General features: G+C 46.6%; 3 protein-coding genes and 1 long non-coding RNA gene across 14 annotated transcripts in view; 1 reads left to right on the top strand and 3 right to left on the bottom strand.

The window, feature by feature from the left end:
- LOC133049159 (uncharacterized) overlaps window positions 1–5,672 on the top strand; it is a 6,684-nt gene extending 1,012 nt beyond the window's left edge. The window contains exons 1-5 of the long non-coding RNA XR_009691230.1: window positions 1–2,697; window positions 2,820–3,078; window positions 3,407–3,538; window positions 4,139–4,191; window positions 4,380–5,672. The exon at window positions 1–2,697 is cut by the window's left edge and continues 1,012 nt beyond it. This is a non-coding gene — a long non-coding RNA (uncharacterized LOC133049159). The remainder of the gene's footprint in view (window positions 2,698–2,819; window positions 3,079–3,406; window positions 3,539–4,138; window positions 4,192–4,379) is intronic.
- Window positions 5,673–25,676: 20,004 nt separating this feature from the next.
- CHAMP1 (chromosome alignment maintaining phosphoprotein 1) lies at window positions 25,677–62,534 on the bottom strand. Of its 8 annotated transcripts, none has more exons than XR_009691425.1 (5): window positions 62,403–62,534; window positions 58,540–58,660; window positions 44,630–44,822; window positions 30,074–30,233; window positions 25,677–27,809 (listed from the first exon to the last, which is right to left on the bottom strand). XR_009691425.1 is itself a non-coding variant. In XM_061133748.1 (3 exons), exon 3 carries the CDS (start codon window positions 56,108–56,110, stop codon window positions 53,666–53,668), a length of 2,445 nt encoding a protein of 814 aa, XP_060989731.1. In that variant the 5' UTR covers window positions 56,111–56,148; window positions 58,540–58,660; window positions 62,403–62,534; the 3' UTR covers window positions 52,698–53,665. The 8 variants fall into 8 exon arrangements, 3 of the variants coding, with proteins under 3 accessions (XP_060989731.1, XP_060989732.1, XP_060989730.1); XR_009691424.1 differs by lacking the exon at window positions 25,677–27,809 and adding an exon at window positions 30,924–30,997 and having other exon boundaries at window positions 28,290–30,233; XR_009691426.1 differs by lacking the exon at window positions 25,677–27,809 and adding an exon at window positions 28,290–29,665.
- A 5,177-nt stretch (window positions 62,535–67,711) lies between these two features.
- Window positions 67,712–88,200, bottom strand: UPF3A (UPF3A regulator of nonsense mediated mRNA decay). 4 transcript variants are annotated; one of them, XM_061133111.1, is made up of 11 exons: window positions 87,922–88,200; window positions 86,609–86,715; window positions 84,646–84,752; window positions 83,355–83,453; window positions 83,124–83,234; window positions 80,257–80,358; window positions 79,635–79,690; window positions 79,396–79,545; window positions 72,763–72,923; window positions 71,496–71,790; window positions 67,712–68,713 (listed from the first exon to the last, which is right to left on the bottom strand). In XM_061133111.1, the coding sequence occupies exons 1-11, from the start codon at window positions 88,123–88,125 to the stop codon at window positions 68,468–68,470; spliced, it is 1,638 nt and encodes a 545-aa protein (XP_060989094.1). In that variant the 5' UTR covers window positions 88,126–88,200; the 3' UTR covers window positions 67,712–68,467. The 4 variants fall into 4 exon arrangements, with proteins under 4 accessions (XP_060989094.1, XP_060989093.1, XP_060989095.1 ...); XM_061133110.1 differs by having other exon boundaries at window positions 79,384–79,545; window positions 87,922–88,199; XM_061133112.1 differs by lacking the exon at window positions 80,257–80,358 and having other exon boundaries at window positions 79,384–79,545; window positions 87,922–88,196.
- A 7,123-nt stretch (window positions 88,201–95,323) lies between these two features.
- Window positions 95,324–122,122, bottom strand: CDC16 (cell division cycle 16). The gene is made up of 18 exons (XM_061133692.1): window positions 121,992–122,122; window positions 120,779–120,833; window positions 120,586–120,683; window positions 119,251–119,289; window positions 118,858–118,998; window positions 116,729–116,888; window positions 115,711–115,802; window positions 115,088–115,221; window positions 114,223–114,302; window positions 113,207–113,256; window positions 112,287–112,360; window positions 110,446–110,571; window positions 105,463–105,615; window positions 104,157–104,220; window positions 101,784–101,845; window positions 100,734–100,869; window positions 99,167–99,257; window positions 95,324–95,800 (listed from the first exon to the last, which is right to left on the bottom strand). Exons 1-18 carry the CDS (start codon window positions 122,037–122,039, stop codon window positions 95,541–95,543), a joined length of 1,863 nt encoding a protein of 620 aa, XP_060989675.1. The 5' UTR covers window positions 122,040–122,122; the 3' UTR covers window positions 95,324–95,540.
- Window positions 122,123–143,320: the final 21,198 nt, after the last annotated feature.

The raw sequence follows: 143,320 nt of genomic DNA, 5'->3' as shown, positions 1-143,320 counted from the left end.
GATCGCATTTTGGTTTCGCAGGCGCTCCGCCTCGCTGTCAGTCAATTGGTGGACTCGCTTGCAGGCCTGCAGTTCCTTTTGCTGGCGATGCAGCTACTGACGGCGCTCCGACAGCGGCGTCTCGTCGCCCTCTCTCGCCGTGGCCCCCTGGCGCCCGGCGCGCGGCCCCTTCTTAGGCGCCGTAGGTCGTGGCTATGGGCCCTGACCCCCCCCAGCCCGAAACTTCTGGCTTTTGAATGCCTCTATGAGTCACGAAGCTGCGGGAGGCAGAATCAGGAGTTTTGGGGTCAATCAGGGGTCAGCGTATTGTCCCCAACCTTTACGTCCGGCGCGCGGCCCCTTCTTAGGTGCCATAGGTCGTGGCTACGGGCCCTGACCCCCTCCTGCGCGCAGCAGGCCCCGTGGGTGAGCCGAGGGGGGTTGGGGTGCGACTGCCCAGTCGGCCCCGGCTCCCCCAGCCCCGCAGCCGTGGAGAGGAGGAGCCTGTCGTGCCCGCCCTTGCCCCCGAGCCGTGGCTGTGTGGTGGGCCCGGTCTGGGTCGCCCTCGCTCGAGAGTGTGTCCCCAGGATGCTGAGCCTCGGGGTCAGACTTGGAAGACAGATCTGTTGAGGATGGATGGAGGAAGGTGGGTGGGACGGCACGCTGGCCCTGGCGGCAGGGCTGGGGTGTGGGGCCCGCTCCAGGGATGGCCAGGAACGCCCGGCGTCCCAGGCGTTGTGGGACTGCCCTCGTGTGTGGGTGGCGGTGGGATCCCGCGCTGGATTTCCTGGGGGCCCGGCTGTGTCCTGGTGTTTTCTGGTCCCCGGTCGGCGCCCTCGCCCGCGTCCTGTGACCCCTGCTGTGCGTGTGCTTGGCGGCCCCTCCCCACCGCTGCCGGCCTTTCCTCCTCGTTCCGTGAGTGCGGCCGCCTGTGTCCCCTTCCACCCCCGTTCCCCACGGTCTGGGACCGAGCCGGCCTCGCCTCACGTGGGTGTCGTCTCCCGGCGTCCGTCGGCCGGTGGCGTCCCCGGGTGGAGCAGTGCCCTCGGAGCCCTGAGAGAGGGGGGCTGGGCGTGGAGAGCCTTGGCGCGCACAGCAGGGTTGCGCATGTGAGGGCTGTGGGGGCCCCCGGTATGCGGCGGGAGAGCGTTCTCCCGGGCCGTCTGCGGCTCCGGGTGTGTAGGGTTGGCGGTGGGCGTGAGGCCCCGTGAAGGGTGCGCCCTCTCCCCCCCGCGGGGGGTGTGTGTGCAGGGTGGCCGGAGAGACCAGTCTGTCGTTCTGGGTGTGCCTCGGGACAGCCCCTGTGCTGGGAGGCCTCTGGCGGTGAGATCCCGCGGTGCGCCTTGGTGGCTGACTCGCTTCCCCCGGGTCGTTTTGAGCCATCCCCCTCGCGGTGGCGCGCGGCCACCCCCGCCTCCACCGCCGGTTCTGTGGTGTTTGAGTCAGGTGGCCGCACCCTGTCGGTGCCCCTCTCCGTCCGTCCGTCCATCCGCCTCGGTCTGCTCCCCACCTGCTGCTCCCCGTGGCCGCGCCCTGCTGTGTCTCGCTTCCCCGGGCCTGCTGTGGATCTGCGACAGGTCCACGCGGCTGTCCTGTTCACGACGGCGGGCGGAGTTGGCGCAGCGCTGCGCGCGCGTGCTCGGGTAGCTATCGTAGATCGCATTTTGGTTTCGCAGGCGCTCCGCCTCGCTGTCAGTCAATTGGTGGACTCGCTTGCAGGCCTGCAGTTCCTTATGCTGGCGATGCAGCTACTGACGGCGCTCCGACAGCGGCGTCTCGTCGCCCTCTCTTGCCGTGGCCCCCTGGCGCCCGGCGCGCGGCCCCTTCTTAGGTGCCATAGGTTGTGGCTACGGGCCCTGACCCCCCCCCACCCCGAAACTTCCGGCTTTTGAATGCTTCTATGAGTCACGAAGCTGCGGGAGGCAGAATCAGGAGTTCGGGGTCAATCAGCGGTCAGCGTGTTGTCCCCAACCTTTACCAGTGGGGTCTTACCCGGACCCTGGCCGCGTCATTCTGTTTTCTGAAACTTCAGTGTTGTCGGTTAGCCGGAACGGTCTCCATGGAAACAAGTGAAGAACATGTAATTTTAAGTGACTGTAAGGAAGTTCACGCTGCCCCAGCACCCACCTGGCTGGCTCCCTGCAGGTTCCACTGCCCAGCCCGTGAGTGGACGCTGCGGGGTGCCCTGCGGCTCCCGGTGCAGGAAGGAGCCCAGCTCTCACCCGCCGAATATCTAATGCCACCCCGTCACTCGGGCCGAGGTGTCCTCTGCGCAGCGCTCTCCAGACCTGGGAAGAGAACAAGTTTCTAGCCCTTTAAGCCTCCAAGTTGATGGAAATACATACAATAAGCCAAACTTCCTTAAGTCCCAGAGTTTCTGGACCTCAGTTTATTAAAGATCTAAAAATGAGAAAAAACTGGAAAAATTGGGAAAAAACCAAAAGGGAGGAGAAAGTAAACCTTGAACGAAAAAAATGATTAAGACACAAATTAAAAAGGCAAAAGAAAGGGAAAAAAAACCAACGAAATGGCAAAAACAGTTTGGGGCTTTTTTCCTAGGCGTTGCTTTTTCTTAAAAAAAAAAAAAGCGTTTCCGCTTCTCTGTGAAACGTGCAGACACGGAATACTCACTCATCGTGAAAATGATGAGACCTAGCGACAGCCTCAGACATGTGAGGCAGGCGGCCTTCCTGACGAGATCAGAAGATTCAAACAGAGGTAAGTCAGGACCCACGTCGCCGACACACGCATTGTTTGCCCTCAAGAACGGGAGAGGAAGTCACCCTGGGGGTGGGCCATGGTGCTTTTCCTGCCTGTTTCACCTGCCTCTATTTATATAGGTTGACAAACTTAATTTGGAGATGAAAAGTGAAGAGCTGGAGACCTCAGGGGTCTCCAGGACCCGCTGTGTGAGGGTCCTGTGTGTCTGGCCAGGATTCCGAGTGCCTGGAGGGAAGCCCTAGGGCCGGGTCCCTGAAGATGCGAGCATCTCTGGGTCAGCGTGCTCTCAGCACCCCAGCCCGCCCCCAGCCCAGCCCCAGCAGGCAGGGAACCGGCAATGAAGGCTCGGCTCCCAGAAGCTCACAGTCCACAGGCCAGGTAGGGGGAATCGGGCTGTGGGGCCTGGTGTGGGGGGGGGATGTGGGGAGGACAGGTCATGTGCGTGGTCACCCTCCTGGGGGCTGCTCTGCCTGCAGGGCTGCTTGGGCAGTGGGTGCCCCTGATCCTTTGAGCACTTGGAGAGCCCACAGGGCCTGCACAGGCTGCTGCCCCCCCCTCCCCGAAACCCGGCCAGTTCAGCGCAGCTGGCTCACCCAGGCAGCCACGTTGTTGGCTGGGGTGGGAGCAGCCCCTCAGGGCCTACGGTCCTGGTGGCTCCTACGGCCATACCCTCTCTCAGGCTGAAACCACCCTCTCTTCTTGCCAGTGACCCTAGTGTTAGAGCTTCTGGCCCAGCCTCTCCTGGACCACAGAGGAGGCCGGTTCCCCCAGTGGCTGAGAGGTGACGGTGCTGGGGCTGTACTTTGAACATCACAGTCACGTTACCGCGTCTGGGCCGGTGAGCGCCATGGAGGTGACAGGTGGACGGGGAGGTGGGGTGGCGTGGGTGAGGGCAGGTTCTGAGCGCCAAGGTGATGATGTCCTGGGTGAGGTGGAGGGTGGTGACCGGGGTGACTGAGCCACGCAGGGTCTTGGATGCCATTCAGGGGAGTGACGGGGGTAACCCGGACCCGTTCTGCGTTGGCCAGGCCTGACTCTGACCGTCAGTCAGTGCAGTGGCTCAGTCGTATGCGACTCTCTGCAACCCCATGGCCCGCAGCACGCCAGGCCTCCTTGTCTATCACCAACTCCTGGAGCTTGCTCAAACTCCTCTCCACTGAGTTGGTGATGCCATCCAACCATCTCCTTCTCCTGCCCTCAATCTTTCCCAGCATCAGAGTCTCTTCAAGTGAGTCAGCTCCTCACGTCAGGTGGACAAAAGATTGGAGTTTCAGCTTCCGCATCAGTCCTTCCAATGCATATGCAGGACTGATTTCCTTTAGGGTTGACTGGTTGGATCTCGTTGCAGTCCAAGGGGCTCTCAAGAGCCTTCTCCAACACCACAGTTCCAAAGTATCAATGGTTCAGCGCTCAGCTTTCTTTCTTTTCTGACCACCAGGCAGGACTCAATACACGTCTAGATCGACGGTCCAGGAAGGAACCCGCACGGAGGTTAGGAGCCTCCCCTGCCCAGCTTCCCAGGGCACCAAGAGCGTGAATGGTCACAAGGCACTGATGAGACCTCTGCGTGCCCTGCAAATGGGCCTGGGCCGAGCACGCCAGAAGTTATTAGTGGCGCGGGGGAGCCTTCTCCTGGGAAGGAGGTGATGTGTAGAGATTGAAGGTTTGTCTGTCTTCAGGTCTCAGACACAGCAGGATGAGAAGGCAACTGCTTCCTGAGCGCGAAAAACGCCAACACCTTGAGTCAACCTGAACACATCTGCGGTCATCCCAGAACGCCAGCTGATGGAAACTCACTCCCCTCGGGACTCGGGCCCCCACCTACGGGCCAGAAGCTTGCATCCCGGCTGCCGAGTGGCTGCCTCCTTCCTTTCTTCTGCTGCTGTTTCTCACCCCGAGTGGAGTGTGCAGAGTGCTGGGGACCCCAGACCCTGTGGTCATCTGCCGCTTTCCCATCCCCTCCTGCCCACCCCCCAGCGGCCAGGAGCCTGGATTTGGGGCCATCCCTGAGCGCCCATGTGGGTTGAGGCACGTGCACAGTCCACGGTGCACCAGGGGCCGCCAAGGTCAGCGGGCTGTGGTTTCTGAGTCGACAGGGGTGGCGGCAGCAGTGGACCCAGCCCAGTGGCCCCAGTGTGCACAGGCCGGGAAGTGTCTTCCAGCCGGTCTTCTTCCTCCCACTCCTGGGAATGCATGTACCCTGAGTCGGGAGAGAGGCGGGCCTGGGCACCCTCACCAATGGCAGTGTCCACCTAGGAGGTCTTTAGCAAGTGAGGAGACAGGCCACGGAGGAGCAGTGTCCTGCTCTTGGGCTGAAAGGGCTCCCGGGAGAGAGCAGTGTGGTCGTTAGCATGTGTTTGACACTTGCTGTGTGCCCGGCTCCCAGGGGTGAGCCCAGTCACGAGTCCTTTCCTTCCACACCTCCCTGGCCATGTGGTGTGGGGGTGCCCAGTCCTCCCACCAGTAACGGGGCCAAGATGCAGGCCTTCCTACCCCACAGAGCCTGGCTCCCTCAGTGCCCCAAAACATCAGCCACACTGTGGTCATCATTGAGATGAGCAAGGCCCAGAGGGGCAGAGGCACCCCCTGCAGCGTGGACCACAGAACGCAGGGGCCCTGGGTCCCAGTCCCCCTGGCAGGTGTCCCTGCCCCAGGCGCCCACCCCCGCAGGGCCCGCTGCTTTGTGAGCAGCACTGTCCCCCTGCTGGCTGATGCTTTGGGTATGTCTTCCTCGATGCCTGATCTGGGTGGATCCTCCCAGCTCCCTGAGCCCCCAGCGGGTGGGTGGGAGGATTTGGGAGATGAAATCTGCAAGATGCCAGCTCCATGAGGCCTTCCCAGATGGATGGATGGATGGACAGGGGGTGGGGAGCGGCGAGGGAGGCTTTGGATTCCTGCCCAGTGCCCACTGTGCACGCAGCACAGGCCTGGCTGTAGTAGGCGCTCAATAAATAAATGTTTGTGGAGCTAAACTGAAGGTGCAAGTTGACTTTCTTTCTGCCCTGCGCAGCCCAGAGGCCCCTGATGAATAGCGGCCGTCGCGCCTCCTACTTTATGAAGTGGTCGCACTGCTGTGTTCGGTGCTGGCGGGTCTTTGATTCTGGGGAGAGTGTAATGGCGTGGCCCTGCCCGTGGAGCCCGGCCGGTGGAGGTGGGGGGTTGTCCACAATGAGGCAGGGGCGAGCCTCTGGGGGATCCAGTCTGTGTGGCCGGGAAGAGCCGCCCCCTTCCCAGGGGTCTCTGTCATACTGGGGACAGGCAGGAACAGAAGAGGCTCCTGGCCCTGCCTCTGAGCCACCCCCAACCTGGGCGTGGAGGGAGGGGGAAGACCCACAGCATCGGAAATAGCAAATTCAGGTGGGGCGCCGTGCTCCACAGAGGAGGGCCCAGGCTGTGACAGGCAGCCGGGTTCCAGGAGGCAGGTGCCGGCCCCTCCGGTCCCACCGTCATAGCAGCAGCCCCTGCTCTGGGCCGGCCTCTGTGGGTCCCAGGGAGCCCATGAGTACGCCCGCCCTCGGACCGAGCACTCCAGAGCAGGGCCTGGGCCTCCCTGGCCTCCGCGCCCAGCTGTGTGGACACCATGTGGGGGGCCCAGTCCCGGCTCCGCCAGCCAGGAGACTCTCCTTCCCCAGCAGGGACCCAGCCCTGGGCACACTGTGGTCTTTCCAGAGGCTCCCTGGATGCCTGATGCTTCCAGCTTGGCCACCCCTGCAGGAGGAGACGTCCTGCGGGGATGGTGGGGGGGCGGGCCCTCCAGAGCTCCCTTCCCCAAGTCTTACTGGTTTTTCCCCAGCTGCCTCTCCCCTCAGAGACTTATGCAAATCCCCACTGCCGGATTGTTCTTGAATGTCAAGTGCAGGCGGGGGATGCATGTCAGCTTTGGTCCCAGCCTCAGTCAGTAGCGACACTTTGCTTAAGGAGTTTGTGATGATTTCTTCCCAAGCCAAAGGGATCAGGTCTTTAAGTCCATCGCTCAACAAATACTCCCTGTCTCTACCTCCCCTGCTCACCACCCTGTCCCCCTGCCTTGGGGACAGCTGCAAGGCCCTTATTCCCACACTCACACGCCCCTGAAGCTTCTGTGAAGCCAGGAGTTGGGTGGTGGAGTCAGTTCTGCTCTGAGAATTGGGGTGCCTCTGGATCAATTGTAACCCTGCTGTCATCACCCTCCCCCTCCATCAGCTTCATCAACAATGGCCCCTGATTCACCCCTCGCACTCCCAGCTCACTGTGAGTGGGGTACCTGCTGTCCATCATTCCATCCAGGCTGACCTTCAGACGGTGGACCCAAGACCATCAGCCACTGCAACTCAGCCAAAACCAAATAGCCGGTTAGAAGCTGGGCAGAGGATTTTGAACAGGCAGTTCCCCCAGGAAGATATGCAAATGGGCATAAGCTCAGGGAAACATGTGCAGCATCCCGAATCCCCGGTGGTGGTCGTGGTTTAGTTGCTCAGTTGTGTCAGAGTCTCGCGGTCCCATGGACTGTAACCCACCAGGCTCCTCTGTCCATGGGATTCTCCAGGCAAGAGTACTGGAGTGGGTTGCCATTTCCTTCTCCAGGGGATCTTCCGGGGATGCAAATCAAACCACAGTGGGATGCTATCTCACACCCGTCAAGATGGGCTTCCATGAAGAAAATTTTCTGAAAACAAAAACGACTGGTGTTGGTGAGGATGTGGAGAAACTGGAATCCTTGCTCACTTTGGTGGGAACATGAAAGTAGGGGCCCCCACTGTGGAAAACGGCACGGACGTTCCTCAGAAACTTAGGCCACAGGATCACCATGTGATTCAGCAATTCCACTCCTCAGTGACTATCTAAAAGAAGGGAAAACAGGGTCCTAAAGAGATTTGTACAGCCACCTTTGTTAGAAGCATCCTTCATGATAATTATAAGATGGAAGCAATCCACGTGTCTAGTGACAGATGGATGGATAACCAAAAGGGAATATTACTCAACCTTGAAATGGAGGGAAGCTCTGACACCTGTTCGAATATGTTACAAGCCTTGAGGACATTCTCCAGGCCAGAGTACTGGAGGTGGGTAGCCTTTTTCTCCTCTGGAGGATCTTCCCAAGTCAGGGATCAAACCCAGGTCTCCCGCCTTGCAGGCGGCGGATTCTTTACCAGCTGAGCCACAATGGAAAGCCGTGAGGACACTATTGGGAAGTGAAATCAGACAGTGACAAAAGGACAGACACTGCATGATTCCACTTCGGTGAGATCCCTGGAGCAGTCGCATTCCGAGACAGTAGAACGGTGGGTGGCCAGGCTGCATGAGCAGGCTGGGGAGTCTGTGTCAAGGGGGACAGAGTTTCACTGTGCCGAAGTGCAAAGAGCTCTGAGGAGGGCGGTGATGGTTGCAAGGGCTGCATGGCAGCGTGAGCACACCTCATCCTGTATTCATGGTGTTCGTGTCCGAGTGTGTTAAGTGCGCACTTCAACATGATAGGCATACACGTTTTGTGTCGTGTATGAGAAGTGAAGTGAAAGCGCTAGTCACCGAGTCGTGTCCAACTCTTGCGACCTCATGGACTGTGGCCCACCAGTGTCCTCTGTCCATGGGATTCTCCAGGCAAGAGTACTGGAGTGCGTTGTCATTCCCTTCTCCAGGGGATCTTCCCAAGCCAGGGATCGAATCCAGGTCTCTTGTATGGCAGGCAGACTCTTGACCATCTGAGCCACCAGGGAAGACCTTTGTCATGTATGTTTTAGCACGAACTTTGGGGTTTTTTTTTTTAGAGACAATGAATCAGGCCATCCTACCACACAGATATATTCACAGAGGTTACAAAGGAAACAGAAGTGAACCTCCAAGGTCAGCAAGCAAGGACAGACTCTGGAGGCTCCAGGGAAAAGGAAGTGCGACATCTCAGTCCTGAGATCCTTCGAGGCTCCAAAGTTGCAGACATAGCAGCCTTGGGCCCCTGAGGGGCGCTCACCCTCAGTCCTGCCTCCCGCAGCCCCCTAGCAGGACGTGACCTCCTGGTCAGCCAATGAGCTGCCCCAGATCTCGGCATCCGAAGCCTGCCGTCCACCTGCCAGGAACACAGTAATAATGCCAAGGTGCGTTCAGGGAACTCTCACACCCTGGACCCAGGCAGTTCCTCAGAGCAGGGGTGGGCAGCGGGGGACAGCCTGGCTCGTTCGCAGACCCCTCTGCCCACGGGGCAAGCCACTGTCCGAGCCTGGCTCTGCATCCCCTGCCCGGGCGGTCAGGCCTTGGCCCTCTGTGGGACGCAGCCCCTCCCCACCCCCACCCACAGCAAGCGCGACAGATGCTTGTGGGACACAAACCCGTGAATGAAGAGACGCAGGAAGATACATTCAAGCCAGGGACAAGAGGGAGGACGTGGGCCCGGCCCTTGAGACAGCAGGGGTCCAGACCCGCAGGCTCCGTTCTGCCCCATCCCCCACCCCCAGACACAAGCCCTGTGAGCACTGATGACACAAGTGCACGTGTCAGTAAGTGTGAACCGAGCACCCTCTGGGCGCTGGGCTGTTTGGGGCCAGCAAGGGTCTTGACAGATGCATGTGAGGGTGTGGCCAGCGCACAGTCTCCCGGTTCCGATACACCTGCAGCCCTGCCACCCTCTAGTTGTGTGACTCTGGCCAAGCCCAGTGCCAAGCCTCAGTTTTCTCCTCTGTACAATGGGGACAAACAGCAACCACACCATAGCCTCGGGGAGACAACTGAAGATACTGGAAGGCCAGCTGCCTGCCTGCCTGCCTGCGGGACCCTGCAGGGGCCAGTTCCGCTCAGTGTCCACATCGGGAGCCCCGCGGGGCAGAGAGGAGCCCAGGGGGAAGGCCTTGGGTGCTGAGTCGGGAGCAGAGGCTTTGCTGGCAGTAGGGAGCCTTGGAGGGTGGTGCCACTGGACAGCCACATCGGCAGCCTCTCCCCCAACACTCCCTGGAGGCCGTGGCCCCTCAGGGCACGTCCTGTGGACCTTCTCGCCCGGCCCAACCCCGCCCCCCCCCCCAGCACCAGGGGAAGCCCCTTCCAGCTGAGGGGGGTGCCTCTGCTTTTCCTTCCCTGGACTCACGGTGCGGGGGGCCGGCCCCTCTGCGGCCAGAGCCTAGGATTCCAGGAGCCTGGGCTTCCAAGCCTGTTTTCTTAGCAGCGGCAGCAGCAGGTCAGAGGCCTATTGGACCCAGTAAGCAGGCAGCTGACTCACGCTGTCCCTCCAGCCCTGCTCCCAAGGAGGGCTCGGAACAGGCCTGCCAGCTGCCAGGGGGAGACACCTGCCTTGGGAGGAGGGCGTGTCCAGCTGTCACCAGCCAGTGACCCTTCTGAGGGCTGGGCCCCCACGCCTCCAGGGTGTGCCCCCCTTATAGCCACTCTGTCTGGTGGCCTATGGACTTGTGGGATGAGTGCTTAAATGATCAGCAATGTTGAGGGTTCCTTGTTGAATCCCACCGCAGCAGGCTACAATGGAAGGGATGCTAATAAAAGCAGAGGTAGTAAGTGCCCCAAGCTCATCACTTCGTGCTTGTGGCCTGTATTGTACTGTCACCCGTGTCCTAGAGGTTATCTTCTGTGTCTCTGTATGCGGGACGGTACCGCGCATCTCCGTCAGACTGTGTGTGCCATCCATCACAGGGGCAGCAGGGCACCAGCTGTGGTGGGAGCCTTTATACCACGGTCGTGGGCAATGCTGCAAGTCGGGGCCTTGGGTTTCTTTTTTGGTGAGCCACGGTTGGACATGGACCAGGCTGACCGGGCAAGATGGGCCAACCAGTTCCTCCCCTGAGGAATTTGGAATTGGGGCCAAGAAGGAAGCACTGGGTTGGGGTTCTCTATATATAGCTGCCCACCCCTCCTCAGGGCTCCAGGCAGAAGGGAGGAGAAAAGCAGGGTGCAGAGAGAGGGCTGGCCCCCAAGGGGGTGAGCTGTGGTGGGGGTCGGTTCCTGGGTCCTGGCCCCAGAACTTCCCCATGGGCCTTCTGGGCTCTGGGAATGTACCTGGATTTGACAGGGAGGCAGGTTTCCCACAGAAGAGCTTTCCAGCAAGCCCCAGATGGACAATGGATGAGCTGCTTTGGGGCAGGGGGCACTCCTGTCCCTGCAGGGTCCAAGGGGGGGGCTGGATGTGAGGGTGGGAGTGGATGAGCCTCCTCTGGGGGGACAGGTGTCAGCCCTGGGGGACACTGAGACCTGGGGTCTGATCGTTGTCCATCTCGTGCTACCCGTGACCACGTTTGGAAAGGGTGAGCTATCAGGGCTGCAGGTCCCCGGCTGGGTCATGCCGCCTGCCTGCTTCCCCCATGATCCTCTCAGGAACTGGGGAGCACCTTCAGCACCAGGGGGGGGCCACCTCTGCCGCGTGTGGGCTCCCAGCCTCATGGCCACTTTTCACAGTAACCTGGAGGCTGGTGTGCTCACCTCCCTGCGAGTGGGATGATGCTGAGAGAAGGTCAGGAACTGGCTGCAGGTCACACAGCGGCCAACGGTGGAGCCAGCTTCAAAAGCAAGCCCTCATAGCTCGCTCCAGGGTGAGCACGAGGCCTGTGGACCATCGCGTGCCCGCCTCTGCAAGGTACCCGTCCCTCCGCGGGGGCCTCGGGTCAGTTCCGCCCGAGCCTTCCCGCCCCGCCGGCAGATGGCGCTGCGGGCTCAGGCAGGACTCGAGGCGGGGGACCCGAGGGGCGGGCCGGCGGGGCGTTCCCGCAGATTCGGGCTTTGCCCGGGCCACAGCCTTCCGGAGCCCAGACGGCAGCAGGTCGGGGGAGAGGGGAACTCGGCATCCCGCCGCCCAGGCCCCGGGCACACCCCGGCTCGCGGGCTCCAGCCTGGACCCTTAAGGGAGGGGGCTGCTGCTACTGCCCCACAGAAGACGGGCCTGACCCAGGGCCCAGGGCCCAGCCGCCCAGCCCCTGCCTTGCTACCCCGGCCGCTTCTCTCTGCCCGCCTCCATGCCCACCCCAGCCCTCTGAAGCTCTGCAATGCCTTCCTCTTGGGATGCTCTTGAGGAAGAGTCTTTGCTGGACCAAACTTCAGCCGGGCTCCCGAACCTTATCCTGGGCCCATCCTTGCTCTTCCTCGTCCAGTGCAGTTCTAGCAAGAACAGCTCTCCTCTTCCGTGTCCCCTGCCCCGCACCCCCTGCCTATGATCGGGGTCCTCATCCTCTGCTCGCTCCCAGGTGAGGTGTGAGCACCCGGCCTGCCTCCAGCGAGAACCCTGGTAGGTGGATCTAGCTTCGACTCTCCCTACCCCTGATCCCTCCTGCTAGTTATTTTGCATCCACTGACCGCCCCTCCGCCCTCCTCCTCGGCTGTAAATCCCCACTGCGTTGAGAGCTGAGCCGGGTCGGGTCTCTCCCCCTGCACGGCCCATCCCTGTACCTGCAGCCATAACCGCACGTATATGAGTCTGGTCTTCATCTGGTGTCACTCCCTCCCTTGCACACCCCTACTTTCCTAAAGAAAATCCCGCACTCTCTCATTCACCCTTGGGGACCCCAGCCCAAGTCACCTCCCCTGAGACACACCACTCCTGACTTCTCTGGGCTCCCAGAGCATTTCTTCTCCCTGCAGAGGTTGGTTCCACAGGAACTCTGAGTTCTGGGAGGTGGGCTGGTGCAGGCTGGGGTTCTGACGGGAGGTGACCGGCAGACAAATTCTCCCCCCTGAGGATGGGCTCCCAGGAGCACAGTGGCTCCATCAGACCACCTGACACCCTCCCGAGGTATTTAAGACATTGAGTGCAGCAGGCCCACGGGCTTCCCAGGTGACTCAGTGGTAAAGAATCCACCTGCACTGCAGGAGATGCGGGTTCGATTCCTGGGTCGGGAAGATCCCCTGGAGGAGGAAATGGCAACCCACTCCGGTCTCCTTGCGTGGAGAATCCCCTGGACAGAGGAGCCTGGCGGGTTACAGTCCATAGGGTTAGAACTGGGAGTGACTCAGGAGGCTGGCAGACAGCCGGCCCAGCCTCAGGAGCAGAGCTTGGGAGTCCAGTCCCAGGCTCCAGGCCTTCCTGGCTCAGAGAAGTCCTCCCCTGCGGAGTGCGGAGTGTCCTGTCGGGGAGCAGTGAGGGCACCTGCCTGATGGGCCCTGGGGCTCGCTGGCCCCTGAGGTCAGTCCATGTCCTGCCAGCCACCCAGGCTCACCGGGCTCTGCCCACGCGTGCAGTTCTCGCCTCTAGAACCCTCCCTGCCCTCTGCCGGGCCCTCCCCCAGCCTCCCAGCCCCGGGGACGGATCTCTGTCGGCCCTCTCTCACCCCCCAGGCCCTGCACCCCATGAGGGTGGACACCCAGAACCCCCACCCTGCCATGCTCCAGCGTAAAGCTGGTGCCTACAACGCGCCCGCTGGGCAAAAGCAGCAGCTGAGACCTGGCTGTCCAAGGAGAGGGGTCCTGCCTCGTGTCTCCAGGGCCGCCAGGGATGGGGGCGGCAGTCAGCGGAGGCCCTGGCCCCCCAAGCAGGCGCGCTGCCAGAGGTGCCTCCCGCTCTTCCAGGCTCCCTCCTCCCTTCCACACCCCTCTCCTAATCTTTCACAGGAAAAAAAAAGGGGGGGGGGGAAGGCCAAAGAAAGAGGTTTTCTTCTGCACTTTCTGAAAATGAGATTTTAAAAATAACCAAGAGGCGGTGCAGCGCCAGGAGGGGATTACGTGGGGAGCCTGGGCTGTGGGGGCCTACCCGCCCCTCCTCCTCGGCGGGTGCCCGGCCCGCAGCCTGTGCCCACGCCACGCTCAGCTTGGCCCCCTCGCTCTGCCCTTCCCTCTGTGCAGTGGGGGGTCAGGGATGTGGGGCGAGCTGCTGAGAAGGGAGGTGGAAACGCCGGGGTCGGGACCCCAGGCTGCAGAAGGCCCCCTCAGTTCCTCGGTGCCCCTCCCTTGACTCCCTGCTCAGCCGCTGCCCCGGCCCCTCCTGGCGGTTGCTCATCCCCGGGTGCTGAGCTTGCGGCCGCCACAGGGTGTCTGTAAGGGCCCGTCCTCAGGCCCTCCTTCCCTCCCTCCATGGGACATCCCATCTTGGCACTCTAATGCGGAGTATCATTTCTCCAAGAGGCTGACCTTGACACCGCATGGTCTCCAGGGGTTACCCCTGCTGTTGACACCCCACGGGTGTGTGTTTCATGGGCTTGACCTCTACCCTCTGTGCAGTCAGGCTGTGCGCTCTGGGGTGGGGACTGGGGAACTACGGGTCTGCCCGATTCCCACGCCCCGGGCGCTTCCTGTCCCCGGGGGCTCCATGCCAGCCCCTGTGTTTGTTTGTCTTGAAGGGTTCTCTGGCCGCTGGTGGGAGATGGAAGGCATCACCTCTCCAGGCAGCAGTGCTTAACTCATGACTGATGATAGGGTGGGTGGGTGACTAGGCCCTCCCCTTCAGACAGGATGGCCTTGGGTGGGGGCGCTGAGCCCCAGCGGCTCCCGGAGATGACCACTTAACCTGAATCACCCGCCTCCCTCTGTCCCTACCCTGTGCCCCTGGGGTCAAGTCCTGTCCTCCAATCATGCCTTAGGGGCCAGGAGCGAGGCTGAACAATGGCCTCCCAAAGAGAGCTGTGTTCCAATCCTTGGAACTTGTCATTGTTACCTTATAAGGCCAAAAAAAAAAAAAAAAAGGCTTTGTGGCTGTGATTAAGTTAAGAATCTTCCGATGGGGAGATTATCCGGATTATCTGGGTGGTCTCTTCAAGCAACCATTTGCATCCTTATGTGCCGGGCCAGCTGGAAGATTTCAGCGAGCAACACGGCACGTTCGTTTAGGCTGAGAAATCGAGAGACAGAACAGATGGGGTCAAGAGGATCGCTGCAGTCAACGGTGATTCTTTATTTCTCAGGGTTGCATATATACTAAACCAAGAAGAGAGGCATCCCAAAGAAAATTCTTCCCCATGTCCATCATCTTGAAGATGATCACCAGAGCTCTCTCATGGCGCCAAAGGCATCCTACTTATCTTAAGGGCAGTCGTGCAAAGCTAGCTGCGCCTTGTGTGCATTCAAGGCTCACTACTGTCTGTTAGGAGTTCACTTGGCTAGTAAATTCCAGAGAGGTGGCGGGACAGAGAGCTATGTCTGTGAACAGACCCTTGCTAATCAATCACGGCAGCTCCCAGAGTCAGCTCTTTGACGCCCCTCCCCGCATAACATCACCGTCTGCTCAAAGGCTGAGAAGCCAAAAGCAACATTTCTAGCCTCTACCAGCTCTCTGCCCTTTACCTGTTTCTTCCTCATTTCCTCCCATTTCTGAGCGACCCATGTACAGTGATGTGCATTCAGTTACTGTTCCAGTCTGTTGTCATGTGAGTTCACACTCTGTGCCAGACGGGGCTCCACGCCCCGAAACAGACAGGACCACTGCCCTGGGGCAGCAGGGGCTTCATACCAGACAGGGGCTGGTGCTCTGAGGAAAAGCAGCGCAGGGGAACGTGCCTCGGGTCAGCGTGAGCAGAGGGTGGGGTGGGGTGGGGTGGGGTGGGGTGGGGTGTGGTGTGGGATGGTGCGGCAGGGTCTCTGCACAGATAACACCCGTGGGTGGGGAGAAGGATTCCAGGCAGGGGAGCAGCCAGTGCCTCAGACCCAGGGCCAGGAAGAGAGGCCAGGCCAGGGGTCACAGGAGTAAGGACAGAGGGAGAGGAAGGAGGCTGTAGGGGACATGGAAGCCTCAGGGCCTGTGTCCACGTGCAGGCCCCAGGGGCCTTGCTGGGTGACACAGAACAACCGCGAGGCTTTCAGCTGCAAGCGGCAGGTTCTCTGTGCTGAGACGATGCTTTGGTTCCCTTTTGGGAAGAGACAGCAGCGGGGGGAGTGCCCTCAGAGGTCAGTTCATTGCCAGACATGAGGGGGGAGAGTGGGCTGGCTGAAGACGCTTGGGGCTGAGGGTGTGAAGAATCTGGCTGGAGATGTATTTTTAAACAGGGCTTCTCTAGTGCATGCTAAGTGGACGAAGCCTGTGAATGAAAGAAATGAGGTATGAATACTGCTGAGGCTTGAGAAAAGGAATATGCCTTTGTTTTCTGATTTATGGGAAACTGAGAGAGGAGCAATTTGTGAACCAGTTGGGGCAGCAGGAGCCAGAGACCTGTGGTCAGTGGGACCTGGGCCGCTCAGTCTCATCCAGTCTCCAACCCACTTCCTGCAGAGATCGGCACAAAGGCTGCGGTTTGAACAAGGAGCCATAGATTCAGCTTTACCCACACCTGCTCTAACCACACCCCCCTGTGCTGCCTCCCATATGCAGAGAGCTCTAGGCCAGGCGCCCCTAACTTAACAGACCCTTTCCCCTCACAGTGAGCCTCTCAGGAGGTTCCACCTAAGTCATCAAGTCATCTCTCTGTAGGGTGAAGACCTGTGGCCACTGTGATAATATGACTTTTCCGATAATTACACGCAGGGAAAGTCCCTGCAGATCCATCTCTATCAGGAGAGACGCTGCCTGCCTCTGATGCTGCTGGAAGGTCCCTATCTGGGTGATATGTAGAAAAGGCCCTTGACACCAGCTTCCTGGATTGCTGTAGATGTAGAGAGGAAGAGTGGAACGGAAGAGTGGACTGTAAAGACACACTGAGTGGGAGACAAATCCTGCCCTGTCAACACTTTCAGATGATCACTGGGGAGGGCCTGACCGTGGCAAACCAGCTACCTGACCACAAGCCTTCCTCTTTCAGCAGAACCGAAGCCCAAGATCCACCCATGTGCCTCCTGCTCTCTGGCCTTCTCCAGTCAGAAATTCCTCAGCCAACACACCCAACGCAGTCACCCGTCTCAGACCCTCCTGAGACCATCTGAAAGAGACCTCCTCCAACCAGAGGAATCCCTGCCCAGGCAATCAAAATCAGTGATATGCAGATCCACACAGCCCGAGCGACAAACCTGAGGGCCGGGAGGCCAAGGACAGGCCCCAACCTTGGCTTAAAAGCGTAAGGCTGAAGAGGATTTCCAGGGCCTCTTCCTACTCACCCGGAGGACAAATGGGGGGGTCCCGGGGTGCATGAGAGAATGAAAGACGAGCCCAGCACAAGCCAGAAACTGAATCCAGAGGACACAGGCACACTGCTCACGGGGGCAGGGGTCTCGGGGATTCTGAGGGTCACGTACGGAGAGTGTGGGCAAGGCTCCAAGGACAGGTGTCAAGTCTCACCACACACGAGAGGAGACACACACAGGGGAGAAGCCCTATGTTTGCAAGGACTGTGGGCGAAGCTTCAATGGTAAGTCAAATCTCATCTCCCACGAGAGGACACACACAGGGGAGAAGCCCCATGTTTGCAGGGAGTGTGGGCGAAGCTTCATTCAGAGGTCAGATTTCATCATCCACCAGAGGACACACACAGGGGAGAAGCCCCATGTTTGCGGGGAGTGTGGGCGAAGGTTCAGTCACAAGTCCGTCCTCATCAGACACCAGAGGACACACACAGGGGAGTAGCCCCATGTTTGCAGGGAGTGAGAGTGAGTCATGACCAACAAACCACACCTCAGCCACAGGAGGATTAGTGCAGCCATCCCATGCCTCAGCTCTAAGGGGGGGCCTCAGAGGAAGTCTATGACCCATTACTGTCCTGAAGAGTATGAGAAGAGACTTGCCAAGTGGTCCAGTGGCCAAGACTCCAATGCACATTCAATACCTGAGTGGGGAACTAGTTCCCACATGCCGCATCTAAGACACAATGCAGCTGAATAAATATATATGTATATATAAATAAATATTTTAAAGAAAGTGTGATAAGCACAGAATTACTTGATTAAATAGACCGTCCACTTTCATGACAGGAGACGAGGTGTAGATAAACAGCAGAGGGTTTCTTAAGTGTTCTGGAGATGTTCATGCCAATTGCCTTCGTGGTTTTTTTGTACTCCTTAATAAATTGTGTCTCCAAACAAACCTGAAGCCCAGCCTCTGTCCTCATTCCCCCCTTATTACTGACAGTAGTGGAGTCCAGTCGTAGCTGAACCCCTGGGAAGGCATAATTCTTGGAGCCAAGTCAGTTAGGTCACTGGACAGTCAATCCTGGGTCCAGGGAGAGGAATCTAGGGTTTGAGACAGACTCACCAGGAAAGGGATTCCCCGGCCTCCTGGGAAGTGGAGCTTCTCCTCCTTATAGACCTCGGCTCTCCTTTGGCTTCTCCTGGTTGGCCTCTAGTTTCCCTCCGACTTCTGTAGCCTCAAAGGTGAAGGCCACGTGCATGTGTCTCTGTGTGTGTGTGTGTGTGTGCGCGCGCGCACACGCGCCTGGCGCAGCATGGGCCATCTGATCTCTGCCACTCCCTCGGGGTCATCACAGCATCTGGACTCCAGATTCGACCACAGGGGTCCAGTTCTCAGCTGTGCACTCAGCAGCTGTGTGAGCTGGGGCAAGATGCTCAACCTCTCTGTGTCTCTGTTCTCATCTGTGATGCAGGGTGGGAGCACCACCCTTTTGGTCTTTTCATAAGCACAGGCAGAATCTGGCAGCGGCTGACTGAGAACACAAGCCCCACCGTTGCATTCTTTGTGTTTTTTTCTTCAATCTTTTTTTATTTTTTAATAGAAGGATAATTGCTTTACAGAATTTGTTTTCTGCATGTCCTCCGGCCCCCACACCTTCCAGGTCTTCAGAGCTAGACGAGGAAGGGGCTGTTTAGGCACTGGGCTGCCCTGATGAGGGAGTGTGAGGTCAGGGGTGCTAAGGGAGGGCGACCTCCCTTCCCCCCTGCCGTTCCTGCTGAGCTGGGCAGGCCCAGGGCCCCTCCACAGACAGGCAGTGCCCACAGTCGTCCCCCCTGCCGAGAACTGAGCCTGGAGCCGCGTTTGCAGGAAATCCCTGTCCGCCCCCATCCCACCCCCACACGGAGGGTCCTTGAAGCCCATACCGCCAGTTCTCTATGCATGGGCCTCACACCTGTGCCCGTGCGGTCTGGTCAATGCTGTCACGACCTTGAAAATTGTTAACCATGGAATAGTTCGTCCTTACACTTCCCTTTCATGAGTGAAGTCTGATGGGCCCCAGGGTGAGCTGTGAGCAGGGCAGATGCACACACAGCACGGGTCCCGGGGTGACCAGGCTGCACGAGGGGACAAGGTGGACACAACCCCCCCCCCCCCCACCACCACCACCACCCTGGGTGAGTGAGGGTGGGGACAGCACCAGGAAGCCACGCTTGCTCAGACCCGGAACTGAGCTCCGACCCAGAGTGGGGGCAGTGGCGTTCTTAAGGTCGACCACACCCTCCCGTCTGTGAATGACCTCTGCCCTGGCCTGGTCCTTCCAGAAGGGGTTCCGGAGGCTGAAGTCCGCCCGGCCACCAGAAGACACCAAGGGAGAGTGGGCCACGGGGCAGCGGGCGGAGGGTGCGAAGTCCAGGACTCGGGGCAACGGCCCTCAGTTCCCTCCGTGTGCCAGGCTTGTGAAGCATCTCTCCATGACCCGGGTCAGTAATAACCACCCATGATTATTTTCCTGTTTCTCTCATGCTTTCTTAAATGAACGTGTTTGTCTATGGCTTGGTTTCCCTACAGGAAGGGAAGCCACGTAAACTCCCCATCTTCTGTGGCTTCAGGCCGGGAACACGGGAGGGAGAGTTAGGGGTGGTGCAGGCACAGGGGCTTCCACTGAAAACGGTGGGGATCCAGAAACCTGCAGGGGCTTCTCACCTGCACCTCCGACCAGAGCTAGGCCTGGAATCCCCTGGAAGGCTGAGCCAGGTCAAAGCTTCCCCTCCCCTCAAAAAGCTGACTCCGCGGGCCAGCCCACAACACCCCCAAATCTCCCATCACCCACAGCCCCACACAGGCCCTCCCTCAGAGAAGTGGGATGACCTGGGTGGTGGCCCAGATGATGTGTGACCCCAGAGCTGGGGGGGGGGGGGGGGTCTCAGCTGACCTCGAGCAAGGGGGTTGGTGCTTTACACCAGCCCAGGGAGCTGCCAGCAGCCACAAGCCACGATCTGAAGCGGGGATGGGGATGGGGAGTGGGGATGCGAGCTCTCTGAGGTCCCATCCTGTCCCCAAGACAGCGGCCAGGCCCCGCCTGACACCGTGACTGCCCTGCACGGTCACACAGGACACCAGCAGTCACGGGACGGACAGCCAGCTGCCTCCGCCCCACGCTCCACCCTGACCACGGCGGCCCCGTGGCTGTACCAGCCCCGCCTGCGCGCGGCTCTGCTTGGCTGCCGGGGCTCGGGGACCCTGGGTGAGTCGGTGAGGGCAGAGCTCCAGAGGCCAAGCCTGTCTTCAGCCGCCAGACCGGCCCTGGTCACCAGACTCATGAGCCCAACTGGTGTCTGAAGCCTGTGGGAGAATGACACCACAGACACTGACCTCAGAGCTCAGACTCCTGAAAACTTACTTAAACAGATTATTTTTAGTCTTTTTTTAAAGGGGGGGATGTTGGCAGGAAGGGGGGAGGGGTATGACTTCCTTGGTGGTGCAGTGGTTAAGAATCCACCTGCCAATGCAGGAGACACGGGTTCAATCCCTGATCTGGGAAGACCCCACGTGCTGTGGAGCAAGTAACTCCGTGCAGAACTGCTGCAGCCCAAGAGCCTAGAGCCCGTGCTTCCCACCCAGAGCAGCCGCCACAGGGAGAAGTTCAGCGCAGAAACGAGAGAGCAGCCCCCACGCCCGACAGCCAGAGAAAAGCCCCGCAGAGCAGCGAAGACCCAGCAAGCCGGAAATAAATAAACATCCTTTTTTTAAGTAGGAGGTCGCAGCATTCCCTGCTGGTCCAGAGGCTAGGACTCTGAGCTCCCAACACAGGGGGCCACGTTCAATCCCTGGTCAGGGCACTAGATCCCACATGCTGCAAGTGAAGACCCTGTATGCCACAGCTAAGACCCAGCGCAGCCAATTAAATGAGTACTTAAAGATAGGAGTCTGTTCATCTGTCATCAAGAGAAAACTGCAACATTTTAGAGAAAGAAAAAAAAAAAAAAAACACAAAGATCTTCTTTTGCAAGTTCTCATGGTTGATTGCAAAAAATTCCTCATAAGATTCAGCTGTTTAAAAAAAAGAAATTTAGAAAAGACAGAAACCTAAAACCCACCCATAAATGTGTAGGGAACACCAATTACTGCAGCATCCGGCCACCACACACAGGAATACATGTGCATCTTTTTCTTCTACAAAAGCTTTCAGCCTCCCCCGCGCTCCCCACCAGGGCTCTGCTCTGCTCTGCTCTCCAAGAAGATTGCGCTTGGGCCTCTTGACTCTGGGGGGTTTCTGTTGAACTCAGGGAGGCAGAGGAGCAGGGCTGTGAGGTTGGGGCCACCGTCTGGCCTGCAGTGAGGAGAGAAGCGCGAGTGCTCCGCCTCTGGGCCCAGTAACTTCAGGGGCCTCAGGGGAGCCTCCCGGCAAGAAGCCTCTAAAATGCCTTCCCTTCAGTCTCCACAGTTACAGCAAGCAATCCCCATGTCTCCGGATTCGGCTGTGAGTTAACAAACAAATCCTCTCTTGTTGGACATGAAACATGTTTCCACAGAGAATCTGCCCAGATCTTGGCCTAGTTTGGTTCTCTTGTTGGACACGGAACGTGTTTCCACAGAGAATCTGCCTGGATCTCAGCCTCGGTTGGTCCAGATGTGACAGGCAGTACGTTCAGGGCTCAGGGAAGTTAGTTGTCAAGCTCCCTGGGTTTAGGGCTACATCGCCTCCTCACCTCCACTCCTTCCACAGTCATGGAGCCATTCTCTTCCAGAGGAAGGTGTTTGGCAACATCAGCCACAAAGACACATACTGAAGAGGAGAAAAGCCACGGCAGGTGGGGCGGTGTGTTCCTGGGGGAGCCGAGGGGCCTTGGACACTCCATGCTGGACCCCTGCCCCACCGGCTTCTCCTTCTCACTGGGCACGCAGCTTTCACCTGCTGGGTGCCCGCCAGAGAGGGGCTCCGAAGACACCAAGCTGGGGTTGGCGATGGGGGAGCTGGATGCCAGGGAACCTGAGACCCTGCAGCAGGTCAGTGCAGTGTGGACGAGGGCCGGCCTCGCTGACCGGTTAGGCCCTGTGCACTCGGGACACCCTCTCTGGACCCCAGGTGGAGGGCTGATGCCCCCAGTGCCCACCTGGGTCTCAGGAGGTGGAAGAGAGACCGGGTTGTCCTTCCCACCTCCTGCCCAGAGAATGACAAAGGCCAGTTCCCAAAAGTCGGAGCAGGGTGGGCAGAGAGAGTCTTGGGTCTCACAGGGTCCCTGTGAAGAGGGATTCACTGCTCCCTTGATCCCTCTTGGCTGGTTCCCCTTCTGTGTTGTCTTCATACCAAATCTCACAAGGACGAGGCAGGCTAGGTGCCCACAGCATCACTCGCCCAGGTGCTGACAACCCTCCTTATTTATTATGGGCAGGGAGACAGGGTGGCTGGTGTGACGCTCCCCTGGACCAGAGACGAGACCCACCAGGATGTGTCTCTTCTACTCCTGGGACCCAGGTGGGCACTGGAGGCAGAGCACTTCCCGCTGGGGTCTGGAGAGGGTGTCCTGAATGGACAGGGCCTAACTGTCCAGTGTGGCTTCAGGGGGTACGGGCAAGAGGGGTACTAACTCCTTTCTAAATATTTCAGACAACCACTGAGTTCCTTTTGGTTGTTGGTATGAGGTCTTTTTTATAAATGGTCCATTTTCAGAATCTTTATTGAATTTATTACAATATCGCTTCCATTTTATGTTTTGATTTTTTGACTGCAAGGCATGTGGGATTGTTACCAAGTCCAAGCTCGCTCTGCTTGCCTCATAACAGGCCAATAAGTCAGAGGCGAGGTGCTGAGGCAAGGAATACAACTTTACTTGGAAAGCTGGCAGAAGGAGAAGATAGCAGACTAACATCTCGAGGAAACCATCTTGTCAGGGTCTGGATGCCAGTATCTTTTATACAACACAGAGCTGGGAGGTGAGGAAATAAAGTAAAAAACCATTAATCTGGCAAATATCTCCTGGAATGGCCAGTCTCAGGAGGATATGTGTTACTTTCTCCCTTCCTGTAGCCATCCACAGGTGGACAGGTCCTGGACAAAGGCAGAGGGGCTGGGTTTCCTGGGGCAGGCCATTATGTATGGACAGTATCCCTGTGGCAAACAAACCAACAGGAAACCAAAGGTTAAAATGAAAGATTTAATTTGAAAAAAAAATTTTTTTAAACATGGAGTCAGATTTTGTTCTTCCTTATAACAATTCCCCACTCTCAGTGTCCATTCCACAATCTTATGGGAAAAGGGGTGATGATTGTTCTAACTGCTCCATCAGTTGCATCTTGTGGGGAGTGTCCACCATTGGTGCCAGTGTTCCAAATGTTGAGCTTTGTCTTCTTTTGTTGTTCTTTGGAAAGTGTCTACTTCATAGGTGTAGACATAAAAATATTTATAATCTAAGTGTTGAGAGTTCAGTTTTTTCAGCAAGAATGTTTTAGGATTTCAAAAATGCAGGCAGCATCTAAAGGTATGGAATTTAGCACTTTTTATGTATGGGAAGATGCCAGAGTCATCTCATTGAAACTATTCTTTTTGATACACACCTCACCATCTGGGGCCAGTATCCTGTCTTTTCCTTCCCAAGTTTCCTCAGGGTTAGGGTTGCAGTCTGATGGCTGCTAGAGAGTAGGAGGGGAACCTGGGTCCCCACTGTGATCATCTCAGCAGAGAGAGAGCAAGCACGTCCTGTGAGTCCAGACAACCTTCCAATGTTCAGGGCTCAGCGTTCAGCCTGCAGGATCCACAGCCGTCAGCTCAGCCACCGTGCTCTGCACTCAGTTGCTATGTAGCCCTGAAACCTACACTGCAGGAGGCCCTCTGAATGTGGCGTCCTGTCCAGCAAACTCTCAGTCACACCCTCCAAGCCTGACCCAGGCCCAGCTTTGCTGAGAGGGTCTCACTGGGGACCCAGGTTCCCCCTCCTGGTCTCCCACACTTCCTTCGGTTCTGTGTGATATTAACTGTCTTTACAGCCCTCATACTAATGTCGAACACACTACCTTCATGCCGGCAGTCTCGGTCTTTTGTTGTCCCACTGAGATTCCATGAAAACACATCAGACACTGGGCTGGAAGAGGAGGGGCAGGTCTGGTCTCTACTGAGTATGGACGTCTACTGAAAGGAGATCACAGTTGCAACCTCACCTGCTGCTCTTTGGCTTTTTGCTGGTCCATGTGCCCTGCAGTCAATTGCCCAGATAAACCTGCTCCCTTCTCCCCATGCTCGTGCTGGTGAATTGGAATAATTACCAGGTAGCTCACCTGAGGAGTCTCCAGGAGCCCCAGGGATGGGGAACCGCTCAGGGGTAAAGAGGGAATAGGCACAGGCTTGTATAAAATGATACTGTAAAGCACTGATTCCTAAACACAAGTCAAGTGAAGCTCACATGTGTTCTTCCCTTTTCCTCAGCTGGTCTCCCTGTTTTTCTTAGCTGGTCTCCCTCTGCACATGATTCTGGCCCATGTGCAGACACCCCCCCCCCCCAACCTGGGGTCACACATTCCCTTGGTCAGGGCACCATGGCTGTGGTCGGTAGGCCGCTAATGTGTAAACAAGCCAGGCCCATGTGGTCAAAGCTGTAGTTTGTCCTGTAGGCATGCATGGATGTGAGAGCTGGACCATAAAGAAGGCTGAGCACTGAAGAACTGATGCTCTCAAACTGTGGTGTTGGCAAAGACTCTCGAGAGTCCCTTGGACTGCAAGGATATCAAACCAATCAATCCGAAGGGAAATCAACTGTGAATATGCATTGGACGGACTGACGCTGAAGCTGAAGCTCCAATACTTTGACCACTTGATGGGAAAAGATGACTCATTGGGAAAGACCCCCATGCTGGGAAAGATTGAAGGCAGGAGGAGAAGGGGATGACAGAGGATGAGACGGTTGGATGGCATTGCCGACTCAATGGCCATGAGTTTGAGCAAACACCAGGAGATAGTGGAGTACAGAGAAGCTTGGCGTGCTGCAGTCCATGTGGTCACAAACAGTGGGACATGACTTAGAGACTGAACGACCACAACCAGGTAGCCTATCTGTGTCTCGATGAGCCCCCGGGGGAGGTGAACGTGTCAGAGGGAAAGACTAAGAGCCCTACCTCAGCACTGACCCCCGGGAGGGCCATGGAACCTCACGGTTACCCAGGGAAACCCACCTCAGCTCCAGACCCCAGACCTCTGAGCACTGACATGCAGGCACAGGCACGGAGTTTTCCAAGACAGAGGCCAGGCCAGGTCTGCACGCAGGTCTCCACGTCCTACTGCACAGAGAACCCCGCCAGGTGTAAATGTCCTCACTGTAGAAGAACACGTCTCATCTAAACATAATCAGTGTAGACAGGACTTGCAGAGGTCTGAATCCACCATGTAGACAGAACTTGGCCAGGTTCAAAGTCGCCTAGGGCTGCGCTCCCAGGAGGCACAGGTCACACCCCCGGGTCTCTCATCGTTGGACAGGGGCTCACCCGCCTGTGAGAACTGGGACCTACCTTTCTTGAAGAAGAAATCATCACTGGCTCCACACTTCACCCACATCAGGAAACGGAACAAAAGCTTTGTCACTAAACATTTCGGCAGGCAAAACAAAACTCTGAGCACGTTCTGCGGCCACGTAGTGGTCAGGGCCTGGGGAGAGCCAGGAACCTGGTGGAGCGCAGCCCAGCGTCCTGTGAGGACAGACCGGAAGTGGCCCGGCGGCAGCATTCCGGGCTCCCAGCAGGAGGCGCTGCCCGGGTCGCCCAGGCAGGACTGACCGGAAGTGGCCCGGCGGCAGCATTCCGGGCTCCCAGGAGGAGGCGCGGCCCGGGTCGCCCAGGCAGGACTGACCGGAAGTGGCCCGGCGGCAGCATTCCGGGCTCCCAGCAGGAGGCGCTGCCCGGGTCGCCCAGGCAGGCAGGACTGACCGGAAGTGGCCCGGCGGCAGCATTCCGGGCTCCCAGCCGGAGGCGCGGCCCGGGTCGCCCAGGCAGGACTGACCGGAAGTGGCCCGGCGGCAGCATTCCGGGCTCCCAGCAGGAGGCGCGGCCCGGGTCGCCCAGGCAGGACTGACCGGAAGTGGCCCGGCGGCAGCATTCCGGGCTCCCAGCCGGAGGCGCGGCCCGGGTCGCCCAGGCGGGACAGTCCTGCAGCGTCCACGGGGAGAGCCGGTCCGTCCATCCTGCTGGTCAGTTAGGGAGGGAGTGCGCTCCGGCACTGCTTCCCCGCAGGGGCTGGGGTAGGTGGGTGGGCCTGACACCTCCTAGGCTCCTGGTCAAGTGACTTCGTGCCGGGGTTGATGACCACAGGGCACCGTGCTGCATCCAAGCGGAGAACGCGGGCAGATGTGGGGCACAGACGCCATCCGAGCAGAGCGCCTGCGGGGAGCTCCCACCTGCGCCCGCCTGCCCACCTCGGGCCCCAAGCCCACCCCATGACCCATTACCACACACACACACACACACTCCCACCCAGGCCACACACACAGCACATGTCCGCCAACTGGCGCGCACACACGCACAGCGCACACACGGGGAGTAAAGTGAATACCCTAAAGTGCGCCTTTCTAAACACAAGTGAAGCTCACGTGCATTCTTCCCTTCTGAGCTTTGATGGTTTCCAAAATAAAGAAGTTTATAAAGTAGTTAATGGTGAATGACTTTTAGATCATGGGATTTTCTGAAGTTATTCCACAAATACTACAAGAGGTGAGAGATGAATGAAGATATTCCGTATGTCCCTCAACAGAAGAATGGACAAGCAGAACGTGGTCCATCCACACAATGAATGTGCTCCAGCCTGAAAGGAAGGCAGTTCGGACACAGGCTAAAGCGTGGATGGACCTTGAAGACATTATGCTCAGTGACATAAGGCAGACACGGAAGAACAAATGACGTTTGAGTCCACTCATACAAGGCCCCTAGAGCAATCGGCTCCATAGACACAGAAAGCAGGACGGTGGGTGCCAGGGGCTGAGCGAGGGGAAAGGGGACTAAGTGTCTCATGGGGACTGTCTGGGTTTTGCAAGACAGAAGTAGCGACTGAACAACACCGTGCACAAGCATGCACTGAGGCAGCATTTACAACAGCTGAGACATGGAAGTAACCAAAATGTACATGGACAGATGAGTGAATAAAGAAATCATATATGTATAGAATGGAATATGATTCAGCCATGAAAAAATAATGCCATTTGCAGGGATAATCTAGAACTAGAACAATCATAGTAAGTGAAGTACTTCAGAAGGAGAAACTGATACCAATGAGCTATTTTATAAAAGTGAAATACATGCACAGTCAGGAAACAAACATTGTTTGTTTCTGGAAGGAGAGCGGTGGGTGGAAGTGATAAATTACGAGGTGGGGATTCGTTTATCCTCACAAATACATATAGAATATAGAATCGGCACCTACTTTCGAAAGGGTGGTGTACTACATACTCTATAATAACGTGTATGTGAAAAAAACAAAGATGAATCAGAATGTGTTTGGGGATAACTGATGAAGAATCTCTCCACCAACAAACACAACACTGTCAGTCAGCTATCCTCCAAAAAAAGTATACACTAACTTTAAAAAAGAAAAACAAGGATTAATGAGCCACAGGCTTCTGGCATGTGCCAGAAGAAACCACGGACTAGGAGTCACCCTAAGGCTCTGGTTACTGTAGCAACAGGACTAGGGCATGAAGAAATCCTGTCTCCTTGTGGCCGTCTCCCACTACAGAAACTTCAAAGCTATTGCCTATGCTGCAGTGAAATATGAAAAAAGTTTTTTTTTTTTTTTTTCTCCCCTCTTTGGCCTTTTGATTCCTTCTCTACTTTAGCTGTTCCTGATCTACAGTCTGTGTTGATAACTGTTTCCTTCTTTTCAGAAGATTAACTTATTGACTGTTTTGAAACAATGCAAAAAGCAACAAGAACATGGGAAACTTATACCTTTGTGGAAATGTTTTTTGGAGGCAACAGATGGCTTTAATCCCTAAGCTGGAAGAGGAGAAAACACAGTAGATTTATGGCTCAAGAACTGTGTCTCCCCTGATAGGGAATCGAGGGGATCACACAGTTGGGGCTCATATTCAGAGGTTGGAGATAAAGAGAAAACATATAAGGGTTCTATATTCCTTCTTTTTGCATTGCTTCAAAATAGTCAACAGGCTGGTGTCAGGGAGCCCAGTAACTTAGGTCCAGCAGGCAGTCACAGGAGTTGGGGCCATTGTCCTTTGTAGATTGCACTGAAGCTTTCTTTCTATAATGCAAAAAGAGAAAACAAATTATAAGGGGAGGTTTGCAGAGAAAGTACCATAAAGTTAAGCACCAGGATGTGACTAGCATAAAATTAAAAGATAATAGATATGAAATATGGCTCATGCAGAGTTAGAGGGTGATAGGTGTGGGATATCCCTGGAGAAGGGCATGGAAACCCACTCCAGTATTCTTGCCTGGAGAACTTCATGGACAGAAGAGGCTGGTGACCTACAGTCCATGGAATCACAAAAAGTCAGACACGACTGAGTGACACACACACACACACACACACACACACACACACACACAGGTGCAGGATTAGCTTACATAACAGGTTAGTCTTCTGAAAAGAAGGAGACTTAACTATCAAGGCTGTAGCTCAGTAACAGTTAAAGTAGAGAAGGACTCAAAAGGCAAAAGAGAAAAAACTATTTCTTATTTCACTGCAACACTTAAAAAACACTTCATATTCACAAGGACTGCTGGGCTCTAAATGATACCAGCACTTAAAAAATGTCCATGGCTAACTAACCGAAAACAAAAACTGGGTAGACTGTGAAGATGAAAATTTCCAGTCAATTCCACACACACTAAAATCAAAGCCCATAAAAATATGCTGCACATCAGGAATTGTTAGAGATGTGCAAATAAAACCACAGTGAGGGAACACTGCAGCTGTTTGAAAGGCCATCCTCAGTCTACAAAGGAAAATGGTGGAGAAGACACAGAGGAAAGAGAACATTCACGGTGCTGATGAGATGTAACTGCTGAGAATCACTGTGGAGAGGAGTATGGAACTGCCTTTGTTAATGTTTAGTAAGACAAACATATTGATTCCAGCCCAGGTCACAGGGGGACTTAAAACATGTCCTGCTCGGCATTCTCTCATCTCAGCACCACCAAAGGCAGAAGGTGCCTGAACAGCGGCCTGGCCTGAAGTAACAGACAGCCTCGGTGAGGGACACATCAGTCAAGTCTCTGCCTAGTCAGGCGGTTAATGAGGCTCCCCCCTCACAGCAAAGGACTCCTTAACTCCAAATTCATTTTGCACAGAGAAGAGGAAAGAATCAGACATAAACTATAAACTAAATCAAATATCTTTATTTTTAAATATAAAAAATGAAGGATAAAAGCAGTAAAAATTACACTCCAAGTGAATAAATTACAAACCAAGTCAACTATATATTCTGACATATATAAAACAGAGGAGGAGGAGGAGGATGCTGTTGCTAAGTCGTTTCAGTCGTGTCCGACTCTGTGCGACCCCATAGACGGCAGCCCACCAGGCTCCCCTGTCCCTGGGATTCTGCACGCAAGAACACTGGAGTGGGTTGCCATTTCCTTCTCCAATGCATGAAAGTGAAAAGTGAAAGTAAAGTCGCTCAGTCGTGTCCCACTCTTAGTGACCCCATGGATTGCAGCCCACCAGGCTCCTCCTTCCATGGGATTTTCCAGGCAAGAGTACTGGAGTGGGGTGTCATTGCCTTCTCCGGAGGAGGATGGAAGCCACACAAACTACTGTGAGTGAGCGGCCCGTGACTGGTGGGTACCACCTGGGTTCTCCAGTCGACTCTGCCGCCAAACTTGGCTGCAGACGCCGGCCGGGAACCAGAGCTGCTCTGCCCATCACACCGGGAGGAGCTTTCTCTGTCGCCGGGCGCAGAGAGAACCCAAATCTGTGCCTTCAGGCGCCTCTTCTGCCAGGCTCCATGCAGAAGGCTCAACCTGAGCCGTGTTCTTCATGTTCTTCTCCTTCAGGTAAATGGTAATAAAATGAGGCGAAGGAAGTGCCTAGAAGTTGGGCACCTCCCCTTTCTGCAGCTGCTTTATTTTCTTCTCCTTCTGTAAGTGACTTTTCTGTAACAAAACAGAAAGGGCGCATTTCCACAGTTCTCACTGGGATTTGGGGTTTCAAAGGTACCCGTCTTGGGGCGACTGTTGGGCTGTTATGACTCCTGTCTGCTCTTCACCCTCGTCCTCTTGGGTGGCTTTGGGTTCTTTGCTTCCAAACAAAGGCAGGAGTCCTGGGGACAGTGAGTGGAATTTCTTTCTTATCGGGAACACCCACAACACCTAACAAGATATGGTAAGGGCAAGGCTTTGCATAAATTTAAAAAGTGTTTGTCCTGCAATACCCTCTTTGCTTCTCTCTGTTTGATTCTTTTCTCCATTTCAAAGTCAAAGCCAATAGGCACGGTGGGTGGCTTCTCTGGCAGTTTCTTAGGAAAAATGTGCCCACTGTAAAGAATTCCAGAATCCAGTTACCGTGCTTTAAATTTGTAGAGCCCTGCTTCTGCAGGATTACATTTCTTGGGTTTTCCACTTGTTTCCAACACCTCCACCACCTCTTGCTGCATTTTAATTCTCTTCTCTGACTCTTGCTTCTCACTACTTTTTAGGAACTGCTGTATATGGGAAGAAAAACCTGGAAAAGAATAGATATGCGTTTATGCGTGGCTGAATTAAGTTCCTGTACACCTTATACAAACACAACACTGGACATCAGCTCTGTTCCAATGTAAGATCAAAATGAAACTGCACAGAAAGCAAAAAGGGGAGAGGGGACATGAAAAATGCTGCCTCCTTGTGGCCATTTTCCATAACGACAACGTCGAAAGCTGTGCTGATGGGCACTTAATACTCAGAAGGCCCATGGGGTTGTGACTAAACAACACCCGCTTTCAAGGAATGTTCTAGGAGCGTTTACTAAAACGTTTATCAAAATCTTCAAGAGTCATTTGCAAGAGGTTTCACTCATACCCTTTACAAAAAGACAGGAAATGTCAACCTTGCTAAATATTAGAGAAATCCAAATCAAAACTACAATGAGGTGTCACCTCACACTGGCCAGAATGGCCTTTGTCAAACACTCAAAGAGCCAAGGCTGGAGCGGGCGTGGAGAAATGAGAACCCTCCTCCATCGATGCTGGAATGTAAACCGGAAACAGCCACTGTGGAAACTGCGTGCGTGCTAAGTCACTTCAGCCGTGTCTGACTCTTTCCGGTCCTGTGGACTGTAACCCATGGGATTCTCCAGGCAGGAATACTGGAGTGGGTTGCCACGCCCCCCTCCAGGGGATCTTCCCCAACCAGAGATTGAATCCATGTCTCTTACGTTTCCTGTGTTGGCAGGTGGGCTTTTTACCTCTAGCGCCGCCTGGGAAACCCATGGAGACAGTGTGAAGGTTCCTTAAACAACGAAAATAGGAACAAAATTACAATATTCCTGTCAACTTAAAAAATATTCACAACCTAAAAGTTGAGTTATGTTTTATTCATTGGGAACTTTTAGGATTTCAAGCCCAGGAGACACCATCTCGGGTAACTCTGAGGGAACTGCTCCCAGGAGGTGAAGGGAGGAGCCAGGTTACACAGAACTCTGTAACGAAGGGCAGGTGGTCTGAACATCAAGACTATTGCTACAGAAAGCCAGATACCCTGAGTGAAGGGATTTAGTGCTCTTCTGTGTGCGGGAAGATGCCGGAGTCCGCGCTCCCTGAAATCACTCCTTTCAGGTGCACCTCACCTGTCTGGGGCCAGCGTCCTGTTTTCACGTCCTGAGCTTCCTTTCCTCAGGGCTCGCCTTAGAGCGTCTGCAGTCTGACGGCTGCTAGAGAGCAGACATGCCTCTCCTTCCTGAGCGCCCCGAGGGCTCCCTGGCTCACTGGAGGGCTGCAATTGCTGGTGACTCTGACATCCTTGTTTACTGACACAGCAGGAAACAGTCCACTTCTCACTCCCTAACACCCTACACACAAATAAACTCTAAATAGTTTACAGATCTCAATGTGAGGACACTCTAAACCCTTGAGGAAAACACAGGCAGAAAATGCTTTGTTGTAAATCACAACAGCAAGTTCTATTGGGATCCACATCTTAAGAGTAACAATAAATAAAAATAGGCCAAAGGGATGTAATTAACCTTAGCAGAATTTTCACAGCTAAGGAACCCCTAAATAAAAGAGAAAGACAACACTCAGAATAGGAAAAATATTTCAAACAAAGATCCCCGCAAAGAATTCATCTCCAAAACATACAGACAGCTCAAGCAGCTCAATATCAAAAAACAAAAATACCCAATGAGAAATGGGCCAAAGATCTCAATGGACATTTCATGAAGAAGGCATACAGGTGGCCATTAAGCACTCGAAAAGGTGCTCAGCACCACTAATGGTTAGAGGAAGGCCAATCAAAAGTCCAGTGAGCTATCACCTCACACCAGTCAGAATGGCCATCTCAGAGAACCTCCAACAATACGTGTTTCAGAGGATGTGGAGAGAAGGGAACTCCCCTGCACTCTTGGTGGGAATGTAAATTGGTCCATCGAATAGGCAAAGAGTATGAAGTTTCTTTTTTTAAAACTAAACATAGAAATGCCATAGGATCCAGCAATCCCACACCTGGGTATAGACAGGGAGAAAACCAACATTTGAAAAGACTATGATCACAGCAGAAATAGATGCTTTTTCTGGTACTCTCTTGAATTTTCCATGATCCAGCAGATGTTGGCAATTTGATCTCTGGTTCCTCTGCCTTTTCTAAAACCAGCTTGAACATCTGGAAGTTCAAGGTTCACGTATTGCTGAAGCCTGGCTTGGAGAATTTTGAGCATTAGTTTACTAGTGTGTGAGATGAGTGCAATTGTGCGGTAGTTTGAGCATTCTTTGGCATTACCTTTCTTTGGGATTGGGATGAAAACTGACCTTTTCCAGTCCTGTGGCCACTGCTGAGTTTTCCAAATTTGCTGGCATATTGAGCGCAGCACTTTCACAGCATCATCTTTCAGGATTTGAAATAGCTCTACTGGAATTCCATCACCTCCACTAGCTTTGTTCATAGTGATGCTTTCTAAGGCACACCTGACTTCACACTCCAGAATGTCTGGCTCTAGGTGAGTGATCACACCATCGTGATTATCTGGGTCATGAAGATCTTTTTTGTACAGTTCTTCTGTGTATTCTTGCCATTTCTTCTTAATATCTTCTGCTTCTGTTAGGTCCACACCATTTCTGTCCTTTATCAAACCCATCTTTGCATGAAATGTTGCCTTAGTATCTTTAATTTTCCTGAAGAGATCTCTAGTCTTTCTCATTCTGTGGTTTTCTTCTATTTCTTTGCATTGATCGCTGGGGGAAGGCTTTCTTATCTCTCCTTGCTGTGAGAAACATATATGCAGGTCAGGAAGCAACAGTTAGAACAGTTAGCAGGACATGGAACAACAGACTGGTTCCAAATAGGAAAAGGAGTACCTCAAGGCTGTATATTGTCTCCCTGCTTATTTAACTTATATGCAGAGTACATCATGAGAAACGCTGGGCTGGAAGAAACACAAGCTGGAATCAAGACTGCTGGGAGAAATATCAATAACCTCAGATATGCAGATGACACCACCCTAATGGCAGAAAGTGTAGAGAAACTAAAAAGCCTCTTGATGAAAGTGAAAGAGGAGAGCGAAAATGTTGGCTTAAAGCTCAACATTCAGAAAACTAAGATCATGGCATCTGGTTCCATCACTTCATGGGAAATAGATGGGGAAACAGTGGAAGCAGTGTCAGACTTTATTTATTTTTTTTTTTGGGCGGGGGGCCTCCAAAATCACTGCAGATGGTGATTGCAGCCATGAAATTAAGACATTTACTCCTTGGAAGGAAAGTTATGACCAACCTAGATAGCATATTAAAAAGCAGAGACATTACTTTGCCAACAAAAGTCCGTCTAGTCAAGGCTATGGTTTTTCCAGTGGTCATGTATGGATATGAGAGTTGGACTGTGAAGAAAGCTGAGTGCTTAAAAATTGATGCTTCTGAACTGTGGTGTTGGAGAAGACTCTTGAGAGTCCCTTGGACTGCAAGGAGATCCAACCAGTCCATCCTAAAGGACATCAGTCCTGGGTGTTCATTGGAAGGACTGATGGTGAAGCTGAAGCTCCAATACTCATGCCACCTGATGTGAAGAGCTGACTCATTGGAAAAGACCCTGATGCTGGGAGGGATTGGGGGCAGGAGGAGAAGGGGATGACAGAGGATGAGATGGCTGGATGGATGGCATCACCGACTCGATGGACATGAGTTTGAGTAAACTCCGGGAGTTGGTGATGGACAGTGGCGTGCTGTGATTCATGGGGTCGCAAAGAGTCAGACATGACTGAGCAACTGAACTGAACTGATGATTACAGCTGCACTAGGACCATAAACAGGACATGGCAGCAATCTAAGAGCAGAACACAGATGAACAGATAAAGAAGATGGGGTACCTAGACATAATACAGTATTATTCAGCCACTAAAAGGGATCAAATAATGACATTTCCAGTCACAGGGAGGAGAGTAGAGGTGATCATTCTAAGTGAAGTAAGGAAGACAGAGCAAGACAAGAATCATATGGCATCATTTCTAGGTGGAATCTAAAGATGGAGACACATGTACTTCTTTACCAAAGAGAAATGGCCTCACTGACATGGTTCCCAAGAAGAAGCTTGCAGTTACCAAGGAGGAAAAGTGGAAGGCAGGGAGGAATGAGCTGGTTCAGATTAACATACACACACCACTCTTTATAAAACCATCCACAAGGACCCACTGCATAGCACAAGGAACCCTCCTCAACACTCCGTAATGACTTACGTGGGAAGAGAGCCTGAATAAGAACATGATATGTCCAGCTATGCATGACTCACACCTGGGAGGACACCCCCTCACTCATCACCGTGCTCAGTCGCTCAGTTGTGTCCGACTTTTTGCGATCCCATGGACTGTAGCCTGCTAGTCTCTGCTGTCCATGGAATTTTCCAGGAAAGAATACTGGAGTGGGTTGCCATTTCCTTCTCCAGGGCATCTTCCCAACTCAGGGATCAAGTCTGAATCTCTTGCATTGAAGGAGGAAACAGACAGAACAGGCTTCATCTTGAAAGCAGGACTCCATCTTGGGCCGGGCTGTGGACTTTGAGCTCTATGCCCAGTATCTATGGAAACGACATACCAACTGGAAAACCAGACACCCTCCCCCCCATGGAAGAGCCCCAGGGCTCGTACCTAGACTCTCCGTTGCCTAAAAGAATACCCTGATTATCTGTGTAACTGAATAGAATCACAGATTCTATTATGCTTATTGGGGTATGACCACAGGCCTATTGATAATTGTCCACTGTTAACTACCTAGGCTTAAGGCATACGAATCACAGGTTTACGGCATATGAATCATGGGTTAACTTTGACTGTATCTTTCTTTTCCTTTGTTCAGACTAGTTTCAGAGAATTTGGGGAGGTGGGTTTGACCGTGTACACTTAGGGTATATAAGGTTTCCACAAAAAACTGGTTGGGGTCCTTGGCTAAGAGGAGACTCTGCCTTGGGCCTGCCGGTGTAATAAACTGCACTCTACTATCTGCATTGTCCTTCTGAGTGAGTTTGTTTCCCAGAACGTGTGGCTACAACATTTGGTGCATTGGCCAGGAAACTCACTTTGAGGAGACAAGTCCCATTTAGGACTACTCCGAGTCCTTGCAGCTTGAATCTTCTAGAGGGGAGAAGGTGCCTTGCCCTTCTGGAAGGATTCTGCTTCTAAACGCCTGGACCTTTCACGTTAGCAGGTAGTGTTCGGCAGCAGGGGAACTGAGCACTCGGGTGAGGGGGAACCTCCCCCCACCCCGGCAGGGTGGAAGAGGGGCCCTGAACACCTCCTTGGGAGGGACTGGAAGGGGCTTGGACCCACAGGAGCCTGGAATAGGCAGGTGGCAGTGATTGCTTGGTACAAGTTCTTGATACAGAGCATGTTAGGACTTAGGAAGGAAATCTGTGAAGATCATTAGGAGGTGTGTCCACGCACTCTTGGGGAAAATTATTACCAAGCAATTGCCCGGGGGTTTTTAGAAGAAGAAACTTGGTCCTTGTGTGGTCGTATTCTGCCCTCCCCCGGGAGGTGTCCCATCTGCTGTGAAATTCTTGACTCCCTTGGAATTGTCAGGCTTAGAAGGAGGAGAATACATAAGTGAGTACAAATTGGCTTTTCCAGAGACTGCCTGGGACATGGGATATTTAACTCATCTGTGTCTTCATCCGCACCTGATCAAGCCCACCAAGGCAGAACGGACTTTAAAAGTTAAGGGAGAAACAGTCTTGGACGACGTGGTGTTCTGGTTCGGCCATGCTGACTGGCTGGTGAAGACACGCCTATCCCCCTCTGCCTCTGGGATCTGTCAAGTAAGGCAAGGAGGTGGAATGGCAATTTAAGTGTTTCATTGAGTGGAAATATCAGAAGTACATAGGGTACTGAGAACTTCGTAGACAGAACGAAAAGGAAAAGTATAAGAAGGTCTGAGAAGGTAAGCAAGATGGGGGGAAGTGAATCTAAGGCAACTGTATTGGCGTGCATGATTTCAAATTTAAAGAAGGGATTTGGAGGAAACTATGGGGTGAAGATGATGCCTAACCACCTCCACATACTCTGTGAGGTCGAATGGCCCCCTGTGGGAGTAGGATGGCCACCAGAGAACACCATGAACTTAAAAATAGTGGAAGCAGTCTATACTGTCGTCACAGGAGAACCAGGTGACGTATCCATATATTGACTCATGGCTAGGGTTAGCTCAGGAGAAGGCAATGGCACCCCACTCCAGTACTCTTGCCTAGAGAATCCCAGGGATGGAGGAGCCTGGTAGGCTGCAGTCCATGGGGTCCTGAAGAGTCAGACATAACTGAGCGACTTCACTTTCACTTTTCACTTTCATGCATTGGAGAAGGAAATGGCAACCCACAGTGTTCTTGCCTGGAGAATCCCAGGGAAGGGGGAGCCTGGTGGGCTGATGTCTGTGGCATCGCACAGAGTCGAACACGACTGAAGTGACTTAGCAGCAGCAGCAGGGTTAGCTCAAGACCCTCCTACTTGGACAAGGTTCTGTATCCAGAAGGGAAAAGGAAAAATAGTAATGGCACAAAAATTGACTGATGATAAAAAAGGAAATTCTACACGATTTGGACGGGGATGGCCTGACCCCTCCCCCATACTGGATGATGACGTGCCCGCCGCCCAGTGTTCCACCAGGACTGGAGGCCGCCTAACGCCCGATCCAGGGCCGGGTGAAGTTCCTGCAGCAGCCGCTGCTCCTCCGCCAGTTCTCCTGGAGATTGTAGAGCCGCCAGCTCGGCAGGCTCCGATCCCAGCGATGGAGACCTCCGGTCAACGCCCCTAGAATTCCACCTCAGCTGGACCTCCTCGATAGTATCCACCTCTCCGGGTGAGTACTGATGGGGAGGGGGAAGAAAACACAGGAATTAGAGGCTGCGCGCCTCCAAGGAACAGGGGGAAAGAACCCCACTACAGATGCCCCTCAGAGAGCTACAGCAGCCTCCGGGTCAGGACGCATGTGGGCACTACCATCCGCCCCCCACAGCCTATTATTGCCAGCCATTTTCCTCTATGGATGTATTAAACTGGCAGAAACATGCTCCACCCTACTCGGGGGAGCCACAGCCATGATTAGGCCAACGGAGACTATTGTTCGAACCCACCGCCCTATATGGGGTGACATAATCCAACTGCTAGTCTCCTTTGTCAGCCCTGAGGAGAGACACAGGATCCTCACTGAGGCCAGAAAATGGTTCAGAGAAATGGCACCTGAGGGTCCTGCGAACCCGCAGCGGTGGGAGAACCAGCCACCCCCAGTGAGAGGCCCAACTGGGGCTGTGACCCAGAGGAAGGGGGGGGTCCTCAAACCCGCAGCGGTGGGAGAACCAGCCGCCCCCGATGAGAGGCCCAACTGGGGCTGTGACCCAGAGGAAGGGGGGGTCCTCAAACCCGCAGTGGTGGGAGAACCAGCCGCCCCCGATGAGAGGCCCAACTGGGGCGGTGACCCAGAGGAAGGGGGGGTCCTCAAACCCGCAGTGGTGGGAGAACCAGCCGCCCCCGATGAGAGGCCCAACTGGGGCGGTGACCCAGAGGAAGGGAGGGTCCTCAAACCCGCAGCGGTGGGAGAAACAGCCGCCCCCGATGAGAGGCCCAACTGGGCTGTGACCCAGAGGAAGGGGGGGTCCTCAAACCCGCAGCGGTGGGAGAACCAGCCACCCCCAGTGAGAGGCCCAACTGGGGCTGTGACCCAGAGGAAGGGGGGGTCCTCAAACCCGCAGCGGTGGGAGAACCAGCCCCCCCCCCCCGGTGAGAGGCCCAGCTGGGGCTGTGACACAGAGGAAAGGAGGGGCCGCCTGGACAGACATCAGGCGGGTATTTTACAAGGCCTCAAGGGGGGCCCAAAAACCTACGAGTATGGCAAAACCCTCCGAAGTGATTGAAAGTGAAAGCGAATCACCCTCTGAGTTCTACAAAAGACTGTGCGAGGCCTGTAGACTTTATACGCCAATAGATCCAGCCGCTGCTGGGTCTCAGATGGTGATAAATGCAGCCTTTGTGTATCAAGCCTACCCCGAAAATGTCAGATGGGGGGACTCCAAGTGACTCATGAATTTTCATACATCCCTGAATGCCCAGTACCTTTGTTGGGAAGAGACTTGCTGTCTAAATTGGGGGCACAAGTGACCTCTCCCCCCAACCACGAAAGGCCCACTCTTCGAGTGGGTTCAACCACCCATTTACTCTTCCTCTTGGTAACCCCTCAAGATGAATGGAGGTTGCACGATCTCCCAGAAGGGAAAGCAGACGGGCTAAACAGTGGCGAGAGTTAACTCAACAATTCCCTGAGGTCTGGGCAGAAGACAACCCACCGCCCCCCACCCCCCACCCAGGCTTGCAAAACAAATCCCACTGGTAACAGAACTCAGCCCGGTACAGTTACGTCAGCACCCGCCTTGGGGCCTGCCAGACCCTGCTAAGCCGTTTACTCTTCATGTGACTGAAAAGGACAAGGCGGCTTTGTGAGTGTTGTCTGAGACTATGGGGACGCGGGACAGACCCGTGACTTATCTCTTGAATCAGCTGGACAATGTTGCCCCCGGGTGGCTGGGATGCTTACAGGCAGTTGCTGCAGCTGCCTTACTGGTCCGGGAGGCAACCAAGCTGACTTTCGGCCAAGATTTGTTCCTAAAAGTCCCACATGAGGTCAACACCCTCCTGCGAGGGGACCCCCATAAATGGCTGTCAACATCCCAGATTACTCAATACCAGGGACTGTTATGTGAGAACGCCCATGTTACTACTGAGCCTTGTCAAGCCCTGAATCTGGCCACTCTCTTTCTTGTGGGAGAAAGTGGGCCCTCACATGATTGCAAGGAAATATGCTAGCAGACCTGACTTGAGAGACCAGCCAGTCCCGGACCCAGATTAGATCCTGTACCCCAATGGCACCAGCCTGGTGAAACAAGGACAACGATTGTCGGGATGTGCAGCAGTCATGGAAGAAACCATCGTTGAGGCTAGCTCTCTGCCATCACACTGGTCTGCTCAACAGGCTGAACTATATGCTCTAATCCGGGCCCCCCAGCTGTCAAAAGGTAAGAAGACAAACATTTACACAGACTCCAGGTAGGCTTTTGCCACACTACAAGGTTCTGTATAAGGAGAGAGGCCTTTGACAGCTAGTGAAAAAGATATTAAAAATAAGGAAGAAATTAAGACCCTATTAGATGCTGCCTGGGAACCAGAAAGGATCACAGTCATACACTGCTGAGGACATCAAAAAGAGGATACCTCCCGGGCTCATGGAACAGACTGGAAGATAAGACCGCTAAACAAGCAGCCGAGGGCTTGGGGGTGACAAGTGAGGCCCCTATTAAAGCTCTCATATTGGCAGAGCTACCTGAGCTAACGCTGGAGTCTCCAAAATACACTGAAGCCCAAAACCAACTAGCCAAAGCAGAAGCGGCCATCAAGACTGAAAAGGGATGGTGGGAATTGCCAAGTGGCAAATTTTGGGTACCGGAGGAACTGGTACCCACTCTGGTAATTCAAACACACCAAGTGACCCATCTTGGCCATGATAAACTGGAAGAGCTAATTTGAAAATATTTCTTGGTTCCCCGCTTCTCTTCCCTATGCAGGACAAAATCTCAGAACTGCACTGCCTGCTCACAGGCCAACGCTGCCTCTCAGAACAGACAGAAACCTCCAGGGAGTCAGCTGAAAGGCACACTGCCCTTTGAACACCTGAAAGTGGACTTCACTGAAATGAAACCTCACCGACACTACCATTACCTGCTGGTCATAGTATGTACATTCTTGGGATGGGTAGAAGCTTTTTCTACCCAGACTGAAAGAGCATCTAAAGTAGCCTGATGCCTGCTTAGGGAGATAGTTCCCAGATTTGGATTTCCTACCAGCATTGGATCGGACAATGGCCCAACTTTCATAGCTGATTTAGTATAACAAGTAAGCAAAACTTTAAACATCAAGTGGAAACTACATACAGCATATAGGCCCCAGAGTTCTGGGATGGTGGAAAGAACCAATGAGACACTTAAAGAGACACCCTCCAAGTGGATCTTACAGACTGACTGCTCCTGGGTGGATTTGTTTCCGACGGCTCTGCTCAGACTCAGGATGACCCCACAGTCCCATGGCTCTTCTCCATACAAAACTGTGTATGGGAGGCCCCCTCCTCCCATAATAAAACAGGTGTCAACAAATTTGCCTCAGGTAAGAGGAGATGAGATTTCACAGCAGATGAAACAACTGGGTAAGGTAATAAATCAGGTAACTCAGTTTGTACAAGAAAGCATGCTGTTCCCCTTTGGGAAACAGACTCACAAATCTGTGCCCAGGGATCAGGTGTATTCAAGGACTGGAAACGACTCCTTGGCCCCACGTTGGAAGGGCCCATGTACTGTTGTTCTAACCAGCCCGACTGCAGTTAAAGCTGCAGGTGTTACCCCCTGGATCCATCACGTGAGGGTGAAGAGAGTATACCATGCAGACCTGGAGGACGCCGAGGGGACTACACAAAAGGACCCCACTGATCCCCGTGAAACCAAGATCATCTTAAAGAAGAAAAAGAGATGGAGCTCTACAATCAACTGCTGCTACAAGGACTTGCTGGTATCCTCTTGAGACTAACCATAGTTTCAGTACAAAGAGGGACCTGTGCTATAATTAAAGTTGAATGTTGTGTATATATTCCTGATTTATCTGGCTATATATCAGTCACCCTAGATGACATGAAAGGTCAGATAAAAGTTATGTATGATGATAATCTTCCCTTTTGAACTTAAGTCCTATCTTGTGTGAAGGGTGATTGGTGGAGAGCTATATTTACCATTGTTATAGTTGCCTTGATAGTTCTGCTTTGTGGACCCTTTATTTTACAATGTATTATGAACTTTGTAACCCAAAGTTTGATGTCGTTCTCCCAAATTGGAGGTCGGAGAGTCAGGGTGAAATATATCCCTATGAATGATGCTCATACTATGAGTTAAGAGCATCAGGAGGGGGGGAATGAAGGAGGAAACAGACAGAACAGGCTCCATCTTGAAAGCAGGACTCCATCTTGGGCCGGACTGGGGACTTTGAGCTGTACGACCAGTATCTATGGAAACGACATAGCAACTGGAAAACCAGGTCCCTGGATGGAAGAGCCCCAGGGCTCGTCCCTAGACTCTCTGTTGCCTAAAGGACTACCCTAATTATCTGTGTAACCAAATAGAGCCATAAATTCTATTATGCTTATTGGGGTAGGACCACAGGCCTATTGATAACTGTCCACTGTTAACTACCTAGGCTTAAGGCATATGAATCACAGGTTAACTTTGATTGTATCTTTCTTTTCCTTTGTTCAGACTAGTTTCAGGGAATTTGGGGAGGTGGGTTCGGGCACATACATTTATGACCAGAAAAACTGGTCAGGGTCCTTGGCTAAGAGGAGACTCTGCCTTAGGCCCGCTGGTGAAATAAACTGCACTCCACTATCTGCATTGTCCTTCTGAGTGAGTCTGTTTCTCGGGATGCATGGCTATAACAGGAAAACTGATAGGGAGGGCCAGGCCTATGATTTGGCTATCTGTGGTTTCTTTACATCAGGAAAATACTTACAGTGCAAGATTCTATGTTATGTTAGCATGTTGGTTCCACCAGTACAAGTTAATTACACTGGATAAGTAATAAAATTATCCTCAAACATCATCTCTTCCTGAACAAATATTTAGGTGATATATAATATGATGTTGTGGGTTTTAAAATTGATTTTTAATGTTAATTTTTCTTGTTATTATTTCAAAATGCATGTTGAAAATAAAAAGTCTCTACTATTTTCATAGATTATTAATGAATAGGTTTGCCACAATTTTTCATTTAACATGCTGTAAAAATTCTTCACCAAGTTATGTCCTTATGTTATTAATTAGTGTTTTATTCATAGCATATTTTGTTATTAATTTATCATAGACTGAGTTGCATAAACATTCAACATTTTAGATATTTCTGATTTTTTTAATAAATGAAATATCATCTTCCATAAAACTCAACATCACTTTATTTCACTCTTAGAATAATTTTTAGGGTTGGGGTTACTTGCATAAAAAATATAGTCATTTTTAGGACTCTAAAAATATTTGCTAAAACATTTCCCAATTAGATAATATGAATGAAGCTGTTTCATTGCAATTTAGAAGACATCATATTTTAAAAACCTGACTTAGAAACCTATTTTATTCTTATGATAGATTCTTCAGTGCACTTTGTATGTGTAAACACTATTTAAAAAAATAGAGCTTATATCAAGATTTCACATCTTCCTCTTGAATTAGACATTACAAAGCAGTTCATAGTAACTGTCTTATTTGACTCTCACAGGTCAACAGCTTGAACAAGTGGTGCTCTATTTTATCGGAGAGGACTCAGAAGCTTCGTGATTTCTTCAGTGACACATGACTATAAATCTGTAGCTTCTAGATTTTTTATATTGGAAACTGAACAGTTATCATTATTATTTTAATTAACTTTTCATTTTGGAGTAATTTTAGATTATTAGAAAAGTTGCCAAGATAATACAGAGTTTCTGTCTACTCCTCAATTATTTTCCCCTGATAATTATCATCTAACATTACTAGTAGTATATTTGTCAAGACTGTGGAATGAACATTGATTATGTTACTCTTAAAGAAGCACAAGATGTTAATCATGTTTCACTAACTTCTCCACTTGTATCACTTTTCTGTTCTAGGGGTCAATCCAGGACAACACAGCACATTTTAAATAATTTCTGATCATAAACCTTGTGATCATAAACTCTGAGGACACCGTCCTCTCCATTACCTAAGTATTAACAGAAATTTTAGAAATTCTTTTTATCTAAAAAAAAAAAAAAGAGCAGTTTGATTTGTTCATATTTAATGAGCATTTGATTCTAAAATAGTATTTCTTAGAAACTTCCCTGTCAGGAAGCATTTAACGGGAGGCTTCCTGTGTGCTGTTTTGGATCTGTCAGGAATCCTCTGTTCCTTATTAATTCCTGAATATTCAGGAATTAAGAGGAGGGGCAAGCCTTTCCCAGAACTGAGGAATCCAGGCATCTCCTTCGTTAGTTTTTCAATATGGTGATAAGTACCCTCTTCCTTCTTATGAACCATAGGGTAAAAAGTGATTGTTTACAAGTCTCTCTCTTTAATATGAATTGCCTTATGTTTTGTAAGTCTGGAATTTTAATCTTTATCTTTGCTGAGAATAACTATCTTGTAAGACAGTATATATGCCCACAGCATGCTGATTAAAACACCTTTGCTCCATCAGAGCTGGGGTCCCTGTGTCTTCCCTTCTTTCTTTCTTTCTCTCTGTCTCTCTCTCTCTGTCTCTCTCTCTCTCTATCTCTCTATTTCTGGCTGATTCCCTGGAGCCCAAAAGCCAGCTGCATAACCCAGGGAATATCAGCCTCTTTCTTTTCACTCTCTCATCGTCGACTCCGGACCACCAGGGTCCGGTTCAATAACGGACCAACACTTCCCAGATTAGGGAAGTACAGAGCCTAAGAATTACTTGTTAGATTAATACAGAGCCTTGCTCTTTCTCTCCACTATTTGTATTATTTGATTTTCTTTGTACAATGACACTACCTGTAAAAGAAGTGGGCTCCTGAGGATCTGGGCTTCCTAGGTGATGCTAATGGATAAGAACCTGCCTGCCAATCCAGGAGACAGAAGAGATGCAGGTTTGACCCCTGGGTCGGGAAGATCCCCTGGAGAAGGGCACGGCAATCCATTCCAATATTCTTGCCTAGAGAATCCCATGGACAGAGGGGCCTGGCAGCCTACCGTCCATAAGGTCACAAAGAGTCGGACACAGCTGAAGCAACTTAGCACCCACACACGCACACATTTGGGTCTGAAAACTATAAAATTGTATTCAGGATTATTAAAAACTTAAAAGCGTTGCAAATTTAAATGACACCATATCTTCTTTGTGGTAACCAGTAAAACTATTTTATACTTGTGAACATGTAAAAGGACGAGAACAGATATCTGTAAGCCTGGGTCACGGCGAAGCAGAAATCGGGAGTAAAGGATTGTCATTTCTGCTCTGTGTCAAGGCTCTGGGAGCTTGTTCTCACTGACGGCAGTTTTCTCCAGTGCATCTAACTGCATTAATGGCCTTATCAATATCAATATTGCCTTATCTGATTCTTCCAAGAAACTTATCAATAGGTATTGTTATTATACACAATTGCAGAACAGAATCTGAGCTCTTGAGAATTTTAAGTAACTTTTCTCATCACATAATATAACTAGTACAAGAGCTTTGATTTGAACCTAGGTCTCTATGAATCTCAACCTGATGTCTGTATTTCATTTCATTGTCTCTGCATATATTGATAGTCTTTACTCTTTAATATATAGTCATTAACTGATCCAATGATCTTATAAGGTTTGTTTCATGTTCTTGTTTGCTTGATGACATACCTGAATATGGAGTTCAGAGTACAGGCGCTGTTTAGGGATGTCTAGTACCCTGGAATGGAGAAGGCAATGGCATCCCACTCCAGTACTCTTGTCTGAAAATCCCATGGATGGAGGAGCGTGGTAGGCTGCAGCCCACGGGGTCGCACGGAGTCGGACACGACTGAAGCAACTTAGCGGCGGCAGCAGCAGAACCCTGGAAACAATTTGTTTTAAAGTAAGTAAAAAGACGTGTTGTATATACATCTTTATATTTGCTAGTTTTATTCATATTTTCAATCATTTTTGTTAGCTGTCAGTGTCATTCATAAAAATTAACTCATTTTTAATTCTTTCAGAAAGCCCAATTATTCTTTTACTTCCCTATTTAACAAGCATAGATAGTATGTATATGTACACACACACACACACACACACACACACTCACTTGCCACTTGACTGATGAATTTCCCATATGTACAAGGAAGGACACAATCATATCTCCCTGGTTGTTTAGCAGTAAAGAATCCACCTGCCAATGCAGGAGACACAGGTTCAATCCCTGTATCCGGAAGATCCCCTGGAAAAGGAAATGACAACCCACTCCAAGGTTCTTGTATGGGAAATCCTATGGACAGATGAGCCTGACAGGCTACAGGGGTCACAAAGAGCCAGACATGACTGAGCGACTAAACAGCAACAAAGGACAGTCATTCTTCAAAGCTGTGTCTTGCTATGAGAAATGAAGTCAAAAGTTGGAGTAATATCTGGATGACTAATGGAAAAGCTTTCTGTGGGTAAGCTATTTGGCTTTTTAAGTGAGAGAAGAGTCACTAAAATCAGTAAGGGTATTTTATCATAAGCAGCAGTTTCACATTTTCCAATTTGACCCTCACTATAATTGTATGATTATATGATTATCAAACTACCACACAATTGCACTCATCTCACACACTAGTAAAGTAATCCTCAAAATTCTCCGAGCCAGGCTTCAGCAATACATGAACCGTGAACTTCCAGATGTTCAAGTTGGTTTTAGAAAAGGCAGAGTAACCAGAGATCAAATTGCCAACATCTGCTGGATCATCAAAAAAGCAAGAGAATTCCAGAAAAATATCTATTTCTTCTTATTGACTATGCCAATGCCTTTGACTGTGTGGATCACAATAAACTGTGGAAAATTCTGAAAGAGATAGGAATACCAGAACACCTGACCTGCCTCTTGAGAAACCCGTATGCAGGTCAGGAAGCAACAGTTAGAACTGGACATGGAACAACTGACTGGTTCCAAATAGGAAAAGGAGTACGTCAAAGCTGTATATTGTCACCCTGCTTATTTAACTTATATGCAGAGTACATCATGAGAAACGCTGGGCTGGAGGAAGCACAAGCTTGAATCAAGATTGCCGGGAGAAATATCAATAACCTCAGATATACAGATGACACCACCCTTATGGCAGAAAGTGAGGAGGAACTAAAGGGCCTCTTGATGAAAGTGAAAGAGGAGAGTGAAAAAGTTGGCTTAAAGCTCAACATTCAGAAAACTAAGATCCTGGCATCCGGTCCCATCACTTCATGGCAGATAGATGGGCAAACAGTGGAAACAGTGGCTGATTTTATTTTTCCAGGCTCCAAAATCACTGCAGATGGTGACTGCAGCAATGAAATTAAAAGATGCTTACTCCTTGGAAGGAAAGTTACAACCAACCTAGACAGCATATTAAAAAGCAGAGACATTACTTTGCCAACATGAGCAGTTTTTTATGTGCTTATTGGTCATTAGTATCTCTCCTTTTATCAAATGTCTGTTGAAATATTTTGCTCATATTTAATAGATTTTGTCTGTTAATTGTTGAGTTATAAGAGTTTTTAAAACTGTATTGTAAAAAAAAAAAACTGTATTGTATATAGCAGTCTTTCATCAGATACATGTTTGTAAAAGTTTCTTCCCTGTCTTTGGGTTACCTATTAATTTTTTAAATATCTTTTGATGGCCGAAGTTTTACTTTACACAAAGTTTGATATATGGTTTTTCTTCTATGGTTCTTGCTTTCTTAGTTTTGTCTATAAAACTTTTGCTAAATCCACATTACAAGGGTATTACATCATGCTTATTATTTTTAAACTTTTATAGATTTACTTAACATATTTTAGTTTATGATATAGCTTGAGTTAAGTTTTGTGTATGGTACTAGAAAGTGTTTGAAGTTAATTATTTCCATATGGCTATCCACTTTTTCTGGATCATTTACTGAAGACATACCTATACCTTTTGGATATTGGATATCTCTTTCAGATATTGAAGACATTCATATCCCTTTGGATCCCTTTTGGATTTCAGGAGCACCTTTGTCAAAACTTGACTTACCATCAACATGTGATTTATTTATGGGTTCTCTCTTCTTTAATCTGTTTATCAGTTGTAGACCAGTACCACATTTATCACTGTTGCTTCCTAGTAAGTCTGGAGGTCAGCTAATGTACATCCTCCAATCTTGTTCTTTTCCAAAGTTGCTTTGGATATTGTAGGTCATTTGTGCTTACATATAAATATTAGAATCAATTTTTACAGAACTGTCTGCTGGGATTGTGTTTGGGACTGCCCTAAATCTATAGATCAATGTGGATTGAACTGATGCCTTAACAATTTTGTTAAGTTTTGTTTACTTTTGAACTTTAGGCCTTTTAAGTACTATCATTGCCTTACAGCAATCAGTTTATAGCTCCAATACAAGATTCAATAGAAACGGTAGGACTGGATATCTTGCTTTTTTTTTTTTTTTCAGCTCCTAGGGGAAAAGCACTCAATATTTTATCATTAAATAGCTTTTTCATGTGCCCTTTATCAGGCTAAGAAAGTTTTTTACTATTCCGTGTATATTGAGAGTAATCACAGATGATTGATGACTTTTGTCAAATGATTGTTGGTAAACACCCTCTTCCAAAAACACAAGAGAAGACCCTACACATGGACATCACCAGATGGCCAACACCAAAATCAGATCGATTATATTCTTTGCAACAAAGATGGAGAAGCTCTATACAGTGAGCAAAAACAAGACCGGGAGTTGACGTTGGCTCACACCATGACCTTCCTATTGCCAAATTCAGATTTAAATCGAAGAAAGTAGGGAAAACCACTAGACCATCCAGGTATAATTTAAACACGAAACCTATTCCTAAACCTAACCCTAACCCCTAACCCTAAAAATAATCCCAACCCTAACCCTAAACCCTAACCCTAACCCCTGACCCTGACCCTGACCCTAAACACCCAAACACTAACTCTAACCCTAACCCCAACCACCCTAAACCTAACCCTAAAGCACTAACCTGACACACTAACCCTAATCCTAACCTGACACGCTAACACTAACCCTATCCCTAACCCTAATCCTACCCTGACCCTGACCCGGACCCTAACCTTAAACCGAAACCCTAACCCAACACCCTAACCCAACACCCTAACCCGACACCCTAACCCTAACCTGACACTCTAAACCCTAACCCGACACCCTAACCCTAACCCAACACCCTAACCCTTATCCCTTATCCCTAACCCTAACCACTAAAAAGGAGCAACACACCTGAAGGCTTATGTTTCCCTATGTTTTATCCCAGTGCAAAGCAGCAGCATATAAAACATTGTGATACTAGCATAAGCATTTGCATTTAAATCAAATTGGATGAAACACTCACAAATGCACGCATACTTCTCGACTAAAACAGTTTCACCAAGGCTGGCAACATTCAATTAATGAAACAATGGTTTTTGTGACAACAGATGATAGACAGTGAACTATACAAACGCATAGAAATGAAATGGGACCCTAATCAGATTAGATCTGATAGACAGAGCACCTGAAGAACAATGGACAGGTTTGTACCATTGTACAGGAGGTGGTGATCAAGACAATCCCCAAGAAGAAATGTAAAAAGGCAAAATGGTTTTCTGAAGAGGCCTTACTGAGAAAAGAAGAGAAGCTAAAGGCAAAAAGAAAAGAAAGAATATCTCCATCTGAAAGCAGAGTTCAAAAGAATAGCAAGAACAGACAAAAATTTCTTCCTCACTGATCAATGCAAAGAAATAGAGGAAAACAATAGAATGGGAAGGACTAGAGATCTCTTCAAGAAAATTAGAAATACCAAGGGAACATTTCATGCAAAGTTGGGCTCAATAAAGGACAGAAATGGTGTGGACCTAACAGATGCAGAAGATATTAAGAAGAGGTGGCAAGAATACACAGAACTGTACAAAATAGATCTTCATGACACAGATAACCACAATGGTGTGATCACTCACCTAGAGTCAGACATACTGGAGTGCGAAGTCAGGTGGATCTTAGCAAGCATCACTATGAACAAAGCTAGCGGAGGTTATGGAATTCCACCTGAGCTATTTTAAATCCTGAAAGATGATGCTGTGAAAGTGTTGCATTCAATATGCCAGCAAATTTGGACAACTCAGCAGTGGCCACAGGACTGGAAAAGTCAATTTTCATTTCAATCCCAAAGAATGTTCAAACTACCACACAATTGCACTCATTTCACACACTAGCAAAGTAATGACCAAAATTCTCCAAGCCAAGCTTCAACAGTATGTGAACCAAGAACTCCCAGATATTCAAGCTGGATTTAGAATTCAAGAAAAACATCTACTTCTCCTTCACTGATTACGCTAAAGCCTTTGACTGTGTGGATCAAAACAAACTGTGGAAAATTCTTAAAGAAATGGAAATACCAGACCACCCTACCTACCTCCTGAGAAATCTGTATGCAGCTCAAGAAGCAACAGTTAGAACTGGACCTGGAACAACAGACTGGTTCCAAATAGGAAAAGGAGTATGTCAAGGCTGTATATTGTCACCCTGCTTATTTAACTTATATGCAGAGTACATCATGCAAGATGTTGGACTGGATGAAGCACAAGCTGGAATCAAGATTGCCAGAAGAAATATTGATAACCTCAGATATGCAGATGACACCACCCTTATGGCAGAAAATGAAGAGGAACTGAAGAACCTCTTAATCAAAGTGAAAGAGGAGAGTGAAAAAGCCAGCTTAAAATGCAACATTCAGAAAATTAAGCTCATGGCATCCAGTCCCATCACTTCATGGCAAATAGATGGGCAACCAATGGGAAAAGGGAGAGATTTTATTTTCTTGGGATCCAAAATCACTGCAGATGGTGACTACAACCATGATATGAAAAGACACTTGCTCCTTGGAAGAAAAGCTATGACCAAACTAGACAGCATATTAAAAAGCAGAGACATTATTTTGCCAACAAAGGTCTGTCTGGTCAAAGCTGTGGTTTTCCAGTAGTCATGTATGGATGTGACAGTTGAACCATAAAGCACAGAAGAATTGATGCTTTTGAACTGTGGTGTTGGAGAAGACTCTTGAGAGTCCCTTGGACTGCAAGGACATCAAACCAGTCCATCCTAAAGGAAATCAGTCCTGAATATTCATTGCAAGGACTGACGCTGAAGCTGAAACTCCAATACTTTGGCCACCTGATGCAAAGAACTGACTCATTGGAAAAGCCCCTGATGCTGGGAAAGATTCAAGGTGTGGGGAGAAGGGGACAACAGAGAATGAGATGGTTGGATGGCATCACTAACTCGATAGACTTGAGTTTGAGCAAGCTCCAGGAGTTGGTGATGGACAGGGAAGCCTCATGTGCTGCAGTCCATGGGGTCACAAAGAGTTGGACACGACTGAGTGACTAAACTGAACTGATAGGGATGCTGGGCGTTTTTCACGTGTCTAATGGCAATCTGTATTTGTTCCTCAAAGAAATCTCATTTTGTACTCTGGCCCTTTTATCTATTTATTTATTTATTGGATGGAGGGAAGTTGTTTGTATTTCTGATATGGAGCTGCACGTGCTGTTTTTGTGTTTGGAGACAAATTCCTTGTGGGTGTCTCTGTCTGCCAATATTTTTCCTATTCTGAGGGTTATCTTTTTCTTCTAGGATTTCTTTTAAGGTTTCCTTTGCTGTGCAAATGTTTTGAAGGTTAACCTTTTCTTATTTCTGATGTATTTTCATTATTCTTAGAGATGCATGTAAGTTTCTTAACGCAATTTAAGACAAAGCATGTTCTTCTGATACGCATGCATGCATAAGTTGCTTCAGTTGTTTGATTCTGTGGACCCTGTGGACTGTAGCCTGCCAGGCTCCTCTGTCCATAGTATTTCAGGGAAGAATACTGCAGTGGGCTGCCATGCCCTTCTCCAGTGCATCTTCCCCACCCACGGATTGAACTTACATCTCCAGCATTAGCAGACAGGCTCTTTACATCTCTAATCTGACCTGGGAAACCCCTGTCCTTTTTGATATATTCCTCCAGAATTTCCTAAGATCCATGCGACTGAACTGAACTGATAGGGATGCTGAGCATTTTTCATGTGTCTAATAGCAATCTGTATTTGTTCCTCAAAGAAATCTCATTTCTTTGAGACCAGAAGGGTAAAGTCACAATCAGTTCAGTGCCTGACCAACACGGCTCCAGGGCAGGGCTCAGCCGGAGAAACCTGGATAAACAGGGTTTTCCCTAAGGCTCTGCTTGTCCTGGAAACCAGAGATGGGCATGAATAAATGCTGCCACCTGTGGCTGTTTCCCAAAACAACTGTAAAACCAGTGCTAAGCAAGAGAATTCCAGAAAAACCACCAATTCTGCTTCATTGCCTACTAAAGCCTTTGACTGTGTGGATCACAACTGTGGAAATTCTTACACAGCCAAAAATACATAAACAAATTAAAAAATAAAGTAAATAGGTTCTAAACTAAGGACACAGTTTACCCCTTTAAGGTAAAAGGAGAAAAAACTGGGAAGCTACAACTGAGGTGAGCCAAGAACATGGCGGTTTACTCAACTAAAATTAAGGCCTTAATGCCAAAACTACACATGCAATACAACTACTTAACCTAGCACCAAATCTATCTTATGATAGTATTATTAAAAACCCACATGAGACTCCAAGTTATAGGGTCTAGCTAGCTTCCCCTTGAGCAGACACATGGAGGACTCTCTGAGAAGGCTGCACCAAAAAAATTTTGACTCCGAAGAACCTGTTGCATGCTGTTACATGCTCAGACGTGGTTGTTTTGATTGCAGGCTTCAAAACGGTTTCTGGGCCCTGGAGGTCCCTTGTTTTTCTACTCGTAATTTTAATCCAGTCAGCATATAAGACAGCTATATCTAAGACACCTTGCCCCTCCTACCTGTCGGCATTACGTCTAGGAGTCAATTCCAGAACTCCCAAGCTTGTTGTTAAGCTGCCCAGTGTAAACCAACAATCCCATCAAGCAGTGCCTTCCCTGCCAGACCAATGCTCTCTGAAGTGACAGGTCTGGAGTTTATGAGACCTTCCAGCATTACCTAAGCATCGCATTCCCAATCGGTGTATGCACTCGAATTCCATCAAACAAGCACTCCCTTCAAGTGCCTGGGAACAGCTTGATAAAAGCCAGTATCTCATTCCTGGCTACAAATCAGAATCCTTATGACACTAAATGCTTCCTATTGTTTAAATGAAGCAGTCAGGATTGACCACCACCAGGATTAAGTGACCTTTAATAGGCTAATGTGGATTGATGAGAATTTTCATGCAAAGCCTCATGAAGCTAGGCCTCATGCATCCTTGGTTTCCACTTTCATGGATTCAACCAATCATGGGTCAAAAATATTAGAAAAAATTTCCAGAAAGTCCCATAAAGCAAAACTTGAATTTGCCACTTGCTGGTAACTACTTACAATGCACTTACATTGTGTTAGGCACTGCAAGTTATCTAGAGATGATTTAAAGTATGGGAGGATGTGCACAGGTTATATACAAACACTAAATGCTTTTAAGAGCCTTGAACATCCCTAGATCTTGGTATCTGCAGGGTGTCCTGGAACTAATGCCCTGTGGACACAGACGGACAACTGTCCAGTCCCTGCACCTACCTGACCACTCTGAGAAAACAGAGCTTAGAAAATGCTGCTCCAGATACGAAAATCAGTGTGAAAACAAGTGGAAACTGGAAATAATGGAATTTGGTATCATAATATGAAAATTACACAAAAGAAAACACACAGGAATATGTTGCCAACATGAAAGCCTTTGTTTTTAATTTGGTCGATACACATTTGACAAAATATTTTAGAATAAAATAATCCATAAACAGGCACCAAGTACTTACAGTAACAACTGTGAGAAACACAGAACTGACGTATTCTCATACAACGTTTATTTATAAAACTTTTTGTGGTGAATCTGGAAGACTTTCGGTTCTGCCCACGGCCCTGGTCTGAAGCCCCGCGATGGCGCGTGAGGCCCAGGAGGCCGGCGCGCGCTCGGGGCGGGGAGGGCCAGGCCCGGGGGCTGGGGGCAGGCGGAAGACGCCAAAGGGGTCAGCCAAGGGCCAGGCCTAAAATCACGCGCTTGTCTCTCAGCTTCCTACAGAAGGCTGCAAACCGCATTTTAAACTGACTCAATTTCCCCTTTTAGCAGAAAATCAGCAACCCTGAGACTCCAAATTTCCATGACATAAAAGCTAATAAACACCTAAAAGTGGTTCAAGATTACTAAACTAATATTTTATGACCAAATAGAAACTTTAAAATAATTTTTATGATCTGAAAACACACTTAAAGAGAAAACTTCTCAGAATTTTCATGCCTAATTCTTAAACATTCTAACAAATAATTTCCATTGTCCGAAATTAGCTGCACAAAAAGATTTAACTAGATGTTTCAAACTGTGTATGACTTAGTCTTGTTATATAGAACACCTACCTCTTTGCATTACTCAAATATACTAAAGAAGTTAGAGAAATTTTACCCATGTGGAATATACAATATGCATTTATTGACTTATACAACAGCCACATAAACAAGAGACCCAGGAAAAAAAATAACAAACACTTATTTTTTGTCACACTACTGAGACAAACACAGTACACCATAAACATCAATACCTACTGACCCAACTAGGCTTTCTAACTGATACTTTCAACAAATGGGTTCAATAAACTCTGTAGAGCACATATCCACACCATGTTTTAAAATCAGATTTGCTGCTCCTCCAGTGGAGGTTCCAGAGCTTCCATCAGCTTTTTATTTGCTTCCTCATTATGCCGGCTTTGACAATGAGTTAAATGTTTCTTAAAGCCTCTTGGAAAATTTGATTCAAAATTACAACGTGGACATTTAAGCAAACTTTGCCCATGAGCAGCTACATGATTTTTAAGGAGAGATTCCAGAAGAAAAGCTTTTCCACAAATTGTACATTTGTAAGGACTATGGACATTATGCTTGTTAACCAAATGATGCAAAACAGCACCTTTTTTCATAGCACGACAGCAACAAATTTTGCAATAATACTTTCCTTTTCCACGCTTCATGTATTTTGCAATCTCTTCTTCAGAGATAAAAGCCTCTTTTTCTTCGGTAAACTGCAATACATTTTTGGACTGCTCTGGACTAGTAATGTCCATTTTGTTCTCTTTACTAAAATCAATAGATTCCACATCAACCTGCTCTTGATCACTGCTTGATTCTTGGCCCTTACTATCTATTGCATCCAAATCTGTTTTTATATACTCACTGCTACTAAGCTCAGCATCAGAGTTCTCTTGGTTGTCTTTCTTGAGCTTCTTTGAGGAAGGAAATAAAGTGTCTTCTAAGAGTTTCTTAGGTGTAGCCATTAGCTCTTCTTGAACTAAAACATCGCACTTTTGATCATCTATGGCATCTGCCTGGAGTTCATCACCAAGCTCAACTGCCTTCTGAGACTCCGAGAAGATGGCAGATTTTGGAAGTTCGGGGAAAAGGGCATGCTTCCGGGGCTCTGGAAAAAGAGCACGTTTTCGTGGTTCAGGAGAAGCAGGAGGGGCGGCTTTAGCAGACTCAGAAAACAGGGAAGGCTTTCTAGGCTCAGTATCGATAGAGAGAACAGGCTTCCAGATATCAGAGGCTGCTTTTGGGGACTCAGATGGCCCAGAAGGACCTGGTTTCCGGATCTCAGGGAAGACAGGTTTCTGAGGTTCGATGAAGAAGGAAGACTTCCAGAGATCAGGGGAACCACCACGGGAACTTTTCTGGGACTCAGGAAAATCAACTGAAGCAGGAGATGTTTTCCGCTGATCAGGAGAAAATTTCCAAAGCTCTGGAGACCCTGAGGGCTTTCTGAGTTCTGGAGATCCTGCTGGACTCCGGATCTCTGGGGACAGTGTTGGGCCTGGTTTGCGAAGCTCAGGAGACACTGGAGGAACTGTCTTCCAGTGTTCAGGTGACAAGGTGGGAGCAGTCTTTCGCAGCTCCGGTGGGCCAGACTTCCAGGACTCAGGAGATGCAGGAGGAGATTTCCAGGAACCAGACGAGACTGATGAAGACTTCCAGGAGGCGGGGGACACAGATGGAGCCGGTTTCCAAGGTCCAGGTGATACAGAAGGAATTGGTTTCCAAGGTCCAGGAGACACAGATGGAGCAGGTTTAGCTGGCTTCCAAGGCCCTGATGCTGCTGATGGACTGGATTTCCAAGACCTGGGGGATCCAGGTGGCCCTGGCTTCCAAGAGCCTGGTGACACAGCTGGGGCTGGCCTCCGAGGCTCTGGGGAGACAGCAGAGAACGGCTTCCAAGGTTCAGGAGACGCTGATGGGGACAGCTTCCTTGGCTCAGGGGAGACAGTCCGGGCTGGCTTCCGAGACTCTGGAGATGCAGTTGGGGACGGTCCCCAAGGTTCTGGGGAGGCAGCTAGTACTGGTGACTCGGGGGATGGGGCTGAAGGCGGCACCAATGTTTCTGGGAAATGGGAGTGTTTCTGGGCTTTGGGATTAGTCAGAGTGGCCTTTACTGGTTCAGGAGACACAGGAGCAAGTTTCTGTGGTTCTGGAGAAGGAACAGGGACTAGTTTCTGAGATTCAGAAACAGGAGGGGCTGGTTTTGGAAGTTCAGAAGAAACAGGGGCCGGTTTTGGAGGCTCAGGAGAAGGAAGAGAAGGTGTCTGTGGCTCAGGAGAAACAACGGGGGCAGGCTTCTGAGAGTCCAAGGAAGGAAGAGGAGCAGGTTCTGGTGATTCTGGAGACGTAACTGGGCCAAGTTTCTGTGTTTCTATAGAAAGGGCAGGGACAGGTTTCAGGAGCTCTGCTGAACTGGAGGCAGTTTTCTGGTGTTCAGGAAGAGGGGGGCTTTTCACAGGTTCTGCTTCTTTGTTGAACTGATTTTTTGGTTTCTCATTCCATTTCTCTGTGGCCGAATGTTTGGATGTGATGTGATAGTATACATTAGAGTACATCTTGCTGGTAAAAAAGCATTTATGGCAGTGAAACAGCTTTGCACTTTTCTGGTAAAATATCATTTTACCTAACCCACCGGCATCCATTTCATCACAAAATTCTGGATGGATGGTACCCATGTGGATTTGTACATTTTCATAATCTGTGCCTCTGAAATTGCAGTGGTCACACTCCAAACGTGCCGACGTCTTACGAAGTTCCTGGAATACTTCCATTTTTCTAACATACACGATTTTATTCTTTAAGAACAGTGCTGCGACAAAGGAGAAATAAATGAATGATTTTCAGGGATCATAATTTTGAATGAAATGCTATTTCTGGTCCATTGTATACTTGAAAAACTTTAAGTCTAGAATGGCACGTGCATTTATTATATAATATCTCTATAAAGACTGTGAAGAGAAGGGAAAAATATAACTAATTTTTAACCAAGTTCCAGGAACTCTGCTATTTTTACATATATCATCTCATTTAATCCTAACAATATGACTCCAATATTATTTTCCTCTACAGATGACGAACCTAATGTTCAAAGTCAATTATCCAGGTTATAGGACTATCAGGAACCCAAGCTTGATTCCAGAATTATCTACTGCATGTGCCTTACACTTTAACTCTAATACCCCGAATCAACAAGCTGTTAGCACACAAAGGCTAAGCAAACGTCAAAGTTAAAAGCTAGGCTATTCAGGCAGAGCAAGAAACTTTAGACCCACTTTACAAAGTGCTTGTTAAACTAAATCTAACTACGAAAAGACAACTTTAAAAAAAAAGTCAACATATCTTGTAATGCTTTAAACATCCTAATGTATTTTGACCCATTCATTTAATGAGTTAATTATCCTGTGCCCTATGCTCTCCTAGGTGTTTGGGTTTCAGGCGAGTCTTACAATGTGGTGCTTGCGTCAGCTGAGAAGATACGAATGTGGAGGACAGGACAGAGAAGGCTCTCAGCAGAGACCTTACAAGGCGTGAGGGGCTTGTCAAAAACAGCGATTCAGATGGAGGACACCCTGGAGGCAACTTGTTTGCCAGAAAACAGGACTTTTAAACTTGTAAGCTAATCTTCTTAGGCAGTAAAAGTTAAGAGAAACTTACATACTCATTCATGCTGACAAGACATTCACACAGTATCACTTCCCAGGGGTAGTCACTGCACTTATGTATCACTAAAGAGAAGTTCTATGTTCACAAAAGGGCACAAATACATTCTATACAAATGAAGTATTAAACATATTTTTCTGCAATAAGCTTCCATTTAAGGAAGAGAAGTCTGTGGCTCAGGAGAAACAACAGGGCCAGACTCCAGGGAAGTGAGAGGAACATGTTTTGGTGATTCTGAAAGCAACTGGACCAAGTTTCTGTTTGTACAGTAAGGGCACATACAGATTTCAGGAGTTCTGCTAATTAGAAGGCATTTCCTAGGGTATCTTTACATACAGGCTAAGCACTGAAATTCCTTATACAGATCTTTGAACATGAGGATATTTTTGTAGGGGAAATTCCTAGAAATGTTTTGAGGGCTCTTTGCAACTGAAACTGATGTTTTACCAAACTCTCAAAATCCTGCAGTACTATTACATACCTTATATACCAACTGTGTCTATGTGAGGAGTAATTCAATAAATCCCAACTCCCTCATCATCAGAGGATCATTAAACTTCAAATCCTTGCTACTCCTTAGGTGAAAACTGACATCTCACTATTGTTTTAACATTCTCTAATGAGAAAGACTAAGTATCTTCCCTTTTTATCAGCCACATGTATATCTTTTTTCTAGGATGGACTTTATGCATTTTTCTTAATTATTTGTAAATAGTCTTTGTGTATAAAATCAGCCATTTTATGGAAAATATCTTCTCAATTTACCATTTGTCTCTTGACTTTATTTGACTTTTTATTTTTTTCCTAAACTATTTATATTGGGTTGGCCAAAAAGTTCATTCAGGTTTTCTGTAACATATCATGGGAAAATCCAGAAGAACTTTTTGGCCAACCCAATGCAACTGGTTTACACAAAAATTAAAAACTTAAAACCGTTTATCTTATGACTGTGTTTTAAATTATGCCTTCTCACTCAAATATTTTTTTAATAACTCATTATTTTTCCTATGATAACTTCATTCTCTTCTTACATATTTGTATCTTTAATTCTCTGGTATCTAGCCTGTTTTTGACCCCAAATGTATAGTTCTCATCTCAACATTGATTACACATGTAATCAATGACATATAATGTTCTTTTCTTGACATGCAGCATTCCATTTAGCAATTACTAAGTTTTGTGATTCTATTCTGGACTCTATTCTATTCTCCACCAGTTATATCTGGTATGCCCTTCTTAGCATGGATCCAACAACTGCTAAAACAGATTTTGTAACTGACATAATTAATACATGTTCATATACCACTATCAATATGGGTATGGATGCTTTTAATGTTTTCCCTTAAGAACTCCAAGCACTTTTAAAAAATGCACTCATCATAAAATATTCTCTTAAATGTTAGAAAATGAGAAATATTAAAAGCACACAAAAATATATGCAAAGCAATGCTGCTAGAATATCACTGTATCAATTAAGGACAAGTACTTTTAGAACAGGGAAGAAATATAGACCAACATGTTTTTTCATTAGCAGACTTACCAGTTGTCTTAGAAGAATTCTTTAAAGCTGTCTTCAAAGGGCAGGCAAGTGTACATGGCTTTTTGACTAGACCACAGAAAACAATGTATAGTACATGAAGGACAAAGATGAGAAGTTGAACCTGAAAAAAGCAAAAGGAAGGGTAATCAAAATTACTTCACTGTGAAAATCTGTGCCCTCTATAATAGAATTCTGATAATTTCTCTTACTATTCTGCCCCTTCCAACAGCAACAGGGGTCCAATCCAAAGCCTAGACATTAATAAAATGACACCAAAGACTACGGTAGATAATATCCACGACACCTCCCTCGTTGAGTTTCAGTTTAGTGATCCACTACGGAATTATATACAGAGAGTACATCAGGCAAAATGCTGGACTGGATGAATCACAAGCTAGAATCAAGACTGCCAGAGAATTATCAACAACCTCAGATATACAGATGATACCACTCTAATGGCAGAAAACGAAGAGGAACTAAAGAGTTTCTTGATGTGGGTGAAAGAGAAGAGTGAAAAAACTGGCTTGACAACATTCAAAAAACTAAGATCATGACAGCCAGTCCCATCACTTCATGGTAAACAGAAGGAGAAAAAGTGGAAGCTGTGACAGATTTTATTTTCTTGGGCATTAAAATCACTGTGGATTTTGAATGCAGCCATTAAAGTATTACACTGATGAAAAAGTGTGGTTTTGCATTGTTAAACTTTGCTGTTTGATATTGGAATACATTCTTAAATAAATGTAGTCACGATATACATCATTTTAACATGCATTTCTCACTTTATGGCTTTTTTTGCTAATGACATTACTTGCTGCTTATTTTAGACTAGGGAAATGATGTTAGACAAAATGCAAATTCAAGTGGTTTTTTAATTCGAGTTCAAAATGGGTCATAAAGTGCACCAGAGACAATTTGCGGCATCAACAATGCATTTGGTCCAGAATCTGCTAATGAAACTAGACCGCAGTGGTGGTTCAAGAAGTTTTGCAAAGGAGACAAGAGCCTTGGAAGATGAGGAGTGCAGTCGCCAGCCACCAAAGTTGACAATGATCAATTGAGACGATCATCGAAACTGATCCTCTCACAACTACACTAGAAGTTGCCAAAAAACTCAACATCAACCACTCTACAACTGTTCAGAATCTGAAGCAAAGGGGAAAGGTGAAAAGGCTTGATAAGTGACAAGCTCATCAGCTGACCACAAATCTAAAAAAATTCATCGTTTTGAAGTGTCGTCTTCTCTTATTCTATGCAACAATGATTCATTTCTCCATCAGATTATGATGTGAAAGAAAAAGTATATTTTATACAACAACCAACAATGACCACCAGCTCAGTGCTTGAACTGAGAAGACGCTCCAAAGCACTTCCCAAAGCCAAACTTGCACCAAAAAAAGCTCATGATCATCATTCGGTGGTTTGCTACCCGTCTGATCCACTACAGCTTTCCGAATCCCGGCGAAATCATTACATGAGATGTATGCTCAGCAAATTCATGAGATGTACCCTGAACTGCAACACCTGCAGCCGGCACTGGTCAACAGAAAGGGTCCGATTCTTCTCCAAAACAACATCCAACCACATGTCACACAACCAATGCTTCAGAAGTTGAATGAACTGGGCTAGGAAGTTTTGCCTCATCCATCATATTCACCTGACCTCTCACCAACCAACTACCACTTCTTCAAGCATCTCAACAACTTTTTGCAGGGAAAATGCTTGCACAACCCGCAGGAGGTGAAAATGCTTGCCAAGAATTTGTCGAATCCTGAAGCATAGATTTTTATGCTACAGGAATAAGCAAACTTTACAGTTAAAGAAATTGAAACCTACACATTAATATCTTGCTCAAGATCAGGCAACTAGTCAGCATCTGATGAAGGACCACAATAATGTTCTGCTATCTATCCTCAACCAAATTAATATAGTAGAATTTATTAAGATCTTGAAAGGCCAGTAAATGGGTCAAAAGCAATTACATGAAATTTATCAAACATTCAGAAGAACCCCTGGAGAAGGAAACAGCAACCCACTTCAGTATTCTTGCCTGGGAAATTCCATGGACAGAGGAACCTGGCAGGCTACAGTCCATGGGGTCCCAGAGTCTGACATGACTTAGTGGCTAAATAACAATGTATATACACAGTAGCACTGCTCTTCACCTTTGCTTATTTTTTTAAAAATATTAAACTTCAGAGAAGTTTTAGGTTTTAAAAAAAATTGAACAAAAAGTTCTGTGTTCTCATATACCTCCTTTGCTCCTCTGCACATCATTTCTATTATTAACACTGGTAAATTTGTTACAACCGATAAACAAATACGTTATTGTTAACTAAAGCCCATGGTCTGCAACAGGCATCACTCCGTATGTTGTACAGTTCAAACGGGTTTTCACAAACACACCCTGTCACGTATCTCTCGCAGACCCACACAAACTACTTTCACTGCTCTAACAACTCCGTGTTCCTCACAACCGGTCTCTGTAGTTTAGCTTTCTTGTATATATTTTTTAAAACTGTGATAAAATATAGCATGAACTTTACCATTCTTCTTACCACTTTAAAAATGAATATACCATTCAAACTTACCCTTTTTAAATGCATGATCTAGTGGCGTTAAGTACATACACAATGTTGTACGGCCGTTTCCATTATCCATTTCCAAAATCTTCATCATCACAAACAGAAATTCTATACCCATTCAACAATTCCCTCTTTGAGAGGAATCATAAAATGTTGGGGGTTTTGTGCCTGGCTTTTTTTACTTAGCATGTATATACTGAAGCATGCATCGTAATTTCATTTTTTCAAGGACATGCAGCAGTCCACTGTACATACCACCACTTTTTTCCCACTCATCTGTTGACAGTCATGTAGATTGTTAGCTCCTTTAGCTACTCCGGTTGAACAAAGACTGTGCTGTACTTAGTCACTCAGTCGTGTCCGACTCCTTGCCACCCCATGGACTGCAGCCCACCAGGCTCCTCTGTCCATAGGGATTCCCCAGGCAGGAATACTGGAGTGGGTTGCTGCCCTCCACCAGGGAATCTTCCCAACCCAGGGATCGAACCCAGGTCTCCCGTATTGCAGCCAGATTTTTTCCTCACTGAGCCACCAGAGAAGCCCTCTTTTTGGCTACTCTGAATAAGGCTGCTATGGACACTGGTGTACAAGTACCTGGGTCTCTGTTTTCAATACTTTGGAATTTATACCTAGGAGCGGAACTGCTGGATCATACTGGTAACTTCAAATGGTAATTTCTAAACCATATTCCATAGCTGATAGCCGCAATCATTTCACTTCCCAGACAGCAGAGCAGGACTGTTCCAATTTCTCCAGGTCCTCATCAACACTTCGGATTTTTTTTTTTTTTTTAACCAATACTAGCGAGTGTGAAGCGGTATCGCATGCTGGCTTCCATTTTCACAACGCTGATAGCTAAGAGTCATCCTTCGATGCGCTCTGGGGCCATCTGCACACCTCCTCAGGAGAAATACCCACTGAAGTCCTTTGCCCACTTTTAAACGGCTTTTTGTTGCTTAGTTATCAGATACACACCACCCCACTCCGCGGGTTGCCCCCTGACTTCCAAGCGGCAGTAAAATGACAAAGCCCACACAGCCTAGGGGCAGAGAAAACCGCCTCCAGAACCAGGAGCTCGTGGGCCCGGGTTCCGTCGCCGCAGCGCGGTCTGGAAACAAAACGTTTCCGACCTCGGGCGGGATGACGCACGGCTCCCGCCCCAAGCCCCGCGGCCCCACCCGGCCCGCGGCCGCGCCCGGGGCCCTCGTCGGCGGCAGGCCCAAGCCTCCTCGGGGCAGCGGTCCGGGAACGGCCCTCCCCGCCCGCCGCGCTCCTCACCAACGGGCCGCGGCCGGCGTCCGGGCGAGAAAAGAGGGGGAAGCTCGCGGTCCCGGCGGCTCCGCCAAGGCCTGCGGCTCGGCGGCCTCCCGAATGGCGGCGAGGCGCAGGCGCGGGCTACGGACGCGCGAACGTGCGCGCGCCCCCAGGACGGGCGGGCGCGCGCTCACGCGACTTTGGCGCCGCGCCCCCCGCGCAGACCAATCGGATCGCTGGTCTCAGGCGCCCCTTGCGGAGCGCGGCGGCCCCCGGCAGCCCTCCCGCGCCCGGAAATGACGCGCCTCCCGCCCCGGCCGCGCCCCGAAGCTCCGGGAGCTGGCGGGGCTGCGGCCGGTCTCTGCCGGTCCGCCTAAGCCTTTGTGCTTCCCGCTGAGTCCCGGGCTTCTCTCTGCCTTTGCCCGAGTTCTTTTCCGTTGACAGCTCCTGAAAGCGGCTGGCCGCTGGGTTTCCGTGTGAGAACAGATGGCATTCATTACCTCAGTTGCAGGCATCTCTAGTCTATTCCTTTATTTTTTATTTTATCCTCACTTTCACGCCAAATTCTAAATATTGTCTGTCCTTTTAATTTCTGGAAATATTCTAACTTTAAGTAGTAACGGGTTCGTTCTAGGAAATTTTCAGGTTTTTGTTTTTGTAGCAAAATGATCCATACATTTGACCGGACTTAATAGCTTTAAAAGAAAACTTTTCGGACTTCCCTGGTGGTCCAGTGAGTATCTGCACTCCTTACTGTCTCAGCTGGTAAAGAATCCGCCTGCAGTGCGGTAGGCCTGGGTTCGGATCCCTGGGTCGGGAAGATCCCCTGGAGAAGGGCTACCCACTCCAGTTTTCTGGACTGGAGAATTCCATGGACTTAATAGTCCATGGGGTCACAAAGAGTCGGACAGGACTGAACGACTTTCACTTTCACACAAAATTTCATAATTTTTCAGTTATCTTTTACCTGAGCTCTGTGGATTCCTCCCAGATAGAGGCACCTGTCTGGGCTTGAAGAGTACCTCGCTAGATTCCCTGTGCCAAACTCGAACTTCACTTGGCCACCACTGAATTTAGGATGACCAGTTGAGTAAACAACTAGAACTGATGTTTAAACCACCACACTCCATAAATTCAGCCCAACCCAGCACTCTCTTCTTTCTAGTTTAGAACCTGACACTGGGAACCCATGCCTGCATGTGCTCCCCTCACGTTTGTAGGTGTCAGTACAGTGCTTGTTCCTTTGGTTAGAAGCGGCCTCCTCTAGACATTGACTTTGTTACTGGCTACTTCAGATCTGAGATGGTGGTGGGGAGGGGGAGCAGAAGAAAACCAGCCTCCTTGGTGGGGGGAATGGCATGGCGGGGTGGCGCTCAAGTGGGTGTCTGTGGGTCTGGGGCTAAGTACCTCAGTTCTGATAGATAGTCTCATTCTTTCCAGATTATTGACCCAACTTCCACACAGGCATTTTGTGGCTATTTCAACCCTGTGATTCTAAGATATAAATTATTGTAGCATCTGCACGGCAAGTCCCCATTCTTACGTCTATAAAGTGGGCACACTAGACACCGTGTGTGCTGTTTGAAAACTTTCAGTGCTGTAAGAAGTTGCTGCTCTGCCCACAGTCCTGGATTCCTTTTCCCTTTCACACTATTCTGTGGCAGTGCCAACGCAGCTTCCTCAAACCCGGTCCCGATGAACAGTTTGTTTTAGGTGACCACTGGTAATTAGTCATTTTCCACCATAGGGCATAAGCTGCTAGATTTTCATCCCTGAATATTAGTGGAATTTTTACTCAGGGCAATGTAACTTATCTCCCCAAATTTCCTATCTCCAAATTTCCTTACTCCCCTATTAATCAGTTTTCCTTTGAAATTCTTGGTTTTAAGCAACAGAAACCAATTCTACCTGACTTAAGCAGTAAAAGAACTTACTGTGAGCATCTCAAACAGCTCAGAGTCAGCTGGAAGCTGGGAGTACCAGCAGTTCTGAGGCAGGGCTTGAGGATGCATTTCTAATGAACCCCCAGGAGTTGCTGAGGCCTGGGGGGCCACTCTCTGAAAATCATCACAGCAGAGCAACAAAGTTTCTCATGCATTGAAACCAAAAGAAACAGACACAGTGACTCAGACTCCTTTAGTAACAAGACTTGTCCCTTGTCTGCAGGGAGGGGAGTCTAGGGTGAGCTGCTCTAGCACTGCCACCAGGAGCCCATGGCCTTTCCACCATGGGAAAGGCTCAGAGTGCATAGCTTGGGCCTCCTTGGTCACTTTAGGTGATAGTTTCTGCCAATAATATTGAATTGCTCCATTTTATGTTTATGGCAAGACGATTGTGAAGAAAATTTAACGCTGGATTATTGTTGTTGTTCAGTCACCCAGTCACGTCCGACTCTTTGTGACCCCATGGACTGCAGCACACCAGGCCTCCCTGTCCCTCACTATCTCCCGGGTGATGCCGTCCAGCCATCTCATCCTCTGACGCTCTCTTCTCCTTCTGCCCTCAGTCTTTCCCAGCATTAGGGACTTTTCCAATGAATCGTCTGTTTGCATCAGATGACCAAAATACTGGAGCTTCAGCATCAGTCCTTCCAGTGAATATTCAGGGTTGATCTACCTTAAGATTGACTGGTTTAGAGCTGAAAGAGACATGTGCACCCCAATGTTCATCGCAGCACTGTTTATAATAGCCAGGACATTGAAGCAACCTAGATGCCCATCAGCAGACAAATGGATAAGGAAGCTGTGGTACATATACACCATGGAATATTACTCAGCCATTAAAAAGAATTCATTTGAATCAGTTCTAATGAGATGGATGAAACTGGAGCCCATTATACAGAGTGAAGTAAGCCAGAAAGACAAAGATCATTACAGCATACTAACACATATATATGGAATTTAGAAAGATGGTAATGATAACCCTATATGCAAAACAGAAAAAGAGACACAGATGTACAGAACAGACTTTTGGACTCTGTGGGAGAAGGCGAGGGTGGGATGTTTCAAGAGAACAGCATGTATATTATCTATAGTGAAACAGATCACCAGCCCAGGTGGGATGCATGAGACAAGTGCTCGGGCCTTGTGCACCGGGAAGACCCAGAGGAATCGGGTGGAGGGGGAGGTGGGAGGGGGGATCGGGATGGGGAATACATGTAACTCCATGGCTGATTCATGTCAATGTATGACAAAACCCACTGCAATGTTGTGAAGTAATTAGCCTCCAACTAATAAAAATAATTGAAAAAAAAAAAGAAAAAGATTGAGTGGTTTGATCTCCTTGCTGCAACTTTCAGGAGTCTACTCCAGCACCACGGTTCAAAGCCATCAACTGTTGGCAGAGTAATGTCTCTGATTTTCAACACACTGTCTAGGTTTGTCATCGCTTTCCTGCCAAGAAGCCATTGTCTTCTGATTTCATGGCTGCAGTCACTGTCCGCAGTGATTCTGGAGCCCAAGAAGAGGAAATTTCTCACTACTTTCACCTTTTCCTCTTCTATTTGCTATGCAGTAATGGGGCCAGATGCCATGATCTTAGTTTTTTAAATACTTAAGTCTTAAGCCAGATTACTGACAGCCTAATATATAAAAATTTTATCTTCTGAAAAGCTATTCCTTTGAGGATCTGATGAAAGCTTATATAGACCATTCCAAAGAAGTGTACAGTAGGCTTTTTCATAATATCATGATCCCAATTTATGGAAGCTACCGATGGTCAGAAGGACAACAATGTCACAAGAGCACCCACAGGTTTTGGGTTAAGATTTCCTGATTTAGGGGGACTGATTCTGCCACTTGTGATGTAGACGATTTGAGGAAGCCTGTGAGCTCTCAAGGGTCTCCATTCCTTTTGTGGGAAAGGAAGAGCACTGAGGCCTCTGAAGTCGGGCTGGTCTGCTCTCCTCACCTGCGTGGCTGACGCCTGGAGTGCCTTCCGTACAGAGGCACGTGGTGACCTCCTGATGAGCAAATGTGTCACTCCATTCAGCCACTTTTCCTTATTGTTAATCGAAGTATTGTTAATAGTTGATGTACAGTATTACATCAGTTACATTATCATTACAACAATATTACATAAGTTACAGGTGTGCAACATAGTGATTCATAACTTTTAAAGGTTATATTCCATTCATAGTTACTGTCAAATGCTGGTTATATTCCTTGTGTTGTACAATATATCCTTGTAGCTTAAATGTTTTGCACACCATAGTATGCACCTCTTAACCCACTTGCCCCTCCTTCCTCTGCTCTCCCCACTGGTAAACTGTTCTCTGTATCTGTGAGTCATTTTTTGTTGTTGTTTTATTCACTAGTTTTCCGTTTTAGAGCCTACATATGAGTGATATCATATAGTATTTATCTTTGTCTGAGTTATTTCACTTAACATAATGCCCTTGAAGTCCATCCATGTTGCTGCAAATGGAAAAATTTCCTTCTTTTTTATGGCTGAGCAGTATTCCATTGTGTATACATACCCCTTCTTCTTTGTCCTTTCTTCTGTTGATGGACACTTAGGTTGCTTCCATACCTTGGCAATTGTAAATAATGCTGCTGTGAACCCTGGGGTGCATGTATCTTTTTGAATTAGTGTTTTCTGTTTTTTCAGATTTATACCCAGGAATAGAATTTTGAGGTTATTACTCTGACAGCTAAATGTAACATATGTTTATATATTCTTGTGCTTAAACATTTTGCTTTAATTTTGACTACAGTAAACATCAATAGCTTATAAACAAAAGTTCTTTGTGGTTGTTAATAATTCTTAAGAACGCAAAGTATTCCTGAAACCAAAAAGTATTAATGACCATTCCTTTAAACCACGGATCTTGAAAATGAACCCTAACAGACTGTGGTCCACAGGCCAAATATTGAATGTTCCTGTTTTTATACATTAAGTTTTATAGGATCCCAGCCCTACCCATTCATTTTTCTATTGTAAATGTATTCAAAGGCTGCTTTTTCCACTATGATGGCAGCGTTTAATAGGTGTTACACAGACCTTATCTCCTGTAAAATCTAAAGTGTTTACTATCTAGCCCTTTGCAGCCAGAGCTGAAGCTGCTGGGTCACCGGACCTCACTGAACCCACAGGAAGCCCTCCTCCCCACCCCCACCTCCTGGGTCAGGAGCTGGAGCACAGCAGTGATGGCGCAACTGTGTTGCGCCGCCCAACAGGCTGGGGCTTCTGAAACAAATCTCAGTCTCCTGAGAAATACTTTGTATCTTATAAGGAACAGATATAATCAAAACATTCAGATGATTACAGCTACATTTTAAAAAGCAGTTTTCTATCACATAACATTCTGTGTAGGGAAAGTATCATAACTGGAGTTCAAATTCATAGCAACTAAAATTTTTATTTAATAAATGGTACAAAGAGCACAATGCCAAAAACATTAACATTTAAAATTTCACCAAAAGAAAAAGTATTATAGAATACACAGTTGCAAAAAGCTACATTAAGTTATTTTACAACTGCCTCAGGCTGCAAAGAGAAAAATACCCAATGCCATACCTAAGTTATCCCTCTTTCAAAATAATGCCATGTATGTTATAAACCATGAGCACCCCATCAAAAAGACTGGAACTGTTTTTGTTAATTCAGTGGCCATAGTGTTAAAAGGGCAACAATTAGACCTTTGGGGCTTTATACAGAGTTAGAGTTCCTATCAGAGGGACAACAGCACCACAGCCTTAGTGAATTCTTATGAAAGGAGGTACATGAGTGACCGAATTACAAGAGTTACAAGGAATGAGAGCTGCTCACTTCCAAGAAACTACAGCTCACAGAAAACCAAAAAAGGCACGAGATACAGACCATTTACTCATGAATGCGTAAAACTCAAAGTCCACGGTATTCCTACAACATGTTGAAAGTGCTTCAGAATTCACACAATACTAATTTTCTTTTGGTTCTGGTTAAATTATATATACCAGTTTATAACAGAAATGGTAAAATCTGTAACTCTGTTCAAAGTTTTAAAAGATTACTTAAGAACGGTTTCTTGTATTTCTATGCCACCTTTATAGTTCTGGTTTCTCATTTCTTCACTAGGAGTAAATTCAGTGTGCAGGTTTTATCCCAGGCTAATTTATACACTTCCGGAAGGAACGCCCTCTCAAATCCACAGAGTGTTGAGGTGGGGAGCCCCGACCCACATCACCAACATGCATGTCGCCCCACACCACCTCTTCACTCTTCTCAGCTAAAGCCACCGTTGAGTCTTCCACCTCACCCCTCCTCCCGTTGCGGCCCTCCTCGGGGTGTCTTCCATCACAGTCACGGGCTTGGATGCGCGATCTGGGCTGGTACAGCTGCAAGCCTGACCGGTCCTGCCAGGAGAGAAGGCGTGTTACTCTTCCAAGGGCCAGAAACACAGGTTGGGGCAACAGCTCTATCTATTTTAGGCCCTGATAATCCTAATTATCTAAAGAAAATCAGTCTAGCAGGTAAAAATCAGCCTTTTTCATAGCACTATCTCAGAAACTAGGCATTTTGAGATTTTAAAATAGGCCATGAAAAAGAAAGACTTAGTATTCAAAATAACTTGAAAGTAAAGTTAGTCTCTGAGAAAGTATTATTGCTCAAACCTAGACCACTCTGTGGAATTGGTACAATCATGGCATTCCCTCCTATTGTGAGAGGTGAAAACTCAAACACACTCATCACAACCCCTCAAACTCACCATACACGGTGGATGCAAGATCGGAAACAAAGACATGGCCTTTGAGCTATGAACTGAGCAGGCACACACATTTGTAATAAGCTATAATTTCTGTGTAGCTTATTCCTCAACTGTCCCCTTTATAGAAAATACTAACCAGTCATCATACTAAACTCTTCGAGGTGGTGGGATAAAAATATGACTGGATAAAGTACATGAAATGAAATAAAACTGCTTCAGGGCATGAGAAAGCAAAGCCAGGGAAGGACAAAGTGATTCTGCAGGCCAGGACTGTTGCGGAGGCCAGCCAGTCCTACAGGAGCCGTATGTGTACATGGGCAAAACAGCAGCATGGCCTTCCAGGTCCACATGGGGGGCAGTGTGACTCGGGGGTCATGTCTTCTGCTGTTTCTCTAGGGCTCACCACTCACCTTTGCCCACCACTCCTGGGCTGTGTGTGAAGTCCCCACAGTTGCTACCATGGGGTTTACCAGAACGTCCTTTTCCTTAATATCAGCCTGGCCAATGAGAAGAGTGGGAAAGAGCTTGGTAGACCTGTATAGCCTATCACGCTCTTTCACACACTCTTGGATCAGAAAAATTAATACTGCTAAAACAGCCACACTAGCCAAAGCAATCTACAGAGGTAATGCAATCCCTATCAAAATACCCATGATATTTCTCACAGAACTAGAATAAATAATCCTTAAATTTATATAGAACCACAAACAGCCCAGAACTGCCCAAGCAATCCTGACATAAAACAACAAAGCTGAAGGTGTAACCCTTTCAGATGTCAGACTATACTGCAAAACCACAGTAATCAAAACATTATGGTGCAAAACCAGACATATGGATCAATGGAACAGAGTAGAGAGCCCAGAAATAAACCCACACATCCATAGTTAATTAATCTAAGCCAAAGGAGGCAAGAATACACAATGGAGAAAAGACAGTCTCAGCAGCAAGGGGCGTTGGGGGAGCTGGACAGCTACACACAAATCACTGAGAACATATATGAGAACATACCCTCACACCACGCACAAAAATAAACTCAAAATTGTTTAAAAACCTAAATATAAGACATGACATCATCAAAATCCTAGAAGAGGACACAGGCAAAACATCCTCTGACATAAATCATAGCAATATTTTCTTAGGTCACTCTCCCAAAGCAAAAGAAAATAAACAAATGAGACCTAATTAAACTTAGATGCTTCTGCACAGCAAAGGAAACCACCAATAAAAAACCCCTTACAGAATGGGAGAAAATATTTGCCAATGATGTGACCAACAAGAGGTTAATATCCAAACTACATAAACAACTCATATAACTCAATAAACTTATGTATTACTTGTGTGAAAAGTATTATAAGCCTATTACAATACAGTACTACATAGCCAATTGTGTTAGTTGGGTACCTGGGCTAACTTTGTTGGACTTATGAACAAATTGGACTTAATGAACACACTCTCTGACCAGAATTTGCTCGTATGTGGGAGACTTACTGTAGTCAAGGTATGGAAGCAACTTAAGTGCCCATTGACAGGTAAGTGGATAAAGAAGATGTGGTACATATATACTATGTACTATTACTCAGTCATAAAAAGAATGAAATAATGAACATTTGCAGCAACATGCATGAGCCTAGAGATTATCGTACTAAGTGAAGTAAGTCAGAGAAAGTAACTATATGATTACCACTTACATGTAGACTCTAAAAATAATATAAATGAATCTATATACAAATCAGAAATTGACCCACAGTCATAGAAAACAAACTTACGATTATCAACGGAGAGAAGGAAAGAGGGAGGGACAAATTAGGAGTATGGGATTAACAGATACAAACTACTAAACATAAAATAGAAAAGCAGCGAGGATTTACTGCATAGCACAGGAATTACGTTCAATATCTTGTATTAACCTATCACGGAATATAATCTGAAAAAAATTACCAGTTCGCAGTACACCTGAAACTAGCGCAATATTGTAAATCAACTAAACTTCAGTTAAAAATCAGAACACTGTTAATAACGTAAAAGGGAGCACCAAGACAGATATTCCTTACTGTCTTAGGGGAAAAATAGATAATCTTTCCATTACTTATTTTCAGGCAAATAGTGTGAATGTGCAGTTTTATGCTAAATAAAAGGGTTTTGTGTTTTTTTTTTTCTTTCTTAGTTAAAAAAAAATCAATTCTCTAAGTAAAGGAGATGCTGGTTTCATCTCAGGCCCTGGTACCCTCTCACTTGACAAGACTCACTGCTCTACAGACATAGCCTTTCAGGACAGGGAGCCCTAAGACACTGTCAAAGCCTGTGGTCCTGCATCTCAAGACACCTCAAGACACTTGGTTAAATAAAACATTTTTGTTTGGAAAAGCAGCTGTAAGCCTGCAGGATTACAGTTTATACTGTGAGCAGGCGAAATGAAAGAGTAAAAGAACCTTGTTTCCCATGCGCTCCTTTCTGGGTGCTGGCCAGTCTTCGCTCTTCTCCCTTCCCAGCCTCTCGGCCGCTTCCGCAGGGCAGCCACCGTCCTGGCTTCCTTTCCTCCCTCTGTCTGCGGCCAGTCCTTTCCCCCACGCCAGCTCTTCTCCGCTTCTTCCTGCACATTTCTCCAGCTCACAGTGGGCTCTGTGTTTCCTGCTGTCATCCGAGTGGCATCGTTGTGCTTCAAGTTCTTTTTCTCGGGATCTTCTCTCCTTATCCCTTTGCTCTTTATCACTGTCATTTTGTGACCTGTGATTCAACACAAATTATCAGTAACCTTACATAAACTGCCTGACAACTATCTGTCTTCCCTTCCAGAAGCAGGCAGGGAAGACACAGTCTGCTCATCACTGTTGTGCAGGTTTGCACATGACGGGCACATGACAGATGCTCAATAAGAAACTTTGAAAAGATGAATAAACAAGAGTAATAACAATATTTACTCTTATGCCTGAGTGACATATATGCAATAGGCACTATGCTAGGTATCATATACACACACATATATATACATTCTTGTAATTCCTAATAAATAGAACCCTCTGTTTCTTTTACAGATAAAGCAAATGAGACCAGAAGTAGTCAAGGGGCTCTCCTAGTAGACCAGATGGACATCCATCATGACACAGACCTGGTATTTACAGTTTGCGTTTCTGTTCCAAGCAGAGCTAAAGTTAATTTAAAAAATTCACATATGCATGTATCAAACTGTTAAATGAATACTAAGTAAATAAGTCGCTGCTTAGCTCACCGTAAAGTCTTTCTCTCCATGAGCCCCACATACTGTCTGTGGCTCTGCACAGGATGGCAGCAGGGCTCATGGAACAAAAAGATCTGCAAGCGCCCATCTGTGCCAGAAACAGGACGAGAGCACAGAAGAGAGCTCAAACTGACAGAGCCCCCTGAGGAAGAGAGTGAGAAGGAGAGAAGACGGGACAAGCAGAGGCAGGAATCCAAGAGAAGCAGCGGAAGAGTAGACTGTGGAGACAGGACACTCCCTGCCTGAAGACAGCCTCGAGGCTGCAGGCTGACCGGTTCACCGTCAGCATGGCCCTGACCACAGAGACAAGGTGTGGACAAGCACACCCCAGCAGAACTCCTGAATCCCAAGCACATTTATGAAATACAAGCATTTACTCACACTGCAGAAGGATATACGACCACAACTTGATGACAACTTGAGGTGCAGAACATGGTCCAAGAAACAAGAGCTCGGCTCACCTCTCCCAGAGCTCCTCCAGCGAGCCCCCCGAGGGCTTGGGCTTCAGGACCGTCCCACTGGGACAGGGCTCCCACCTCCCATCTCCAGGGTCGATCTCCTCCGCTCTTTCTTTTGGTTTCTCAGTGCTCGGCTCCTCTCCCTTTTCTGGTTTTTTGAGAAGCTGAGAAATTATAATGCTAGTAAAATACCACTTTAAGAGTATAGTAAAAAGAAAGTACTTAGTAAATAAGTTAAAATATACACCGATATCAAGCTCAAATGTTTGAATAGCAAAAAACATAAGCTAAAGATCCAATAAACAGGTTTTTGGTTAAATATACACGGGTACGTTCAGTCAATGAGGTACTTTGTAGTTATGAGAAACAATTTAAGATATTGTGATAAAAAATATTATATATATGAAGAATAGAATGTTACAAAGCAGAATGATCTGATTCCTATTTATATGTTGATTCACAGATATATTAATAGAAAAATGTCTAAAAGGCATGCAATACTGTGTTATTATTTTCAGTTAGCAGAAATGATTTTCTTTCCTTTCATCTATAGGTTCTAGTTTTTCTGAAATGAACACGTATTACTTTTATAAAACAGAAAAAAACTTTTTAAAGATGTTTTACTGTTGATGACTTTGAGAATAGTTTTCAAAATGCCTATTGCTCTCTTTCTTGTAACAGACTTAGCAATAACGCTGATACACTGATTCTGTTATGAAATTGGACCTTCCTTCTGTTCTTACTCTTTGAACTTTAGTACCACAGGCAGAGTTAGTTTGTAGAACATGAATGTAAGTCTACATGTAAGAATTTTGCTCTCACTTATAAAAGTGAACTTATTTAAGTTGTGGTACAGAAAAACTATACACAAACACATTTCACTAAATGCAATCATTTAAGAATGAAACACAGACTGTCAGAAACAATTGTGAAAGTTGCTTCTCATCAGAGGTTACCTGCACTATGTTACCTGCCTATGGGGAATCCTTTCAGGTAACAAGTCTATCTTTTTTTAGTTTAAAAAGTAATATATGCAAACCACAGGGAAACGCAATAGTGAATGTCTCCATCAATCCAACAAGTAGTTTAGGCCCCTACAAACTGTTGTAACAATATTTCTGAAACCAAAGAGTTTTTCCAACACCACCTCCGCGACTCTCAACACAGGCTGTTGCCCTATGAGCCAACCCACTTCTGACGCCATCTACCTGGGGTCAAGGTCAGATCCCACGGGGCCGTCCCCACTTCAGACGCCAGGTGTTAGTCCCAAGTTGTCACCAGTGCTTGTGACTGACCAGCTATAAATTCAGGGAGTTCTTGAATGAGAATGACTCATGGAACTCAGGAAGCACTTTACTTACTATTACTGGTTTGTTATGAAGAGTATGGCTCAGGCCCAGCCAGCTGGGAGAGAGCTCGGGGCGTGGTACCTGGGACCAGTCTGAGGCCTCCCTCCTCCACTCTCTTGGCAGCAGGATGTGTATGTCCACCAGCTAGGTTACTCTCCAAACTCCACACTTCAGGACTTTTATGGAGATGCCATTCCATAGGCATCACCGATTGCACCTCTGGCCACTGATGACTGAACTCAATCTCCAGTCCTTTCCCTCGTGGGAGGTGGGGATGGCGCTCAAAGTTCTAACCCTGTAATCATGCCTGGTCTCTCTGGTGACCAGATTCCATCCTGAAGCCATCCAGGGCCCCAGCCACCTGTTAGCTCTTAGCATACAAGACATTCCTATCACTCCAGAGGTAGCAAGGGTTTGATGAGCTATGTGCCCTGAACTGGGGAAGAGAGCCCAGGCTCGGGGCTAGAAATGCAGTTGTACAAAATGAGGGTCCACAGTTAGGGCCTCACACTTGATACTCTTGCCAAGGTGGTGGCATCACGGGAGTGGGAGAACCATATCCACAGTGACGAAAACAGAAGAGTGAGCCAGATAATCTCAGGAGGTTATAAAATGCTACAGACACATAATAAACAGAATAAAAGTACAATGTGTGGGGGAGGGAGGAGGAATGGTTTCTCAAGGGGTCAGCGAAGGGCTCCCTGCACAGACAGGATGTGCCCAGGGAGCAGACGGCAAGGAGAGCCATCCTGAGAGGGCCTGAGTCTGGTGGGGTGGGGGAACTCCCTGTGTGGGAAGAGGGGGAGGGAGCACGGAGCACAGAGGGGAGGACAGAGGGGGAGGCAGCACGGAGAACAGTGGGAAGGGCAGATGGGGAGTGAGCACGGAGGACAGTGGGGAGGGCATGCAGGGAGGACAGCAGGGAGGGAGCACAGAGGGCAGTGGGGAAGACAGAGGGGGAGGGAGCACGGAGGACAGCGGGGAGGACAGCGGGGAGGGAGCACGGAGGACAGCAGGCAGGACAGTGGGGAGGGAGCATGGAGGACATCAGGGAGGGAGCACGGAGGGCAGCGGGGAAGACAGCGGGGAGGGAGCACAGAGGACAGAGGGGAGAACAGCAGGGAGGGAGCATGGAGGGCAACGGGGAGGACAGTTGGGCGGGAACACAGAGGGCAGTGGGGAGGACAGTGGGGAGGAAGCACAGAGGGCAGCGGGGAGGACAGCAGGGAGGGAGCATGGAGGACAGCGGGGAGGACAGAGGGGAGGGAGCACAGAGGACAGAGGGGAGAACAACAGGGAGGTAGCATGGAGGACAGCAGGGAGGACAGTGGGGGAGAGAGCATGGAGGACATCAGGGAGACAGCACAGAGGGCAGCAGGGAGAACAGTGCAGAGGGAGTGGGGAGGACAGCAGGGAGGACAGTGGGGAGGGAGCATGGAGGACAGTGGGGAGGGCATGCTGGGAGGACAGCAGGGAGTGAGCACTGAGGGCAGTGGGGAGGACAGTGGGGAAGGAGCACGGAAGGCAGCGGGGAGGACAGCAGGGAGGGAGCACAGAGGACAGCGGGGAGGACAGAGGGGGAGGGAGCATGGAGGGCAGTGGGGAGGAGAGAGGGGGAGGGAGCACAGAGCACAGCGGGGAGGGAGCATGGAGGGCAGCAGGGAGGACAGCAGGGAGGGAGCACAGAAAACAGCAGGGAGGACAGAAGGGTAGGGAGCACAGAGGGCAGTGGGGAGGGAGCAGGGGGCAGCAGGAGGACAGCGGGGAGGGAGCATGGAGGACAGCAGGGAGGACAGGGGGAGCGAGCATGAAGGGCAGTGGGGAGGACAGCGGGGAGAGAGCACAGAGGGCAGCGGGGTGGACAGCAGAGAGGGAGCATGGAGGGCAACGGGGAGGACAGTTGGGAGGGAACACAGAGGGCAGTGGGGAGGACAGTGGGGAGGAAGCACAGAGGGCAGCGGGGAGGACAGCAGGGAGGGAGCATGGAAGACAGCGGGGAGGACAGAGGGGAGGGAGCACGGACGGCAGCAGGGAGAACAGTGGGGAGGGAGCACGGACAGCAGTGGGGAGGGCAGTGGGGTGGACAGCAGGGAGGGAGCATGGAGGGCAACAGGAAGGACAGCAGGGAGGAAGCACGGATGGCAGCGGGGAGGACAGTGGGGAGGGAGCACAGAGGGCAGCGAGGACGACAGTGGAGAAGACAGCAGGGAGGGAGCACGGAGGACAGCGGGGAGGACAGAGGGGAGGGAGCAGAGAGGGCAGCAGAGATGACAGCGGGGAGGAAGGACAGAGGACAGAGGGGAGGACAGCAGGGAGGAAGCATGGAGGGCAGCGGGGAGGACAGCAGGGAGGGCAGCGAGGAGGGAGCACCGAGGGCAACAGGGAGGACAGTGGGGAGGGAGCACAGAGGGCAGCGAGGAGGACAGAGGGGAGGGAGCGGGGAGGGAGCACGGAGGACACAGGGGAAGGAGCACGGAAGGCAGCAGGGAGGATAGCGGGGAGGGAGCAGGGAGGGCAGCAGAGATGACAGTGGGGAGGGAGCACAGAGGACAGAGGGGAGAACAGCAGGGAGGGAGCACAGAGGACAGTGGGGAGGACAGAGGGAGAGGGAGCACGGAGGACAGCAGGGAGGGCATCAGAGAGAAAAGCGGGGAGGGAGCACGGAGGACAGCTCGGAGGACAGAGGGGGAGAGAGCACAGAGGGCAGCAGGGAGGACCGCGGGGAGGGAGCACAGAGGACAGCAGAGAGGACATGTGTGCCCCGTCCAGTCTGCATCCATGCTTGTAAACTGATCTCACACACCTTTTCCTACAGAGCTTCGTGGAAAAGGTCACACAACGTTTTCAGATAATAGCCTACAACTGTACACAGTTTTCAGGAATTTCATTTGTGACTCTGGCAACCTGACTGCCTTCTTCAACTTGAGCTCACTGCTTAGTTTTCTGAGGGAAATAAACCACTGGGTTGCTCTCCGTGAGTCGTATTTTCTTTACAGTAAAAAAGGGCCATGAGGACCTCTCTCTGCCCTCCTCACTTTTAGCTTATCAATACAAATTCTTTTGGTCTTTTTTTACAGATTTTATTTTTTTAGGTTTCCTTTTTTAAAATTTTTATTTCCCCAGATGAATCTTAGGTCAGAGATCCCCACACTAAGCACATGCTCATAAAAGGCTCCCCTTAGAGTCAGATACGTACTGTCAGATCAGAAGCCCAGATCAGATCAGACACTCGGACGACAGAGTTGTGGATGACTCATGTCAGTGGGATCTAACCTGCCACCAGGATTCTGTTTTACCAGATTCAATAAGACTAAGCCTTTCTCCTGTTGTGCCCATGTTTTGGTTTCTTTTTCTATGTGAAGAGTCCTACAGTTACTTTTACTGACATAATTTGTTTTTATTTCTTTGGCTTATTTTGAATTCTAATTCTATATTCAAACATGTAAAAATAAAATGTTATACTTCACATACTGTAAGTCTTACTTAAAATTAAGAGTCAAAATTGTAGGCTACAAGTTTCAATAATTCTTCCTGAAAAACTCTCAAAGCTGTTGAAAAAACCACTTTTGAGAATATCAAGCATTAAGTGCTACTACATTTTGCTGAGAAAGGTAAAGGAAAAGCTTAGACAATATCTGCATACCTGCAAGTGTAAGGTCTGCATTGGGGATATACCTTCCTCCCCTCTGGTCATGACAGAGCTGACATTCTACAATGACAAAGCCCTTCCCATAGTATTGCAGCTTCATTTTATTATCTTTCAAGGGCTGTTAATTTATACTGCTGAGACTATGTAAGTTTGTTATAGGAAGTGTATCAGCTACATTTCTGCTCTGAATAGTTGTGCTCACACTAAACCACATGGACAAACAGGAGACACTCTCTGAGTTATTTTCAGGGGACACCCTGGCTTTGCCTGTTATTAGGTCCATGTCCTGGCATAAGCAAGATAGACAATCTTCACTTAATAATCTTGACTGGGCCCCTCAATTTCATCAATGTTATCATCAGGTTATGAGATTTTAAAGCTACATAGATCTGTAAGAATTGTCATCAAAGCCAAGATGAAGGAAACCACTCTGTCCAGCTTCTCGCTCATCTTGCATGCTGAGTTTATCTTTGCAGCAGACATGCTGGAACAACATGACCTGGCCCACACTTCCATCAGGCTGGGTTTTTCAGCAAATCCTGACACTTAAGGGGACACATTTCAAGAAGCGGCCTTCAGAAACTGCTCTGCATGAGTGCTGTTCATCAGGCGTTTCAGGCTATCCTCCTGATGCTGCTGCTGCCCTTCAAACTGACATTAGATGGGGATATGCCCTTCATTGGCCAGTGAAATGCAGCAGGTATAAAAGGTTTAAGAACCAGTGTGCAATCTGCTGTTACACACCTCATCCCCTGTCAGAAAGACTGTGGAAGCAAATGCAAGATGGAGCCTCATCAGCTTGGGTCACTGGAGGGCTACGCTGAGCAATGCGCAATGAACACGTAACGTGAGCAGGAAGAGCTGCATGAAACCAGGGAGACCCTGAGGCCGCTTTCACTGCAGCATCACCAGGCCAGTCCTGATTGGTACACACGGCTGCCTGTTTCACAGGCGCACCGTTAAGACATTCCCTTAAATGCCAGTGAACCCCATATGATTACCTATGCGAGAAAAGGCCTAGAAAAAGCTTTGCTTTCCTTGAAGAAATGGCATGTTTTCTCCTCGTGGATAATGAAAACGTTTCTGATCAACTTTTCTGTTTCTGATTGCTGAGCGTATCAGCAACTGACCTGTTGCTTGATTATGGCAACTGTGATCTCTTTCCTCTCCTTTCCTCTCCACCTAGTTCCCACCTGGTCCTGACCTTTCATTTTTTTCCCTTTATATTACACGATTTTAATGACTCCTTAAAGGGAACTTTAAACACTTCATAGAAGAGGTAAAATGCACAATAGGTTGGAATCTAGACTGAGTTAGTCACCTGAGCAGAATACTAAGAAGGTAACAGTTGACCCCAACTGGGCAGTAAATTTACACAGAGAAAAAACCTAAATCACCTTGCTAAATGAATGAGTCAGTCAAAGAAAAAATGGGGGAAGAGATGTAGAAACCATTGCTGCTACCACAAAAGAAATGACACAACCAGTTCTAAGAGTCAGCCTGCATATAGAAAGGCCAGGATACACAAAGCCAGCCGGTTTCAAATGTGCAGTTTTTTAGTTAGGAAGTCTTTCTTGAAAGGCAAATCTAAGCAGAACCCCTCCCTCTGACACTCCTGGAAGTTACCTTCATCCTTACTTCCTTCTCAGCCGCCGTTTTCTTCTGCTTTTCTGCTGCTTTCCTCCTGCACTTCTCCTCCTCCCGCCGCCGCCGCTTCTCTTCTTCCCGTAGGCGCTTCTTTTCCAGCTCCCTCCTCCTCCGCTCCTCTCGTTTTTCTTCTCGAATTCGCTAAAGATGTGGAAAGTGTGTGTATAAATTGTCTGCACAGACATGATGGAAACAAGAAGGCTACTCACAGGGTAAAAAGCCAGACCTACCTGCTTCTCTAATTTTCTGTTTTTAATATATTCCAAGAGAGGTGTGGTTCTTCTAGCTAAAATACAAAAACTGCAATGTAGTATTTAACTGTAAAATAAGATTTCCCTATTTTAAATACTTGTTTTCAATTCAACCTTTAAAACAAGAGAAGAATATATAGTTTTAAATATTACGTGAGCATTCATTTTATCTGGGGGAATTCTTACTCTATCTCTATAAAGTCAAGTAATTTGGAGCTACTGACAGTTTTACACATACTAGGCATTTAATGCCTTATTCTTAAGGAGTCTTATATATTACTCAAAAATGATATAAAAGCAAAATAGCAAAATGAATACATTAAACTGCCCAAATATTCTATTTATATACAGACGGCCCTCACATCCACCAGTTCTGCATCTGCAGATTCAACCAACTGTGGATCAAAAATATTTGGGAAAAAATTTACAGAAAGTTCCAAAAAGCGAAACTTTGAATCTGTGACTCAGTGGCAACTATCACAGCATTTACAGTGTATCAGGTATTATAAGTAATCCAGACATGACTTAAAGTATACAGCAGGACGTGTGTAAGCTGCATGCAAATATAACACAATTTTATAGAGGGGACTTAAGCACCCACAGATTTTGGTATCCATGGGGTGGAGGCACGGCTGGAAATGAGTGAGGACTCTGCTCTGCACTGTGGAGGTTCTGGACTTGTCAGCTGCTGCAGGGCTGAGACCTACAGGGGAACGGGTGGTAGGGGGGTAAGGGGGGTTGATATGAAGACTCCACCTGTCTTCCCCCCTTTACTATAAACACCTGCCTTGTTCCCTCAGAGGACTGATATGATGGGTAAGTGACACCCTGTATAAGAAAGTGCTTGGCATGCTCTGTTGCACAGTTACATCTGACTCTGCCACCCCATGAACTGTGCAGCCCACCATGGAGTTTTTCAGCCAAGAATACTGGAGTGGGTTGCCATTTCCTCCTCCAGGAGATCTTCCTGACCCAGGGATCAAACCTGCATCTCCTGCATTCCAGATGAATTCTTTACCACTGAGCCATCAGAGAAGCCCCAAAGAAAGTGCTTTACAAACCATAAAGGTGCATCTTTTACTAAACAGAACATGCATGACCATGTAGCCCTCATTTAACCTGCAGTAGAACAGTCCCCACTTACTAGGCTTGGCCACAACCACCTAAGCGGAAGCAAGTCCCATGGCTGCTAAGTCTCAGAGCTGGGACCTAGGCCCAGGTCTGTCTGCTCTAAAGACTCTTGACAGGCCAGCACTGAACTGCAACTTTAGAGTGAACTGACACTTGCACATAACTCACACGGCTCAGACTGGAGACTAAGAATCCACTAAAGGTTAGAATCTAAGGAAAGAAAAAGGCATTTGCCATAAATTGCTTGATTAAGTTTACATTTAAATAGGCAGAAACAGGAATCACAGAAACAAAGTTCTACAGGCTCCTCTGGGCTCGTGGATTCTAAGTCACATTTATTCATTTAGTAAATAGTTACGCTGCATCTCCTATGCACCAAGCACTGGGCAAGGTGCTGGGAACGTAGAGGACGACAGATCTCTCCTCTGCAAGAGGACGGCTGGACTCTGTGGGACTGTGTGTGTGTGTGTGTGTGTGTGTGTGACCAGCAGGAGGATATCCAACAACTGCCCAGAAGAAAAGGTCCTGCACAAGGGTGTTTAAGAAGAAGCAGTAAAGAGATGGGAGGGGGAGGAACTTGAGTTTTGTAAATAATTTCTAATTTGCTTCCTTGCTTAGCTCTTCTTAAAATCGCTATGTTCTACTGTGAAACTGCAATTTTCCCTCAACACTGTTTTCTTTTCCACCTCAGTCAAGGTGCCATAAACCACTGACCTGCTCAAGTTGAGCTCCTGGAGGCCATGATCCTTTCTGCTGTCTCACCCCCACACCTAGTCCTCAGCCAGTCCTGTCAGTTCAACCTCCAGAACACATGCTGACTCTGCCGGACTCATCCAGCCACATTCCCCGAGGACAGCAGAGGCTCCAAGCAGAGCCCAGCTTCTCCATCTTCCGTGGCAACCAGAGTGATGAGGAAAAATAAATCAGACCAGATCACACCCTCGATGGTCTCCAGCCCATTATGCGATGGCCCTGCCTCTCCAGCAACTCTGCCTCTTGCCCGCTGTGTCCAACCACGCAGGCCCAGAGTGCCAGCCTCCAGCCCTCTCCTTCCATCTCTTGGCTCCACTGGACTTGGCTCAAATATAGTCTCAGAGAGGCCTCACTCTCTATCCCAATATCCTACTCCATCATATCTGTGGCACTTCTCACAAGAGGAGATGTTTGGGCTTAAGCGTTTCTGCTTGTATTTGCTCCAGCCACCCCAGTAGGAGGGCAGCTACAGAGGGCAGAAGCCTGTGTGTCCTGTCCTCATGCTGCCCCGGACCCTGACTCAGAGTCGGCACCCAGTCAACATGAGCTAAACACATCTCTGTAAATACTGCAGTGATTAAAGATCCTTCCAGTCACACATTAAATCACCTCCTATAAAACACAAAACTTCATTATTAGACTAATGAAGAATGTTTCAATAATGTTAACCTTTCTTACTAATTTATGCAACACACATTTACCAAATACCTAACTTGTCCAAGCAATGTACTATGTACTGAGACTACAAAGACAAAAATACCATTCTGTTGGGGGGGTGGGGAACAGGGAAGCAGAATGAGAGGACAATTAATGTAGAGGGAGAGGACAAAGAAGATAAACTATAACAGTGTAGCTGTTCTGTCTTGTACGTCTTAGTGGGTGAGCAGGAGGTAGGTATGGGAGGGGAGGGCAGAGAAGTGTTAGGCAGTAAGGAGGCCCCAGACCCAACAGAAGTGAGAAGGGAGATACTACACATGTGTTTGAGAGTGACAAGCAGGTTGCCTGATAGAGAAAGGAGTTTCATGTCTACCCTTGATCTTCAGGCAGATTGCTACTAGGATACAGCCATTCCCAAAATATATCACTTGTGGGTAGAAGGCTGAAGGCGTGATTCAAACCAGATTCAGCACTCTGACTGGGCTTATCCACGCATCTGCCTCACTTGCTCAGGGGCTGTGACAGTTTTTGAATGATGGCAAGATGACATCACACTTAAGCAAAGCATCTCATTACTGTGGCTGCTCTTTACAAAGATAACTGACTTCAGCTCTGAGACATAAGCTTCCCTGACGCAGCCCAACACACAGCACTCAGATGTATTCTCGGCTGCCAATTCAGAGCATCAGAACTTTGAAGCAGAATGATCGTAACTGAAAACTCAGGTGTTCTCTCTCCACCGAGAGATAATCAGAAATACTTTCCCCATTTGCCATGCTGACATCCTTTTCCTTTTGTCAAAACTGGGAAACACTCTATATTTCTGCCAAGCCTGTCACATGTGTCCATTTTTTATATCATGAAAAAGAAAAAATATACTCTATAAATACATATCTCAATAAAGAGAAAAAAATGAGCAAAACAGACCAATAAGTTCTCGTGTCTTTGCCTCTATGTCTCCCAGAAGAGTTTCAGGACTGGCACTAGTTTTCTCCTCCTCCACACAGTAAGTTTCTAAAAATTTCTTATACTCTGGGTCTGTAAATTAAAACAGAAAAAAAGAGAAATGTATTACTTCCCATGTATGGGAAATAATTATATTTGACCAATGTGCTTAATTTTGAAGCTTCACAATCCACTACTTGAAAAAGGACTCACCATCTTCAATGCTTCCGGTTTTGGCATCTTTTTTCTTTAGCTTCTTTTTCGCTATCTTCTGGAATGGAGCAAATTCTACCACTGCAGGATATTCTAGCCCTTTAACAGGAAACAAATTACAAAAGCCATTCTGAAATTCTACTGTATTCATTTTGAAACAATAATCTAGCTTACTTTTAAGCACTGAGCATAGCATTGATAATGTTACCATTTAAACTATAATTTAATTATACTTTCAAATAACAGTAATCTTAGCTCCAGATTTAAACAAAGAATTAGCAATTATTTACTAAATAAACTAATTCCTTACATTGTAGTTGTGGTTACATGTGGTTACATATTCAAAATTCATTAAGCTATATACCTTAAAGTGGTACTTTTTAACCATGTGTAACTTATACCTCAATAAACTTCTTCACTCTCCCACCAAAGAGCTTATTTTGGAATACCTTTAAATAGCTTTCCTAGTCATAGCTTATATTTTTTAATTTTAAAGGTTAATTCAATTATTAATCTGTTATATGAATTCGAGGAAGTGACATAGCTTACAAGAGACACTCATTTAAAGAGAGGGTTTCAAAGGATGTACATGATATTCAGGTAAGATTTGCTTCATACAGAAAAATTCAGGATGAAAGTAACTTGAAACTAATTTTGTTGCTATATTAGGGTGGGGGACAAACAGAAATGTTTACTAACAGAATCTGCTTAATCAAGAGATGAAACACTTCTACCTTGGTACCAAACCCTTTAGCCACTTTTATATTTGTCAGATGACTGATATTTTAACTCTCATTTATCTGCAAGACACTTTTCTATATTTGCTTTATACTCAACTATGCAGCATAAAGTCAAGACCTAGGAGAAGAGCAGGGCTTCAGACAGACAGGGACAATGTCTGATTCACTTTTCATGCTGTGCCCATAATGCCTAGTACATAGCACTAGGACAAAATAATTTAGTTTGCATAAGAGAATGAATTTTACTTATCCAGAAAAGTTTTACATAAAATAGTAAAGTTTACTTATCCAGAAAACTCATTATGAGAAAAACTTCACTGTCCAATGATAATACCTAAGTAGGCTGTCTACACAAAATTGCTAGAATTCTTTGGTTTATATATAATTTTAATTTTCAACATAAGCTCATAATCACAGTAACATAATCAAAGTTTAAGAAGTTATTTTAGATTAGCATCTATGGACTCAATTAAAACTCACAAACATCTAGCAAAACTTAATTAATGTACCCAGAAATTATAATGAAGAGTTTAAAAAGCCAATGACCCAACCTTTACTATCAATGAAGATATATCCATCAAAACGATCTCTAAAAAGAAGGATGTCATCTGGATTTCTAAAGTTAATGTATGCTCTTGAGTAGAGATGAGGATAAAGACTGAAAGAAGAGACAACAATGAAAATAGTAAAAAACTTAAGACCAAAACAACTTAAGACTTCTTTTAATTTTTTTTTTTCTTTTCTGGATACAACAAACTATTTCAGATAAAACCTTTATGCCAAAGAATCATTTCTCAGTTAATTACAACAATCTGGGTACTCTTCTTCAAAAAAATCCAAACAAAATATTAACTGAGATTTTTTTTTAAAGATTTCGGAGATACTTTAGGTTGGTTTCTCTACTACACAGAGCCAGGGTTAAAATACTGGTTCTCAGAGGTAGGAAATCAAAAGCAAGGTTATTCAGAGATCATTCCTAATCATACATCATGACTGCAATACAACGCAGTCATGATTCATTCAGAAAAAATGTTATATTGTAAAGAGATCCTTTACAGATTTAAAGAGCATGTTTATGTTATCTTAAAAGAGTATTTATTATAGCATGCAGCATGGGACATAGAACTAAACCTTTCTCCTCTATCTCACAGTTACCAATGTCCTTCATAGGCAGGAACTTTCAACCCCATTTCATGGATGAGAACACTAGAACACTAAGGTCCAGAAATATCAGGTACCTGCAGAAGGAGCAGTTGGTAAAACGGTGGGGCTGGGATTCCAATCTGAGTCACTCTGAGTCCAGTGCCTGACCTCCTTTAACTGTATCCTAAACTTGAGTCATTTGAAAAAATCATGTTTACGTTGTTTTTTAAAAAAAAAAAAAAACCAAATCTATATTTACCTGTGATACTTTTCTCTGACTGAACTGACATTTTTTACTGAAAGGTATTTATTCAAAAGGAAAGTATGTATGACTGCTATAAATGAGAACTCATGATATTGAAGAGAAAAATAATACAGATAATGTGAAATCACTAAGAAATCACACAGTGAAATTCACTAAATTCTAGCTGATCTGTCCCCTGTTGGGCTAACTTGAGGTCTGCTCTTTTTTAATAAAAAGTAGATATTGAACTGTTAAAGCACTGACAGAAACATCTTACTACCAAGCTGCAAAAGGGAACAGAAAGAGACATAACTTAGCAGAGGTGGATTGAAAGTAGGGATGTCAGTTCTGGAAGGGAACACTGGGGTCTGAGTTACATGGGTGTGTTCACTTGTAAAAACTCATTAGGTTGTACATCTATTATTTATTCATTTTTCTTTCTTATATTTTAATACAATTTATTTCATATAAAATGTAGTATTAAATAAAGTTTAAAGTGAAGTTGCTCAGTCGTGTCCGACTCTTTGCAACCCCATGGACTGTAGCCTACCAGGCTCCTCCCTCCCTGGGATTCTCCAGGAAACAGTACTGGAGTGGGTTGCCATTTCAGGGTTGTCTCCAGGGGATCTTCCCAACTCAGGGATGTTCAACCACAGGGTCTCCCGCATTCCAGGCAGATGCTTTAACCTCTGAGCCACCAGGGAAGGGGTAAATAAAGTTTAGTGATATCCAAAATAAAATTAAGTAATATGGTGTTAGACTGCTTTTCTTTTTAGACTATGTTGATGCTATGGAGATACTCAAATCATTTTAAGGGAATTTAGTAATTCGACTACTTAGAAAGAACTTGAAGAAATAATGGTCTGCACTGATTTCTGCATACGTGTGGGAAAGAAGTTTAAACAGAGATGGCTTCTATTATCTATATTACTTTACCATCCAACGACAGTGCCTCTCTCTCTCCCTTTTTTTTTTTCCCCCTTTTCTTGGCCCCATGGCACAGCCTGTGGGATCTTAGTGCCCCGTTCAGGGGTTGAACCGGTGCGGACAGTGAAAGCTCGGAGTCCTAACCCTGGACCGCCGGGGAACTCCCGCTCGGCGTCCTAAGGCTGGTGAGGTCTTCTCACCTGACATCAGCAGTAAAGAACTCGAAGTAATCGTGTGCAGGCAGCGGGTGCAGCTGCTGTTCCAGCTGCTCCTTGGTGAGGCTGGGGGGAAGCCGCCGGATGACCACCTGGGGAGAGAGGTCGCTAGTTGGATTCATTAGAACCTCATTAAGCTGCAGCTACTAAGTGGGACACGACTTAGCGACTAAACAACCACCACCCGCATCCCGGTCACCCCGTTTCTGCTCGGAATATCCAGCTCGGAGTATTTTAGGATATCATGGTTGTGAAAGGTGGACCGTAAAGAAGGCAGAACACCAAAGAATTGATGCCTTCCAACTGCGGTGCTGGAGAAGCCTCCTGAGAGTCCCTTGGACGGCAAGGAGATCTAACCAGTCAATCTTAAGGGAGATCAAACCCTGAATATTCACTGGAAGGACTGAAGCTGAAGCTCCAGTATTTTGGTCATCTGCTGCGAACAGAGGACTCATTGGGAAAAGTCCCTGATGCTGGGAAAGATTGAGAGCAGGAGAAGAGGGCGTCAGAGGATGAGATGGCTGGACAGCCTCACCGCTGCAATGAGCATGAACTTAGGCAAACTCCGGAAGATGGTGACGGACAGGGAGGTCTGCCTTGCTGCAGTCCATGCGGTGACAGAGTCGGACACGACTTAACAACAACAACAACTATCCTAAAATGAGTGAAATACGAGGGCTCAATAGTCTAACAGGGATCGGTGACGTCAGAAAAGGCTGCGGACAGTAGCCCTTCCCCAGGCAATGGTCATTAAAGTCAGACAGCCGCTGGCAGTGCGGCCCACGCGCTCATTACGACGCGGTCGGGACCCGCAGGCGGCGCCGCGGCAGAGCGCCCGGGGGGCAGCGTCTGCCGCCCGCCCGCGGCCCCGCTCCCCTCAGCGAGAAAAGCTACTGCGCAGAACGGCACTGGCGGGCCCGGCGTCCCAGCCTCGCCGGGAAACACCCGGGAAAGTCAAAGTGAAGTAAAAGTCGCTCAGTTGCGTCCGACTCTTTGTGACCCCATGGACTACCCAGTCCAAGGAATTCTCCAGGCCAGAACACTGGAGTGGCCCGTCTCCAGAGGATCTTCCCCGACCCACGGATCGAACACGGGTCTCCCGTACTGCGGGCGGGTTCTCTACCCGCTGAGCCACCCGGGAGGCCCAAGCACGCTGGAGTGGGCGGCCAATCGCTTCCTCACCGCCCAGACGCCGCTGTCCGCGGTGCTGGAAAGCCAGCGGCCCCGCCCTCAGCCGCTCAGGGCAGTCTCTTATCGCGAGGTTTGCCGGCCCCGAACCGCCCCCGCACCGCCCTCACTTTGCTCAAGACCGTCCTCTTTTCCTCGCGAGGTTTGCCTGCGCCGCTCCCACAGCTGGAGAAGGAGGCCAGCGGCGCTTCGGCCTCCCGCCGCGGAGACTCCCGGCGGAACTGGCTTTCTGCGGATGATGGTTTCTCCCTCCCGCTCGGACCCCGCGTAGCAACGGCCACACCGGGGCCCCCGGCTCCATCCTCCGAGCGCATCCGTACCCCACGCGGCGCTGCCGCCGCTTCCCGTCAGAGCGGAAGCCTCGCGAGAACTGGGCCGCCCCTGCCGTTGTGAGGCCACACGTCCCCTCCCCCGCCCCGGGCTCCGCGTCTGTGTCCCCCCCTCCCGCCCCCGGCCGCCGGGGCCGGAGACGCGCGCAGGGGAGGGGCGCGCGCGGGCCAGAGAGGAACCCGAGCTGCTCTGGGCGGGCCGTGGACCTGGAGCCGCGGTCAGCGGGAAATTCGGGGCGCGAGCTTAGCCTCAGCAGGAGCTCTGAACTGGGAGGGGCGGGGCCGAATCTGTCTCCCGCGGAGAAGAAACGTTCCAGAAAATTACACACGCGCGCTTGACAGTGTTTTGTTTTTGTGTGCTCAGTCGTATCCGACTCTGCAACCCCATGGACCGTAGCCCGCCAGGCTCCTCCATGTAATTTTTCAGGCAAGAATACCGGAGCGGGTTTCCATTTCCTACTCCAGGGGAATCTTACCGACCCAGGGATCCAACCTGCAGTCTCCTGCATTTACTGGTGGATTCTTCACCACTGTGCCACCTGGGAAGCCCAATAAAGTGTTCACAGCCTTTTATTCTTTTCCAAGGAAATCTGAACGTTTCATCAGAATAGCATTTACATTTAAGAAAAAGCAAGCAAATGACAGCACAAGTCAGCACATGGCTTTCCCCTACGAAGTAGAATAAATGCCCCCGAGTTGACAGAAAAAAATTGGCGGCCAAGAAGTTTCACTTCCCTGCCCTTAGTGCTCAGGTGTCAGTGGCTAGACTAATTCAGACGCTCAGCACTCACAAAACATGGCCTTCATGTTTCCAATATAATCTTCACTCATTTTTTGAAGCGCCCAATGGGACAGCAACCATGTTTGCCTTTTACAAACATGCAGGCAGAAGTACTTTCGGTTAGAATAATTCATATAGAGGTTAATTTTTAAATGCCATGTTTTTTCATATTTTCGACATAATCATGTTGACTGTATTTTTCATCCGTAGCGCCTTCCCAGCACTCCAAGTACACACGAGAATGGAGTGACAGGCATTAAGAGATGAGGGGAGTTGCCGGCAGCCACTGGGAGTAACTCTGTTTTAACTCAATCCAGCTTAACTTTATCCAGGTTTAACTCAATCCAGTCTTTTATCCGTGAACCACTTGCTGCCTATGAACAAACTCAAATGTGTCCATTTTTGGTTGGGCTGGGCTTTCCTGTGCCCATGGGCTTAGGTGCATGGGCTCCTCAGGTTGAGCACCAGCTCTAGGCTTCAGCAGTTGCAGCTCCCTGGCTCTAGAGCACAGGCTCAGTAGTTTGGTGCACGGGCTTAGTTGCCCCGTGGCATGTGGGGTCTTCCAGGGCCAGGGATCAAACTGGTGCCTCTGCATTCTTAACCACTGTAGCACCAGGGAAGCCCAGAAATACGTCATTTTAAATAAGCTAAAAAACTGGAAAAAAAAAAAAAAAGTTCCAAAACCAAGTTCTCAAAACCTCCAGAAAGGGGGCAAGGAGTCGTTTTCATTATTTCATAAAGTCTAAAGGAATCCTATGTATGTACACATGTATGTGCACACATGTACACATGTATGGATGTGAGAGTTGGGCTATAAACAAAGCTGAGCGCTGAAGAATTGATGCTTTTGAACTGTAGTGTTGGAGAAGACTCTTTTAAAGAGTCCCTTGGACTGCAAGGAGATCCAGCCAGTCCATCCTAAAGGAAATCAGTCCTGAATATTCATTGGAAGGACTGATGCTGAAGGTGAAACTCCAATACTTTGGCCACCTGATGCGAAGAACTGACTCACTGGAAAAGACGCTGATGCTGGGAAAGATTGAAGGTGGGAGGAAAAGGGGACAACAGAGGGGGAGATGGTTGGATGGCACCACTGACTCAATGGACATGAGTTTGAGCAAGTTCCAGGAATTGGTGATGGACAGGGAAACCTGGCATGCTACAGTCCATGGGGTCACAAAGGGTTGAACACAACTGAGCAACTGAACTGAACTGAAACGAATCCTATAGGAATAAACTATGATGAAGGTGCCACACACTAGATCAATAGTCGCCTTGTCTGTCTCCAATCAACTCTGTATTGAAAGCCTAGTTATGCGGATTAAAAGCTTTTATTGTGACAAAGAAAGTGAAAGCTGCTCAGCTGTGTCTGACTCTTTGCAACCCCATGGACTATGGAATTCTCCAGGCCAAAATACTGGAGTGTAGCCTTTCCCTTATCCAGGGGATCTCCCCAACCCAGTGATCAAACCCAGGTCTCCCACATAGCTGGCGGATTCTTTCCCAGTTGAGCCACAAGGGAAGCCCAAGAAATACTGGAGTGGGTAGCCTATCCCTTCTCCATCGGATCTTTCCGACCCAGGAATCAAACCGGGGTGTCTTGCATTGCAGGCGGATTCTTTACCAACTATGCTATGAGGGAAGCCAAGGAAAATGCAGTTGTCAGATAAGACAGTTAATTATATCCTGAGGGTGGAAGGTAGGGGCAGAATGAGCTGATGGTGAGAAATGGCAGAATTTTAGAATTCATGTTTGCATAATGAAATTATTCTTACATAAAATTTTATAATACAAATTTCAAGATAGTGAATGATACACACTTGCAAAATCACTTATGATTTTACATGAAAAAAAAGTACAGCTCAAAGAAAATCCAGCTTCCTACACATTACCGAGCATGTTTTGTTTAAAATACACACAGAACTACATCCAAAGCAAAAGCAGTATTATGTAATCTCCAAATGTCAGAGAACCTAGCCCTAACTGAACACTCCCCCGTGAGCATGGTCCTGGTCACAGGAAGGGTTACATTTTACTCCAGAACACAGGTCTAATGGATGGAGACAGTAGCTTAAAGCAACTGGTGACCATTATACTCTTATTTTTCTTCAAAGATGACAGCACAGTCACTTTAAAGTTGGCAGGAAGGCTGATATTTTAGGAAACTAGGCATCATTATGAGATACTAGAGATCTGAATCATAACAGAAAAGTACTTGGCAGAACAATTACACGTTACCTGTTTTTTGGTTTTTTTTTTTTTTTTTTTTTTGACACTTTCTGAAGACTAAACACTGATATTAAACTGCTACTGATGTGGAAAACGGTTTAGTCGAATGTCTTGAAGCTCTTGTCTTAAACAACTGTCAAGCAAGTCATGGCTTAATTATGGTGTTCACTTTTCCAAAAAACTAAAAAAATACCACCACATGATCAGTAAATAAACTAAATGTAGCAATGTTATCATCTGGTGGGCAAAATAAATGTGCAAAAGTATTAATACCTTCATTTTTATTTATTTTAAAAGTGACTAAGTTCTGTCATCTGATTTTCTATCCCAGCTACAGGAAGCAGGGACAGAGAACATAAAACTAGGCATATGTGATGCCTGATGGAGACAGAAAACTCAGGAACACACTGTGTGAGTCCAAACAGCAGCAAGCAACAGCTGGCATGCAGTATGCGGAGATGAGACAGGGAATGGGGCCCGGGTGCGGCCTTGCATCACTGCTGCTGCTGCTGCTAAGTCGCCTCAGTCATGTCTGACTCTGTGCGACCCCACAGAAGGCAGCCCGCTGTCCATGGGATTTTCCAGGAAGAGTACTGGAGTGGGCTGCCATTGCCTTCTCTGGCCTTGCATCACTAGCTGTGCTCAGATTCCTCGTCCGTACCAAGCCTTACTTCAAAGGCAAAGGACCACATGGGGTTGCTCTGTGCTGAGCTACCCCCTGGGGCGAGGTGGTGCCCATGGCAATGCCACACTGTGACACATTCTCCTAAAAACATCTGAAGGACTCTTAGAAAGCGTTGGGGCTTCCCAGGTGGTGCTAGGGGTAAAGAACCCGTCTGCCAGTGCAGGAGACGTTAAGAGACGTGGGTTCGATGAAACTTTTCCACCAGAGCCAAATCAAAATTTTCACATGCAACTGTTTATATGTAGCCCAAACAAACATATTTTCAGTCATTTAGAGCCCACCCATTTTGCATACTCACCAAAATTACACCCAGCATCTGGAAGCTGTAAATAAGACAAACCTGGGGCCATGAAGACCCCTAGGCCTCCTGCACTTTGCACTTCTGAACCCAGAGATTCCTGAATGCAAACCTCCCTGGAAGGAACCTCCCTCTCCCCCAGGAGTTCCGTGGCCCTGCTCCCCTTCTGGGTGGTGGCCCATGCTGCTGTCTCAGGAAGGGGTGACGCATTCTTGCAACCTGTCATAACAGGGCTCAAATAAAGCTACCCCCAATAAAGCATGCAACTGCCATTTATAGTCATGTCTTTTCCTCAAAGAGCTCCAAAATCCTAGAACTCCTTAAAACTAAACATCTCAACTCATTCCCCATCACACCCCCCAAAAAAGCATTTGACAAAATCAGCACCTTTTCCTGATTAAACAAAACACTCAATAAACTAGGAAATAGAAGAGAATCTCTCCAACACTATGGAAGACTAAAAGCTTTTCTCTTAAGACCAGGAATGCCTACTTTTGCCACTTCTATTCAATAAAATACTGGAGTTTTAACCAGAGCAGTTATGCAAGGAAAAGAAAATGAATCCAAACTGGAAAGGAAAAAGTAAAACTCTTACTTGCAGATGACACGATCCTATTGGGTAGAAAATTCTAAAAAACGGATACACACACACAAATTATTAAAGCTGAGAAACAAACTCAGGATACAAAGTCAACAAACAAAATTCAGTTATTTCTATACACTAGGAATGATACAATCCAAAAAGGAAACTAAGAAAACAATTCCATTCACAATAGTATTATAAAGAATAAATTAATTAGGAAAAAATTTATCCAAGGAGGTGAAAGACAACAAAAACTGGAAAACATTCTTAAAAGACATTAAAGACAAATAAATGAAAGCTCATCCTATGTTTATGGGTTAAACATAATACTCAGTTAAATCCTCATCAAATTCCCAATGGCTTTTTTTCCAGAAATGAAAATATATATATATAAAATTAATATGGAAATTCAAGGGACTATAATAGGCAAAACAACCCTGAAAAAGAACAAAGTTGTAGGACTCAAACTTCCCAATTTCAAAGCTTACTACAAAGCAACAGTTAACAAAACAGTGGTACTAGCATAAGGACAGGCGTATGGACCAATGGAATAGAATTCAGAGACCAGAAATTCCTTTCATTTATCATCAATTCAACCCTAACCCTAACCTATTTTAAAGTGAGCAAAGTATCTGAACAGACATCTCTCCAAAGAAAATATACAAATGGCCAATAAGCACAGGGTACCCGATCAACATCACCGGTCATCAGGGAAAGGCAAATCAACCAAAATGCAATAGCACTTCCACCTACTATGGGAGCTAGAGTAAAAAAGCAACAGTAAAAAGCACTGGTGAGGATGCAGAGAAATTGGAACCCTTGTGCAGTGGTGGTGGTAATGTAAAATGGTATAGGCACCGTGAAGTCTGCTGTCTCTCAACCACAGTATCATCACATGACCCAGCAATTCCACTCCCAGGCACAGACCCAAAGGACTGAAAACAGGGGCCCAGACAGACAATCACATAGCCATGTTCACAGCAACATTATTCACAACAGGCAAGAGATGAGAACAACCCAAGCATCCGTCAACAGATGAACACAGTAAATATACACATAATGGAATGTTGTTCAGCCGTAAAAAGGAACAAAGTTCTGATAAAAGCTACAATATGGATAATCCTTGAAAATATTAAGCTATATTAAAAAAAGACACAAAAGGACAAATATTCTATGATTCCACTTACATGAAATTATCCAGAATAGGCAAATCCAGAGACAGAAATTAGATTAGAGGTTACCAGGTGATGTTCAGCGCTGAGTCTCTCAGTGGTGTCTAACTCTTTGCTACCCCAGGCTCCTCTGTCCACGGAATAGTCCAGGCAAGAATACTGGAGTGGGTTGCCATTTCCTCCTCCAAGGGATCTTCCTAAACCAGGGATCAAACCCAGTTTTTCACATCTCCTGCACTGGCAGGCAGATTCGTTACCACTGTGCCACCTGGGAAGCCCAGGGGCTGAGGGAGAGACAAGTGGGAAGTTACTGCTTAGTGGCCAAAGTTTCTGTTTATAGTGATGCGAAAAAGCTAGAAATAAATGCCACTAATTATACGCTTGAATAAAAGGACTACCTATGCCCCATGCACATTCTTCACAGAAAAACGGGAAAGAAAGCAGAGTTCCCATACAGTAACTGCCCCCCCCCCACCCCAGATCCCTTCTTGCATCAACGTGATACAGTTGTTACCAAGAGTAATGTATTAGTGTTAACTAAAGTCCACAGTTTATGTTACATATATTTTACCAAAATAAAGGAAAATCCAGAAGAAAAAAACTGGGGCACGTGACAAGGACATAAGAGCCAAGCTGAAAGAGTTCCAACGGCCAAAGCTGAAACAACTGAGCCACACATAAGTAACACTAGTATAGAATTATAACCGAAAATAGAAAACACGTTTATACGAGCCAGTGCTGATAAATAAATGGGATCAATAAATAAAATGAATAAACAGAAAAAAGCAAATGAAATCACCATCCACCTCAGGGGATGGAGCTTTACTTAAACCGTGTCCAATGGAGGGTACACTGTACTTAACGATTTGTTTCTAAAGTGTGGAGAGGGGAGAACAATGACTTCTCAGAGGGGAAACCTGGCAGACTCCCAATGCCACCAGTGATCAGGTCAACACCTCCTGCTGACGACATGCACCCCTGACACGTGATGACACGTGATAAGAAAGGTACCTCACACCTCAAACCCAAAGCTCCAGTCCCATCAAGAGAAGTACTTGAAACAAACCCAAACTGAGGAAAATTCTACAAAATATCTGACAAGTCCTCTTCAAAACTGTCCAGATCATCAAAGACAAGGTCTGAGACATCATCATAGCCAAGGAGCCTAGGAGACGTGACAGCCTAGGCCCCCGGAATGCAGGTGTGGAAAGAGGACATTCACAGGAAAACTGGTGAAATCCAAAACGCCTGGAGTTTGGTTACTGGAAACCAAGGTGGATTTATACGTTATGATGAAAGTCCCACAGTCACATGAGATGTTAACAATATGGGAACTGGGTGAGGGTATATGGAAGCTCCTGGTACTATCTTTGTAGATTTTCTGTAAGTCCAAAATTAGCCCCAAATAAAAGCCTGTTGAAAAAAAGACGTAAGAGATGGTTTACCTTCTTTATTTCACTTTGCATCACTATTTTGTAAATTCAGAAAACATCTGCTGCAAAAGTGTGCAATCCAAACTCTTAAGGCAGGTATCCACTCCTAAATGCAGAGGTGGGGTCCGGATGCATGTTGAGAAACTGGAAATGGTTAAGACAAGGATGAGAGGAAACAGACTTACTCTAAGACAAAGGGGAAGTGGGACTAGTCTGGAATCATGTACTGTGGTCCGACATAGACGTCTCTAACATCATGTCACTTTCATTCATTTCAATTTCAAAGGTTTCTTCCAAGGAAGGTCTGGAATCTGGAGTTTTCCTTGAAGTTTCTAGTGGTGCAAGCCCTGCTTCTTCCACAGTCTGTTTTTCTACTTCAAATTCCCTGAAATCCCATGGAGGTGAAATAATGTTTTTTAATGTCTTCATTGTATGCACATCGAAATCGTAACATTTTAGTTTGTCTTTGACATCTGCTCCTAAAAAAACAGACACACCACAGTAAGAACAAAACAGAAAATCCCGTTTGTCATTTCCAGCAATACATAACACTGCTCTGTCGTTTGGGTCACATGTCCTTGTAAGAGCAAATGCAGAGCTAAGGAAAATGTTCCCATGTCTCTCTGCCCCGCGGATCTTTATGATGAAGGGAGACTCTGGGGAAGGCTCCTCCCAGAAGCACAGGCAGGCACAATTCCAGGGCTTCAGTAGCCGCCTCCTACCCCAAATGGAGTCAGCACCAACAGGAGCCTGTGGGCAGAACCTCCTCAGCAGCTGCAGATGGAGAACTCCTGGCTGGCGCTTGGCCCAAGTACAGTCACGAGTCTCAGGCACAGAAAAACACATTGATTTACCACAAATCAAAATTGTAAGAATAATGGATGGGCCACGGAGAGGCCAAGCTCTATCAGGGCTTCCCAGGTGGCACTAGTGGTAAAGAATCTGCCTGCCAATGCAGGGGAACTAAGAGATGCTGGCTCGATCCCTGGGTTGGGAAGATCTCCTGGAGGAGGAAATGGCAACCCACTCCAGTATTCTTGCCTGGAAAACCCCATGGACAGAGGAGCCTGACAGGTTGCTCCACGGGGTCACAAAGAGCCGGACACGACTAAAGTGACTTAGCGCAGGCTCAACTGTTCTGACGTGAACAAGACAAGTTTTACAGACTTCAAACTAATAGCTTTCAGTAATAGATGTCTTGACAGATAACATGCAAGTCTGCTAAAAACAGTACAGCATGGCAATGGCAGTTAATAATACCGTTTTACATATTCAAAAGTTGCTGAGAGTACACCTTGTAAGTTCTTGTTTCAAGAAAAAAATTCTTCTGTGTTGTGACAGATGTTAACTAGACCTACTGTGGTGGTCATTTTACAATGCAGATATTAAATCATTATGCTGTACACCCAAATCTAACATAACATTATATGTTCAATAAAATAACGTGCAATGAACCTTAGAAACCTCCTTTGTAAGACCTCTATGAGGCAGGCAAACGTCCGTCTTAGTACTGGGTCTCCAGACCTTTTTTTTTTAAAATAGTTTTCATTCACACATTTATCTCGGGCTGTGCTGGGTCCTCACTGCTGCACAGGCGCTTCTCCAGTTGTGGAGGGGTGCCTCTCATTGCAGCGGCTTCTCCTGTGGCGGACCGCTGGCTCTGGGAGCGCAGGTTTCAGCAGTTGAGGCTCCCGAGCGCTGGAGCGCCAGCTCAGTCGCTGTGGTCCACGGGCTTGGGGGCTCCGTGGCATGTGGGACCTTCGTGGATCAGGGACTGAACCCATGACTCATTGTGATGAAAAGAATGTGATGGGAATGATTTTGTGCAAACTGTAGCCTTCAGGGGGCCCTGAAACTTTAGTTCTTCTCCCTCAGGCCCTGAGACCACCATGCTATAAAGACGCCTGGGGTAAAGACCCACGGAGAGGCCCAGCTCTGTCAGTGAGGTTCCCCTGTGCATGATACCATCTTAGACCACCAGCCCTGCCAACTGAAAGCCCAGCACACGAGTCACCAACGGACCTGCAGGGCTGTGAGAAATGGCATGTCTCTGCTGGCCAGAGCAGCACGCTGGCAACAACAGGCCTGCTTAACTTCAGCAGATGTGTTGTTAAACTGTTTTCCAAAGAGTCTGACCTATTTATAATCCAGCAATAACAACATGTGAGAGTTCCAGCTGCTCTGCACCATCCAGCCCCAGGCAATATCAGTGTTCGTTTCTTTCAGCCATTCTGGCAGGTTTATAGTGATATCTCATCAGGACTTTTATTCACTTTCCTGATAAGTAATGATACTGAGCACCTTCATTTGCTTCTAATTCTTTGAATATTCTCTTTGGTGAAACGCTGTTCAAGTATTTTGCCCATTTTTGATGACACTTTTTCTTATTGTAGGATTATGTGTAGGATTTTTTGTATTCTAGACAAGTTCCCTGATGAGTTTATGCACTGTAAGGGACTTCTCTTGGTCTATAATGTGCCTGTTTGCTCTCAAGTTTTTAATTTTATTGAAGCTTAACTTAACATTTTTTCTTCTTAGGCTTTTATATCCTGTTAGAGAAGTCTTTGCCTACCCCAAGATCTCAGGATGTAGCCTCACTGCAGCATTCTTTCCTTTACAATGTTCCTGACTAAGTGAGTACAACTCCATACCAACTTACCTTTGCAGTTCTTGCTATTGTTCACTCACTAAGCCATGTCCAACTCTTTGTGACCCATGAACTGAAGCAAGCCAGGCTTCTCTGTCCATCACTATTTCCCTGAGGTTCCTCAAACTCATGTCCAATGAGTAAGTGATGCCATCCAAGCATCTCATCCTCTGTCATCCCCTTCTCCACTTACCCTCAATCCTTCCCAGCATCAGGGTCTTTTCCAACAACTCCATAGCAACTTACCTTATGACTTGCTAATCCTTTATAAAAATTTTAAAAATTACATAGTGCTGAAATGTGAACATAAGCCAATTTAACAGTCCACTGAAGTGCCAAGATAACATCCTATACTTTGCATTGTAAAATAGTAAAGCATTTACTTATTAGAAAAATCTCTCAAGATTTTTTCAGCTATGCAAATAGATTGATTCTTGTATATCACACATATTCTAAAATGGTATTTTGCATATAGCAAGTACTCAACTTTAAAGTGAATGGATACGTAGAAAGTGAAACGGAGAAAGCAGTGGCACCCCACTCCAGTACTCTTGCCTGGAGAATCCCATGGACGGAGAAGCCTGGCAGGCTGCAGTCCATGGGGTCGGGAGGAGTCGGACACGACTGAACGACTTCACTTTCACTTTTCACTTTCATGCATTGGAGAAGGAAATGGCAACCACTCCAGTGTTCTTGCCTGGAGAATCCCAGGGAAGGAGGAGCCTGGTGGGCTGCCGTCTATGGGGTCGCACAGAGTCGGACACGACTGAAGCGACTTAGCAGCAGCAGCAAGTGAAAGTGAAAGAAAGTGAAAGTGAGGTCGCTTAGTCGTGTCCAACTCTTTGCAACCCCATGGACTGTGGCCCACCAGGCTCCTCCATCCATGGGATTTTAAAGGCAAGAGTACTGGAGTGGGTTGCCATTTCCTTCTCCTGGGTTGGGGATCTTCCCAACCCAGGCATCAAACCCAGGTCTCCCACATTGCAGGCATACGCTTTACCCTCTGAGCCACTAGGGAAGCCATGAATCATTAATCCCCACATGCTGTTCCATTGAAATAAATGGAGATTCTTGATACTACTATAGCAAGAATGATCAGACAAACTTAGAACTTTATACGAGAATCTGAGAAACCTAAACAGAGATATACAACAATCTAAAATATGGAATACATCAATAAGAATAATTATAATCTTACCAATATAAGCTTCAGAATCACCAATGTACATTTCAATGCAATGACCCAGCATTGTAACAGAAAATGTATCATCTCGCCTAAGACCAAGGGCCTGTAGAAAAGATTCAGCCTGGTTATCACAAGAAAATCTGTTTCTTTCTGATTGGCTTAAAGCATTGCCATGGATCTCATTTCTAAATATTCCAGGAACTCAGGACAGCAGTGAAGGGAGGTTGTTAGTGGGGATGCAGACAACATGAGTGGCTATCATCTGATGACTGATGAAATTGGGTGACGGGTACGTGGAGGGTCATTACACTATTCTATCTTTTATGTCTGAAATGCTGCCCTCCAGAAGGATTTTTAAAAAGTTCGCAAAGCCTTCTGTATTAATTAAAACATAGAAAAGAAATAAATTATGTAACACTCAAATATAGACATTTGAAAGGTCACAAAAACTAGAAAACTTGCTTAGTCCACACTCCTGCCTGCTCAGCAAGTATCTGGTCATCTCGGTGATACTTCAGGACTTCATCTTCCCTGAAATCTCTAACCAACCCTTGCAAATCAGTTACAAATCTATCATTCACTAATTTAACTTTGACATACTGTATTTTCTCATATTTTATCTCTTTCTCCAAATACAGTTATTTCATCAATTTGAAGACCCACGTTTTTTCAAATCCTAGCATCTGAACTTCGGAAGTCTTGCAACAGGCGGCTTCTTATGACTGCTGCCAGCTGGCCTCACTATGGTGAGTATGCCTGTATCAGCAGTGTGGGCCTGGCGGCCACATCAGTGGTACAAACTAGACCGCACACCACCGGAAGAACGCCCAAAGAAGGCACCGAGTTGTGGGCATTATCCAAAAATGTTCTGGTAACACTTTCTGGCAGAGCCAATGCTGCTGGCTGGGAGAAACCTGAGTGGGGTATGTGTACTGGCATGTGGACACAATTTTGGGAAAACAGGAACATTGATCACTAGGTACAAAAGTGACTTACAAGAACCAAACTCTGAATGTGAAGAACTGAATATCCTAACAATTTCACTTATATCTTCTTTTTTATGTAGATAGTAGAGTGATCCCTGACAAAAATCTATGTCCTAATAAGTCCAAAAGAGCACTTTTTCTAAGTAAACAAAAAAACCAAGTGACAAGAAAGAATTACATTAAAGTTTAAATGGCAGCATCATTTTTGCTTTCATTTTGCTTTCTCATTATTAATGGTAGCTTAGAGCAGCAGTTCCGCTCATGTAGTCACATGATCTAAGGCAATTACTTTTAAGTCATAAATAGAAAGACTGGAGTTCCCAAAGGGCTCCCTAGACGTGCACCCAGCGCAGCTGCACTGACAGATACTCAGGTAAGGCTCACATCTGCTCTAATGTGGTGAGAACTATATGACACTCATACACTTTTCTCTGCAAAGATAAGAGTAAAACACAAGGTTGCCTGAAGAATTTTAAAACGTAAATTTTAAATTGCACTTTTCTGAAGTAAGAAAATATTGCCGAGGAAAGATATTTCAAACAAGTGGTAACTCTCAACCAGATTTAAAGTTCTGGTACAAATGAAAGACGTACGGTATGGAAATAGTCCACAGCGTTTTCAAAGTTGCCCATCAGACTGTGAATATACCCGATGGCAGAGTAGGTAGATGCATTCTGAGGGATTAACACCAGGGCCTGCCGGTGGTAGTCCAAGGCCTCAGCATACTTCCTGTGAGGAGGGAGAACAGGAAGAGAGAAGCAGTCAGTGGGTACAGCGGGTCTTCCCGGATGGGCACACACAGAAACACTTTCCTACATTAGAGTGATAGTCTACACAGCAAGGCCCTTCACATCCGCCATGTATCCACTTGAGTGTGTCTTCCAGCCAAGTGTAGACAGTCCTACAGGGCTACCAGTTGAACCCCACCCTTGATTCTTGGGCCTGGCCCCATCACACAGCAAGGCCTCTGTTAGGTGAAGGCAAGCCTCCCATGCCAGGGGTAGTTAAAGGAACTAAATGGTTTTGCTTTAAGGTCCACAGGAGTCACCTGGAGCAGGTGACTAGAAATTTCTCCAACTTTTCTAGAATACTTGCTCTGCAGAAACCCTGGTGAAAAAGGTTTCGTGCACGATACTGTCTGGGAAACACCGCAGCTCATCCAGTCTCAGCACCGGTGCCGCTGGGCAGGCACGACATGCAGCTCATCACGTGCAGTGAAGACTGCAAGACACCCCGAAAAATCTGCTAAATCCTGAGTAACTTCAAGGTTACCAAACTTATTTAACCAAAGAGTCCCTTTTTCAATTGTCATCTAATATCATACCAATTATCACTCCATAAAACTGGTATCTGGAGGAAAACAGTTGAGTTAAGATACGGATATGGCTTTAATTAGGTCCTACTGTCCTAATTCTTCAGAACTTATTATTATTCTCAATATATTACTAAAATAAAATTATATTAACAAAGGTAATAAAAACATTTCTTCTGTTGCTTCCTATATCTGAAGAAACAAGTACAAGAAAACTAAAGGATCTCAAAAATATGGAAATAGAAAAAAAAAATTGTGGAAATAGCTACACAAGATTAAGTAAAATTTAAGTCACAAAGAATATTTCTGAAAAACGCTTCACTTCACTTACTTAAGTTTTCTGCAGACATGGCCCAAGTTGTTCAACAAAGGTTCCCATTTGTCAACTGTCACCTAAAACAAAGAACATCAGACCACGATTCACAAGCAGCTTCACCCTGACCTGTCTGCACTGCAGGACTTCACTTATCTGTGCGAGGGTCTCTCTCCTGGTGCTTCCACAGCACTGAGCAAGAAGGTTTAGTGGCTTCTCCATCTTTCCTACTGGAAGACACTTTCTGAGGTTTATTTTATTAGCACAATTTTTTCAAGGAGCCCGTCTATGCCTAAAGATGCCCAAATTCTGTACCTCCAGCCAGAACTCTCCATCTGCCTAGTACACGTTTCTACTTAGAAATCTCACAAGCACTGCAAATCCAACAGGCCACATGCTAACCCCATCCTCTCCCCCGGCACCCCAGCTCCATAACATCACCCCTCTGAGTGCCCCACACATGTCCATGCCATCCCCAACCCCAACCCCTCCAGGGAGCAGCTGCTTATCAGACCCCTGACAGAGCTCCATGTCACCACTGACAAGTCTTGTCTGACCATGCCGCCCGTATGAGAGCCGCTCCTGTCCCAGCAGCATCTCAAGACAAGGTGCAAACTCTCACGTCCTTTCAAGGCCCCTGGAGACCCATGTTTCACCCTCTGCCCTGTTTCTTGATGTTCTCTGTGAATTCAAACCCAAGCCATACTGAAGTTTTGCACATTCCCTTTGCAATACCTGAAATGCCCTGCTACCTACTTCTGCCTGGCCAGCGTCCTCCCTTCAGGACTAAAGTGCATCTGCTTGAACCCAGAAGGCCATCCTGACCCACCCGCAAGTCTGTGCGGGCCCCTTTATTTCCTCAGTCACAGCCCTTTCTGTCACTGCATCGTTACTGCCGAGTTACATCCGCACTGATCTGAGGGCGGTCAGTATCGAGCCCGTTCTCTGCTGCCTACCGACACCTAGCTCAGAGCTCAAGACACAGCTGACAGGCAGCCATGAGTCAGGACCAAGTGAGTCAGCAGACCTGGCCACACACTCTAACTCCCGTGAGCCCAGCTCTGGGAGGCACTGCCCATGTGAAAGAAACAAATCCTCTATGATTCTTAGGCTCAACTGCTTTCCTGCTGCTACTCTGACATCTGCAACAAAGTCACACAGTATCTTTGCCTCCTCATGTAACTTTTTGATGGGTACTTGGAAAATTTAATAGTATTGTGCTTTTGCATTTAAACCATTACTTTAAATGTCTGCAAGAACCCAGAGTGCCTTCAGATCATCAAAGTTATAATTTCAGTTTCAACTGTGCTTTGCAACAGTGCATCTCAAAGTTCCCTGTGCATGAGAATCGCCTGGAAGTCTTGCTAACACTGCAATTCTGGTTCGGCAGACACAAGGTTCTGCGCTTCTAATAAGCTCCCAAGTGATGCCGACACGCTGCTCCAGTCTGAGGGGCAAGATCCTAAGGTATTCAACCCTTAGAAAATGGGCAAGGTCACAAGCACAGCCCTGTATTAACAGAAACACATACATCATCCAGACCACCCAAGACTGAACTGTGGATGACCCGCTTATATACAAACATGCAGACACACAGAATACAGTGTTTTTAAGTTCATGTGACAAGAGGCCAAAGTAAGCAAAGCTGTGTCTACAGGGACATGTAAGCTGCCACCTGGTAGGGAGCCCAGGGGAGCTCCGTCCGTCTCCTCAGTAAAAAGAAACTGACAGCTGAGGAAGATGTGTGTTGTGGGTAAGTGTTCCTGTGGGCCGGAACAGAATAGGACAACATGGGTGTGAATAAAAGCAATCAGGATACAAAGAGCAACAACATGCAAACCTCTGACCCAGGGAGGTGCACAGGGGCCCAAAGTTGCCACATTTAATATAATATCATGTTCAACACATCCAAGAGAGCTGGAAGCACAGATTCATGCATCTTTCATGAGCCAAAGCCTGGTTATAGATCTAAACACATCTTAAATTTACCAGGTAAGGAAGAACAACAATTTTAATTACACCTAGCCCTGCTCCTGCAGAAATGGGATCTGCTGCTACAGGTACCCATTCATCAGAAAGAGAGGACAAGTCAGACGTGACAGTGCCCACCCACTTCCAGGATCATCACGTGCTCTCCCTACTGAACAATCACCAAATGCATTCCGACTACGCCCACAGATCAAAACTAGAGCCTCCGAAGAAGCAACTAGCCCACAATTGCCCTCTCACACTCATTTTTCACCACGTACCATGATAAGTCAAATACTAACAAACATTTGCTACCATAAATATTAGGCTAATATATACTAGGCAAGACAAATACTATTTTCTTCACTCAATACTAAACACACTTATGAGTGTGTGTGTATTTACAGATATTATATAGAATACCTCATTCCCAATTGCTTTAATTTTTTCCAAAGCATCGAGAAACCATTTTTCTGCTGTTTTCCATCTAAAATAGAGGGGAGGGAAAAAGTTGCAGTTTATTCAAAATTGGTATGTATAAACATTTTAAAAATATTTGAATTATCTCCTTCTAATAATAAAAATGAGGTAAACTTCTGTAATTAGTTTTTTTAAAATTCAAGTGAGACAAATGATTACTTTTATGGCGTTAACTTCACAAGAGCTCAATACTCAGGCAAGACAGCATATCCTCATTATTCTGAGTCATCAGGTCCTATAAAGACACTGTGAGCACCACTTTAGCTAACGCCAAAGCATCGCACCCAGCGGAAAAACCATGCTCCTCTGCTCACAGATGCACCAGCTGTTTGAAGTACCTGCTTCACACAGGCTCCAGCTTGGCACCATCTTACTCGATGTATATTGTTGATTCACTAACACCAAACTCACAGGAAAAGCACTGTGACTGCTGCCTGCACAGAGCTTATCTAACCCTACATTCTGTTCAAGGGACATCTCAGCCTTCCTGCACTTAGGATACAAGCAGCACTTCAGCATTCTGCTTGGGGATCATTTTAAACTGTGAAATAACCAAGAGAAGCACGAGGGGAAGGGGGACGGCGGAGGGGCACCAAATAGACTACAACTAAATTGACTGGATGAAATTATTACTATACATTATTTTAAAAGGCTCCAAACTCATAAACACTAGATAACCCAGTTTTTAGAATACACACCAGTGCCACAGAGAACACTGGTACTAATTTACTGGTTTAAAATTTACCCATAGTTTAGTGCAAAGGATTGCAGTTCTTTCAGTACGAGGCTGAACTGCCTGCTCTGTAAACATCCAAGACAACAGCAAGCCTCAGCTACTGACCAGGAAACTCAGAGACTGGGCCACTCTAATTGGGTTAATTTTTGGATTAACTGGTAACTGAAAGGGGAACATTTTTGTTTCAAAATTGTGAGACTCTTTCTCACATGTATGAATCCAATTCCTGGTCAACAAAGAGGTGACAAGGGGCTCTGCAGTGCCTCCAGCCCACCCGCAGGGCCCAGGCCTGGACATGAGAGCTTGTGCCAGCCCACAGGGAGGGCAGCAAAGCCCGGTTTAGTCTTTTTAAAGACTTCCAAGGCAATGGTTGCTATTTCTTTTTAACTGTCCACCTCCTTCTAAAAATAAGACATCTTATCAAGAGTCAATGGCCAGTTAAGGTTAAACTCTGGTTATCAAGGTTTTGCTCTGTTTACAGAAAGGAACAGACTCGAGCTTTTTGGTACTTACTCTCCATTTTGAAATGCAACCACTCCAACCTCGTGCATAACGAAAGGGTCTTCTGGTGCGATGCTTAGAGCTTGGCCAAAGAATCTTTCAGCCAATTTTGAGTTATTGGTCAATCCATATTCTAATCCAATATAAAGCATTGGCAAGTGACACCTAAAAGTATTGGAAAAGTTCACATATTCAACACTCAAAACTTTAGAATTCAGATTTTCAAACCCTGTCTGCAAAATTACTTTAACATACCAAAAAGAGCACTTAGCTTTTTTCTAACACTTCATTTACTTATATTTAATGAATACCTAATAAGTTTTTAGAATAATCAGCTGCCACTTCTAGAATCTATTAGTAACTATTTACCCTTATTTTCCATTATTCTACAGTAAAAAGACAAAAACAAAACCCTTGTAAAGCAGAAGGGCAGGCCCCATGTGTTCACATCCATGCCCCAGCCAAGACTGTCTTCCTCTCACTGACTCAGCAACACAGACCCTTCATGGCTGTAGTCAGTCCCACCTCCCACTATGGAACCAGCCCTGCCCTCGAGTGGACTTCCACTGCATCGGCTATTAGCAGTTCTATGCTAAAGAGCTTGGGATACGTCATATTCTATTCTCATAGACTCTGACTAGGCAGAGGAACTAATTTATTTGAATTTTCATCACTTCATTCTGTCAGACAGTGATCACAGTAAGATAACCTTTCCCTGAAGATGGTCGGACAATGTCAGTGAGCACTGACCGCCCAGCTGGAGGTGCCCAGGCTCAGTAACTCCAGGATCACGACTGAAGTTACAACCGTGCTGCCTACATAAGCGTCACAAGGAGCCTCTACACACATACCTAGAGGAAGTAATGGGCAATTACTGACCCCAGACTGTAATTCAAATCCACAAAAAAAACAGAGTGCCAATAAAGGTGATTACATTTCATCTTTCTTCTCTTGACTGATAGGCCTAACGTATACAGAAATGTAATGTTCACTGCCAACAGCACAGAAGCTGTCTTGGAGTAACGAGTCTTAGAGTAAGGAAGTACACTGGACAGCAGCTTCGAGTAAAAAAAGTATGGAGTCCTGGAGTAAGTAAGTGACACCAGACAGCATCTTGGAATAAGGACACTTGGAGTAAGGAGTCTTGGAAGTAAGGAAGTAATGTGTCCTGGAGTAAGGAAGTGACACTGGATAGTATCTCAAATTCACAGGAACAAACGAAGAGAACTTGAAATAGTAAAAAAAAGGTCAGTGCAACAAAGGACATAAACATATACCTGCTCTCCTTCTCACAGCTTCCTTGGAAAACAACATTACATACTGAAATCATTACAACAGTGGATAACTGAGGGAAGCTGCTGTTAGCAGATCTGCCCAACCAGAAATACTAAAGGGAGTCTTCAGGCTGAAACAGAGAGACACTTAGACAGTAACTCAAATCCAAAGGGAAAAACAATTTGGACAAAACAACCACATAGGCAAGGATAAGACAGTATAAATGTATTTCTGTTTGCAGCTCTTCTTGAACTTGACCTACTGAAATTAAATTGGTGTCATAAAGTAAGAAACACATTTGGTGTTGTCCCTGGTTGCTGGCACAGACCTCCTAAAAGCCCGGAGGTTCCTGAGTGAGAGGTGTGTCCTTTTCATGCACAACAAGCCCCTCCTGATTACACCCAATTTACATTAATGGGGACTCAGAGCGAGGCTGGTCACCAGGAAGACCAGGTGCTGAGAGGACTGGAACTTTCAGCCCCATGCAAAGACTTCCCGGTAGAGAAGCTGGAACCTGAACTCTGGACACGCTCTTGACTGTGAGATTCTGAGAGCTTCTGAATTGGTGAACACACCACAGTCCTGGGAGAGCTGGCGGCTGCATTCACTCCTACCCACAGACCCTGCACTGCCTTTTTCTTCCATTTGGTTCTTCCTGAGTTGTATCATTTATTATAAACAAAACACTTTCCAGAATTCTGTGAGTCACGGGCAAATAATCAGACCCAAGGAGGAGCTGTGCGAACCCCTAATTTATAGCCAGTCAGTCAGAAGGACAAGTGACCCAGGACCAGTGTGAGAACTGAACTGACTCGTAGGACTCTGGAGGTGTCTGGAGAATCAGAGAACTGGCTGCTAGTGTTGGAAAGTACTCTAGTCAGTAGTCAGTATTAATCCAAAGTCGATTGTTTAAGACGTTAATTGTAACCCCCCAAGATAATAACTAAAACCTCAAAAAATTTACTGTATGAACAAAACAGGGAATTAAAGTGGTAATTACAAAGTATCTAACCAAAGAAAGAGCAGTAACGAGAAACAAAAAAAGATGTAACATTAAAACACAGAGTAAAAAAAAAAAAAACAAAAAAACACAGAGCAAAATGGCAAGCATAAATCCTACCTTATCACTAATTATATTATACACAAATGGATAAAACTCTAACAAAAGGCAAGAAATTGGCAGAATCAATAATAAAACCACATTCCAACTATTTGTTGTCCACAAGTGACACACTTTAGATTCAAAAGACTCAGGTTGAAACTGAAAAGACTGAAAGAGATACACCATGCAGATAGCAACCAAAATAAGCAGGAACGGCTACACTAAACATTAGATAAAACAAACTCAAGACAAAATCTGTTACTACAAACAACTGAAGACATTTTACAAAGATAAAAGGCTAAATCCATCAAGAATCTAACAACAGAGACCCTAAAAGCTAACAGTAAAAACTGCCAGAATTGGAGGGGAAAAGACAATTCAACAGGAACAGTTGGAGACTTCAATAAGGAAATCAGCTGCCATCTGAAAACATGCTTTACACGGTCCATGAAAGACCCACCTGTTTTGGCTAACCAATGGAAATATGAAGAGGGTATCTGCTTTTATGAGAAAAAAACTTTCCACAACTTCAGCTTTATAAAAGGTTTCACGGGAACACTCCACTTGTGAGGAGGGGAGACCCACACCCACTTGCAATCATGAATGAAATCACGAGGTGGAGGAGCAACAACAAACACAAGCCATGAACAACAGTGTGGCCCGGCGGGACTCGAGGCAGCCGAGCAGCGTGCGGGCAGGAGTGGGGCTCTCGGACACGGGAGGGCTGGTGTGGGGTGTCCTCTAGGACAGACGCGCTAGGTTGTAAAGAACCTCAAGGAACCTAAAACACTGAAATCGCAGAGTATGATCTTCAGTCACATTGGAATTAAATTAGAAATAACTGAAGAAAATGTTGGAAATTCACAAATATCTGATAATTAAACAACACACTCTTAAATAACCAATGGCTCAAGAAGTCATAAAGAAAATTTTAACAGATGCATGCAATTTCAAACAATTAACCAAAGACAGAGTAAGCTAAAGGAATACAAAGCTCTTCTGACAAGGAAGTAAAACGGAGAAGAAAATAATGCTTATCCTGATGAGGTAATGTGAAAATTTAATTAGAAAAGTGCTCAACTGGGAAACATTAAAAGTGTTAATCATACAATTAACTATTGGTTTTGACTCTTGATTAGTAACTAACAAGTAACTGTTAGTAATAACTATTCTGGGTTTGTGAGCACCCAGAAGAGCAAAATAAAACTAGCAGACTCTAGCATTTGCTCTGAAGAAACAACCCACAGTAAGTTGTTATTATTTGCTGCAGTTTACCAGATTGACAGATTAGGGGTGCGTGCGGACACTGAGCCACGCTTCAGCAAAGCACTGGAAAGCGTCTCGAAGTCCTGGTGAACGGGATGGACTGGGTACGAGGACCATTTAGGTGGGTCAATAACTGGTTGAACAACTGTAATCTGGAGGACTGTACCAGTAATATGTCAGGCTCATGGACTTATAGACTGAATGTAGGTCTCCCCCCAAACCCATACCTTAGGCCCCATGCTGGCCCCCAGTGACTACACTCAGAGAGAGGACCTGTGAGGAAATAATAAAGGTTAGATGAGGGTGTAAAGGTGGGCCCCAACACAACAGGGCTCATGCCCTACAAGGGACAGTAGATCGAGTCCCCCGTCTGTGTGGACACAGTGAAAAGGCAGCCACCCGAAGGCCAGGACGAAAACCCTCACCGGGAACCAAATCGGCCAGCCAGCCTCTGAGACAGGAGAAACCTGACTTCTTTAGTTTAAATCACTGTCTATGGTCTCTGTTATGGCAGCCTGAAAAACTAGGATTCTTAGGGAGCTGTGTCTTTTATAATAGTTTCATGGACAGCTAATTAGATATCAAAGTCATACACAGAAAATGTAATACACTTAAAAAAGCTGGGACCCTAAATAATATAGATGCAGAACTGAGTGCTGGTAAATCAAACCTAACAAATGCAATTCAAGCAAACAAGGCAAGGTAGCTAACTTTCACTGAGTGCTTGCTGTGTGTCAGAAACTGATCCCAGTCTGTAACTAGAATTTTCTTCACTACTCCTCACAGTCAGCATAGGCCTATGTGTTGCTCCTATTTCTCAGGAGGTGAGTAACTGGCCAAGGTCAGCAGGCACCCTGGCACTCCCACACCTCCCCACCAGAGGGAAGGCCGCGGTCAGCAGCAGCAGGCTGCACGAGAGAACGGGGCAAAGTGAAACTAGTGCAAACCTGGAGAGTCAACAGGAAGAACAGCAGGCTCCGCTCCGCAAAGCAGCACGCTGCCAGGGCTCAGCTAGTACCAACACATTTAACAGGGAACCGGCAGGCTCAGTCCTGAATCTGAATCATGAATGAAGCCACAGAAGCAGGATACAAGTAATCTCCCTGCTCGTGGACCCTGCCACTTCTGTACAAGCACATGAGAAACAGCTTCCACCCTCCTCTGCTCCCTCAGCTGATGTGTGAGCTCCCCTGTGCTGGTCAGGATAAACTACTTGGCAAAGTCACATCAGCTTTCTTCCCTCACCCCCATAGCTACTTCACAAACATAAGCTACTAACGAGACACACTACAGTTTAGCGACCCAGTGGCCGAGACGGTGATAACGAAAGCCCACTTTGCTGTCCCACGCACCCTTTCATCAGCTGAGCTGCTGTGAAGTACGCGGCCATTGCTTGGTCGTGTTCACTCTCAACTGCGAACGAATGCCCGTACGCGATCCACGCCGGCCCGTAGGTCTTCTCCAGCGTCGTAGCTTTGCTAAAAGATGAAATTTCATTCACATGTGTAATGTTTGAAGTTGTTAGGTTAATTTTACGTTAAGTTGACTATTTCAAGGACATCAGAATTATGTCAATGAATGAGCTGTCCATGTATTAAACACTGATGTAACACTGTGTTAATTCACTTGAAATAAAATAATGCTTAACAGTACAAGCAAAATTTTAAGTAATTTTAGGAGAGGTCCACAACTTCCTAGGTATGTAGTGGAACCCATTAGCTTTCTGCATAGACTTAACAAATATTAGTTAACCCAGGAGCTTCATTTCAAAGTGGAAGAGAGAATCAGTGGCAGCAGCAACCTTTTAATGAAGGCCTGCTTTGTGCCTCATATGCACCATCTAATCCTAACAACTTTCAGGATTATTTATGTTTTAAGGCTAAGTATATCAAGGCTGGAAAGATTAAGTGACACCCTACAGATGACTTGGGAGACTCAACGCTGGTTCGATGGACAGGACTACATAGTCTTACACACCTTCAACTAGGTGACCCACAATCAGGAATAAAGACAGCATATCACAAAATGTGAAAAATAAAAAGGGTGACATTCCCACTTTCTTAGCATTTTATTTTCTAGGATTTCTTTTACCCAGATGGTCCGTTTCATGCAGAATTCATCACTGAATAAGTGCAGCAAATCAAAGCACAGTCCAAGAGAACTGCTATAACATCAATCATCCTGCTCCCAAAAAACACAAGCACATGTTTCTAAAGTGCTTAACACTCAAACAGTCAGAGTGCTCTCCCTAATTTTTTCCCCTAGTGCAGGATCCTCTCCTCTCATCTCATCTTCTTAACAACCCTGGCATACAGCTACATCACTCCCCATTTCACAGGAGAGGGAGGGTCAGAGAAATGAACTCTCCCAAAGGAATCATATCAAGTAAGTGGCAGCATGGGGGCTAGAAATCAAGGCTGGTCCAGAGTTTATGAACTTTACCATAGATCCGTTTTCTATTCCGTTCGTAATGGAGGAAGTCACAGGTATTACTAGAGCTTTTTCTGTACTTGAGTAATTGAATTAACACTGGCTAGGCAGCTGGACTGGGCTGCATGGAGCTCCTCAAGCTAATACCACAGCATATCTTTACATAAACCTATTCACTTTGCCAAGCATTCCGGTTGTTCTTTTTTAAGTATTTTTTATTTTATTTATTTATTTAGGCTGCACGGCGTGGCATGTGTGATCTTAGTTCCCACACCACGCATCAAACCTGTGCCCCCTGTAGTGGAAGCAGAGTCTTAACCACTGGACCACCAGGGAAGTCCGCAAGAATTGTTTTACAGTCACATTTAGTGACCCTAACCTCACAAAGAGTTTTGTGTAATTTCACAGTTATTAAAAAAGTCCTCATAGTAAGAGGTTAATACTATCTCTGTAAATAACAAACTCCCAAAATATTTCATATTATTCACTATTCATATTTATTCTAATTTATAAATAAAAATTTAAATACATCATAAGCCCCTTGAAGACAAGGTCTATACCACTGACTACTTTTATCTCCCCTTCCTCCTACAGCATCTTATAAAGAGCAGGGAACACAATGGATGCAACTGAATAAAATCTGAAGAAAACACTTTCTTTCATACTGCTTTTAAAGTACTACAAATTACTGTATTAAAGCAGATAACGAAGAAATTACTTCCTGTAGGTTTACAACAAAGGGAGGAAGACAGTAAGTTCATACCTGAGATATCTTCTGGCATGTTCATTTTTATGACCAACCATGAGATAATAGCATCCCACTGCAAACCAAGACACCTAAAAAGTTTAAAATGCACCATGACCAAAGGGACGTAACCTTGCACTGGGAATCGGCAACAAGTCAGATGTCCCATCACACACTCAGCTCATGGCAGAGCCTTCCCTGCACAGGCCGTCTACAAAGGGTCCGGGGGGAAGAGAGACCAGACTCTCCGACAGCCGCTGCTCCAGGTGCCTCCCACCGTGCGCCTGCAGCATCTGAGGCATGAGGCCCCGGACTCGCCCTGTCTTCCGGGCCCCAGCTTGGGTCGGTCCACAGACTCCACCTCGTCAGCTAACTTCTCCTGCACTGATTTCTCCACTTTATAAACCGTTTCCACTATGGGGTGCAGATTATTCTCAGACTTAAACCCTGACTCCTGACGTTTGTCTTTAAGCACATAGTTTCTGATTCCATTTTCAATTTCTATGTTTCGTTCTGATCTATGGCAGTTTGGAAGACCCAATGATTCACTCAGTGCATAATTCAGTAAGTTGTCATACATGCAACAGGAGAAATACCAAGCAGGTATTAACATTGCTTATGAAAGATATATGACTTTCACTTTTAGTATTTAATTTTTCTGCATGTTAAGTATTTTTAAATGATAAGCATATATTATTCCTATAATCATAAAAAATAAAAGATTTTTAAGTTATATACTAAAAAAATACTTTTGTGATTTGAAAAAGTGAACACTGCTTCTAATTATCATAACCATTAGAAGATTCTGCTCCAACAACTTAAAATAAAACATCTGTATCAACTTAAATTTAGCCTCTGTCTAAACACTAGTTAAGTATTTTCTTAAAGTTTAGGTAAGAAAAAAATACTATAAGGAAAAAAAGTTTATATTTACTTACAGGATTACTAGGATATAAATCCACCAATTTATGAGAAAGATAGAAAAGTTCTACATTAGAGAAAAAGAAAAAAAAAGAATAAAATTATTCATAGCAAGTAAATTTTAAGATATGAGTTTCCCCCAGTTACAACTCTTTACAATCATATAAATTGTGTTCTCATAGCAATAATTTTATACTTTTCTTTCTTCCTAGACACAAAATTCATTTATCGGATGCAACACAGAAACTCCAGGAGCAGTCGCTGTGGCTTCATGGACTCCCCGCCCCACCCCGGCAGTGAGTGGGCGGGCAGCACAGACAGAGCGCTTCATGCGCTTGGGTTACTTCCAACGGCCTCGCTTGTCTTAAAGCCCACGTCTCTTACTGCAGGGGCCTATTACAGACCATCTTAACCACCCACAACCGGCGTGGTTGACCGAACTCTCCAGTTTGTTGCATCAGCAAGGTGAGTTCCTCCTGACTGACACAAAGACCAGGACAGCTAGAGAGCCTGCACCCCCAGCAAACTTGCAGGAGACGTGATGCTGCAGGTCCACGGACGGTACTTGGAGCAGCAAGCCCAGAGCTGGAGTGCCTGGCTACCCTTCTTGACAGAGCTGATTATTCAGCTTAAAAGATTTAAGGGCAAATATAGTCCAAACTCTAAATGTTTCTGAAATGCTAAAATATGGAAAACATTAACAAAAACTCTACCCCCTTACAATTTCTAAAGTTACTGACTCTTGCCCTATCAGCTTTCTTATGGATTTTACAAGAAAAAGAAAAAGGCAAACTGCCAGCCAACACTCTAGAGTTATGACATCTTGGAGCACAAGTTACATTTAAAAACGGAGGCGGAAAGTAGGGGTAAAGTAAGTATGTCCCGCCTCAGTGCTGAGACAGACCACTGCTCAGGCTGACCAGCACTTCTCCCCCAGCTGCCGCCTGCAGCTCAATTACCCAGGACTCGAGAGAGAATTTCCAGTTACAGAATATTCTTGTTATCAAAATTCTTAGTTTTAAAATATTCTTACCATTTGCTTTATTCAGCTCTACAAGTGTTCCTATATGTACAGGTAAACAATTCGCATGGAAAGGATCTTTTTCCATCACTCTGAAAGTTAAAGCAGCACATCATGTATGTAGGTACAATGTAACAGCACTCATTACAATTAGCTATGTTTATTTAGATAGTCATTTCCACATTACACACAATACTGTGAGTTATAATGCATTTTTGGTTTCTTAACTCCATTATCCTCAGACTTTTTCTTAGTTAAGGTAATGATTAGGTTATAAATGAAACTGAAAATCCAGATTTACTCAGAAGCAATAAATATAAACATCACTATAAACATTTACTTTAAATTAACAGATATAATTTAAGTGGTCTAATTATTCAGAAGGATCAAAAATAATATGAAATATTAAATGAATCCTACTTGTCAATTAAAACCTTTGTGAATTCAAGGATTTTAAGCAAGCCCAAAGACAAATGTGAACTATGTATATAGAAGAACTGACAGTGGAGGAGGAGGCTTGGCAAGTGAGCCTGACTCACTTGTAGGATAAAATAAAATAAAATAAAATCCCTGTAGGGATTTTATTCGTCTCTACTTCAACAAAGAATGGGCTTTATAAAACACAGGCCGGGATGGGATTCCCAAACTTGCAAATTATCACTGGGGAGTGACAAAGACACTCCCGAGTTAATGACACGAAGCAACAAATGTGTGCATGCCTCTGTCAGCAGACCGCTCTTCTGAGCCAATACCCGCTCTGTACTCTGCAAAGGCTCACCCGTCAGTTGCCATTACTCAGAAAGCATGTCCCACACACCGTCATGTAAAGTGGACTATATGCTCTATGTTCCTGCACAAAAGAAGTGGGCGTACTTACACAGAAGTCAGCTTGTAGCACATTTTAAAATCACAGTTATAATAATGTCTTTCAGCTAAAGACACGACCACATCCAGATTCTCCTGCAAGCCATCTACAGACTCGGGGATGACAGTTTCACTAGGCTTATTATACTGAAAAAGAGGAGTGCAAACATGACTCAGTGGGAAGCACTGAAGGCGCACTCAACCCGACCCGAGCGCTTCAGCGTCTCACACAACAGGAGTGACGCTCTAGAAGCTTCCAGCTTCGAGCGCTCCCAGCACTCCTTTCACAAGGCTGAGTCTCGTCTCACTCTTAGCAGAGTCCCACGGTAGGAAGTATTTTACAAAGCAGAAGTACCGGAAGCATAAGAAAAACCCTCATTTTCACACATCATCGTCCCATTATCTGACAGCTTCATCATTTAAAAATAAGAGTTGTTCCTGGGAGAAAGACGTATTTTTGAAAGCTTTGTTAGGAATCACATTATTTAAAATAACCTATGTGTATTCCTGAAAATGTGCTGAACTATTGAAAATTAATGTTTAAATTCTTAACCCATAAAAGAATAGAGGCCAAATTTAAAGAAAGAAATACTATACTTATATAAAAGCAAATACTAACTTGGTGTTTTAACTTACCTTTTTCAACTTGTTCTCAAACAGAAAATGTAGCAATTCCTGTTCTTCAGTGCAGAGCTTGCTAAGAGGTAGTGATTCAAGAAGTTCTTTTTCTAAAAAATATTAACAAGAAATACAATGTCCTCAGTAATTATGGTGAAAAAAATCAGCAACAAAAATTATTCTTCTATATTCTAAGCATGTATCTTCTATATGCTTATTCTGGGTCTAAGCATACAGAACTCAAAAGAGGAAATAACAAGATCAAATGTACTACAGAAAACTAAGACCCAGCTGACGAGAACCGCACAACAGCTGTGCGCGAACCTTCGGGCAACTCCAGTCACCCCCAGACTTGAGAGCCACCAGGCCACTTTCCCAGCCTCGGCACGATGGACTCTGTGGGGACAATCTCTGCCCTCTACCCACTAGATTCCACAGGCAACCTCCAACCCCCACCCCCACCCGCCCCCAAGCTGAGACAGTCCGACTCTCCCCAGACACTGCCAAACGTCCTCCAGGGGACAAAGCCACAGGCTGAGAACAATGCTTTGGGCCAAAGTATGTCTGAGTCCTGTTAATACTGCAGCTCCTCTGCTTCTCGCGTGCAGGCGCCTGGCACCACTGGCCACACACTCGGCCAGTGGCTCTCAGGCTGTGCGTCACCTCAGAACCATCTGGGGGCTTTACACCCTCTGATGCCAGGGTCCTGCCACAGACCCTGACTTGCCTGGTCAGGAGTTGGGACCTGCACACTGATTATCTGTCAAACTCCTCAGGGTTTAAAGTGCAGCCATGCTGGTAATCACGGCATCAGACCCTGAATTCTTACACAACCTCAGGTCACCAGGAGACTGACTACAAGAAGCACCTCACAGTACTGTGTTCCGCAACATGCTTCATGCTTGAAGACGTGAAGGAAATGAATGGGTTTCTTTAAAACCTGTACATAGCCTGCTATGGAGTCTATAAATCTCAGGAAAAAAAAATACAAACAATATTAATTGTGCTAAACATAAAAACACCTGGGTTTCCAAACCTTCTTGGGCTGTCAACATATGGTGGGATGTTAACAGATCAAATGCTTCAAAGCAATACACGTCAAGCTTCAAAGCTTCTTTATAGCTGTAGGTAGCGAGGGTTCGGTTGTCTAGAGCGTCATAGATTTTTCCTCGCAAAAGACAAATGGAACTCTTTATCTGTTGGAAAAATAAGTCACATACAAGTCAATACTACTCAAAGTAGTTTTCATAAAAAATCATATACTGTCCAAAGGTGAAGACTCTTTTTTTTTAACATCTAAAAGGATTCACTCCATCTCAGTGTCACACACAATATACATTAATAGAATCATAAAAACAAAGTAAAATTTCTGTCATCTATCTTCCCTAGGCTCCCTCAGGTCAACAAACCTTTATAACTAGGTTAAGCGTCACTGCCACTTTGTTCACACTTGTTCTGACTCAAAGAGGGCAACAGCTTAGAGACAGCACACAGAGCGCGCACACATACTAAGTAAACATGAGGACAGTCTGACGGGCGCATCTCAGGAACGGACCTCAGTACGTACCAGAACATGGGCAGCAGTGCAGCACAGGTTAGGAGCTTGGCCGCGGGAGCCAGAGCAAGGCGAGCTCCAGCCCCAGCTGTGATGCTCCCAAGTGACCCTGGACCAGGCTCCAGCTGCTCACGCCCCAGCCCCCTCCTCATCTAACTCACAGGCGCCGTAAGGGTCGGAGGTGGCACCCTCCGGAGCCAGCACATGGTAAGCGGATCACACAGCAGCCACCGCACCACTACCAATAACAAAAGGATGTAGAAACCAGATTTATGTTCCAGACTCTGAACCTCAAAACACAAATAAGTGAGCTTATAGGTTGTCCAGAGATGCCATTAGGCTTCTCACTCAGGTGGCTTAAAGAATCTGCCTGCCAATGCAGGAGACGGGGGCTCTATTCCTGGGTGGGGAAGATCCCCTGGAGAAGGAAACAGCAACCCACTCCAGTAATCTTGCCTGGGAAGTTCCCTGGACAGAGAAGCCTCACAGGCTACAGTCCGTGGGGCAGCAAACGGGCAGGACATGACTGAGCACACATGCATGCAGAGATGCCACTAACTGGTAATGAGATGAAGGAGATTCATCATAAAATCACAATTCAAAAATAGTAGAGGACATTATGGGAGAATCTTAGACCTATGTGCAGTATCTGTGAGTTATTATAAAAAAAAAAAAAACACACTCAATAAAATAAATACTGCATTAAAAATAAATCATGCATTTCTTAGCAGTTAATGTATAAGAGGTCCAAAAGTAACGATCCTCAACTCGCTCATAAATGTATTTCCTCACACAAAAAACAATGTGTCTCTTCAAAAGAAAAAACCTAAGTATGTTTAGTATTCCTACCATTATATGGTGAAGAGCAGAGTAACCAAGTTCCTGCATAGATATGTTACAAAGAGTAACTGGGATATGAAGGAATTGGTGGCTAACAGCTAAGTGATATAGGGTCTCTTGCTGAAATTAAAAAAGAAAAAGTTCTCAAATTGATTATGGTAAGGATTATACAGCTCAATAAATATACTAAAAACCAATGTACTATACACTTCTGAAGAATGAACTACATGTTATGTGAATTACATTTCAAGAAAGTTGTTTAAGAAAAGAGTAACAGTCCAGATTAGCACTCTGACTATGAATGTTATCTATTACATTACATTGTATAATTTCTGCCAGCAGGAATTTGCAATTTCAGGCAGGTATGAAGTACATAAACTGAAATACAGAAAATAACACAAATAGTAACATCAAATCACTTCCTGGAAAGAACCAATCTAAGGTAAGTGAGGTTTCTTGGGGATACCTACAAAACACTGTCAAAACACAGTTAAGAAGGGAAAAGTGGAAAGGAATTTAAAACATCAATGGTGAGAAGAAAGAGCTTAAGTCTGCCTATTTGAGATTCAAGCATCTGAGGACACAATTACAACTTCTAATTGATGGCTCAGAAATGTCTTAAAATCTTTTGGGGTTGAGAAAATCAACTAAGTTGGCAACCCAACTATTTTAAGACAATTATACTGAAGTAAAAGAAGGTGATTTACATTTGCCCTCTCCTGCGGGCAATTCTTACTGATGTCACTGAAGCTTCTTACTGTATTACTTACTGAGGACTGTGACATTTCCCAGTCACTGGAGGGGTCTTTCAAGCCACTTTCATCCTTCAAACATTTCTCAAACAGCCGTTTGTTGATCGGCTCCTCCATGTCAAGAATATCAAGAGCCTGCTGATGTTCTTTCGCAGCAAACTGTAGAAAACAAAAACAGCCTTCGTCACTTATGACTTCTGATACTAGGTACACACAGCCACTGGAGATTTTAAAAGGTAATGAATATTGTACCCACTCATTACTTAAATTTAAAATGTTTAAAGTAGAATTTTCTTCATGCACATCAGCTTTTAGTAAATGGAGAATCGGTATACTGAATTCTCACACTCATGTGAGGGATGCAAAGATTCACAGCACTAAACCTTTACCAAATAACGAGAGCATACTTACATGGCATCTAGCTGCAAGGTAGCGACATGCTTCATACAACTAGAAAAGAAATTAATCCATCAAAAAAGTAATCAAGAAAATATGCATCTTCAATCAAAAAGAAAACTATAACAAAAAAGAGATGAAAGTTATTTTCATAACTCCTCTTTTACTCTCACAGAGAAAAAAGTCTTTTTAACTCATATTCGTCATGAACCTAGTGTTTGCCAAGCACCAAGGATTCAAAAAGGAATAAGGACCTGCCTCAAGGAGGTTGTAACAGGGGAGACATAAACACAGCACACCGTTTCTTTTACAAGCTATGAAAGAATCGCACAAAAAAATAATAGCCAGTTGAATAAGGAAACACCTCCAGGGGGAGAAGGTTACTTGGGAGTTGGTCAGCATCCCAGCACTGAGTCTGAGTAGCTGTCACACATCTCAGGAGCTGCAGTCGGTGAGCATGACTGGATACACACTCCATGCACTGACGGTGGTGGTGGACGGTGGTGGTGGCTATGTGTCAACTGGAGGGAAGTCACAAAGCGCCTGGTGGGGGGCAGGGGGTGTCCATGAAAGCATCTGACTTTAGCCTGTGAGTTAAAGTCACTGAGTCATGTCCAACTCTGCAACCCCATGGACTGGTCCATGGAATCCTCTAGGCCAGAATACTGGAATGGGTAGCCTTTCCCTTCTCCAGGGGATCTTCCCAACCCAGGGATCAAACCCTGGTCTCCTACACTGCAGATGGATTCTTTACCAACTGAACCACAAGGGAATCCTGCAGGTTCTGGGAAAGTGCTGAGTGGTACTGTGAGCGTTGTAATCACATCTGTTTTAGGAAGACCACCCTATGAGAGTTTAAAGGATGAACTGGAGAGGAGGAAAGGGTGTGGGAAAGATGTTACTGAACAAAAGAGAGAGGCTAAAACAACAAAACAGACAAATTACAGGCCTGATGTGCAGAGTGGATATCAGATAGAAAGGAACAGCCCATACTTTCAGAACTATTTAGAAAACAGTATTGTCAAAACTTAGTGACCAGATGGTAGTGGGGGGGGGGGGGGGGTGGCAGGAGGGAAAAACAAAGTGATCAAGATTAGGAATAAAACATTTCTCTTTGACTTCCCTGGCGATTCCAATGCAAGGGACATGGGTTCCATCCCTATTCAGGGAACTAAAATTCTGCATGCCTCATGCCGAGACCAAAAAGAAACATACGCAAGAAATTTCTCTTTACATTTCATAAGAGAAACTGAATCCTTTAAAATATTCTTTAAAGTATTATCAATAAAAAAGAACATATACCTAAAATACTAATCTAACGACATTTTTAACACCTTTGGACTCACTTACTTTGTCCAGTTTCCGAGACCGAAGTGCATGAGCTGCCCTGTGATACTGGGCTGTCAGGTAAAGACACTGAGCCAACCAGTAAATGTCCTGGGGGTCCTCTGGAGGGAAAAACATAAAGGGTCAGAGGTGCAAGGTAAAGTACAAAGTTCTTTTAAGGGTAGAGAAATGAGAAAAAATAGAATTTGTCACTTACCATGAGAGAGTGAAGCTACTTTATCTGCCCAAAATAGAGCACTCTGATACTGTTGCTGCATCATAAAAAGAAAAAGCAGTAATTGCCCTGGTTATTTCAATAATTTTACACAGATAGCTAGTATTACTAGAAGGCTTTAATACTATATAACAAACCAACATCTCAATACAGTATTTTTTTTTTAACATGTATCAATCATATCTCTAATCTTCTATCCCAGGTGAGTTTTAGTTCAGTGGTACAAAAAAAAAAAAAAAAAAATCATTGGAAGACTGTTGACACCCAAGTTGAAGAAGGCAGATTTTTTAAAAATTTATACTCTGCAAAAGTACATCAGAAGGTATCTAAGGAACTGGTTAATTCAAGTGATCACTAGCAAGGTTCTCAGTCCTTCCCTCAGGCCTCCTAGATGCAAACCAGGAACTCTGCTGCCAATCAATGTGGGAAGAGGGATGCTCTGGGAGGGTCACAGATCTGCCCAACCTTAGTGCCTGGAGGCTGAAAACAGGCCTGTCCCCTTCCTCACCATATCCCCAGAGACAGAGGAAAAGTGCTCCGGAAGCATTTGGTTAACTCATCTGACTTACGGCAAACCAAAATACAGCGTTCTGAATGTTGCAAACAACCGGCAACAATATTTCACATCCAACACCTAACAGTTTACCACGCTTTTCTCTCCCCTTCTTGGTTTCCAATTTATTGGGACCACATACATTTTACAAAAACTAGGTGACATCAAAGACTAAAGGGATGCTGCTGATTCTGGAAATACGTCTTCCCTTAAACACTGATGCTCATTCAAGCAAAGGGCAGGGAGAAGAGGTGTAGTTAACGTGAACTTTTTAAAGTACTGATTTTGACACTACAAGTTTGTCTTTATCACTATTCACTTAAACTTGCACAAATAAGAAGGACAACTAGGCTTTAAACGTTTTCTATTTACTATCGAAGTTCACAGGCCACCCCTCGACTTGCGTTCAGTACGAAGCGTGTGCTGAACACCTCGGGCCGGACTGGGAGGCGCCGACACGTGCCCGGCTCGCGGCGCGCGGAGACAACCGAGACCCAGCGCTCCCCGGCCGGCCTGCAACAGAGGCCGGCACTCGACGCCTCCTCCAGGGCTCCGGCCCGCACCAAAGCCCAGGGCCGTAGGACCGCGCGCCGCCAGGACCCGCGTCTCCAGAGCCCCGCCCGCGTCCCCGGACGGCCCCACCTGGTCCAGATACTGACGGACGCGCTTCCGCAGTCGCTCCAGGTTCATGGCTGCGGGGCCGGGCCCGGCGCGCTTGCCGCGTCCCGCTGCCCACCCGGCGGAGCCGTGCCCGCGCCCGGCACCCGCGCCGACCCCACTGGACCGCGCGCAGAGCACGGCAACTTCCGCTCCCGGCTGGCCCCGCCCCGGAAGCCCTGTGCAAACGCGTCCCTTCTGGCGCCGGAAACGGGCGTCGCGCTGTGCGTTCCGAGCTGCTCTCTTTCCCTTTCGGTGGCCAGGGCTGTCTTTCGGACTGCTACGTTGTTTTCTGTATCGTCCAGTTTTTGCAAGAATTCTGATGTCCGTTTAGCCGGAATCCCCCACTCTTTACCCTCCTTATCCACTGCAATCTCCCAGGTGACGTCTGATCGCCTTGGCCTGCTTTCACAGAGAGCCCCGTGAGGTCCGGAGTCGGCTCCCAGTCCTTTTCCTCTGGTGGACCCACACGAGCTCCTTGGCTGCGCCTTCCCACTCGCGTGTGCTGCGTCCTGAGTTAACCAGTTTCTCCCTCGCTGCAAATTTCCATCGCAGAGGTCCTTGTACCCGTGTTGACAGTTTCCCACGTTTGAATAAAATCTTACGGTGCCTTAAGAAATGTCATTTGAATAATTTTTTTCTTTAACATCATTCAAATGAAATATCCAAAAGAGGCCAATCAATAGAGATAGAGAATTGACAGTAGTTGTCAGGGGCTGGAGTGAGGGGTGGGGTTGGGCAGATGACAAGTGACCTCTAAACGGTATGGGATTTCTTTTAGAGTGATGATAATGATCTAAAATGGATTGTTCAGTTCAGTTCAGTCGCTCAGTCGTGTCCGACTCTTTGTGACCCCATGAATCGCAGCACGCCAGGCCTCCCTGTCCATCACCAACTCCCGGAGTTTACTCAAACTCAAGTTCATCGAGTCGGTGATGCCATCCAGCCATCTCATCCTCTGTCGTCCCCTTCTCCTCCTGCCCCCAACCCCTCCCAGCATCAGGGTCTTTTCCAATGAGTCAACTCTTCGCATCAGGTGGCCAAAGTATGGGAGTTTCAGCTTCAGCATCAGTCCTTCCAACGAACACCCAGGACTTATCTCCTTCAGGATAGACTGGTTGGATCTGCTTGCAGTCCAAGGGACTCTCAAGAGTCTTCTCCAACACCACAGTTCAAAAGCATCAATTTTTCGGTGCTCAGCTTTCTTCACAGTCCAGCTCTCACATCCATACATGACCACTGGAAAAACCATAGCCTTGACCAGATGGACCTTTGTTGACAAAGTAATGTCTCTGCTTTTTAATGTGCTATCAAGGTTGGTCATAACTTTCCTTCTAAGGAGTAAGCGTCTTTTAATTTCATGCTGCAATCACCATCTGTAGTGATTTTGGAGCCTAAAAAAAATAAAGTCTGACACTGTTTCCACTGTCTCCCCATCTATTTGCCATGAAGTGATGGGACCAGATGCCATGATCTTAGTTTTCTGAATGTTAAGCTTTAAGCCAGCTTTTTCACTCTCCTCTTTCACTTTCATCAAGAGGCTTTTTAGTTCCTCTTCACTTTCTGCCATAAGGGTGGTATCATCTGCATATCTGAGGTTATTGATATTTCTCCCGGCAATCTGAATTCCAGCTTGTGCTTCTTCCAGCCCAGCGTTTCTCATGATGTCCTCTGCATGTAAGTTAAATAAGTGGGGTGACAATATACAACCTTGACATACTCCTTTTCCTATTTGGAACCAGTCTGTTGTTCCATGTCCAGTTCTAACTGTTGCTTCCTGACCTGCAAAGAGGTTTCTCAAGAGGCAGGTCAGGTGGTCTGGTACTCACATCTCCTTCAGAACTTTCCACAGTTTGCTGTGATCCACACAGTCAAAGGCTTTGGCGTAGTCAATAAAGCAGAAATAGATGTTTTTCTGGAACTCTCTTGCTTTTTCGATGATCCAGCGGATGTTGGCAATTTGATCTCTGGTTCCTCTGCCGTTTCTAAAACCAGCTTGAACATCTGGAAGTTCTCGATTCACGTATTGCTGAAGCCTGGCTTGGAGAATTTTGAGCATTACTTTACTAGTGTGTGAGATGAGTGTAATTGTGCTGTAGTTTGAGCATTCTTTGGGATTGCCTTTCTTAGGGATTGGAATGAAAAAGGACCTTTTCCAGATATGTGGCCTCTTCTGAGTTTTCCAAATTTGCTGGCGTATTGAGTGCAGCACCTTCACAGCATCATCTTTCAGGATTTGAAATAGTTCAACTGGAATTCCATCACATCCACTAGCTTTGTTCATAGTGATGTTTCTAAGGCCCACTTGACTTCACATTCCAGGATGTCTGGCTCTAGATGAGTGATCACACCATTGTGATTATCTGGGTTGTGAAGATCTTTTTTGAGAGCTTGTTTGGAGGTTCTAGCAGGGGAGCGCAGCTACTCGTATACCCTTGACCGAAGACCGGTCCTCCTCTATCGGGGATGGTCGTCCTCTTTGACCGAGCACACAGCTTCGGGAGGGATGCACATGGAGTGGTGAGGGAGGAAGGGGACACCCACCAAGCCAGCCAGATCAGCTGAATCAACCCTGGCGATCAATGGGGTGACAGATGTCACAACCAGATCGCCCTCACATCCATGAAGATCTTTTTTGTACAGTTCTTCTGTGTATTCTTGCCACCTCTTCTTAATATCTTCTGCTTCTGTTAGGTCCATACTATTTCTGTCCTTTATTGAGCCCATTTTTGCATGAAATATTCCCTTGGTATCTCTAATTTTCTTGAAGAGATCTCTAGTCTTTCCCATTCTGTTGTTTTCCTCTATTTCTTTGCATTGATTGCTGAGGAAGGCTTTCTTATCTCTCCTGGCTATTCTTTGGAACTCTGCATTCAAATGGGAATATCTTTCCTTTTCTCCTTTGGTTTTTGCTTCTCTTCTTTTCACAGCTATTTGTAAGGCCTCCTCAGACAACCATTTTGCCTTTTTGCATTTCTTTTCCATGGGGATGGTCTTGATCCCTGTCTCCTGTACAAAGTCACGAACCTCCCTCCATAGTTTATCAGGCTCTCTGTCTGTCAGATCTAGTCCCTTAAATCTATTTCTCACTTCCACTGTATAGTCATAAGGGATTTGATTTAAGTTATACCTGAATGGTCTAGTGGTTATCCCTACTCTCTACAGTTTAAGTCTGAATTTGGCAATAAGGAGTTCATGATCTGAGCCACAGTCAGCTCCAGGTCTTGTTTGTGCTGACTGTATAGAGTTTCTCCATCTTTGGCTGCAAAGAATACAATCAATCTGATTTCAGTGTTGGCCATCTGGTAATGTCCATGTGTAGAGTCTTCTTTTGTGTTGTTGAAAGAGGGTGTTTGCTATGACCAGTGCGTTCTCTTGGCAAAACTCTATTAGCCTTTGCCCTGCTTCATTCCGTACTCCAAGGCCAAATTTGCCTGTTACTCCAGGTGTTTCTTGACTTCCTACTTTTGCATTCCAGTCCCCTATAATGAAAAGGACGTCTTTTTTGGGTGTTAGTTCTAAAAGGTCTTGTAGGTCTTCATAGAACCGTTCAACTTCGGCTTCTTCAGCGTTATTGGTTGGGGCATAGGCTTGGATTACCATGATATTGAATGGTTTGCCTTGGAAACAAACAGAGATCATTCTGTCATTTTTGAGATTGCATCCAAGTACTGCATTTCGGACTCTTTTGTTGACTATCATGGCTACTCCATTTCTTCTAAGGGATTCCTGCCCACAGTAGTAGATATAATGGTCATCTGAGTTAAAGTCACCCATTCCAGTCCATTTTAGTTTGCTGATTCCTAGAATGTCGACATTCACTCTTCCCAGCTCCTCTTTGACCACCTCCAATTTGCCTTGATTCATGGACCTAGCATTCCAGGTTCCTATGCAATATTGCTCTTTACAGCATCGGACCTTGCTCCTCCAAGGAGCGGCTGCTGCGGGCGCAGGAGGGCCGAGAGGAGCTACTCCACGTTCAAGGTCAGGAGGGGCGGCCGTGAGAAGACACCCCTCATCCAAGGTAAGGAGCAGCGGCTGCGCTTTGCTGGAGCAGCCGTGAAGAGATACCCCACGTCCAAGGTAAGAGAACCCCAAGTAAGACGGTAGGTGTTGCGAGAGGGCATCAGAGGGCAGACACACTGAAACCATAATCACAGAAAACTAGCCAATCTGATCACAGGGACCACAGTCGTGTCTAACTCAATGAAACTAAGCCACACCGTGTGGGGCCACCCAAGATGGTTGGGTCTTGGTGGAGAGGTCTGACAGAATGTGGTCCGCTGGAGAAGGGAATGGCAAACCACTTCAGTATTCTTGCCTTGAGAACCCCATGAACAGTATGAGAAGGCAAAATGATAGGATACTGAAAGAGAAACTCCCCAGGTCAGTAGGTGCCCAATATGCTACTGGAGATCAGTGGAGAAATAACTCCAGAAAGAATGAAGGGATGGAGCCAAAGCAAAAAAAAAAAAAAAATGGATTGTAGTGGTTGCTATATAGCTCCGTGAATAAACTGAAAGCCACAACCTCTACACTTTCAACTTTATGGTATGTGAAAGATATTTCAATAAAATTGCCTTTAAAAGCTCATCTTTGACAATTTGAATGCAAAAAGAAACTATTTGACAAATACATTTCCCATACTGTGCATAACATTGTGCCACCAGTTAGCTGTGCAAAGATGAGAAAGTCCTGTGCTTACTTGAGAGCAATCTCTGTATGTGTAAAATGTTCAGTCTAGTAGAGGGAAACAGATGAGTAAATATATAAGTGCAAAGTGCAAAGACACAAGACTCAGGAAGGAGTAGAGGGACTAATAGGGAAAGGTCGGTACTAACAAAGTCAGAAATCAAATGACATGTAAGCCATTGGAATGGAGGTGATGTAAGCTGAAACTTCCTTCCCCATAAAGAAGTTCAACTTTCAAAATAAAGGCAATACATTCTCATTACCATACTAAAAAAAAATTGTAGACAAACAGCACACGAAGTCAAAAGACAAGCTAGGGAGAAATTTTAAATCTACCATAAGATGCTAATTTCCTTTAGTACATCTATAAAGGGACCAATGGCTCAAGACGGGGGGAAAATGGGTAAATGACATGAAAATGCAGTTCATAGGATAAGAAACGCAAGTGGATTCTAAACATATGAAAGAAAACTCAACTTCACTCATAATAAGAAAACTAAAATAGTGGGATATCACTTTTCATACATTAGCAAAGATCCAAAGGTTTGGTGACACTTTGTTGGCAAAAGTAGGGGAAACAGACCTCTTCATACACTGTTTTTGTGAGTGATGTTGATGCATGCTCTATTGGGAACAAGCTGGCATGTCTTCCAAAGCTAAGGATGTACATACTCAGCCCTAAAGCTCCCAATTCTGGGAAACATCTTCTAGAGACGCATTCTGCATGTGTGCAGAGTGATCTGTTGCCTGGGGATAGTCATCACAATATTGTCTGTAAAAGCAAAAAGTTAGGGACAGTTTAACAGTCCATCAAGTTGGAAATGGATTTAAAAAGTCACAGCATTCTCACATAGTGAAATACCATGCAGCTATTTACAGAAACAAGCAGTTCTATGTGTGATATGGAACAACCTCCAAGATATGTTAAGGGGGAAGAAGCAAGGGATACAGAAGTGCTTATCATATGCGACCATTTGGGTAGGATAGAAAACTAACTGAACAATGGGTAGAAAGATCTTTAAACTATCCATGGGAGGACAAATTAGGACATTTGCAATGTCTTCTGAAAGGAGCATGATTATATTAACATGAATATCAAGATACATTGCCTCACACTAGATTACGTTATTAATGCCATTTATTACTAGAGGCAATAGTTGTAGTGGAAGTCTTGCTAAGAGGCCTGAGACAGACAAACCAGCAAGGTGAAAATCAGCCATTTCTGAGCCCATCTCAAGGCCAGATGGTTTGCTCTACTCCACTTGGGGTCTCTGCACCAAGACAGCTCTAGTTTACCTTCTGACCTGCTCAGCTCCATGGACTAGCTAACCAGGCTGCCAGACAGTTTCTGGAACCTCAGGTGGGCCCGGACCTTCTCTGCTGTGCTAAGACTGGCCAGGTGACTTGTCATAGCCAATTTCATGTTTACCATCTTAACTGAACATTTTTAAATTAATATATATTAGAGTTAAAGTCATATATTTGAGATGAATATTTAGTAAAATCATAAATATAATCTAAAGTTTTCCTTCCTTCAAACACATTTTTAAAGTGACAAAATAAAAGAGTGAATTCAGTTTGGATTAAAGACCTCAGTAACTGAATCATTCTGACATTTCCTAGATGTGTTCGAAGATTCAGTTCAGATCAGTCACTCAGTTGTGTCTGACACTTTGAGACCCCATGAATTGCAGCATGCCAGGCTTCCCTGTCCTTCACCAACTCCCAGAGCTTGCTCAAACTCATGTCCATCGAGTCGATGATGCCATCCAACCATCTCATCCTCTGTTGTCCCCTTCTCCTACCACCTTCAATCTTTCCCAGCATCAGGGTCTTTCCCAATGAGTCAGTTCTTTGCATCAGGTGGCCAAGGTATCTGAGCTTCAGCTTCAGCATCGGTCCTTCCAATGAATATTCAGGACTGATTTCCTTTAGGATGGACTGGTTGGATCTCCTTGCTGCCCCAGGGACTCTCAAGAGTCTTCTCCAACACCACAGTTCAAAAGCATCAATTCTTCAGCACTCAACTTTCTTTATAGTCCACCTCTCATATCTATACATGATTGCTGGAAAAACCATAGCTTTGACTAGGCAGAACTTTGTTGGCAAAGTAATGTCTCTGATTTTTAATGTGCTGTCTAGGCTGGTCATAGCTTTTCTTCCAAGGAGCAAACGTCTTTTAATTTTATGGCTGCGGTCACCATCTGCAGTGATTGTGGAGTCCAAGAAAATAAAGTCTGTCACTGTTTCCATTCTTTCCCCATCTATTTGCCATGGGTGATAAGTGATAAGTGATAAGTCCCATAAGTGATGGGACCCGATGCCATGATCTTAGTTTTCTGAATGTTGGGCTTTAAGCCAGCTTTTTCACTCTCCTCTTTCACTTTCATCAAGAGGCTCTTTAGTTCCTCTTTGCTTTCTGCCATAAGGGTGGAGTTATCTGCATATCTGAGGTTATTGATGTTTCTCCCAGCAATCTTGATCCCAGCTTGTGCTTCATCCAGCCTGGTATTTCGCATGATGTACTCTGCATAGAAGTTAAATAAATAGGGTGACAATATACAGCCTTGATGTACTCCTCTCCCAATTTGGAACCAGTCCAGCGCTTCTTAAATGACTCTCCTGCCATGGCCTGATCACAGCAGTCCTCACTCCAGTGAGCAAGATGGCTCTCTCTTTGTTTCTGAGTAATTTAATTTCTTAAGAAACCCCTTGGGGTGTTTAATATTCTGGTCAGACTGAAAATCCGTGCCTTGTTTTCCTGACTGTGTTTCATGGACTATTTTAGGAGGGACTCATCAGAGAGACAGTAAAACAGAGACTTGCACGTGTGCAATTTCACAAAACTTAGTACTGCATAAGAATATCAGTGAGCAGCTGTTCCCCAGTATCTTGCTGACTTCAGACAAGTTCACATGCCAGGAAAGTCCTGGACTAGGGGTTTAGAACCCCTTGGATGAAGTTGTATTATTGTCTAATGTAATTCATGACTTGATTGATGGTATCAGGGTCCTACTCTCTTTCCAAGTGTGATTCTTCATTGTCCCACTTCGAAGGCAGTGGAAGTGAGCCCTGCAGAAAAAGTAGGCAGCTTGAGGGACCACCCCTCAGATACCTGAGCTGTTGCCTCTGACTGGAGTTTTTATGCCGAAGGTGTGAGGGGGCGCGTTGGGGGACAGTCATGCACACCTAGCTGTAGTGAAGTTGCTGCTGCTGGAAACGGCATGACCCTTCACGCCCCTGGTTAGAACCCGAGGACGAGGCCGTGGTCCCAAGGTCTGCGGAGACATGACAGGCAGGGAAAGCAAATCCAAGTCCAGACCAAGCTGCTACTCCAGAAAGAAAAGAGTGCTGCTCTCTCCAAGGTAGGAGCCCAGGGCAGTCAGCCCGGCCTGCAGTAGCTGGCTGGGCCTTGGTACCAAGGACCCTTATAGGCCCAGGGCTGGCCACCTGGCTACTGAACAATGGCTCCCTCCCTGAGGTGAGGGAGGCCATGCCACCTGCTCAAGGCCACCATGGCCAAGGAAGGAAGGGGAGGGAGAGTGCGGAGGAGGAGAAGGGGAAGGGGAGAGGAGTGGGATGGTGCTGGCTGACTGAGGAGTTTGCCCTTTGGCCAGGCTGAGACTGGCCTGGAGCTGCTGCGTAAACATAGTCCTGAGGCAGGTGTGTTAAAAGTGTCAGTCGCTCCGTCGGAACTCAGACCCCTGGTCTGAGAGGAGGTGACCCTGCCACAGCCCAGGAGGTGGTGAGGGGCATGCTTGTTACATAGGCGTGCATGTGTGCTCAGGCATGTTGACTCTTTTTGTGACCCCAGGGACTGCACCCTGCCAGGCTCCTCTGTCCATGGAATTTTCTAGGTAAGACTACTGGAGTGGGTTGCCATTGCCTCCTCCAGGGGAGCTTCCTGACCCAGGGATCAAACCCATGTCTCCTGCATTGGCAGGCGAATTCTTTACCACTGAGCCACCAGGGGAGGGTGCTTTGAAAGTTGAGAAATCTCATTTGGATGTTGGTTATCACTTCAGGATTCTTGTGACTTTGAAATTAAACTTTCTCAAGGTTTAGATTCATAACGTAGTCGAACGCCACTGCGATTATCTTGATCGTGTGCAATGGAGACGGTTCTGGAGCTGCCATCAAGAGCAAGAGAGAATGAACTGGAAAAAAGTGATAGATTGTGCTTTCAAGAGTATGTGTTCACTTTATTAAATCCTTTTGCAGTGAAGCTTTTAATGCCTGAAGACGTTGGGAGAATCTGACCTCATGGAATGAATTAAAAGATGTGTAATCTTCAAACTACTGCACAATTGTCCTCATCTCACACACTAGCAAAGCAATGCTCAAAATTCTCCAAGCTAGGTTTCAACACGACACGAACCAAGAACTTCCAGATGTTCAAGTTGGATTTAGAAAAGGCAGAGGAACCAGAGATCAGATTGCCAACATCCGTTAGATCATAGAAAAAGCAAGAGAATCCCAGGAAAACATCTACTTCTGCTTCACTGACGATGTGAAAGACTTTGACTGTGTAAACCACACCAAACTGTGGAAAATTCTTCAAGAGATGGGAATACCAGACCACCTGATCTGCCTCCTGAGAAATCTGTATACAGGTCAAGAAGCAACAGTTAGAACTGGACATGGGACAATGCACTGGTTCCAAATTGGGAAAGGAGTACATCAAGGCTGTATAGTCACCCTGCTTATTTAACTTATTTACAGAGTACATCATGCGAAATACCAGGCTGGATGAAGCACAAGTTGGAATCAAGATTGCTGGGAGAAACATCAATAACCTCAGATATGCAGATAACTCCACCCTTATGGCAGAAAGCAAAGAGGAACTAAAGAGCCTCTTGATGAAAGTGAAAGAGGAGAGTGAAAAAGCTGGCTTAAAGCCCAACATTCAGAAAACTAAGATCATGGCATCGGGTCCCATCACTTATGGGACTTATCACTTATCACTTATCACCCATGGCAAATAGATGGGGAAAGAATGGAAACAGTGACAGACTTTATTTTCTTGGACTCCACAATCACTGCAGATGGTGACCGCAGCCATAAAATTAAAAGACGTTTGCTCCTTGGAAGAAAAGCTATGACCAGCCTAGACAGCACATTAAAAATCAGAGACATTACTTTGCCAACAAAGTTCTGCCTAGTCAAAGCTATGGTTTTTCCAGCAATCATGTATAGATGTGAGAGGTGGACTATAAAGAAAGTTGAGTGCTGAAGAATTGATGCTTTTGAACTGTGGTGTTGGAGAAGACTCTTGAGAGTCCCTGGGGCAGCAAGGAGATCCAACCAGTCCATCCTAAAGGAAATCAGTCCTGAATATTCATTGGAAGGACCGATGCTGAAGCTGAAGCTCAGATACCTTGGCCACCTGATGCAAAGAACTGACTCATTGGGAAAGACCCTGATGCTGGGAAAGATTGAAGGTGGTAGGAGAAGGGGACAACAGAGGATGAGATGGTTGGATGGCATCATCGACTCGATGGACATGAGTTTGAGCAAGCTCTGGGAGTTGGTGAAGGACAGGGAAGCCTGGCGTGTTGCTGTCCATGGGGTCTCAAAGAGTCGGACATGACTGGGTGACTGAGCAACAATAATAAAAGACTCTAATTGGCTAAAGTTGAAAGGATACAGGTGATTCTCAAGGAGATGGTGATTTTCAGACATTCTGTTGTCATTTTACAATGACAGTTCTGCAAATTTGGGGCTAGCCTCTGTGCAAACATCAGCTCTGCCTCCCAGAGCCGTCTCTGCGTCCAAATGTGCTCACTACACAGGCTCCGAGGGCTGCAGCGAACACCCACTTGGGAACCAGTGCTTGTGTCCCTGGTTCAACCCCCAGCCACGGCCCCACAGGTTACTGCCCTGACGGACACAGATCCTTGAAGGGCAGGTCTTACCTCTGCTGCTTCTACACACGACTCTGTTAAAATTCTTGGGGAATCTATTATGTTCCTGAACTGGATTTCATGACTCAGAGACTTGTTATAAAACAGCCCATAAAACCACGCTGAAGAACTGAGCAGGTGGTCATGGTGGTGGTTTAGCTGCTCAGTCGTTTCCGACTCTTGCGACCCCATGGACTGTAGCCAGCCAGACTCCTGTGTGCATGGGATTCCCTGGCAAGAATACTGGCATGAATAGCCATTTCCTTCTCCAGGGGATCTTCCTGACCCAGGGATCAAACCCAGGTCTCTTGCATTGCAGGCAGATTCTTCCCTGAGCCACCAGGGAAGCACCTGGGGTGATTGGATTCACTCATTCTTCTTGATCAGGCCTGAGTATTTTGGGTGACTTAGTACATATTTGTTGAGAACAATTGATTACTTTGCTACAATTTACAATTTGATGAAGATATTGCAAACAACCTGAGGGAAAGAGTGCTAATTAGGCGAGCTGGAGTTGTGGGCGTCTGACCTTTCTCATCAAATGGCAGGAAGGGACAGAAGCCTCCTGTCGGGGCAGCTGAGGACTCTGTGGTCCCACCCGCACAGCGGCCTCTGAGCTGGGCTGCGGTCCCAGGAGCCAACACCAGAGGGCGCGCCTCCGCCGCTCCTCCAGGCCCTGCAGAGGCTGCCGGCCGGCCAGTTCTGCGGACGCCTTGAACCGGACCCGGGCCAGGTCAGGCGAAGGGCCTCGGAAGGCGGGACCCTGAGGATCACGGAGGCCTTGTCGGTTTCGGCCATTGTTTTGAGGGTTAGTTTGTTTCGTGGTTTCCCCAACTTGCTCCCGGGTTAATGCAGGAGACACTGGGTGGATCCCTGGGTCGGGAAGATCCCCTGGAGGAGGGCATGGCAACCCACTCAGCATTCTTGCCTGGGGAATTCCATGGACAGAGGAGCCTGGTGGGCTACTGTCCATGGGGTTGCAAAGAGCCGGACACAGCTGAGCACACAGTACATTAGTGAATACAGGTAGTTGGGTAATTGTTTCAAAAGCTCCAGATAACAAGGTTTGGTTTTTTTTCTTTTTTTTTTTTTTTTGCTAGAAATAAGACATCTTTGGACAACTTTATCATGTATAACAAATCTTTTTCCCCCTGTGTGCAACCAAGCTTCTTTTGAATTTTGGAGTTGAGCACTAAGGAGCCGCAAACATCAGAAACATATTGAGTAAATTCACTGCATTGGGACTTTTCAGGGTGAAGCTGCAGAGACCAGCTACTAAAACTCACCTCTGGGAGTAAGTGGTCACTGGGGTGGGGACAAAGGCAAGACGAACACTGGCTGTGATTGGGAAGGACGTCCTGCCCTAAGTCGACCCTAAGTAGCCACAGTTATAAAGGAGGCACAGGTATGAGGGCTCATAAACCATCATTTGATCTCTGCGGCTGCTGCTAAGTCTCTTCAGTCATGTCCGACTCTGTGCAACCCCATAGACGGCAGCCCACCAGGCTCCCCCGTCCCAGGGATTCTCCAGGCAAGAACACTGCAGTGGACTGCCATTCCTTCTCCAATGCATGAAAGTGAAAAGTGAAAGTGAAGTCGCTCAGTCCTGTCTGACTCTTAGCGACCCCATGGACCGCAGCCTACCAGGCTCCTCCATCCATGGGGTTTTCCAGGCAAGAGTACTGGAGTGGGATGCCATTGCCTTCTCCGATTCAATCGCTACTGGAGGGCTTTTTCTAGCAATTTGGCATTGAGCTCAAGATTCTTGACACAGTACTATGCCCAGTTTGAGGCTTCTGGACAGGGAAGGGGTGTGGACAGCTTACAGTGGTTCTGAGGTTTCCCCCTAACATAATGAAGGCCAAATTCAGTCTTGAGCCAGGTTCTAGAACCAGTTCTCCCTGCCAATGGGGGTTCAGAGAGGCTGAGTAATCTTCTCACAGTCATTCAGAGAATCCTCTGAAGGGTCAAAACTCATATCCAGGTCTGTCTGACTCCAGGCCTATGATTTTAAACACCATCATTGAAGGGCCTGCGTGCTGGGAGCAGGGAAGAACCTGGGTGATTCCACGTGGACATGGAAGCCTGAGAGGAGACGGACCGTGGATCTTCAAGAGTTTGTGCAGGAAGGGGTGATGTGAGCTCCTGGTTCTCCTCCTCTATTTCAGCAGAGAATTCAACCCAAACCTGCAGTGTGAGCTAGATACAGCCAAGCATTACACACCATGATGCGCGCAAGGGTCCAGCTCTGTGAAGTGGGACCACGTCCATCTTCTCGTCTGGAGCCCCAGGCCTGTCCCAGGGCCTGGCGCGCACACACATGCGCTGGTCCCTAACCAAGACCTGCTGATTACTCTTACTTCTTAGGTTCTGTATCTTGGGATCAGGGTGTAATTTTGTCCCATTGAGGAGTTTTAATCTGATTTATTTAGATATTTGTTAAAGTAATAATCACAGACTTTTAAGGCAAATTATACAAATATATCTGAGAATTATAAACAAATCCACAACAACACAAAATATGGTAACAGAGTGTGTGTTCCTAACTAGAGAGAAAGATCCAATTCAAAAGGCTTTAGCTCCCAGTATTACTCTGCATAATTTGTTTTCAGCTATCAGCCCTAGAAGCACAGAAAATAGTTTTGCTGCATCATCTGCTCAGACATCCTGTGAACACATGCAGTTTGGATGCTGACTCACACGCGTGTAGCTGTCCCCGCGTGATAAGGTGAGGAGGCCTGGCCAGGGTGGGAAGCAGCGTCCCTGAGGACAGGGGGCTGCCCCAGGAGGCCATGACAGCCTTGCCGTTTGTCCACCACTGCTTCTGACGCATCTTCTCCTCCTCTGTGTTCTGAGTCCTCCCCTCCACTTCATCTTTTGGGTCCAGGCGGCGGCCTTGCTGAACTTCAGCTTCAGTTCCCATGGGATCAAAAATACATGTTGGAAACAAACACTTTTCTTAGGTAAAGGTGGTAAAATATCAGTTTTCTAGAACACTGGGAAATGAAGTATTTAAATTCGTTGACAGTTCTACTTTATTTAGAATTAATTATATAACCTTAAAAAATAACAGCCTTGTGTGCATGCTAAGTTGCTTCAGCCATGTCTGACTCTGTGTGACTACATGGACTGCGGCCAGCCAGGCTCTTCTGTCCATGGGGATTCTCCAGGCAAGAAAAGAATACTGGAGTGGGTTGCCATGCCTTCCTCCAGGGGATCCTCCTGGCCCTCTTTAAAAAAATAACAGTGTTATTGAGACATAATTGTATAACATAAAATTCACCATTTCAAGGTGTATTTTCAGTGGTTTTGTTATATTCTACATTGTGCAGTTGTCCCCAAATCCAATTTTAGGAAACTTTCATCATTCCCACCCAAAAGGCCACATGCAGCTATGGCTCCCAGTTCTCCTCCCCAGCCCTTGGCACCCACTAGCCTACTTCATGTGTCTGCGGACTGGCCATTCTGGGCATTTCATAGAAATGGAATCATGCACTATGTGGCCATTTGTATCAGGCCTCTTTCACCAAGCAGAATGTCTCAATGTTTATCTGCAATGCAGTGTGTATAGAACTTTATTCCCAGGTCTCCTGCACTGCAGGAAAATTCTTCACTGTCTGAGCCACCAGGGAAGTCCTTACTCCTTGTTGCGGTTGCATGATATTCTATAGTATGGTTGTATCCTGTTTTGTTCATTTGTTCATCAGCTGATGGAACATTCTTGTACAACTTTTTGTGTGGACATGTGTCCTTAATTCTCTTGGGTATGCACCACAGAGTGGAATTATTAGGTGCTTTGGTAAGTACGTACTTAGCTTTAGAGGCCAGACTGTTTCCCAGGTTGGCTGCACAAGTTCACGTCCCGTCACCACAGCCCGCCTCAACTCTCGTCTTCTGTGTTTTGATTTTAGTCTCCTGGTGGGTGTGGAGTAAGTTCTCATTGTGGTTTTGACTTGCATTCCCCTAATAGTATTGAGCATCTTTTCATGGGTTTCTTAGCCATTTGTCCATATTCTTTGGAGAAATATCTAAATAATCAGATGATCTTTTGCTATGTCAATTGTATTGTTGAAAATCTTTCTGAAATGGGTCAAAGTACTTTTATACTAGATTGGTACTTCCACGATTGCACTTTGAACCTTCTGGCTTGTTGGTGTTGGAAGATGCTGGGCCTTTAGGAAGTCAGCAACATCCCAGAAGTTTTCTTTTTCCTGTTATTTCCCTCATCCCTCCCTGAAAGTCTGTGCTGGGAACTGCCCTTGGATAGAGACGGCGACAATGGGACCTAGTCGTCCAGGTCTCTCAGGGAAAGGGTAGACCAGGGCTGCTTTCTCTGCTGTGGACGCATTAGGACCCAGAAGAGGAGAGAATGAAGGCTTCCGTCATCTCCTGCCCTGGAGCGTGTCTGCTTACCCCGACCTTGCACACTGCGGGTGTCAGGGGGACTACACAGTGCAAAGCAAAGTCTCACGTGAAATACTAGGAGTTGAATTCTCACAGATTTTATTTGCACGATATAGTTAAGGAGTAATCAGGCACACAACCCCTCAAGGGATAGCCCGCATGATCAGAAGATATTCCTAAAACTTATTGTCAGGTAGAAAAGCCACCTCAGTCAACATGTTGATGGAATCCTGTGGCTTAAAATAAGCAGAGGGGGATGGGGTGGAAGGTGGCAGGGAAGCTCACGAGGGAGGGGACATATGTATACCTATGACTCATCCATGTTGGTGTATGGCAGAAACCAACACAATATTGTAAAAATCCTTCAATTAAAAATAGATTTTTAAAAAGCCACGCTGAATTTTCCCCCATTATCTTAAATGGCAAAAACCTTTAAATAGAACCTACTGTGTTCTCTTTCACCTTTAATTATAAGCCTAAAATAATAAATCCCTGTTGGATGCTGAATGCTTGGTAAGTAATAGGCTCTCATATAACACACTGAATGATAATACAAGAATATTTCATAATTGAATTCAGTCAGCTATGTAAAAATGTCACCCTGTTCCTAGTTCAATATTCTCATGTAAGAATTCAAATAATCTTAACAACAGCGTCCCCTAATGTTTCATCGTTCATTTATTTCCAGCACGCACATACACACACACACACCCACACACACAACCCCCCAAGATTATAAAGTCCTTGAAGTGGGGAAATATCTTAAAGTACCACTTGCCCATCATGTGTTCTTTTAAAAAAATTTTTTTGGGGGTTGATAAATTTTGTTTAAGAACTTATACAAATATTCTAGATTGAGTTTTTAATTCTCATTTTCCTCCTCTTCTTTATCTTGATTAATCTGGAAGTAACGCAGTTTATGAGTTTCTTTGCTGTTAGCAACTATGCGTAATCATGTAGATTATTTTTTTCAGATACTTTTTGTAAGATATTTCAAATATCTTTTGGAAAAGGACCCCAGAAGTTACAGTGATCTTGCTTTGGCTTCTTTCTGACTGTTGTGACACCGCTGCCCAGATTGCGGCCGTTTCCATTCACTTTGATCCTCTCCTGAAGAAATGGCTCAGTTTTGGTGGCATCCGTGACCGGCATCTTCCGCAGGATGGGCCTAGTCCGGAGTGCACTGCAGGACCGGCTTTTTTTTTTTGTCACAAGCTTTTTCACCAGCGCCTTGGGGGCAGCAGAGGCAGAAAGGGTGAAATTTTTACATATTTATGGCTGCACTGGGTCTTCATCGCTGTGTGGGCTTTTTCTCCAGCTGCGGCAAGCAGGGGCCGCTCTCAGGTACATGGGCTTCTCACTGCGGTGGCCTCTCTGGTGGAGCACAGCCTCAGTAGTTGTGGCTTCAGGGCACGTGGGATCTTCCTGGGCCAGGAATCGAACCTCTGTCTCCTGCACTGGCAGGCAGATTCTTTACCCTTGAACTGCCAAAGCAGCCTCTCTCCATGTGCTCTTAATTAAGGATTTTAGATAAACAGAATTTGGGGTGTGCATAATGTCAAAGGCTCTCTTACTTTGTTAAGCTTTTTGACCCTCTTGACCCATACCTTCCACCACCCACACCAACCTCTGGCAACCACCAATCTGTTCTCTGATCTATGAGCTTGTTATTATTAATATATTTTACATAAAAGAGAGATTGTACAGAGTTTGTTTTTCTCTGTCTGTCTGACTTATTTTTCTCAGCATAATGCCCAAGAGGTCCATTCATGTTTTCTCAAATGGCAAGATTTCATTCCTTTGGTGACTGAATAATGTCTATATGCGTAACTATATATCTTGTGATTTCTTTATCCATTCTTTGGTTGATGGGCACTTGGGCTGCTTCCATATTTTGGCTGTTGTAAACAATGCTGCTATTAACATGGCGGGGTGGGGGGGCGTGTACACCTTTCAAGTTAGTGCTTTTTTTGGTTAGTGTTTTTATCCTGTGTGGCAGATGCATACAGTAAAGAAGGAATAAAATAATATTTCATGATTTCATGCTTGCCAAGTAAACGCCAGGCACTGTGGTAGTCGTTTTTGCAAACATCTGACCCTGACATGAGTTCTGGAGAGGGTTCTCTTCACAAAGGAGCGATGGAAGCTCACGGGGGCCGAGTGAGCTCGGGGTCAGCCTCATGCCCTCTGCGTCTCCGCCAGGTCCTCTGAACTGGCTGCAAGATCACTGGTGTTTGTCCTGTTTTTGTTTCCTTCTCACGTGTGGGGGTCATCTAGGGCTGGGGCACTAGATTAGAATAATACACACTTCTAGGAACTGCAGGCTCCAGCAAATCCAGGGTGCCTAGTGGGTTTTATCGGTTGATCTTTTAGAAATCTTATCCTCCCTCAATAAAAAGTTATCAAATCAGTTCAGTAATTTCTCAGTTTGGAGTTAGGGATAAGTGAGGATGATTTGAAAGCGTAAGGAAGACGAAAGGTTGAAACCTTTCCTTCAAAATATTTGAGATACTTTGCAAGTTAATATCTAAACTAGCAAAAACTACAGAAAGATTGAGGAGATGCTGCTCTGGTGAAGGAATCAGGGCTCCAGAGGAAGGGCTGTTTTTTTCTGCCAAGTCAATGAGCATATTTTCTGGAATTTTAAACGTAAACTGCAGCATATCCTGTCTGTGCCTGACCAGCAAAGGCCCCAGGCTCAGCTGACCGGACGTTGGGTAGGGATATCAGTCTTCATACAGCTGGTCAAGGGTAGCCACTGGGCTTTCTTTGGACCATCTTCCAACTCTCTGGTCCTATAACAGAGTCCTCTCCTCCCTAAACTTGCAGTTTTCAAATAGCTTGGTTTTTTTGTTGCAACCCCTGCTCCCACCTGGATGCTGACCAAGTCCCTGTGTTTCCAAGAATAGAGAGAAGGGGCTTGTCAAGGAAGAGTCCTGCTGGTTCGAGGCAGGGAAGGGGACCCTCGGCAGGGGAGATCCACAGCAGGCCGTCTGCCCCTCTGTCCTGTGTCTGTCCCCACCCTCGTCCTGCACAGAAGCTGAGGTTGGGAACTCCACGCTGGGTGTGAGAGCCGCTTGGGAGGGAGCTGCCTTTGGGTCTGGACTGTGACACTCAGGTCACAGTTCTGACTTGGGACCAGAGGCAGTGAGCTGGCAGTCGCTTCCTCATGCTTTCCACGGTTGTCTTTTCACAAAGGGAAGCACAGAGCAGCGATGACCTCGCCAGGAGCCCAGCACTGGGACGCCTGCCCGCCAGCTCCCTGGGGTCTGGTCTTTGTCAAAACTGGGAGCGTTTCCCCGCTTGGGTTCCTGTCCCGTCCTGGCAGCTCCTTGGCCCCACACTTAAACACTCAGCGCAGCTGGTGACACTTCAAATAAAGTGCAGGAAGCCCTGCTGCGAGGGGCTTCTGTTTTCCCTTTCTTGGTTTGGCTTTAACATCTCCCTTTGCTCATGGCCTTTATCTGTTTCCTGTTTTGTAAAAGGAGGGCTTCAAGGGAGTCAAAGTAAATAAATGAAGAATGAATCTGAAGCACAGGATCCAAGCATTTTCTTGACATTTGCTAAACAAAATGATAAATGGGGAAAAAGTAAGAAAACATAAACAAACAAAAAACCAGAAATGAGAGCAAACACGATACGATACTTAAGTCCATAAATATAAATGGGTAAAACTGGGGGGAAAGCCACTTGGACTAGATTATAAAACAAAATTATAGTGTTCCACTTGGAAGATACAAATCTGAAATAAAATGACACAGAAACATTACGAATTAAATGATGTAAAAAAAAAAATTAGTCACGTAAACCAGAGGAGTAAATACATGACATCCCAATGGAAAAGGCCCAAGACCCATGTGAAAGGCATGCAGGGTGACCTCTTCTCCATCTGGGAGGACCCAGGAGCCTTTCATGCCCTGGGGTGTGAGCCTGTAACCCTGTTACACAGGCTCTGTGTAATCCTCTGGAAAGTAGTCTGTGTCAAGTATGAAAAGCTTCTGATATAACACGCTGGTATTTTTTAAGCAATAAATTTGGGGGAACTTTTTCTCACACTATGAACAAAAATTCCACATTGATTAAAGTCTATATTAATTAAAGATTTAAAGTGAATCAGGAAAACTATGAAAAATTAAGGATAACAGAATATTTTTCCAGTCTTAGCTTGAGAGAGCCCTTTCTACATACAGTAGAAGAATAAGATGCCATGAGGGAAAAGAGTCACAGATTTAATGACCTAGAAATAAACTAGGTGAAATGATAAATAATAATGGGAAAATATTTGTGACACTGATAATAGAAAAAGTAAATATTGATAATGCATGTTAAAAACTAAAGGAGACACAGCAGTGCGAAGTTGACCAAACGCAGGCGCAGACAGTTACTCTGCAGAAGAAATCCGGAGGCCGGAGTGTGAGGGTGCAGCCGTCACAGGGGGACATGCACACTGCTGGGCGTTTCTCACGGGCAGTTTGCTAGCACCGAAAAATTAAGTGTGTGCCTTCAGATTGAATGATTTCACTTCTAGGAATGTAAGTTGCAGAAATAACATGGGCTAGGATGATTATCATAGTTTCACGTGGAATAGTGAAAAACTGGAAACAACCTAAATTTCTATAGTTAGGGGGCTGATTAAATAAATTAGGGCACATCTGTGCAAAAATACTTTGTAACTGCTAAAAAGGAAGGGAGAAGATCTTTTTATACTGACATGAAACTGTCTTCATGATATGTTGTTGAATGAAATGAGCAACTGATAGAAAACTATGTAGGATGTGGTGCCATTTTTGTTTAAACAGGCAACTCTACAGAGGAGCAAAGGCAGAGTTCATAAGCAGAACGTTGGCAATGATCACTTCTGGACAGTTCAGACCGGGAGAGCCCCCCTCTTACTCACCCACTCGGTACTGGTTTATAGTTTATTTTTTACAATAAACAAGTATTAGTTTTATAATTAAAAATAAAGATTTGTAACGAACTGTTCATGTCTTCAATATAAATTACAAGCTAGATTCTCTGAATGCTTTAGCACCTTGTTTTACTGCACTCCACAGAAACTGCTTTTTTATACAAACAGAAGGTCTGGGGCAACCCTATGTCCAGTAAGTCCACTGACGTCATTTTTCCCACAGCCTTTGCTCACCTTGTGTATTTGTGTCACATTTTGGTAATTATCACAATATTTTAAAGTTCTTCATTGTTATTATATTTTTAAGTGATCTGCTATGTCATTACTATGACTCATTGAAGGCTCAGATGATGGCTGGCATTTTCTAGCAGTAATGTTTTTAATTAAGGAATGTGCTTGTTAAAGACGCAGTGCTGCTGCACACTTAGTAGACTACAGCACGGTGTGAACACAGCTCTCACACGTACAGCATGGTGTAAACACAGTGCTCACACGTGCAGTATGGTGTAAACACAGCTCTCACACGTACAGCATGGTGTAAACACAGCGCTCACACCTGCAGCACGGTGTAACCACAGCTCTCACACGTGCAGTATGGTGTAAACAAGCCCTCACACGTGCAGTATAGTGTAAACACAGCTCTCACACGTGCAGCACAGTGTGAGCACAGCTCTCACACGTGCAGCATGGTGTGAACACAGCGCTCACACGTGCAGTATGGTGTAAACACAGCTCTCACACGTACAGCATGGTGTAAACACAGCGCTCACACCTGCAGCACGGTGTAACCACAGCTCTCACACGTACAGCATGGTGTAAACACAGCTCTCACACGTGCAGCACAGTGTGAACACAGCTCTCACACGTGCAGTATGGTGTAAACACAGCTCTCACACGTACAGCATGGTGTAAACACAGCGCTCACACCTGTAGCACGGTGTAACCACAGCTCTCACACGTACAGCATGGTGTAAACACAGCTCTCACACGTGCAGCACGGTGTGAACACAGCGCTCACACGTGCAGTACGGTGTAAACACAGCTCTCACACGTACAGCTTGGTGTAAACACAGCTCTCACACGTGCAGCACAGTGTGAACACAGCTCTCACACGTGCAGCACGGTGTGAACACAGCTCTCACACATGCAGTATGGTGTAAACACAGCTCTCACACGTACAGCATGGTGTAAACACAGCGCTCACACCTGAAGCACGGTGTAACCACAGCTCTCACACGTACAGCATGGTGTAAACACAGCTCTCACACATGCAGCACCATGTGAACACAGCTCTCACACGTGCAGCACAGTGTGAACACAGCTCTCACACGTGCAGCACGGTGTGAACACAGCTCTCACACATGCAGTATGGTGTAACCACAGCTCTCACACGTGCAGTATGGTGT

This window comes from Dama dama, chromosome 30 (genome assembly GCF_033118175.1).
Source record: "Dama dama isolate Ldn47 chromosome 30, ASM3311817v1, whole genome shotgun sequence".
Taxonomy (NCBI): domain Eukaryota; kingdom Metazoa; phylum Chordata; class Mammalia; order Artiodactyla; family Cervidae; genus Dama; species Dama dama.
This window is presented reverse-complemented; position numbering and strand designations above follow the sequence as displayed.

Coding starts and splice junctions, on each gene's coding strand:
- CHAMP1 (XM_061133747.1), bottom strand. Junction 56,149..58,539: donor GAATTCTTCTAAGACAACTG/GTAAGTCTGCTA, acceptor CCTTTGTCGCAG/CACTGTTCTTAAAGAATAAA.
- CDC16 (XM_061133692.1), bottom strand. CDS start 122,039: ATGAACCTGGAGCGACTGCGGAAGCGCGTCCGTCAGTATCTGGACCAG. Junction 120,834..121,991: donor TCCGTCAGTATCTGGACCAG/GTGGGGCCGTCC, acceptor TTTATGATGCAG/CAACAGTATCAGAGTGCTCT. Junction 115,222..115,710: donor TTGAGAACAAGTTGAAAAAG/GTAAGTTAAAAC, acceptor CCTCTTTTTCAG/TATAATAAGCCTAGTGAAAC.
- UPF3A (XM_061133110.1), bottom strand. CDS start 88,125: ATGCGCTCGGAGGATGGAGCCGGGGGCCCCGGTGTGGCCGTTGCTACG. Junction 83,235..83,354: donor AACCGGAAGCATTGAAGATG/GTGAGTCCTTTT, acceptor TTTAATTTACAG/ACCCAGAGTATAAGAAATTT. Junction 79,691..80,256: donor CCCCATGGATACCAAAATCT/GTGGGTGCTTAA, acceptor TTTGTATTTTAG/CTAGAAGAACCACACCTCTC.